Source organism: Cyanistes caeruleus, chromosome 4 (genome assembly GCF_971803275.1).
Source record: "Cyanistes caeruleus chromosome 4, bCyaCae1.hap1.1, whole genome shotgun sequence".
Classification (NCBI taxonomy): Eukaryota; Metazoa; Chordata; class Aves; order Passeriformes; family Paridae; genus Cyanistes; species Cyanistes caeruleus.
In genome coordinates this window covers 36,559,498-36,702,118 of record NC_141704.1, presented here as the reverse complement: position 1 = coordinate 36,702,118, position 142,621 = coordinate 36,559,498, and the positions used below count along the sequence as shown (strand labels likewise).

Genomic DNA, 142,621 nt, shown 5'->3' with positions numbered 1-142,621 from the left:
TCCTGCAATGTCTCTCTAATTGACTTTGTAAGTCGGAAGTTTAAGTGCACTTAATATGTATCCTCATCTCACTGCTACTTGTTTTCAATTAAGGTAAAAAACCCCTATTTTTGTTTTGTTGATTATGGTTCATATTTCTGTAACTGTTCATATTTTCATTTAAGGTTTTGGCACTCTTCTGAAACACTAACTGAGACCTCTCAACCATTTCAGAAAGAAATGAAGGCCATAAAAATAGAAATACCTTGTCCAAATTTACAGGCAAAGTGAGGATCAGACTTGAAATTAGATGTTTCCGTTCCAATCCCACCCCAGTGAAGCCTGCAGATGATCTGCCATTGATTTCCTTTGACTTTGGACCATGCTCTGTATCATCTGTCTCTTCTCACTCTGATTTCATATGGTGCATTACTGTAATCTTGCTAGGGGTTATGAACTTCACTCTTGTTTTCTAACATTGCAGTTACTGCATGCCTCTGTTATTAGGGTTTTCAACTACCTGTTAAAATTAATTAATTAATTAATTAATTAATTAAATTTGAACTGATCCTTGAATGGATGGAAGCACCCCTGGCTTAAATACAGGGTACTGCAACCACATCAGGTAATACAGGAGTGAGCATTTTGCTAGCCACTCCTAGTGAAGGCTGCTGAAGCTTTCTTTCACTTTGCTGGTAATTCTGTGGCTGATTCTGCCTCTGACTGACAAACTGTTCTTGCAAGTGGAAAAGATATATGATTTTTTTTTACCCTGTTATTATTTGACTATGGATTTCTTGAACATATGTATTATTTCCAACGTTATGTTGATGGCTTACTCAAAAATATATTCCTGTCTACATTTTATGCATAATCCATAGAAGGGATTCAGTGTTTGAAATGTCATGTTCTAACCCTTTGTATTGAGTACATAGCTTTCCATGCATGATTTCATGCCTTGATTACATATTATAACTTTTAGACTAGTATTTCTACTTTAAATGCTTACCTTTTCTTGTTTAAATCCAGTGGTCCAGGGTTGGTTTTTTTTCTACTTAAGAATTTACTCATCAGTTTGTGAAAATTTACTTAAGATATGAGCTTTCAATAAGCAATCTTGACAAACAGTTCATTTGGCAGAATTACAATTTTGAATAAATAATCCAGCTGGAAGTCTTTAAACAGCATCTAAAGAGTTAAGTACTGTTTGTCAGTGTGCATAGGAAAGTTTTAGGGGTATTTGTCCAACCCTCCTACTTATATGAAGGACACAAACCACTGATAGGTTTCTGTGCTGGCTCTGAGAGAGCAGTTTTTTGTAGCAGATCCCACTGCAGAAGGAATTGTAAAGTGCATCAGAAGTAGAACTGAATCTTTTGACATCACAGACATGTGATCACAGATCAATGTGGTTTGATTCTTGTCTTCTCTCTAAGACAAAGCACTTGTAGAAGTTAGAGAAATTAAAAGCTTTATTCAGCCCTATCTTATGGAATGTGAAGTGGTAACTTTCAATTGTTTTTGCATAGCAGCTCATAATTGGGAAAAGAGCGTATTTTCGTAAGAGAGAGAGACAAAGGAGTCAAGGAAAAAAGAGGGGAAATTTTACAAACATTTGTTCCAAAGCCAGTAAGCCCCTTGTGTTTTATGCTTGCAGTGTAACTTCTTTGAAGTTCACACTCTTAATTGTATGCTTGCGCTCTATTTTGAACACTGAAAGAATACTAAGTGATACTGTCCCACAACCACTTATTATTAACGATAGTAACAAGCAACCCCAAATTTGATTCATATGATTTGCTAATCTGACATCTTAGCTGTCAGTAAATATTCATGCAGTCAAGCTTCACTTCCACTGATGTTCAAAACATTGATTTTTCACCTTTGAATTCTGAGTTATTCAGAAAGCAAACAGAAAAAAACACATTTAAGGTTGATTGTTATAATTTTTATTGAAATGGATGGTTACCTAGGTCACTCAACCAGAGAGCAGAAACAATGCATGCAACTTATATAATTAACACTTGGCTAGGAAGCAGTAAATGTTTGTGAAACCTTTTTCTGTGCTATTCCAGTGGTGAAATCATATTTGGGAAGAAATTCTTAACCATTTCAAATATATGAAAAGTAGACCCACTTTATTCCCTTTTGTTCACTGATCTTTCTCTGGATTAGCAAAATTGCTGGTAGCGATAGCTATAAAGTACTCAATCACCCTTCTCATTTGCTTCAAATTTTTAAAACAACAGGGTTTCTCCATGTTGCTTAATAAAGACTGAGCTCCCAAAAGACTTTGTGTCTCAACCTTGCAATTGGCAGGGACTAGGATACACTAAAGCTGTTTGAAAAGAGGCAGCTGCCAGCATCATAACCTGTCATGACCAGCTGATCCCATTATGCAAACAAGAGCATCCCCTGGCAAAGAAATCTGACAAGCTCCAGAGTGTATAGCTGGACTTCAGTCAGTAGCTTTGAATGAAAACAGTAAGTTGCAGAAAGGAAAAGGTGCTGTGTAGAAGTACTTTTCCCCTATCCTCTCTCCAGAGTTGGTGGGTGAATGTTGCTCCAACCTTGTCCGGGTTAAAACAAGTTACTAATTACAGGCATCAAAGGATTGTCCTGCAATGCCAGCATGGACCTCATGCTCATCTGAGTGATGAGTGAGCTGTCTTTGGACTGCCTTAGCTGTGACCATAGTCTCAGTGATCTGTTAACTGTCTTGTGAAAAATACCTTAAAACCATTTCTGTCTCCTGTGAGTCTTTCACAGAACTGCTGACAAGGAATGTAAATGTCTGATGATCAAACTTGCCTGGACCCACTGAACTCCAGACAACCTGATATAAACGTTTCAGTGGAGAAAGCAGCCACCCACTGATTCCTTCTCAGATTCCAGCAAACAAATTAAGCAAATATAAAAGTAATGGTGGCAATAAACAATGTAATTTGAATGGAAAAGTCAGAATCATAGGAAAAGGAAAAGCAAGATGTAGTAGCAATCTGGACTGACTGAACAAGATTGTCTTTTTCCTGCACAGAATAATCTTATCTTTAAAATATATTTCTTAATTGTATTTCTCTCACAATCCCATAACTACCCAAGCATGATTACCAGAGCAGCCCTAGAGTTAGCCAGGCAATTGGCAGTGTCTTCAACAGACTTCTTGACAAATCCATCATTAGCATAATTTTGTACAAAAAGTTTGAATTACTATCAAGAACCAAGATGCAAGTTCCTTACATAGAGTAGGACTTTTCAAGAGGAGCTTTTGCCTCTCATTGCTTTGCTTCAGACAGGCTAACACTAGCACTGCAGAAAAGAACTCATTCTAGCATTTCAGTATTATCAACATGCATTTTTACTTCTTGCTGTCCTGATCAGTGAAGATGTTTTCTTTGTTTATGCAGCATGACAGGCATCTGGCACCTCACAGAAAAGAAAAATATAAGCAAAAGATCAAGATTCCTGCTGATGGAGCTTTTGGAAACCACTGAAGCTCTTACCTCTGGCTCTCCCAGGGCATTAATTCAAATTCTGCTGCCACCTAAGCATCCAAAACCAGGCTGTGAATCTATACACTAAGTATGTCTAAGACTAGGTTCTCCATAGAACTGTTTTTCTTTTGTTTAAGGAAAAAAAAAAACCCTGACTATTCTGTTATGAAAATAACTAGGCAGGTTATGACAAATTTCTTGGACATGATATAGTAATTTTCCTTTCTTTCATATGAGAAATATGTTCCTCTGATCCAAAATAAAGCCTTCCTAAATATATGAACATCTTTGGGTTTTCTTCTCTTATTCATAAGCCATAATGTAACAGATGCTGTTCTCTGTAGCTCCAAACTGAAAGATGTTTTGCACTTTCACTATTTTTTAGATTCTGAAAATGCTGCAGGTGGTGATTTTAAACCTTCTATTTCCTATCAAAGTTGCTGAGGCTGCAGAATCAATCTCTGCAATGGTTCAAGTCTGTCACAGATATCAGTAAGCAGGTATATAGTTTTCTAGTTTTCTAGTTTTCCTCTTGTTTCTGGAATTAAGGTGGAAATTAGGCCTTCTTTATAGATTTACAGCTAAAGGTTTTTTCAAGGTGTTGTCAAACAAAGCTGGAAAACAGTACAATTGCACAGGGTGTTTACAAGAAGCCATTTATTGGATTAAAATTAAAGGGATTGTTTCAAAAAATATGAACTGATAAGTGGTATCACAGCTACAGATTACCATTGCAAAATACAACCAGAAATCTTGTCTACTCTGAAAACTGAATGTGAATACAAAATCACAGCTATAAGCAGGAGAGCAGCAGTGAGAGAGGGAATGCAACCATTTAGCATTTGACTCTCTGACACTGTAGATACCATTTCCAACTTTTCTTTATAAGCCTAACAGAGCTTCTCTGAAAAAAAGAACAAAAACTGCAGGTCCAGTTTGCAAATTCTGGTGTAGACCAAAATAATGAGAAGGGGAAATGGTAAAATAAGAGTTTAACGGAGACTGTGGCAAGAATGGGAAAAGAAACGGATGAAAATATTCTACTAGGAAATGAAGGTGTATAAAATAGCTGTTGAAGACTTCTGTTGCCTAGTGGAACACCAAGTTGCTGCTGACAAAATAACAAAATTTAAAATAGTCCCTTTTCAGCCTTCAAGACATTTGGTCTTTGACTTACAAAACCTCAAAACATCCTCTCCATTTTACAAGTTTTCAGACAAATTCTTCTCTATTTCCTTTCCTATAGGGAAAAACAAGCTTATGCCAAGGCATGAAGTATTTGATATTTCCCACATCTAATTTGCAGTGCAACTAAGAAAAGAAAAAGCCAGCTTCTTTTTGAACATTTTCAAGCTTCCATCTCTCTCTGCTTTCCAATCTTGTTGCAGAAGGGCTGGTCTCATGGATTTCCTGACAAACTTGCCTCTGACCTCAGTGGTTGCAAGGTTTCATATTCCATCACTTTTGCTCCTCTGTTTACAGGGATTTTTGTCTTCCCTGTCTGCTTTCAAGATGTTCTTATTCCTCCCACAACCATGAGAATGCAGGGAAAGGGCATATTTCTGAAATGCCCTCACTGCCCACAGCCTCCCTATCTGGTGAAAGAGAAGAAAAGCCATAGGAGCACTGCTCTACCTGCATCCATCTGACACTGACTGGAGGGTGGCACAAAGTGCCTTGTGGCAGGTTCCATCACACATAGGATGGAGGTGCAAGGCAGGCCAGGAAGCCAGGAGCCTGCTGGCCAATTTTGAAAGACCACAGGTCTGGTGTCCTGCTGACACCTTCCAACCCTTGCTCAGCCTCAAAGCAAGGGTGCTGGGCTGGCGTTCACTGGTCACCCTTCCTTTCACACATCTCTGCTTTGTAGAATTTCCTATCTGGGGTGTCACACTTTGAGGAAAGAAACACCATTTTCCTAAAGCAGCCTGGAGGGGAAACACTATTTCTGCATTAAAGAGGATAACTCTCTTCTAATCACTTTTTTTCTGCACAGCTGATGAACCAAGAGCTGGTGAAGCAAAAGAGGACATTTGTTTAAAAGTTCAACCGCCCCCCAGTTATCACATTTCTTGAAGCTTCCTTCAAAGCCTCAGGCATGGAGTAGATGTCAGCTCCTGGAACAGCTGAATCTCCATCCTGGCAGTCCTTCTGTCCACTCGGCTCTACAAGTACACATCACTAGCAGTATCCTAGGTCATATGTGTCCTCCCATGCAGCCTGGTTCTTCTTTGGCTTTTTCCCATTACTTAATAAGTCTTGGATTTGACAACTATTATCCCTAAACAGATGTCAGTACACACAAATCTGATGTAGAGAAAGTATCAGGATATTGTCATATTCAATAAGAAATAAATGAAATCTCAAGTCACTTTGATGTCATTAATAGTGGCAAAAACATGTTAATAGTAAGAATTTATATTATTGTTTTGCTGCATTTTCAAGTTAGACTGTCTCTCTAACATTAAGCTTACTTCATGGCACCGTAAAAGTTACCACACTGAAAAATTCCAGTCTCATTTTATGTACTGTTTCACAGAGACATACATGTCTCTGAATCACTTCTGTGTTTGATGGTGATGTTCAACAGAGGATTTCCCTCTAAGAAAATTTTCTTATTGCCTCTTAGAATATTTATACTGGGACATTAATATCTCAAAGCCACTTTAAATTTTGCAATTCCACAGGAAATATGGTTCTCATATCCAAAAACCTCTCAATAAATAAGCTTTAAGTCCCCTCCTTCCTTCTGTCCTGAAGTCACCCCCAAGTTTTACTTGTGGAAGAATTGTTCTTCAGTGTTTTCTGATTTTCCTTAATTTCATTTTCTTCCTGAGAGCTGACTTGTGCTTCTGTGGGGAGAGTATTTTAGAACTGTCTTCTTTGATGACAAGGAGAAAATTACTAGTTTGTTTGACATACCACAAATAGTGAGGGAAATGTTACACTTTTAATTCAGGAGAAGTCCTGATGTCTTCCATAAGAGGTTTGCTAAAATGTTAAATTAAAGGTACTGTTTCTAGAATTCTGCTTAATCTGAGCCCACCACAACATACTTGATATAAAAGCTTGATGTTGAAAATGTAAACCTTCATGATTAACTTCAAACAAATGCACAATTAATTCAGGAACCTTTCATTACCTGAAGGGGTACACTGGGATAATTCTAATTGTGATTTGTGTCAATATGTAATCTGTCCTGAGCCAAGGCCTCAAAATAAACTATTCTGTTTTTATTCAGAGATGCAGACATTGATGTTTTTGAAAGAGGAAAAACAAGTCGTTTGAATCTTTTGTTATTTCAGTAGCACAGAGTATTCCCGTGTCCCTGACAAAGGGGTCCTGTCTGATTTGGGGCATTTAGGTTAAAATGCTTATAGGTAATCACTATTTACCTGTTCCACATACACGAAACATGTAATGTGAATTCCATGGGCCAGGTTTGGATGCATAGCTACAGCTGTATATTAGACCTGAATTCACTCATTTCAACAAAACATTAATTTCAGAAAATTTGGCTCTGGGTATTTTGAGCAGGGTATATGAGCATCTGTTGAGTGCTATTGAGACTCACCCTTTCTGTATGACTGACCTACTGCATCAGTCAAGAACCTGAGCTCTGAGGCTGTCAGTAGGTACTTGTTAAGAAAAATTCCTTGTGCTATACCCTTAAAACATATTTCAGTAAAATGTTAAGGGTTCTAAAGATCTGCTTTCATAGCTTTTTTAGAATTTTGAAGTATTTCCCTTTTTAAATAATTTACTTAAATATATCCAAACTGATGAAAGTCCTGACGAAACAAATATTCACACTAAGATTACTAACACTTGAAGCAATAGTTCCTTAGAGAAATAGTGACCTTATTAATGAATTTCAGTGATGCAAATGGTATCACTATGCTACTACTAGGACTAGGTTACATCATTTTTTTCAGAATGGTCTAGGCAATGTAAGTCTAATTTATTTTCTGCCTTACTGCCTGGCCATAGCTCAGTTATTTGTGTTATAACATACTTTTCTGGCATGTTACTGTTTATGATCAAAAAATGTGGATACACCAAGTTGTAAAAAGTTTGATCAAATACAGATTCGCCTTCTGAATTTAGCTGTACACAGCAGCAAAGAAAAAGAAGTGGTGTACTTCCCAGGCAGAATCTTGTGTACAGTGTGAGAGTGCCTGTCAGTATCAGAGAAGTAAACTATAAGAGCACTTTAACTCTCTAAGAGACACATTATGGTGTTAGGGTACACACTGTAAGACTAAACTGAGAATGCTTGAAAGGGGAAATGATCTTCAGGTGTAGTTCTAATCTTAGCTCTCTTTCACAGCAATACCAAGCTTTCAGTCCTCCCCTCTGTGTACCTTTTTATCTGTTACACAAAAAGCGCTAGGAGCATTCTCTATGATCTGCAGAAGTAAAGCAAAGGATTCAAAGGTTGTGCCAATATAGGAATGAGATTGGATTTTTCCCATATAGAGCTATTCTGAATTCTCTGAGGGCAGGTATAAAAAGCTTGTTGCTCAAAACCAGTGGCAGAATAGAAAGTGTATGCATTCCTGGATGATTGCAGCATCAAGAAATATCTCAAGAGACAATCGTCTTCCAAAGGAAACGATTTCCTCAGATGCAGTAAACACCATACTAAACTGACCCAGGCAGAGAGGAATGTACTGTAAACATGATCACCACAATTACTACTCAAACCTGCACCAAAACAAGAAAGAAAGATTTGTGGATGATTTCTTTTGCACGGTGATTTTCTGTTTGCTGGCCTGGCATATGGCATACCTGTCAGATATGTGCTGGTCAGCAATAGATAACAAGAGCAGGTGTATGAAGAGAAAGGAGGCTTTTGCAACATAGTGACTGAAGCAAAGTAAATATCAGTGATTTTAGTGTTTTGATTTTTCACAGTGAATACTTGTAATGATCAGGATTCTTCAACTTTCTTATCTCATCTTGTTTTCCAATGTTACTTTTTTTTAAGAGTAAAAAATCCCAAGTGTATGGATATGCCACTTGAATTCTTTAAGCATTCAGCATTTTCTTTTTGAGCCATGTTGGTCAGCTCTAATTTGCCAGCCAAGTCACCCGATTTGTGCTGTGCTTGTTTCCTAGCTGAATCCAGGTGTGAGTGCTCTCAGCATGAATACTGACAGATGAGTGTAAAAAATTGCTTCCTCAGAACACCTGCACCTGTCACTGTGTTGTCACTAGATTTTCATTTTTCTGAAAATGTTCAGAAATGTTAGGTGGATTTCACTGCAAGCAAATATAAGGAAGGAAGGGTGAATTCAGCCGGAGAAACTTCACTTCCCATTTTACTCAACAAATCTTACAGATCCAGCCTGCGTTGTTCTGGGGGTCTTGAATTTCGTAGGAAGTTTCAGAGAAAAGACACTGCAAAAAGTTTTATACATTTTAACACCAGAGTGTCCACAGACCTGAACCAAATAAACACCCTGCTTAACTTACCTGAAATGGGAACAAAATGTCTCTTTGCTGCTCATTGTGGTCCTAGTATGTGAAAGAGGAATAGTCTTTACTGAGAATTTCAGAGTTGAGGCCAAGATTGAGTTTATAATGGAAAACAAGTTTCGACCTTAGCAATGCAGAGCCAGTAGCCTCTCCATAATACAACTGTCAGTTCAATTTCTGTCAGCGACACAAACATGGAATTGAAATAAGTGTTAAACTAGGATTTGGATGAAAGTTTTAATCAGATGAGCACCTGCACTCCAAGTCTTATTAAACCATTGAGACTGAAATTGTGTGTGAAACATTGCCATCCAGTGGCTGCTTGTACAATTTCCAACCTGCCACAAAAACATTCGTGAAAGAGAAAAATATTGCGGATTATGTCATTCCTCTTCTTTTTTACAAAACCACAGTGGTGTCTGCATTAGCATCACAATTCTAGGCAGAAAATTCAAACAGTGGTGGACTGAAGTTCCCTGAAGTTTTCATTTTAAGTAAACATTTGTTTCCTACAACAATGCATGATATCAACCTTTATGCCTCAGAAAAAGATTCACTACTGCATCTGCAGTGTATCCATCAAAAAATGAGTTTGCAACTAAGGGGTGAAAGCCCAAAGGAATGAAACTTCAAAGGCCATGCAGCCCAGATTCTGAAATCACAAGAAAATGTTTTTCTAGCTTTTCTGTCTTTTCAATGATATTGCCCACTCCTCTTAATGCCACACTGTCTGTGCCTTGGGTGTCCTGGTATTTCCTCCTTTCTTGACAGACCCACTTCTAATTTTTTTTCCTTGTAGGGGTTTGAAACTTCAGAAAGCTGCACGTGCTGCTGTAGGGAACTAACTTTTACCAAAAAAGAGCTAGAGCATGACAGATACTGACCTTTCTTCTACCACCTTGTCAACCACACTCAGCACTGATCTGGATGGAAAAAAATTTGGTCTTTACGTCTATTAAGTCTTCTCTCCTCCTGCTACCCTGGGATTTTCAGATGGCCAGAGCGAGACACAGCTGCAGAAATTCAGCCAAGGGCTTAATTTCTGTGGAGAACACTGCTGGTTATCAATAAAAGTATCTGCAGCAGTAACCACATTCTTGTAATAGGAGTGCTAATCCAAAGGAAATGAGATTGAGTGTAGCTCTATTAGTTATTGGTATGACTCAGTTCGTTTGACTCATGGCCCACACAAGGTGGAAATTAAAAAGCTCTGCTCCTATTCCACGTCCATAAACTACTTGGTTCTACTTTCTTATCACCACATTCATCTGATGTCCACTAGGTATTGTAGATTGGTTTTCTCTATGCCTGCTACTATGCCTGGAATCCCATGACAATGAAGATCTGATCCCCATTAAGGAAAGCTGATGCCTACAAATACAACCATCATCTCACCCAGCTGAAAAGCAGTCTTTGTAGCAGAAGATTAGAGCTTGTTCCTCAGCTCTATAGAGTTGCAGCATTCAGACTGGATGCTACAAAAGGACACAAGACCTTTGAGAATAAACATTTTGCTCTCTCTGTCATACCGGGCTGGACTGTATATGGCAGCTAAATTAAAGGTCACACTTATTACTAAAGGTAAGAAGGTTAGTACAAAAATGTAATTGACTTAGTTAAAAATAAGCTACAGGATTGCAATACCCAGGCAAGTAAAACAAAGAAATTATAATCTTTTAAATGGGCCTGAATGCCCAAACTGTTTCAAGTTTTTCTTTTTGGAAGTCTGGCCTTGGCTAGCCAAGCTCAGGAACAATCTGACAATCCTATTAAATGCTATGTTAACAGAATAAATCAGAAGGACACTAAATAACATGTAGCTCTGGGACTGATTCATGAAGCATTACCCTGTCTTGTAAATATGCCTTATAGATTATTCAGCTATGCATCTAAAGAGTCAAATTCACCAAGCAATAACCCATCCCCTCCCATAAAAAAGAGGAACCCATGAGTCTTGCTGTAAATCTGCAGAACATCAGAGGATTATAGTATTTAAACAAAACATCAGAGCCTTTCAGGCTCTCTGCTTTCTTTGCTTTGCTAATTAACTTTTATGTAACTCATTGTATTACCTAGCTGCAACAGGGAGCTGGCACACTAATCCATCTGCAAGGTGACCCCAGTTGTGTGCTATGCAGATAGGGATATTGATATGCTGTTGTGGACTGCAAGACATATCTGTTTCTGTCCCTTGCCTGTCATTTGTAGATACAAAGGGAGGAATGGCTGAGTGTTTAACAAGAGAGTTTGATCCCACTGTGTGTCTAGGCTAATGCAGGGAAGAATAAGGCTGGGATAACCACCCTCACTTAGACATCATGGTGATTGGCTTCAGTGCCATGCCTACGATTGATCTGTGCTCTGAGAGACTTAGTTAAATCAAAGCTCTAAATAGATACAGCTTTTGTGACTGTTAATTTTAAGGCTGGATTCAGTGGGTTTTAGTTCCTAGGCTTATCTTTGCTCTCTCTGCATTTGACTCTATATAATCAAAGTCCCTTTGGGAACTGTGACTTGCTGCAGTCAGACTCACCGCAGTAACGGAGGCCCACAGAAAAGATCAACACTTTTTCTTAAGTCCTCTGGACTTATTGTAAAGGCATCTGAAATGATGATCACTATAAATATTTTTCAGCGGGATTTACTCTGCCATGAAGAAAAAAAGCAGGTGTTAAAGTTATTAGAAGTACGTCAAAAGTTTGCCACTTAATGCCAGCCTAGAGGTATGTTTACCAATGATAACACCAAAAAGGAGGGGAAAAGTTCTGCAGGAATTAGGATTTGTCAGGTTATTTCAGAAAGTTTGGGATCATTTGGGCAAACCAATTTTTAGAAGAGAAGGCTGTATGAAAGCAGCATTTCAGCAGTCAATACTCTCTAAATCCAAAATGTAGGAAACCTTTCTTGCATGAAATAGTGTGTTTCAGTTTCTAGTGATATCTTCTGAAGAGTCAGTCAAAGATTATACAGTTTACTTGTCCTGGGATCCCCAGGTGACAGCAGAAGTGTGGACAATGACTTGTAAAAAGTCACCTTTCACCTGCACAGATCCTGGGCATATCCAAGACTTTTCTGCCATTTCCAACACACCATTTTAAACATACACCTGAACGTCTTTCTTGTTTGTACAATATCCCAGCTTTATGCCTGCCAAAGAAACAGGAATAATAACAGGTTTGAGAGCCTGTGTATCACTATATACAGATTATTCTTACATATATTATACCACATCAAAACATTAGTGCATATTCTTCTGTCCCCAGCTCAAAAAAAACCCCACCACCTAGATTATTAATTCAAAAAGAGCTATGCACAGATTTCTAATAATGACTTTTGCTCCCGCAATTGCTACAAGTAGTCTTTTGAGCAGCCAAAATTTTGTGACCTGTTTGAGTGGGGGGAGGGGAGTTAAAGGCCAGTGAGATGCAAATTAGTTCTCTGGAATGTTTTGGAGTGGGGTTTGAGTGTAGATTTCCAAGAATGTGCTCTTTTAGAGAAAGAAGTTATTTTTGCTGAGAGCAGTGAGTGTTACTGATTTACTGAAGTTGATATTGACTAAGCTGCCTGGTTACAGTCCCAGGCACAGAATTATTTGCCTTCCAGGCTGCCAGCATTAAGTCCTTCAACTCATCTCTATTTACTTCAGACACAGTCCAGAAGGCAGGAAAAGATGCAGACTTTCAAAAAGAAGTCAAGATACAAACAAACTGGGAAAACAATGGTTACGTTCACTAGCAGTTCAAATTTTCACAGTTTGTTCCAGGTGCCATAAGTCCATGTCCAGACCCTATGGAAGAGGATACAGGGGATTATTACTCTGTCTCAGAGAGAAGTGGGATGTCACGCAAGCAGTTCTTTGTAGGTTTTGTTTATCATGGGAACTGATAAACAGTTAGACTGAAAAACCTGGTAGCTTGATTTTCTCCTGATACTTAATCAAAGTTTGCTGAAACTTTGGCTGCCATTTTCCTTGGTTTGTGGTGATGAGCAGTGAGAACAATTGATCACTCTTCTCTTTCCTTATAGTAATCTTTTAAATTTTACTGAGTTGAAAGGTTATCAGCATTACCTCTCCCCAGTCATCATTATTTCTGTTCCAAAAGTTAATGAATCCTTACCTCTTTCATTTCTCACAAATAACACCTTTAAAATGCCTCTGACTATTCTCATTGCTCTTTTTGGGCATGTCTTCCTTTTAATGTCTGGTGCTTTGACCTCTCCAAATAATGTCACACCAGCACTGCAAAGAGCAAATTCTGCTCAGTTCAGTGACACTCTTCCTAATACATCCCAGAGGGAGATTGATTTTCTATATCACAGTATCTCACTGACTGACTTTTTTTCAGTTTGTGACCCAGACCCTATTCGGCAGCTCTGCTACCTTGCCACACATTGGACATTTTGTGCTTGATTTCATCTTATTATCATCTTCTACACTTACTTATACTAAACTCCACTTTGTTGACTTGAGATCATCAGTTTCCCCATCCAGGCTGGCTCTGCATTTGGTACAAGGCCAACAATTACATTTGCAGGCACTTTTTTTACCTGTAGAGATTCTGCTGCTCAGCAAGTGTCCCAGAAAGCAGAACCAAGGCTGAAGCTGGGCTATCCAGAACTGGGGTCCCTCATTAAGGAAGGACCCCTCAGGAGCATGTAGAGGAGAAATAGCAGTAATGTTAAAGATGTAACGCTCTCTATGTTATATTTGCTTTCTTTCATTATAAATCTAACAGCAAAAAATAAATAGGAGAACCACCCCAAACCCACCTTTGTTCTTCTACTGGTAATGTCCCTCAAGTGCTTTGGTCTTTTAGATATTAAATCTGCCTGCAAGCAAAGGACTGGGTCCCATGCACAGGGTTACAGCTGAAATGGCCCCTTTTAACTGGCAGCCTTCTGAAAGCAGTTCACACGCTAATGGAAGAGAATGTCATAGTCCAGGAAAGTCTTTGTAGCTCGATGGACCTACCAGCTCTTGACAGCACACTTTATTGTACTGAGTAGAACAGGTTGGTTTTAAAACATAATTGTTGTTAAGACCTGTAGATACCAAATTAGAACTAATGTACAACTTTTAAAAGTGTTTAAACCAGCAGATGCAAAAATTAAAAATAATGGCAATGCCTGTATTCACCAGATCCTTGGATTCCATGTAGTTTCCATCAAGGACCAATAACAGAGAAAAAATATTCTTGAAATTCTTGAAAGACACAGCTGGAATAATGTTACTGTAATAGTCAGGAATCAGTCTAAATTGCTGTCCCAGTGGCCAAGTGGTACTGCTAGTAAAACGCCTGCATAGATACCCTTGTCACATGAATTTTTCACAGTGTTGGAAGGAATGTTCTGTTTCTCCACCCCCCAGCAAAAAACAAAGACATTGTTTACTGAAGTACTTCATGCATTTGAAGGACACTCACTCAAGGATAAAGAGGAACCTTTTCCTCTTCTGACTTATCCTAGCCTCCTTACATTTTCTTTAGTAATAGTATATTCAAGTATATCCTTCAAGTATATCCTTCAAGTATATCCTGTATATAAGAACTTAAGCCAAATGTGTTTGACCAAGTGGGTCTTCATTTTATAAAGAAAACTTATAAATTAAAAGTTACATATATGTTTCTTTTCACTTACAAACTGTACCACAATTGAGTTTTTTCAAACCATGTTACACTGGCCTAAGATCCTGCAAGTGAAAAACTATCCAGAGCTGCATTTTACTTTATTACAGAGAACACCCCAGGCATAGGCAAGGAATTTCCCACACTGTCTCTGTTTCTCTTGACTTCTTTTCATTTACTGTCTAGAACAGATAGTACAGAATTCTCATATAATACCATTCTACTTTTAATTTCCTATAGCTTACTTTGGAGTCTGGCTCTTGCTTGGATCATAGACTGAATCCTCTGTAGCTGATAACAACTGAAATTCCAGTCCAGCCAAAAGAGAATACGTACTTTTGCTGCAGCCAGGGCCTTAATTTGCCCCATGAAACAAGGACTCTGACACTTCTTGATATGCCTGCTTTGCACACACACCATCACTGCTTCTAGTTAGAATGTGTATTAAGAATGGTATGAATTCTATTTTATGGATCAATAGTTACTAAAAAAAAATTATGCAGTGTTAGGCAGCAGCCACTTTCAAAAATGTCATTATCACAACTGCTGGATTAATCTAAAAAGGAATACCGAAGTGATTCATTTGTATTAAGGGGGAATAGGCTGCAGGCTTTGATTTCAAAAATCAATTTTTTCATACACAGAAATAAAACAAATGTATTAACATGCAGAGGCTTCTTACAAAACAGTCTCATACAGTTCTGGTGACATGTTGTTAACACCACCAATGGACAAGAAGAGTTTGGTCAGTGGTCCTTTCCAGCCATCCATACCCATTCAGCCAGTACTCTGGGACCAGTAGCCATGGCAAACATCTCCTGAAAAATTACCCTGCAGGTTCAAATATGCCAAAAGGCATATTTGCATCACATGGGGAGTTTCATTCTTATAGATCAGTGTTATAACTTCCTGGGAGATTCTTGCCCACAGGTGAGGCAACAGCAGCAGCTGTGTGGTGGCTCTCAGCCGTTGCACTTCAGACTCTGGTGGAGCAGCTTAAACTGCTATCATTGAACTCAAACCGTGCAAACGAATGTATCAGGCTTTAAACCAGCTGGGAAGCCACAGCATGCTGAATCCTGAGCTACACTGTGCCCACCAGTGCACTGGCTACAGCAGCTCCTACATCACATGGGCACGGCAGACAGCCCCAGGCAATGCTCCTGGAACAACCCCAGCTGCTTCGTCTGCTGTGGCACTGGTAACACTTCATGCTTTAGACTCCTGTGCTGTTTTGGTGGTAAGAGATAGCAAAGGCTACAGGGTGGATGGAGTGGAGGTCAGGTTGAAGGTGAGCTAAACCAGTGCAGTTATTTCCCAGTTTTTTATATGTGTATATATATATATATATATATATATATATATATATATATATATGTGTGTGTGTACCAGCAGTTCAGTGTGAGACATTGTTTTTTCTGTAAAAGCACAGACTGACATTGCATACAACTGTGCCCTGAAGATATTTGAATTCTGTCTAGCTTTGATTCACAGGTTAAATATATTACATAACACACAGAATCTGTTATACAAAACCTGAGAAAGAACTGTCTAATTTCATGCATTCCTTTCTGTGTAAATGTGCGAGACACAAAGAAAGCCATTCCCAAACTTACTGGGATATGAGATAAACCTAAAGATACATTTAGGCCATGACTGTGCAAAATAAGTCTATTTTCTGTTGCAAATGTGATTAGACATGCATTAAATATGTGGATATTGTTAGATACGGTCTGTATGTTAATAAATTGAGCAATAACAGACTAGCAGAGGATCTACTGTTCTCTGCAGCTAGAAGAACTTTTGTTTCATTACAGTTTGGCCTGATTTCACATTTGTTTTTCTAGTGCCTACGGTTGCTCTCTTTGCCTTGGCAAAAAAACACCCAATTGTGCAGATTGAAAGAAAATGGTTTAAACACAGTCACTGGAAGAAGAAAGTAAAAGATGTCCTGAAATTTAGACTAATCATGGAGAAAAGCACACATGGTTCTGGAGAGCCTACTCAATAATAAAAGTGAAGGACAATAAACAAGAACTTGTTAGTATAATAGTCTTTCCACCTGGAAAATAAACTGAAAAATTCTAATTTTAAAAATGCAACTCAAAAAATTAACGTTCAGAGATCAAAGACAAACCAAGAAAATTTTACATTTCAATGTCATATGAAGAGTTCTAACAGTAGCAAAAGGGTGAAAAACATATATATATATATAAAATCTGTAATAGGAAGTAGAACAAAATGTTCATAAAACATCATAAAACAAAATTGTCCTTGTTCCTGTATCCATACTAGTATCAAAGGAAAATGTTTTTATCTTCCTTAATCTATATAATGAAACTAAATCCTAGATGGAAGTAGACTGAGCAGAATTTTTTTCATTAGTATCTCTGTATATATTTTTCCAGAGAGATTAATAACAGCTCCTACTTCTTCAGCAGCCTAGGTGAAATCTGTACAGAATCCTGAAGGAAAGTTCAAGCTATTTTAAGTTGCAAGAGTCAAGGTTTCAAGGTGGTCTCTTAGGCAGTAGCAATCTCCATCAGAAAACTGTCTTAAAATTTCTGTCCACAACTCTCAGCTGCACAACGCCACAGGAGCTGGACATGCTGTTAAGGATACGTCACATCAGCAAAATTCATGGCCACTAATTGCATTACTGGTGTTCCTGTAATTACTTCTGCCCTACTGTGGTAGTGCCTGTAGCCTCAGCATGTCAGTACATTCAATATTGTATAAGAATATTGAAATTAGATGGTCAGGTGTTTACATCGTGCTAATAGAATCAGTGGCACAGGGTGCAAGAAAAGAGTTAGGTGGTAGTGCTCACTGATATAAAAGGTGTGCACAGAACAGTCATCCCAGTCTTGGGATTTGAAGAGCTTAAAACAGGATTATGGTCTAGAAGTTTAAACAAAATACCTTTGGACAGGAAATTAAATAATTCAGCAAAATATTTATTTCTATTATAGTGAGCTATAAAATATATATATATTTATATATATATATATATATATATATACACACTATATACTATATACTATATACTATATAATACATAATACATAATACATAATATATAATATTTTATATATAATATATATCAAAACAAATGTTTCATTTCAGTGATTAAAATATTGTCCTGCTCTGGACACACTCTGGAACTTCAAACTCTTGTCTTGTAGAGAGGGACCCAAAACCGAACACGGTATTTGAGGTGCAGCATTCAAATCACTGAATGCTAGCAGCATCCAGCTTGAGAGGCTTTGCTGTGCTCCCTGCCTTGGGTCACACTTCCAAGGCAGGTTTTTATCCCTGTGTCCTGATGCAAGTTACACACTGTCCACTTCTTGCTGACACAAAATACCCTCCACATGGAGCAATTTTCATAGAACCACAGAATAAGCTGAATTGGAAGGGACTCATCAGGATCATCGAGTCCAATTCCTGGCCCTGCACAGGACACCCCAAGAGTCACACCCTGTGCCTGAGAGTATTGTCCAAATGCTTCTTGAGCTCTGTCAGGTTTGCTGCTGTGACCACTGCTCTGGGGAGACTGTGCCAGTGCTCAACCCTCTGGGTGAAAAACCTTTTCCTAATATCCAGCCTAAGCGTCCCCTAACTCGGTTTCGTGCCTGAGCTTTGTTGAGGCTGACCTCTGTGGCTGCCGGATGTATGTCAAAGGGAGACTAAGACTCTGTCAATGCACACCCGTTGCAGAAATGCGACTTTTTCCGTAAGGCCTGGGCTCCCGCAGGTTTCGCAGCTCTCTGCTGTCTGTGCAGCGAGGCCGGGCACGGCCGGGGGTGTCCGGCGGCGGGATGCGAGCTTCCCTCGCTGCCCACGAGGTGTCCCCCCGCACCCGCACATGCCCGCAGCGCCGCCCGACAGCGGCCGCCGCTCCCGCACGGGGCTGCGCTGACTCCTCAGCTCACGCTGCTGCTGCTGATCTCTGCCGGTCCAGCTCGGGTGTCCGTGTGCTGAAACACTGGCAGCCTCCGGCTGGCGGGCTGCCACCGGGAGCGGGCTCTGTGCAGCCCCCGGAGCACCGCAGGGGTCGTTTCTCTCTGGAGTGGTACCGCTAGGCTTTGGGCATCCAGTGAGAGAAATGAAAGGCTTTGTGCTAGAAACAGTAAAAGGGCAAGAGTAAAGAGTGTATTTAGCAAAATATTGATGGTATTATTAATAGACTCTGATTTCCATTCATGCCCAGATTTTGCCAGTGAGGCTGGTAGGCACCCTTCCAATTCCTCTATGCTGCCCTCAGCCAGAAAGACAATAATTTCTGTATAAAACCAGAGGCAACGTGTGACAGGCAGAGGGCATGGAACAGAACAAAGTAAAGAAATGCAACTGGTCTGTACTGGAGTCGTATCACAGCCAGCACACAAGGGTGATGAGAAAAGCCATGAGAGTGTGCAGAAGGTCAGTGTCAGTGTGTGGCACCATCTGTTTTAAATTCTAGTTTGAAGCTAACACCGCTCGGCCTCTGTACTCAGCAACCAGTTTGCTATCCCCACAGGCAGATACAAGTGGGTAAAGTACATCAGTTGGTTTTGGATATGGTCCAGTGAACCAAAGCCCAAAATGGATGACCTCCACTGACTGTGAACTGACCAATTTTATGCATTCAAACAAAAACAAGGTAATCCTGTCTAACCTTTCCAGATTATGCTCCCACAGCTATGGAAATGTCACCACGTTCTATTTATCTCCAGTGCAAAGTTCACATGACATTACATGGTATTCACAGCATTGGCTTTCTTTAAAAAAACTTATTTGCATTCAAGGATAGACAAGAATATATATGTGGCACTAAAATAGTAAAATATGTCCAATTGTTTTATAATTTGGGAATCAAATATCCTTCACTATTGAGAAAAATGCAGAAATGTGGCTTAATCTTCCCAAATTTAAACTAAAATTTGAATACAACTCTCAATATTTCAGCCATAAAAAGCCAGTATTAGCAGCACTACACAAATGCAAGAGTATTGTAGTCAATATGAAAAGGAACTATTTAAATACTAGAAAAATAGAAGGGAAAGTTATAAAATTTTGAACATTAAAGACATTCATTCTAGTTCTTGGTATGCCAGTATTAAATCCCTCATTTAATTAACCATTAAGGATCATAAGAAATTTTCTGAATAAGTACTTTCCAAACTTCTTGTTGAGAGAACTTCATGGCCTGGGGCAGACTATGGAAATTTTGCATCTAATGAAAGAAGCAAAATCTAGATCAAAAGTGAGGAACCCCTACATACTCTTCTACTTCTCCAAACAGGCTTTTTTTGTAAAAATATAAGAATATTTCTCATTTTAAAAATTAATATCACACCAGCTCTGTCTTTAGACATACATAAACTCCAGATTACCAGAAGCCAGGAAGATGTATTAGGAACTGCAATTCTACACCTGCACTTTTCTCACATTCCTTTCCAATTTCCCACTGTACAAACAAGCATATTTTGGCCAACCAAGAATTAAAATTCTTGTGTTACTGCCCAGCATAGTTCAAGGAAAGTCTGATAATCACAGCAGAATTTTCAGTGTGATTACTGGGAAAGCAGCACAAGGTTAGAATAAACTGGTGGCCAGCAGCCTCAAGAAAGTAAGCAGCTCCCTTTTGATAATTGTTGCTCCTCTCCTGAACTTGTTCATTGCACTCTTTCTCCTGGGACTTTATAGGATGTTTTAGATAAGCTGGGGCAGGTTCTGAAGCATCTTGAATATAGACACCAAAACAGTAAACTGCACTGACCATTGTAGAAAGGCCAAGTCTGAAAGGGGGCACTGATCTATCCTGTATTGATCAAATTTTCATTCTTTACTGATCAAAGTATCTAAATACTGAAAGTTTCAAGTCCTTGTAAACACAGTACTGTAGCCTAGCCAAGAATTACATCATTTTGTCACTTTAAAAGAGAGTTAGAGCTTCGGGAGGAAAAAAAAAAGCTCATCCTGGGTAAGTCATACAAATATTACCTTAGCAGTGTAATTATAGTAGTAAAATTGTGTAGACAATTATTTATTTAAGTTAACTTTGTGAGTGTCTCTCTTATTTTATATAACTCCTCAGTATAAAACATATAAAACAATGCTTTAGAGTTTCAAAATACCTTGAATAGTGGGAGGTTGTGGTTCAGCTGCCAAGCAAATTACAGAGATGAGTACTCTCCTTGGGTAAGAACAAAGGAGATAGTTCAATAGCAAGCTTGTTCAGGGAACTGAGAGTAGTTATTTCACAGCTTCTGACCCTAGATCTTTAGAGTCATTGTTGAGAGAACAGAGAAGATGCTCTGCTTGTGCTTTGTCCAAAGGCAAATACAACAAGGTGAAACTGCAAGTCTTAAATGCAACATTTCAGAGATGGATAGAGCAGGACAGGGGTGTGTATGTACCCCAAAACTCCTGTGAATAGCATCTACTAATGACTGCATTCTTAAATTCCTTCCAAAAATGGTATAACTGCAATGTAAGATCTCTGTTTAGTTAGTCCATACTATAATGCTTGTCAGCATTTTCCCTTGGTGACTGCTGCTGTGTTTCTCATAACCTCTCTTTTCATGTCTGAAATAGGCAGGGTTTAAGAAGCTCTGTGCAGACAGTTGCGGAAAAGGGAATTTTGTAATAAATGCTGTATACATACATTTGCAGATATTATTGTCTAGTCACAGGGATTTTTCTGCTGAGAGAATGTAAAAAAACCTATTTTCTTTCAGACTAAAAAGTCAAATTGTCACAGCAAAGAAATTTCAAAATCATGGTTTTCAAAAGTACATATCCCTTCATGTTTTTACCTTTCCACAAAGTTCCCTTATGTTCCCCAAGCCTTGCTACACCAATGTTTGGGGTGGCTGGGCAGTTCAGTGTTGAACACTAGGGATTTCCCCAGTGCTGGCTCCTGGCAGTCCTGAGGTGAGGTTTTTAAAAGCTGAGAACAGAAAAGCTGAGTTTGCAAAGAGACACATTCCTGGCCCCAGAGCTGTGGGTTCTCAACTTGTCATTGCCCCTTGCTCCATCAAGCTGGCAGATTCTCCTCATGCTTCCTCAGCAGACAGTTCTATTCAATTTTTGCTGAAACATCTTCTCACAAAACACTCCAATTTTGATAAATCAGCACTTTTAGATGAAAAGTAGTTCTACCTAAAAATAAACAACTAGCTTCAGTTTTGAGAGCCGAGATTAGTTAATTGTATCAGCAAGTGCTGACTTTGAAGCTTGGATATAAACACCTCTTTAATACCCAACCAAGCTCTGCTAAGAAGAAAGGATGATTTATAGAGCAATGCAGAAACTGGCAGAGCCTGAGGCTTGAGATTAAACCCTATCTTAATACTGGTTGATAGTACTGCATTCTATGACACCCAGAAGTGATGATATAATGCAGCAGAGAGGAACCAGGGGCTTTTGGTCATGCTGTTTTCTGTTCCTGTTAATTATCTCCTAGGTCAAGGTGTACATACTCTGCATATGCATCTGCTAATGGCAGAATCTGTTACAGTCACACTAAAAACATTTTGCAATCTGACCTGAGTAATAAGATTGGGCAATGTCATTTCTTGTTTCACATAGAAACCCTTCTGTTTGGGTTCACTTCACCAATTACATCCTAAATGCTTTTATCTCATTCCACTGACCCCTAAGAGAAAACTCTAAAATTCAAAGCTATCTTTCTCTCCCGTTTCAACTAAACTGGGTGGGGCAGAGCTTATGCCTTTTTATGGGAAGCAGTGATGAGCTATTTTTCTTAGAAACAGTTAAAAGTAACACCTGGAAGATTTAAAGTTCATGCCACCATGAACACCATCCACCATGTGGATTATATTCTTAACACCCCGAATTTAAAGTGGGGGAAATGCATCAAAAGCAGCTAAATGAACGACCCTGCTTGCCCTCAGTTTTATGCAGCCCTGCACAGAACAGAGAGCACAAAGGTGCTGCAGCCCTTGGTTCCAGCAGACACCAAAGTCTGGAAGTATGTGAAAATGCACTGGCTTCATGTTGACTCAGACACAGGTTAGACACAGATGGTACTATGAATGTGAACGTAGAGTTCTACGGTAGTGGTTGGAACACAGATTTAAAAACTCTACAATATTTCTGTGAACTGCTCTGATCCCATAACTGTGGTTGTGCAGCTCTCTGGCTCCATGTCTAATTGCTGGATTTTCTGTTTGGATAATAAGGAAAGGTCTACTCTAAAAAGTGTATTCTAATCATTCGACACTTTAAATTGATTTTAACTTCAAAATAAATGAAATTAAAATTGAATCTGGCAATATAATATTAATCATAAGCAGTATCTATTACATATATTATTCAACATCCATAACATTTCAGAGTCTTCAAGCAGCGTACCAAAATCTCAATATCACAGAAAGCAACTCCTCTGACATCTGAAGAGAGAGGACATCAGCACTGGCAGGTGGTTACACTAGACCCACAAGGTCCCACTGCCTCTTTCTCCCAGCTGAGGCCAGTTTAGATGGACAGCCAAACCCTTCTGCAGCCTGTCTTTGCCACCACATCGCTGTGGTGGCTGAAGGTCAGACACTGCACAGACACAGTGCCACTGCTAATCCATAACACACTGTGTGACACAGAAGCAGCAGAGCAACTTCAACAGCTCATGAATTGGCCGAGGCTATCAAGTCCCATTTGGACAGAGGATATGAATTATGAGAAGTTAGTGAGCTTAAGTCAGTGTTTGTACACACTAATGAGCAGTTTCCCATCTGAACACTAGGCAAGGGACAGGAGACATTCACTGTCCCAAAGCGTCCTGTAGTTCAGCCCACCCACGGGAGTGGCGCTGGTCTAAAGGCTGCAGTAGTCACTTTGGTGACATTACTTATTTAGAAAAAACTCAAGGAATTTGGTGAGCCTCTCTGGCCCTTATCATCCCTAAGTTTGTCACAAGACTATTTCCTTCAATTCCTACAAGCTGTGGCAAGGCAGTATGTGCTGCTTAGATGAATGACACTCACATGCCAAGGCACCTCAGGATGGTGCACAGTAGCCAACCTTACCCTCTCTGCACAGCAAAGCTACATCACCTGCTGCACCTGCTGCAGTCATAAAGAACTGCTTGCCCCAAAGCATACTTTGATCTCTATTATTCTTTTTTCTTTATTCAGAAATGTGGGGTTTTTTTCTCCCAGATCTCTCCTGACTTTTATCTGCAAGAGTTAACTACAGAACAATTTAACTATCTCTCTGCGACATTTTTGAAGCTATTAAAGCATGCAGAGGTTCAAAAAAGGGAAGAAAATCTGGTCCAGAGAATGGGAGAACTGTTGAAATTATGTTGATTATGTTTCAAAATTCTCCTTGGAAGAAATACATTGCTGAGAATACCAAATATATGGGCTGGTTATTTAAGAACTGCCTGCTTACAAATCTTTTCCCCTGCCAGTAATCCAATGCTTAGATTTTTATTAAACATTGCTACTTTCTTGCCCAAATCATGTTAAAACTTAATTGGAAATGGTTCTTACTTACATACTTTTATTTACCCTATTTTTCTCTTCCTCCAGGCCAACTGGGTTTAGCCATAGAGCCCCATTCCACTAACCTCAAAAACAACCCATTCCTTTTTACATCTTCGTTTTCTTCCTCTTATTGTGCTGTTTTATCCTGTTGAGTTTTTATTCCTCTCCAGTTACCATATAATTTTTCCTGAGCACCAGCATTATATAGGCTTGAATCTTGAGGTAAATGTAATAACTCCAAAGGGTTTGTACAGGTATATCTGTGTTCTGAGGCCTTAAACTAGAAATGAGCACCAAATTTAGATCAGATCAGTAACACAAATCAGCTTTTTATTTAATTTTTTTGCTGGTATCCTGAGTATCATAGTATCCTGTGGTGGCATATGCAATCAATAGAAGCCAGTTATGTCTGCAACACTCACTGTAGGTTAATAAAAAATAGAAGGAACACACTGAGATCTCATTGTATCATCATCATCTGCGGCAGTGGTGAAAACCTGGTTGTAATTAGAACCTGTAGATCTTCTGAAGGTAAGTGTTGAAGGGCTCTTTAGAGCTTTGGAAGGACTTGCCTGGAAAAATTTGAGAAAGATCTGGAAAAGAGTCCTTCCTCCCTATAGCTTGTTAACTAGTACCATTATGGAGGGAATGTACTCCATGCTGGTAAAAGTCTATACCTTCTGTTCTACCCAAACCTTTGAGTGAATATTAAAATCCTGGCTCAGCCACAAAGGGAAATGGTGAAATTCTTGAAAACATATTGGAATCTACTGGTACCTGATGAGCAGAACAAAAAGTAACTACTTTAATAAAATGTTCCATTAAAAATATAATATAGGTAAAATAGTTACATGCAAAACCTTAAGGTATATTTATGATAGAAGGCAGGGACCCACACATACAAAAGTAAAATCAGTATGTTTTCTTTTTAAAAAAACAGCAGCTTAATTTAGTCCAAGTTATTTGTGTCTTTCATTTTGCAAATCTTGATTACAAATGGCTTTTCCCTGAAGAATGCTTGACAGTGCTTGATCATTTATTTGGCTTCCAATATTCTTCAAGGTGAAATGAATTAGCGATCTGTTTCCCTGAATTAAAAATTAAAATGGTTCTGTCTTGGCTTGAAGTAGCCAAGTTGCAAGAAAGATGTTGCCTGACCTAAATCCCTTCAACACTTGGATCAGAAGAAAGAATTTTGGATTCTGACCACAGACTCACCAATAAGTATTTGTAGGCTGAACATTTAATTGGATTTATAATGGCTGAAAATCATAAGGATCATCTTCCTTATGATTTGCCTTTCTATTATTTCCATTAACATTTTCTGTTTGTCAGGTAAAGCATTAGCATATGGTACCCTATAACACATTTGCCTCATGGTGAGGCTAATGAACACAGAAGTATTTTATCAACTTCACCTATAGTGCTTTTACCAGTTGATAATTGCCATAATGGAGCATTTGCTATTTTGATCTTGTAGAGCATGATTACATTCGTACATTAATCTGGGCTGTCTATCATCAATAACTGGGCTGCTCACACCAATAACTGCTTGAAAACTCTGTTCCAAAATACTTTTCCCCGTGCTCTTTTTTCCTGTGGTTTCTGCTTCCAGCACACCAGTTGTCCGACTCCCACACCTTTCCTAAACTCCTCCTCCTCTAAGATGTACTCCTCCTGTGAGTCTCTCATACATGGCTGTGTATAGGAGAAAATTATGCTGTTTGCAGAACAAAAAAATCCTCTCACACCACACACTGTAGAAGAGCAAATAGTGGGTATATAAAAGGTCAGCTGTTTTAAAGCACTTCAAAAGATGATGAAAAGTGTTTCACAGAAACAAGAAGAACCCTTCATAATAAAAATATTTCCAAGACATTTTTGAGTCTTTCTTCTAATGCTACCTTCTGCAACAAACTTTTTCTCTATTCCAGTTTCTCTGCATTTGGATTAGAGTCATACAATAAAATTAAGTCATATGACATCTTTAGCTGTTTGACAGCAGTATCATCATGAAGCTCATCCTCATCTATGAAAAAGTATATCTGCAATTTGCAAAATTAGTAAGATGCTTAAATCTTCTGGAGAAAAATGAAGTTCAGTGACTTCAGCAGCTACTATTAGGCATCTGCTGTACAAATGACAAAATCATTGCACAAAGCAACCAGTCCAGCTGGCCAGAGTTCCTACGTCCTTTGGATACGGTCTTTGATGAATAGACCCTCTTATTTTTCATCTCCAATCTATTATTAATAACATTCTCTGTGATCATCCAGACACAAAGAATTAAGACAATAACTCTCTAAGTGAATAACAGGGCCTTAGTTTGCCCAATGGAATAGCAGCCATTAAGCTTCTGCCCAAAGACCATTGCTTCAGATGCAAGGATGAGCAAGTGCCACACAGGCTTGGAAAGAGTTCATAGGTAGTATATCAAGCTAAAACATCCCCTTTTCTTGGGAGTTCCTTGTGGTAGCACCAAATGCATCAATTAAATTGCCTAATGAAAAGCATTTCAGTATAAAACAATCTTCATTCAATGTAACTGTCTCTGTTGTAATAACAAGAATATAAATTAAAGTTTCTTTGTATTTTCCTGCAGACAAGCTTAATGGAAAGGAAAAAAAAATGTCAAGGTAGATAATATTTCTGTGTCACTGAAACAACAAAAAATTCTAGAAACTAACTTCGTGGGACAAGGAGGGAGACACAAAGCAAGAAACCACAATTTCCTTGTGTCAGGAAAATTAATCCACGAACACCAGAGGTTTATGTCCAAAAAGGAGACAGAGGAGTCCTTTTTCTTTATTCGAATAAAGGGAGAGGCCATGGGGCATTCCCCTGGGGTCTCTCAAATTTTTGGAGGGCGCAGCCTCCTTTTTATCCTAATTCCCGGCCGCTTGTCCCTTCTCTCTTTCCCCATAGGCTGAGGTACTTGAGAGGTACAGGCTTCCCGGAACGCCTGACACCTGGGGTACCTTCCCCCCCCCACCCCCAATGCATAATCCCTTCTTAACTTTTATGGAATTCATAGTGTTCTTTCAGTGCCTCTTTGATCTTCTACTGGAATCCATCCCATTGTTTCTGTCGTCTCTCACTGATAGCTGCATCTTATCAACTGACCCACAGCTTGTTTGTAAAGACAAACTCATCATTCCTCTCAATCCCTCCTCTTTTAATTTTTGTTAATAATTGTCTTTACAAACCTTAGTTATCATTGACCTAATTTCTTGTTCTTGTGTCTTTTTTGGCTTTGCAATTATTTGCAGTGGCATTACTTTCTGCCCTTTTGTAGCCATCTCTGGGTCAGTAGGCACGGCTACTACCTGCATTCTTTTGATCACATGTTGAATAAGTTGTATTAAGCAAGGGATCATGCATGGTAAAAAGATTAGGGTTGCTACAACACATGAGAGGAAAAAAAGCATTTGTTTGACCCATAGGCCACCAGGTAACCATGAAAACATGTCCCATTCCCATCCTTTCCATGTTTGGACTGGTACATGGGCTAACTTTCTTATTCCTTTTGTTATTTGTTTTACCACTTTTCCATTGTCATCTATTTGCAAACAGCAGTTTGAGTCATTCAATTTTCCACACACACCCCCTTCTTCTGCTAATAAATAGTCTAATACCATCCGATGTTGAAATATTGCATTTCTCATCTGAGTAGACTGGTCAGCAAGAAGGTCAAGAGCTGTAGCTGTCTGGTTGACTATTATTTCAAAGACAGCTTGCAACCTAATTATCCGATTTAGATTATAAATGGGTTCTCTGGCACCTGATATTAATTCATTTGGGTTCCAGGTAGCTGGTCCATAGTGTTGTATGATTCGTTCAGGTGGCCATTCATCTTTTCCCCACTTTTGGGTGCTCCTTCCAACCAGGGATGTATCAATAGACCGCTTCTCTCTAATTAGATCATCATATACTTTGATTCCTAACTGATTTCCTTGAACTTGTGGTAGTAGAAAGAACAATGGTCTAATATACCCCACATAACATATTCCTGACCAGTTTGGGGGTAGCCTGCGGTAAGCATTTTGGCCACAAATCCAGTAATGCCCCTTTAGAGCCCAGGTCCCATTAGCGAAGGGACCTTTCCAATTTTCATCATCAACTGGCGGGTCAAAATACAGCTTGCTTCCAGGGCCTAGTGGTCCACCCACAATAGTTGCCTCGCCATAAGAATCACAATATTTACATTTCCAAGCTCCTACATGAGGTTTCCACTTGCAATCACATCCCAGATCTGTTTTATTAGATCTGGACCAGAACCTGTTAAAAAGGGTTCTAGTTCCATTTCGGTGTTGCCATTTCCACTGATAGTCTCGGACAACATGTGTCTTACTTGTGGAATTATCCCGGGGGCAGCTTAAAAATAAAGGGTCAAAAAACTTATCCTTCCCCACTGCTTTACAGCCTTCAAAATCTTTTTGGTAATTATGGAAGGAACACCTTACCCAGCTACCATTAGTGAGCTTAACATGCGTTTGATTCCATCTGCCTCTATATCTGGAACAGTCATAAGGAGGGCAGTTGGGGGTCCAACAATCTAAACCCAAAGATAAAGTCCAGTCACAAACGCTCTTTCCCACATATGTGCTTCCTGTTCTGTTTAAGCAATAAATGCCTCTTTCAGAAGAATGAAGCTGCCATGGACTTCCTTCTTTGTCCCAAAATCCAGTTCCATTATGGACTTCACTCAGGGTGCTAACCCACCATTTAGGCTCGACTGGGCTGGCCACCCATGGCCAGCTTTCAGATCCCCCTGGCCCTCCGCAGACCCAGCAGTTTCTAAGGTTAAAGGTCTTTGCTCCTTGTTCTCTTAAAGTAAAAAAACTTATTTTCCCACTTTAGACTCCAACTTAACTGAAAATATAAAGGTAAAATTATTAAGAGAAACATTCTAATAGTGTTATAGTCTAATTTCTAATTTTCAATTTCACGTTGTCTTCTACACCACCTGTGGCAAGTGAAAGCACAGAAACAGCTTAGCATAAAGAAAGCAATGACAGCATGGATTGGCTCCCAGTGGCTGGAGATCTGAGAGTAGGGATGCCCATACAGACTATTTCAGCAGGCAGTCTGTGGGTAGGCACTCAGGGCTTCCCCCGATGTCGACGCACCAGCTACTGCTCCAGTCCACTCCTGCGGAGTGTCAGTCGCGGCTTCCCATCCTTCTCCTCCAGCTGAGATGTCCAAACCTCTGGAGCTTTAGCGACCTTGACTCGAGTGTGATGTGTCCACCCGTGTTCAGCTGTCTTGACGGCTGTTTCTGTGGTCAGCAACACCTGGAAAGGTCCACGCCACTTAGCCACCAGGGGTGCTTCTTTCCACTCCTTAACTAGGACCCAGTCTCCTGGTTGGATATTATGCACAGCAAAGTCCAAAGGCAGGGTCTGTGTCAGCTGAGCTTCCTGTCGAAGAGATTTCACAAGAGACAGTATCCGAGCCACATACTGTTTTAGATATACATCACTTATCTCTACCCCCGCCCCAGGCTGAGAATTACAAGGATAAGGAATTCCAAACATCAATTCAAAAGGAGACAGTTGAATATCTTCCCTGGGTCTGGCCCTTATTCTTGCTAGAGCCAGTGGTAAGAGCCGCAGCCATGGCATTTTCGTTTCTATCACTAGCTTCAAAAGATGTTTTTTTATTTCTCTATTCATCCTTTCAACCTGGCCTGAGCTTTGGGGATGCCAGGGAGTGTGGAGGTTCCATTGTATCCCCAAAGCAGTCATTACTCCTTTAAGAACTTTTCCAGTAAAATGAGTTCCTCTATCTGAGTCTATCGCTTCCACCATCCCATATCTTGGGATTATTTGTTCTAAAAATACTTTAATAACTGACCCTGTAGTTGCTGAAACAGCTGGGAAGGCTTCTGGCCACCCTGTTAATTGACATACTATTACCAAAAGGTATTTAAACCTCCCCACTCGGGGCATCTCAGTAAAATCCACTTGGCACCTCTGGAAGGGACGTACAGCCCAAGGCCTCCCGCCCCTCGCCAGTTTCTTTGTAACTTTGTTATTTGTCTTAGCACAAATCAAACAACCATCAACAGCTCGTTTTGCCAGAACAAAAAGACCCACAGCAGCATACATTTTGAGGAAGGCTTCTGCTATCCCTCGGGAGCCCCAATGACTCCCTTCGTGGAGCTGTTTTAGCAGTTGGGAGGCTAAAGCTTTCGGTATCCACTGCTTACCATCTCTTGTAAACCAATTACCCCCTCTTTCTTCTGCCCCACTCTTTTTAACTATGTCTAGTTCTTCTGGTGAAAAAGACAGCTTCTCTGGCAAGGGGGCAGTTACTGGGAGCAAGGGAAGTAACTTAGAGATTTCTGGCAACAATGCAGCTTTTCGAGCTTCTTCATCAGCCAGTCTATTTCCTACTGCCTCTTCCGAGCACCCTGCCTGGTGTCCCTTGATGTGTATTATTGCTACCTTTTTTGGTAAATTCACCACCTCCAATAGGCGGGAGATTAAGTTCTCATGAGCCAACGTTTTTCCTCTGCAGGTTAATAAACCTCTCTCTTCCCACAGTTTCCCAAATGCATGTATCACACCATATGCATATTTAGAATCAGTAAAAATATTTACTGTCTTGTCTTGGTATAACTCACAAGCTCTCACGAGGGCATACAGCTCGGCCGTCTGAGCTGACCAGGTGGCCGGTAACCTCCCCCCTTCCTTTAATTGCTTTCCACTCACGACAGAGTATCCTGTAAATCGTCTTCCTTCTATCACTTTTGAAGACCCATCAATAAACACGTTTTCCCCCTCAGGCCACGGGATGTCTCTCAGATCATTCCTTGCCCTAGTTTGTAGATCTATTACTTGAATACAATCATGGAATTTTCCTTGGCTCCCTTCCTCAGGGCCATTCAAACAGGAGGCTGGGTTAAAACTTTCCTTGCTTTTAAATTCTAAATCCTCCTGTTCTAATAGACAGGATTCATACTGTAGTAACCGAGAGCTGGTCATCCACTTAGAGGCTCTCTCAGTTAACAACGCTTTAATCTGGTGTGAAACTTTAACAATCAGATAACCCCCCCTTGTCAGCTTTCGGGCCTCAGCCACCATCAGAGCTGTGGCTGCGCAGTTCTGCAGACAATGGGGCCAGCCTCTGGCCACCGGGTCTAACAGTTTCGAAAAATAGGCAACCGGTCTTTGTGTTCCCCCATGCTCCTGTACCAAAATTCCTTTTGCATGTCCCTGTGTAACATCTACATATAATTCAAATTCTTTTTCTATATCTGGAAGAGCTAGGACTGGGGCCTTAACCAATTTGTCTTTTAATTTTTTAAAACTTTGTTCTCCTTCGGGTGTCCATACCACAACATTAGGACTGTCTTGTGTTAAAAAGCCATATAAAGGTTTGGTCACAACAGAAAAGTCTTCTATCCACACTCGGCAGTATCCCACCAACCCTAAAAACTGTCGTAATTCCCTTTTTGTTTGGGGTAATGGTACTTGTAGAATTCCTTGTATTCTTTCTGGATCAATACACCGTAACCCTCCAGTTAAAATATGCCCCAAATATTTGACCTGTTTCTCAACCAACTGTGCTTTCTTTTCAGACACTCTAAGTCCTTTTTTAGCGAGAAAATTAAGCAGTTTCACAGTAGCTCTTTCAACCATCTCCTCCTGTTCCCCTGATAACAGTAAATCATCCACATACTGCAACAACTTAACTCCGGAGGGTGGAGTAAATTCTCTTTGTATTTTTTGCAAAGCTTGTCCAAACAAAACAGGTGACTCTGTATAACCCTGTGGGAGGACTGTCCAGGTCAATTGCTGTTTTACCATTTTACCTCCTTCCTCTTGTTCCCACTCAAAGGCAAAATACTGTTTACTCTCTTCTGTAATCGGACACCCCCAGAAAGCATCTTTTAAATCCAGTACTGAATAGTACTGATGTGAGGAGGGGACCTGGTTCAGGATTGTATAGGGATCCGGAACTGTGGGATGCCTTGATTTGACAATTTTATTTATTATTCTTAAATCTTGCACCATTCTGTAGGTTCCATCTGGTTTCTTAACTGGCAGGATAGGGGTGTTATAAGGAGACATGCACGGTTCCAACAGACCTGCCTTTAGCAGGGACTCAATGATAGGCTGTAACCCCTTCCTTCCCTCCCTTGAAAGAGGGTATTGTTTTTTTGACACAACTTGTCCTGGTTGCTTCAAAGTAATTTGGAGAGGCTCTATGTCTAATTTTCCATATTTCCCCGGGGCTGCCCACACTTCCGGATCTATTTCAGCATAAGCTCTCTCAGACATTTTACACAAAGATATTACAGTGCTGGACTCAGTGTCATTTTTTATAATACTGATTTGCATTCCCATTTTTGCCATCAAATCTCTCCCCAGTAAATTACAATCACAATTAGGAACAAACAGGAACTCATGCATTTCAAACTTGTCCCCCATATCTATTAACAGCGGTTGAATAAAATGCACTCGCTCATCTTTTCCGCTTACTCCTTGAATAACCAATGACCTTTTTGACAATTTCCCTCCTTTAGGTATAAAATTTAAGGTGGATCGAGAGGCACCTGTGTCTACTAGAAAACACACCTCCCCTCGATCCGGACCCACCTTAAAAGTTATCAAGGGCTCCTGAGTGGTGGGTCCCTGGTATAATGGAAGCCCCTGACATCCCTAACAATCCATTTCCATTATCCTCTGGACTTCTTCCTCTTGTGGGTCCAGCTCTTTCTGTGGGCATTCCCTTTTCCAATGCCCTTCTTTCCTGCAGATGGCACATTGGTTCCTCCCCAGCCGCTGTTTGGGTCGGTTCTCCCCTGTCGAGGGGGGAATGCCCTGGACACCTCCTTGTGGCCGACCCCGTCCCCTCTGCCCCGGGGGACCCCTTGGACCTTGTGGTTTATTCTTTTGGGGCTGCAAAAACTCTGCCATCATCTTTGCCTTAGCTCTTACTTTTTCTTCGTCCCTTCTTACATATATTTGCTGTGTTTTTCTCACCAATTCTTCTAGAGGCTTATTCTGCCACTCTTGATCTTTTTGTACTCCTTTCCTAATGTCAGGCCAAGCCTTAGTAACAAATTGTACTTTCAACAATGTGTCAAAGGCTGGTCCTTCAGGGTCCATCCCCCCATGCTTCCGCAAGGCATCCCTAATCCTCTCTAACCAATGAGAGGGGCTTTCATGTTTCTCTTGTTCTAACGACATAGCCTTAGCTATGTTGTTAGTTCTAGGAGCTGCTGATTTGATTGCCCTAATCAAATAAGCACGGTAATCACGGAGGCGAGCCAGGCTGGCCTGGTTATTTGGATCCCACTGGGGGTCCACCTGTGGGATGGCATCATCTACTGTAGGTACATTAGGTCCAGCCCCCCCCACTGCCTGTGGATGTTCATCCTCCCACAGCTGCCGAGCTTTTTGCAAAATCATTCGTTTCTCTGATGGCCCAAACAAAATCCCCAAAAGAAAATCCCAATCTTTCCAGGTATAATCTGCATTTCCCAAATATTCTTCTATCTTTTCCCCCACCCCTATGGGATCATCCAAGTATGGTGGTAATTCTTTTTTTAATCCTCTTATATCCTGGGTAGTAAGTGGTATAACTACAAACCCAAATCCTCCCCCTTGACCTCCCAAAGGGACTTGGCGGAGTGGCATTTGATGGACCCTTGTCCCTTGGGTCCAGGGGGCTTCTGGTGCTCTAAATTGAGTTCCTCTTCTAGTCCTAGGGGGTGATATGATATGCTGCTCCCCCCCCCCCCCACCATTGTTATTTTCAGGTGGAGCTGTAGGAACAGCATTTCCCTGATCCTTTTGTCCTGGAAGGTGAGGATACAGGGCATCTGCAGCTGGCCCTGGGTCAGCTGGTAACACCAGAGGACAAGACGGGGGAAGGTGCTGAAAAACATCCCAGTCTTCACCGTTTTCCTCTTCCCCCCCTTTTTCCTCTTCTCCTTTTTTTCTTAACACATAGATTTCTCCTGTTGCTTGTTTAAACCATATCAATCCACATTCCCTTTCAATCCATCCTTTCCAATTCTCCTCCAGATACCTCCACAGAATTCGGCACAAATGAATTCTATCTGTTCCATAACATGGCCATATAAGTCCATTCGGCAACTTATACTCTGGCCATACATAATAACAATATTTTACCATCATCTCCATAGTGACTTCTGGGTGAATGCATAATCTGTCCCAAGATCTCAGCATTCTCCCCAAGGGACTCTCCGGGGCTATTGTGGGATCGTCATCCCTTTTGCCGAGACCCTTCCCGGCTGTACCCTTGCAACCCTCCATGGGTGCCCTGTTTAGCCTGTGCTACCCTCCATGGGTGCCCTCCCAGGCTTGCCTGTGCTACCCTCCCTGGGTGCCCTCCCAGGCTTGCTCCCCGCAGATCCCATTTTACTCACCGGTGAGGTTTTCAGTGGTCCTTCCCTGTGGACTCTTCACGGACCCCCCTGGTCCGCCACTCGTCTGTCTCCTGGACAGTCTCGGGAACCCAATCGATCGCCCGGTGCTGGCCGCCACCAAGGGGAGCTGATCACCGAAACTGGGTGAGGCGCGCCTTCAGCTCCGCTCGCTGCCCGCCGCCCCGGACGGTGGAAATATCCCGGACCGAGCCCCCAAAAATTGTCAGGAAAATTAATCCACGAACACCAGAGGTTTATGTCCAAAAAGGAGACAGAGGAGTCCTTTTTCTTTATTCGAATAAAGGGAGAGGCCATGGGGCATTCCCCTGGGGTCTCTCAAATTTTTGGAGGGCGCAGCCTCCTTTTTATCCTAATTCCCGGCCGCTTGTCCCTTCTCTCTTTCCCCATAGGCTGAGGTACTTGAGAGGTACAGGCTTCCCGGAACGCCTGACACCTGGGGTACCTTCCCCCCCCCACCCCCAATGCATAATCCCTTCTTAACTTTTATGGAATTCATAGTGTTCTTTCAGTGCCTCTTTGATCTTCTACTGGAATCCATCCCATTGTTTCTGTCGTCTCTCACTGATAGCTGCATCTTATCAACTGACCCACAGCTTGTTTGTAAAGACAAACTCATCATTCCTCTCACTTGTCAACAAGCTTTTCTTTATCCCATCTGACTCTGGACACTGCAGACAGCCCAGAATAACACTGTGCTAGTCTCACAGTGAAATGCTGCTTCTGTCTCTTTGCAGTGCTGTGGTTTAACCACAGCCAGCAACTAAGCACCACACTGCTGTTCCCTCAATCCCTCAGAGTGGCAGTGGGGAGAGAATGGAAAAATGAGAAAACTCATGGGCTGAGATAAAGAGAGACATTTTAACAGGCAGAACAAAAGCCACACACAGAGGCAGAGCCACACGAGGAATTCATTCACTGCTTCCCATGGGCGGGCAGGTGTTCAGCCATGGCCAGGAGAGCAGGGCTCCATCACGTGCAAGGCTTCCTTGAGACGACAAACACCATCACTCCAAACATCCCTCACTTCCTCCTTCCCCCAGCTGTACATGTGAGCATGATGCCATGTGGTCTGGAATAGCCCTTTGGCCAGTGGGGTCAGCTGTCCAGCTGTGTCCCCTCCCAGCTCCTTGTGCACCCCTGGCCTCCTCCCTGGTGGGCTGAGAGTCAGAAAAGGCCTTGGCTCTGTGTAAGCTGTGCTCAGTAATAACAAACACATCCCTGTGTTATCAACACCGTTTCCAGCACAAATCCAAACCACAGCTCCATAGGAGTTACTATAAAGAAAATTAACTCTACCCCAGGCAAAACCAGTACAAGTGCCTATACAGAGAGGGAGTGCTCACAGTGTTCTCATTAAGGATTGCAGTTAGAAGCCAGGACAGGAGCAGCCACAGCGTGGCAATCACGTTGTCGTGCAGAGAGGGATGATGAATGCAGGCACAAGCACCTGCTGAGATCTCTGACTTCCTGACAGTGTGCACGGCACGCCTGCTGCTGTTGGACAGCCCCACTTCTCACACATCCCCATCCTTTTTTTGTACCATATCCATCCATTTAGGACTAGCCATTAAATCGCCATTCTTCATGCATAACTTCATGCTGTTTTCCCTTTCAGAAAGTGACCTGTCAAAAGGAGAGAGCACACTGCACAACAATTTCTTTTGTATTATTTGAGCACATGAAGGAAATACGGTTTATGGGCTGCAGAAACTGGAGTTTCAGCCTTCCAGATTTCATACCCTCTTCACATGAGTTATGTGTATACTTTTCCTCTTTATAGCTTTCACTACCTTGTCTTTTCAAAACCCATGAATCCTTTTTATTTCACTTACCAAAATCTCAAACTACGTAATTGTTTTACCACAGAGGAAGTTTAAATATGGAATTAGCACAATGCATCCTGAAACACAAAGGTATTAGAGTTTGAGATATGCATCTCTCCACAACATCCTTCTCCCAAGTATCTCAGCCGAAGTTCTGCATCCGGTCTGCAGAACTGCGATACTCTCCTGACCCTCCCTAAATTGTAAGGAAACTCAGGTCTATATTTAAACTTTACACACAACCGTGTCTCTTGTTAAGAGAACAGAAATATTATGGGCCTGGTAGTGCCCATTTTTGAGTCGTTTTTTTACTTGCAAATGTCGGGAAAACAGATTGCTACACTGCAGTTAAAGGAGGTGGCATACGTTCATAATTAATTTACCTAAAAAACACCCTGAACCTGTAAATTTCATATTTAATCTTTTATCCAAAGAAAATACAATGTTATTCAATGAGATAGTCAAGCTTCATGAACTCTCTCCTGTGCATGCAAAGTTTTTTTCTGAATAAGAGTGATGACCGGAAGATTGCTCAATGAATCCATTGATCTATCTTCTGATGCAACTGCCCTGACTATACATCTTTTGGTCATATTCCCAGATTGATCTAAATAATCTCACAAAGTTACAACCCTTACACTTTTTAATATCATATGGGGTTGTACCAGTTGACAGACACTGTAGAAGTGATTTCAGGTTTAGGGATTGACACACCCCTGAGAGATTGATACACACCCTAAAGAGCACCCTTGTGCTTGCCTTCATGTTTGCCACTTATCCTGAAATTATCATTAATATAACCCAGATCAATGCAGAACAAAAATGAAGAAGCTTGCATTCAGCATTGTGCTGGAATTGAGCCCCTGTACAGAGTGTTTGTTTTCCCTCCTTTGTTTGAAAAAAATGCCTTCAGGAAAAGATACATTCTGAATATATTAATCCATATTTAGTTGATGGGGAGAGAGTTTATTTATTAGTAGTAATAAACTACTATTAAAAATATTAATATAATTATTCATTAGAAGTAATTTTTAAAGTATTATGAGTTTACATTTTTAAGTCTCTATAGGAGGCAGACTTGTCTTACAAATAGTTGCTGACAATTTTACCTACTTTAGCTCTTTTTGCCTGCAATTTTACAGTTTTGTTTATCTAAGCAATTTAGACATGCCTTCTGGTTCTAAATATTATTTTCATTCTTCTCTTTTCTTGCACGGTACAGGTCTGTTTGACATGCGCCTAACCTAGGATTGCTCTATGTATCAGGTTTTCTGATTCTTAATGCTCTTGACAGTGCCTAGCTGAAAATAGCCAAACTCAGCTTTTAATCATATGTAAGGAATGTCACAAATGACTTTCAATTCTTAATGCACAGCAATAACTTTTGCCTTTTAAACACAGCTGAAATTTCTTATATACTCTCTTGGTGCAGAAGCTAGATTTATTTAAAAATTGATAACTTATGGCTGATTCAGTTGATTTTAAATATAAAAAGGCATTGTTCAAAACTAGTGAGGTTTGTAGATGTAAAACAAACATTCACTGTGGAAACATCAGGTAAAGAATTTGCTGAACAATATAGGACTTCTACATAAGAAGAAACAAGATTTAACATTACTAAAGTCCGTATCAAATGCTTGAGTAACATGTTAACACGTGCAATATACTACTTATCTGATGTTGTTTGTTTTAGAGGTTAAGGAAATGTTCCAAGAACTTTGAGGTGTGCAGAATTATGTACAATAGTCACAGCTCTTACAGCTCTTACTGAAAATCTGAAATAACTTTTCTGAAATAATTCTGAAAAGCTGAAGTTTCAGAGGACCAATAAGTTCATTAAAAAAAAAAAAAAAAAAAAAGTTATCTAATAAGTTTGTTTAAATTCTTTTTCTTAAACAGAGAAGTATGAAGGGTCAGGATTTTTCCCGTGTCAGACTGAGCAAAAATTTGATACCTTTAGCAGAATTTTGTCGAAAGTATAAAATATTATTGGTATTTAGCACTGAAGTCCTTTCAAATAGCTCAGTCTCCATGCCACTTAGAGAACAATGGTTCTAAAAATACCTTTAGTATTTCCCTTTTTACCTTTCTTAAACTATATCAGGAAAGATTGTAGCCCTCTCATCCATGTAAACAGAGGAGCCTACACAGTTTCTTCCAATACAAACAGTCAGTCTACAGAAAAATTTGACTTTTTCATGTCCTCTTTTTTTCAAAGTCCCTGAAGTGCTATAATTAAAAAGTATATCAGTGTGTCAGCCTGAGAATGTTTATACAGCGGAGTTAAACTGATTTTCTCTCTCCTTTCTCTGGCTCTAGGCAAGAGTCCTTGAGTCCTTGGTAACTATTAAAGAGGAGGCAGGAGCATACATTCATTTGGGAAACCTACCATGTGCAGTAATGAGGACTTAACACTGCAGAGATGGGACTGGGATGGAGTGATGATGCAAGTTTAAACATTTTTTTTCCTCTCAGTCAGTCTTGCTACACTGAGGAAGGGCAACCATACAGTTACCCAGCTCTAGGTGAAAGGCTTGGTTTCAGTTTTCTGCAAAGTCCTCAAAAATGTAAGTCCTTCCCACATGCATAAACAGGGGAAGCAGTCTGATAGTTTCCCCATTTCCTGCTGCTCTTTATATTTCCTTTTCTCTTTTCTATATTCATTATTAATAACAAATGGACGAATGGAGTGCAGTGTCTGGTTCAGCTCTGGTGAGAACTCTCAGGATGCAGGTGGCAACTGCTGCCAAGTGACTCAATTTCAAAGCGGAAATTCTCCTACGAAAACTTTCTGTAAGAGATTGCCAAGTTAAACAGGCCATTCCCATATTTATGAAGTTTTTTAAACTCCTTTCCTTTCCAAACACATTCTAGCAAAACACTGTCCATGATTTCAGTTGAGAGAATGTGAGGGAGGTGAAATGAAAAATGTTTTCTCCAGCCATTTTGACCCAGATTGCTAAAATTTCATTCTATGAGTTCATTTTGTGTAAGCTGAATTGGATTTATGAGGCATGAATCTCCTTTTTTCCTTAGTTTTAGTGTAACGATTATATAAAACAGTAACCTCATGTATCAAACGAAGTCTGAGTCAATAATTTTACTGGACTATAAAGTAGAGCACTTCAGAATTCCACCAGAGGGAGCCAGTGCGATTGAAAACGTGAAATTCTAAGTTAAAAAAAAAAAAAATCGAACCCAAAAACACTTAAGGGTAAGATCATTATCCTGCAAAATAGCAGTCTGGAAATAAAGACTGATCTTCAGAAGCATCGTGTTTGTGCCTTTTGAAGCAAAATTCTTCACATTCAATATAACACATAATGGAGATCAATAACATAAATTTAAAAAGCCATGCTTTTATTTTTTTCCCTGGGAAGTTCATTATTTTGCATTACACTGCACTTTAATGACTCCTTATTTTGATCATTTATTATCACCTTGACAATGTCTCCCTTCATATATTTCCCCACAGCCTTTTTCTCGTCTCTTAAAACAGGCATCTCCAAACCACTGGTTGCAGATCACCATCTCCCCCACATCAGCTGTGACAAAATTGTAAAATGTCCTGTGCATCTACCTAGCAATACATCTGATATGTTTTCTTTAAACACTTTTTCTTTAATTTGACTAGAATTAAGACTATTTTGGTGATTGTCAGACAATATATTGCAAATACATAGTAAAGATCTGATTTCAAGTAGCTGTGCTCTAAGCACATAATTCTCAACAGTTCTTCATTTTCTGTTTTGGCTATTCAATTTAAATATTCACCACTTGTTTCAAATGTAAAGTGTGCTGTGATCGATTTCTGCATCTTTTTTAAGTGTCAGGCTTTTCACAATTGAGCAAGATAGTTAATCAACAATCACATCCTGAGCCACCTATGTTTTTCTCTGCCATTAGTAACTACGGGAATGGCAATTCATTTCTCTAATGGCTTTTTAACATTTTATTTTATATCATCTTCTTTCTTCTATCTGCTAAATCTAAAAGCCTAACCACTTCCCTTCTAATGCTCATACACCCACCAAAAATTGTGCCAGTAGCCAAAGAAGCCAATTCCAGCACTGACAGGCTGAACAGGACCAGGACCTTCTTCAAGCCTTCAGGTCACTCTTTTGCACTCCCATGACTTAGATAAATCTGCTTTAAAAAGGTAAACAGGTAAAAATCCTGGTCTTTTCCTGAGGAAATGGAGTCAAACAAAAACAAAGGGAGAGAGGATGAATAGTGAAAAAGAAGACAAAAAAACTTTGTAGTGGAGAAGTCAGAAGTAGGAGTAATAGTACAATATGTGGTAAAGATAAAAATCAACTTCTGAAATTCCAATTATGCCTTAGTGATTTTTATTAATTATGAGGACCACTTGGGATTTCTCAAGGTTTCCCTGTGTATATGGATTACTGCAATCTTTGGAGTACACCCTTAAGTAAGGAAAAGCATCCACTGGATGTAAACCATGCTGTAAGAATAAAAAAGGCCAGATTCAACTGTTAAACTTTTTACCTAACCAGAAAATTCAATTCATCAAGGGCATTTCTTGTCTATTTAATTTCAAAATTCTTAGGACATAAATATTCAAGCCCTGAAATTTCTCCAACAAGTTTTTAAAAGACTCTATTTATTAGACAGTTCACATGACTCAACACGGAGGGGAAGCTGCCCAGCTGTGTGGCTGCGTTTAGTACTGAATAACCTGTGCCAGGCTAATAGGGGAAAGCCCCTTAAATCCCTCCTCCCACTAATCCCCCAGGCACTGACCTACAATGTCACGGTCCTCCTTACCCTGAATTTTTTCAGCTCTTCAGCTGTTAATTTCACGCTAGATGCCTGATCACTCCTTCCCTTAAGAGTTGTAAATTGATCTGTAACTGTAATGGTCATTTTTACAGGTGGCTTTCACCGGTCACCTTTCAGCAGCCTCTAGGGACAAGCTAAACACAGATCTGATGCAATGATGAGGAAATCATGCAAGAAGATTGCAAGAACTGGACACATGAAATAGCTGCATGTAGATCCTGAGGAGAAGATGGAGCCTCCAAGATCTTGGAGCATTGATAGTGGTTCCCAGTACCTGTTCTGCTTTGCATTTGCAAGGCTGTGTGACAAATCAACAAGGAATGCATATGCTCTGCAACTGCAAATCATTGCAGCCTCATAATAGCGTATCCACTTCAAAACAGCCCCTTTGCTGAGCTGACTCACACCTCCATGTCTCTTCTTGCTCCCCTTCTTAGGTATTTTTGGATAAGTCATCTTCTTGTTTGGGGTACATAAAGATGTCTGAAGCTCAGCTCCCTGACCACAAGGGTTAATGAACAGAAGGAACTGAGAAATTGCAGGCAAAAAGATCTAAACTAAGTGTGTGTGGTCCCATAAAATGCAAACAGGCAACGTTTGATCCACCAGAAAGTCTCCCAGCTTCAAGCAAACCATTAACATCTTTTGAACAAAATTTGAACATGCACAGCAAGTGTAGACCAGCCTGGCAACACCGGTTTTGATCCTGCTCTGGGAGGTTTAAAGCCTATCACCAGATCACAGCCCTACAATATGTCTCATTACACTACATCTAAAGCCTTAAAATTGTTCTGAGACTATGGTTGTTATTTTTCACTTTTCAGGACAAAATTTAAATCTGTTGCATCCGCTGAGAAACATATTCAAATGTTTAAATGAGTAGGCCAATTCTCAGATATGCATTATTTACAGGTCACTTATATTTAGAAGTCTACATATAGGATGCTGTTTGCTCTTTAGCTATGATTATCTGAAAAAAACTGAGCTAGGGTTCATTTATAAAAAACAAATACTAGCAGTAGTGGAGGCCATCAAAAGAGAACACCATTTGCTCCGATTGCTTGTTTATTATATGGTGCTGATTCTTCAGCTCAGAAGTCAGCAAATTAAATATAGTTTCTTGTCTAATGTCACTGTGATACAAACTTACAACCATGTTTCTGCTGACCGGGTCAGCATCAAGCCAGATGGTCAGCCCATGTCCTTCTGCCTTTTACTCTCAAATCCCAAAGTAGCTGGTTTCCATTTCCCTCTTTCCTTTTTTAGGTAGGTGAGGAGCAGGTGCTCCGGTTCCTTAACCTCAAGGACTGCTGACTCCAGCACTTCTCAGGTTCCCGTAAAAAGAAGCTCTGCGTGAACGAGATGCAGAAGCACAAACGCAAAGACACCCGAGCTGCCGGTGCAGCTCTGCTCCCCCCGCCTCCAGCCGGGCAGTTCCCTTCCGCGGCAATGTCCAGAGACCCGTGCCCGCAGGTCCGCGGAGCCTGTCTGTGTGTCGGGTGTGTCCGGAGCTGTCCCTGTGCCGGAGCTGTCCTCGCCCGTGTGTTCGGGCCCGTGTGACCGCTGCGCTCCGGCCTCCAGCTCCGGCCGGGGGCAGCGGGAGGGGGCCCCCGCGGGGAGGGCAGTGCCCGCGGCTCCTCGTTAGTATAGTGGTGAGTATCCCCGCCTGTCACGCGGGAGACCGGGGTTCGATTCCCCGACGGGGAGAGCTGCGCTCGCGCGCGCTTTTTATTTTACTCGCCGCGCCCCGCGCGAGCCGTTGACGCCGCCGGCAAAAGGCGCCGTCCGGCGGCAGAGCGGGAAAAAGAGCACTGCGGCCTCCCCGTCGGGGAATCGAACCCCGGTCTCCCGCGTGACAGGCGGGGATACTCACCACTATACTAACGAGGAACTGCCTTGCGACGAGCCTCTGCGGAAGCGCTTTTATGAGCAAACCCGCACAGCCACGTCTGCTCAACTTCTATAAATGCTGCGGGTGGAGGGACAGCGGGGCGGCCTCCGGCAGCAGGAGCACGGACCCACGGGCCTGCGTAGGGCGGCAACGGCGCGGGAGGCGAGCTCGGCACCACCAGGGAGCGGTGGCGGAAGGCTCTTGCTGCTGCGGCCCACTAGCGGGGGTGTGGGTGGGGAGGGTTAACGTGCTTGCGCGGGAGGGCGGAAACGGAACGGTGGCGGAGCATAGGGGCCGGCGCAGGGGGGCGGCTGCCGTAGAGGACGGGCAGGGTCCTCGGCCGCGCCGGCCCAGCCCAGCCCCTCCGGGCACAGGGACTGCGCTGCCGGCGGCCACGGCGGCCGAGTTGTAACCCTCTGCGTAGCGCTGCTGAGCAAGACCTCGTGGCGCAACGGTAGCGCGTCTGACTCCAGATCAGAAGGCTGCGTGTTCGAATCACGTCGGGGTCATCCGCTTTTTTTTTCCCTTTCTTTCCTCGCCCTTTACTGCCTCACTCGCGCAGGAAACCGAGGAACGTTACTGCTTTAGGATTATTTTTTTTTTTCCCCCTAAAACTTAGGTTCTCCTCTTTTGCTTGAGGCTGACAGGGCATCACGACACAGAGGGCTCAGCGGGGGTCAAGGCCTAGGACTGCTGCAGCAGCAATGTAACCATAAAGATGCCATCGGATAAAATTGGTATGTCTTTGTTTATGGTCTTTGTGTGTCTAGGACGGATTACACGCTTCAACACAAAAGGCAAGAATGCGTCAAAGGTTTATTTTATTAAGGCAACCGACTGTGTGGAAATTATGAGAAAACTTCAGAAAGTTGTATAGAAAGAGTAACTGTAAATTTTAAAGGGGACAAAGGCCCTAAAAATGACAGATACCATGTTTTCAGTACAAAACTTCACATAACAACGAGTAAAAGTAAGGGCAGAGGCAGCAGGTGGTCTGATGGAGCCAAGAGTTCAGAGGAATGCTTGTCTTAAGAACCCTGCAGAAGAATGAAACCCTGAAAGGGAGAGTGAGGGGAGCAGGGTGCCTGCGTGGGGGAACCTTCGAGGTGATGGGGTTAGGCCATGGAACAGAAGAGTTTTCTCAGAGCAGCTATTTCCACACACTGAGATTGACAAGTATCCATGGCAGACAGGCACAGAGAGGACTTAGCTTTGATTTAGACATGAGATAGCAAGTCTTAGAAGTAATAGTTTAATGATTTAGATGGACTGGAAAAGTTTGTTTTAGATGGACTGGAAAGTTTGACACTTGATAAAATTTAATTGGGAGGAAAACAATAGTTTGTCAAGGGTCTGAACTGAGAGAGAATGCCAGAGATACAATTCTCACTTTTGAGTACTAACTGCTTATTAGTATTGTAAACCATAGAAGAAAATTAATACAGAAGTCTTAGAAATCAGATTCAGCAGAGTCAAAAAATCATGTGGGGGTTATTAAACCAAATACTTTGGCTTTTACAGGCTATTGTTTGTCCTATGTACCCTTAAAACCTTTTAAATACAGAAATTCTGAATCTTCCTTAAGTGATCTGTTCCAGTACTGTGCTATTCTTACAATTACAAAATTAGTATATGTAGTTTAACCCTGATGTCCCTTTTGCCTCAAATCCAGCCCTCTCATTGCACTAGAGAACAGTTTATTCCCTTCCTTTTTATAGGTAGTTCTTAAATATTTGAATTTTGTTATGCCTCTCTATAGATGTTCCAGCATAACAGACTATGTTTGACAGGCCTCTGATTATTTTATCGCTTGCCTCTGGAGCATTTCCAAACGAGCTGCATTTTTAAGCACTGAGAACTGGTCACAGTATTTCAGCTGACTCCGATTTTACCAGGTCTGAATGGACAAGGATGATTGCCTCACATGCTGTGCTGGTGGGAATTCCATTTAATGTGGTTAGTCCTGTTTTGTTGTTGTTTTTTTTTTTTAATGCACAATCTGTTAGATGGATGCATTTTGTATGAGATGCATAATGTGTTAGATATTTCCCTGGTCCCCACACAGTATCTTATCTCTCAGCCTCACCACCCACCAGAGTTGGATGTAAGAAGCAGTAGCAATCTGTTTGCATTCCTGTACCTCTGCCAAAGCAGGTGCCCTGCTCTAAACATTCCAGATTGTTGCCAGACAATAGTTCTGGGTAATATCTGCTTATAGGAGTCAGAGTTTTCAGAGTGTGGCTCACGCTACTATACCTGACATGTGCAGATTGTCACAGAACAGTCCATCTCGCTCTGCTCTGTCCATCCCTCCCTGTGCATTTCCCTCCTTCTACTTGGATCACATCTTGCAATGGCACTGCAGCAGCTGCCAGCTCAGCATGCGAATCTGCTGGCACAACTACTACATCCAACACAGGAAAAGCACCGGGAGCACATGGCCTGGGACAGGATAGACAGCAGGATCATCCTCTTCAGCAACAACCACAAATACTTGTGGCTTGGGTTAAGATTTTGTCAGCTGTTCTTTGCGGGGGAGAGGTCACTGTCCCTAAATCAAAATCATCTAGTGATGTTTCAAAACTAAATGAAAGAATTAAATGTGCATTAGCTATCTACAAACTCTCACACTCAATTTCCTATTGGTGAAGTGGGGATGATAGTTCTCTTTGACCCTACAGGTGTTTTGTCAGGTTTACTCCATTCATTCTGAGGCATCCGAGTATGCTACTGGGTATTTGTCTCTCACTATCATCTCAACAACCCATGTTCTTCTGTGTTTTTTGTCTCTTCCTGACTCTTAAACACTGCATTTTGTAACCTGACTGATCTCTTAACACAGATGTTTTTTCTTATGAAATTGTTACTAGCTAAATATAGACAAAAACTTAAATCAACTTAAGCGTCAAAAAATAGTGGGGCTGAAGTAATAGCTTATATATGGCAAATATAGTTTCTGTCTGCATTTTACAGAAATAAATATCCAAATAATCCTGGTTTGGAAATGATCCAGTGTAGGAAACTACCCTGAAAACCGTCCATTTCATTTCTGCCTGCGTACTTAAGCAGGAGCTGACACTTCTGTTTTTAACTGTTGTTGGTATAGTCCTTCAACTATCACAAGATCAGCAGTAAGATGTTTTAAAGCAGTTGTACAAATTTCTTTCCTTGCCTGGGGACAGCCATACAGTGCTTTATTCACCTGTCTGGTCACCATGTCAGGTGACACTGCAGAGCAGCGTTCCTGGTGGCTGCCAGCTCTGGAACTGCTCTAGACCATTATACTAAAGCACATTTTCTTTCTTATCATTTTCCCCTGTCTTCTTCAAAACCAGGCATTTCTAATGAGAAAATTAGAGTTATTAAAAAGCCACCTAATTTTTCTAAATTAATCAAGATTGTGGAAAATAAATAATTGATTCTATATAGTTATGCTGTGCTATAATGATTAGGCAACTGCTTATTTTATTTCTAGTAAAGCTTTCCAGTTTCTAGTGCATTTCTCAAAGGGAAATCATCATTTTCATAGTGAAATCTGCCAAGACTGAATTAATACTTCATACAGCTTTTTTACATTTCTTTATCAGCTCAGTCTAAGACAAGAGCACGTCTGTACTACTTGCTTAAATGCCATTGCTATGAATTTATAGCCTTCACAATGTTATCTATTGTGAGGGCAATGTTACATATGAATGCAAATTATACACCTATACTTCATTATAGGTTGTTTTCCAGACCCTCCACTTAATGTAGGATACTTTTTTGAATGCACATATATAGAAAAGGGGTTTTTTTTTCAGCATCCTGCAACATGAACTATTTGTCTGGCATTAGAGTTTAGAAATCACAAACTTAGGGAAACTCTAGCCAGAAATCTGAGACAGTTTAAAAGGCATTCAGTGTTTTCATGTCAAAGATGAATGTATACTTGAAAAATCTCTTTCTCACGCTCAGGAAAGCTAAGAAATTCCAGACATTTGGGAGGGTCCTACAAATGAAGGATTTTTGGCTTCTTCTTTCAGCATAGTTCACATTTTTAGGCAAGCTTACAGCAGCTTTTTAACCACCGGAAATGGCCATAGTCTCAAAACATTTTCACTTTTTTCCCTAAACTTTGCTTTTGTCAGCACTTATACTGACAAGAGGTAAATTGTAATTACCTGTTTCTCAGGTAGAAGCAGGTATTCTGGTCTTTGAAAACCAGAACTTGCAGTTAGGGATAAACATTCAAGTACTGGAAAGCTTCACAGAAGGCAAGGTAAAACAACAGTTCCATGTTCCAGCCCTTACACAGCAAATTATTGAATAGACATATGGAGGAGAGACCTCATATTTGTACATTTTTTTTTCTCCCCACTGTCACAACAAGAAGATTTTTTGAGCTCATTCATGATGAACTTGTTCCCTTCATCGCTTTGGCTGCTGCCTCACGCTGCAAAACTTGACCTCCTTTCTCCAACAGAGCAAACAATAAAGGTGCAGATCCTCTACTGTACTAAGGTCTAATTGTGGTGACACCTGCAGTTTCCAGTGTCAATCATCATATATGTGCACATTTAGGTGCTTTCTTCTACTACTTTCCCTGTCTTTACCTTGAGTGGAAGATGCCTGATGATCCCAAAGTGCGACAGTAACAAGTGTGGAACCAATAAAGGACAGTTTAGTGCCAAGGACTGTTTAGGGACTTGGCTTCCCAGAGAAGTCTGCTGCTCTCAAGAAGAGTGACACTGAAGTATTATATACTGCTTCTTTAGGTTTGGCTGCTTCAGAAACAACTGAAAGTAACCAATAAAAGAGTTCAGTGTCAGCGCAAGGCAGTTACTTCAAGGTAACAATGTAAGAGAGAAAGTAATGCACAATAAATAGATTTTTTCTTTATAGTTGGGGAAAACAACTTTCAATACTTAAATGGACTGTAAATATGAACTTTAAGCAATGTTAGTCAGAGCCACAACCTCAGTGGCTCCACAACTGCTTACCGGAGTTTGAGCAAATAGCCAAAACACATGATACGTTTCTGCTATATTTATGCTTCTATGCCAGTTGCATCTGACAGCAAAAGCAGAAAAACACAGAACCAAGATAAGGCAAGTCAACCCGTCCATTTGTTATGACCAAAGCTGAACTGTAACTGTGGGAATTTACTACTTCATACCATATTCCTGTAAGGGTTTTTTGCGCTACACTTAATGCATTAAAACCAGCCCTACTACCTAAGCCCTACTTAGACTTCAAGCTCAGCAGTTGTGCCTCCTTCCACTCCTGAGTTGTCACTCACAGGAGGAGCCAGCACCAACTGTATTACAGAATTTGAACAGTAAGTTGCAAATGGTGCCTGCACTCTTCTAAGAAGTACTGTCAAAAAACAAACTTCAGGGCTATCATATCATTATTGTCTGTGGGGATGTTAGATGGTGACTGCACCAGCTTTTTAGATTGTATTTTCACTATTAACTTTGGCTAAAATTTTCCAGACACAGTTCCCCCTTATGCTGCTTTAAAATATTTTAGGCTTGGTATGTGCTGAAGTTATTGCTTTTTACATTAGTATGATAGCTGAAGAATCTCTCTGAAGTATGCTATGCGACTTGTTCCATATCTGAAAAAGAAGCAAATTCAAGTGAAAAATACTATCTATGCTTTAAATTAATACTATCAAATTTGAAGAGGAATTAAGCATTTCCAAAATACCTGTTACATAAAAACCATTTACCTAGTAAATTTTTGGGTAAGATATGCTGAAAAATAGAACTATCTAATTTGTTCTATTCAAACTTAAAAGTAAGTGACAGTAGTCAATCCATGTTGATACACTACTTTTTACTGTGTACGTGTGTGGTATTAATGGAGGAAGATGTTTCTACCCACTGTTCAGCCTCATTGCCAAACAAACTGAACAGGTTAAGTATGTACACCAAGAACCAAGCACTTTCAGATCTAAATAATAATGAACTTCAGATGACAGCCACCTCACAGAACTACTGGTACAGCGAGGTAAATTAAATGCCTAAAGCTAAGCTTCTCCCTAGCCTTAATTACTTTGTTACACCACACCAATTCATCAGTGGGAAGCGTCAGGCTTCCTGTTGGGTGGGCCTTTGATCTGTCCCGAAATTACCTATCACAAAAAATCACCCTCACTGCCTTCATCTAGCTGTCACTAAGGCTATAGCAAGGTAAATAGGAACAGCATGCACCAGGACCGCTCCATGATGGAGCGCACAACTTTCCCCTTTCCCAACTTCTGGAACACAAAGGGGAGTGGGTGCAAACACCAACAATCCTGTTTCAGACCCATGACTGATGGGAAAATTAAAATAGCCGCATTTAAACTCTTTTCTCCACTACTGCAAGACAGTTCTCAGAAGCCTAGGACATATAGTCAAATCTAAACACTAAACCCTTTCCACCATAAAACAGAAGCAGTGGCGTTCCCAGCAAGCAGCGTGCAAACACAGAAGGATTTAACCCGCCTGTTTAAAGACTGAAAGACTGCGGTCTTGAACTCGATCGAACCTCCCCAGCAGGGACACACTTGTGACATTTTGGAAGTCGACTTTACAAATAAATAAATAAAACGACTATGCGCCTTTCAAACTCTACGATCCTATAGACGCAAATTTGGGGTTTTTTTGCGCTTCAGTCACAGCAACGGCGGCAGTCAGGCTAATAGATTAGCTACCGATTTCCCGGCTGGATTTATTCTCGAGCCCGACAGGCACAGGCTCGGGCGGTTATCCCGGGAGAGAGAATCGCCGTGCCCGCCCGGTGCAGAGCGCGGGACGGACGGCCGCCCGCGGCGCGCTCCGCCAGGGCCGCGGGTGCCTGCGGGGCAGGGGCGCGGGCAGGTGCCACGGCAGGACACCGGGATCACGGCAGGTAACTGGAATCGCGTTAACAGCCTCCCCCGCTGCTCGCGACAGGGAGGGGCGCTCCCGGCGGCGGGGACGCACCTGCCGCCCAGAAAGGGGCCCGGCGGGGTCCCGGCGTCACGGGGACCCGCGGGGCGCGGGCAGCGCCCTCACCCTCTCCGGCGCCCGCGAGCGCCGCCCCGCGCGCCTCTCCCGCCCGAGCCGAATTTAAACTGCGTTACTGTCCCTCGCGCAAAGCACCAACGCCGCTGCTCCCGCGCGCCCCGCCCCTTTTCCGCCCGCCAGCCAATAGCGGAGCCGCTTCGTTGCCCTCCCCGCCAATCAGGGCGCGGTTTATTGCCGGCTGGGAAGAAGCGCTCGGTGCGCGCGGCCGCCCCTCTGGAGCTGGTCCCTGGCGCGGAGCAGGCGAGTCCTCCTCCTTCTCCTCCCGCTCCCCCGCCCCTTCTCCCCGCGCTTTGTTGGTGCCTCTCCCGGGAGAGCGGCGGCGGCTGCGGCCGGCGGCGATGCCCGAGTTCCTGGCGGATCCGTCGGTGCTGACCAAGGAGAAGCTGAAGAGCGAGCTGATCGCTAACAATGTGAGCCTCCCGGGCGGCGAGCAGCGCAAGGACGTGTACGTGCAGCTCTACCTGCAGCACCTCACCGCCCGCAACCCGCCCGCCCTCGCGCAGCCCGACTTTTCCAGCGACGAGGAGCGGGAGCCCACACCTCTCGGAGCCCGCAGCCGCGGCGCTGCCACCGCCGGGCGGGTGAGTACCGCTGCCTCCCGCCCGCGCCGCCTCGGCTTCCCGGCAGCCTCGGGCCCGCTTTCCCGCCCGAACGGGGCCGGCCGCCTCCTCCCGCCGGCCGCGGCTCGGGGAGCGGCACGGCGCGCCGGGGTCCCCGCAGGGGTCGGGAGTGTCTCCAGCTCAGCTGAGGGTGGGATCGTGCCCGGCCGGGACGGTCCCGCCGCCTGGGCGAGAGGGGCAGCGGCGCTGGCGGGCGGTCGCCCCGCTTCGGGGACGAGCTGGGACGGCGGGTCTGTGCCGGGGGCCGCCGGCCGCTCCTCTAGGATGCGTCCCGCCTAAGCGCCTTTTGGAGCGGCTGGCTCGGGGGGTAGGGGCAGCGCGACCGCGCGTGGAGTGTGCGACAGCCCCCCCAGTGTAAATTAGGAAACCTTTACTACAGCTTGGCGAGCGGTCTCCTAAGTAGACTATTTCGGTGCTGGAGGAACGAAGCAAGAGAACTGGACGAGGTTGCAACTTGCTCAGGAAAGGACTCCCCTCTGCTGTCTCGGTTGTACGGCAGTGTAAATGCCGTACTCGGTGTAAATGCCTCTAAATGAAAGGATGAAGCTGTGAGGGAACAGCTGGTTTGTTTCACTTAATGAAGTGGACTGTTTAGTGTAAAGAGGGTCTGCATAATGTAGATGTCTTGCTCGTACCTCTAAGATGTGTTTTATAGCAAAGCGCCTCTGGTGCCTGTTCAATTCGTCCACTGCACTTGTTTTCTTAGACTTTACACATGTAAGGGAAGAGGGGCAGCTGGTGCCATTTGGAATTTTTCTCTTTGGGAAAAATGTGATTTCCTTCTTAATTTTTCATAAGTGGACTATAAATTTGCATATACTGAGGAAGCAATCTTGTAATTGATAATTGTAACATGTCTGGTTTCAAGAAAAGACTTGGATAATGATTATCTGCTTCTGGAGTCCTAATGTGTGTGATAGTATAACTATTTAATTGTGTCTTAGATACTATGTTTCAAAGGTCATTAGTTAAGGGAGTGCTGATAAACTTGAGTCTTTTGAAGGTCTTTCACACTTTAACCATCAAAAGCCCAAGAGAACAGTTCTTGAATTAAAAAATTGAAACTGCAACTTCAAGAGGAACGGATCTCTAAAACCAAGTTATTTACCTTAACATCTCTCCATTTCAGACACTTAACTGGCGTTTACTAAATGCAGTTAAAATTAAACAGACGTTTCTCTGACTTAGAGTGGTCTGCATATATAAGGTGCTTTTGAGTAAAACGGGATGTGCTTGAATCTGACTTGTTTCATGCTTGTCAGAGAAGGAACATCTCAGAACTGTAGTTGCTATCCCAGACCTGAGTTTTCCACGAAGTTTAAACAATTGCGGGTGACTTTTTTGATGTTTACAGAATGGGTGGTACTCCTACACAATATCTGGAAGGCTCTGTGCTATTTGTGCTTATCTTGTGTGTTAGTATCAGAACACTGTATCATCAGAAGTTCCGGAACTTCAGCGAATACTCCAGTGAGTGTTGCTCAGATTTGGGTCAGTTGTGCCCTGTGTTATGTCACTTTCCCCTCGTTTCTCACTCCGCCTCCCCCCCTGCCCCGCGCCACAAACAACCAACGTTAAGCCAAAACTCTCAGAAAAATCCCAAACAATACCTGCTAAGCAAAACAAACTTGCATGATGTGTGCTTGTTGCTTTCTTTGAGCCACTTGAGTAGTTCTGAAACTGCTTGTATCCTGAGTAGCGTGTCCCTGTTAGTGTCTCTTGGCATAATGGTGCTTCTTGTAATCAGTTCTCCTTCAAAAAGATTAGCCCATGTGTCTCCAGAGCGATTTGCCCCCAGAACAGCTGGAAAGTAGAGCAAGAGCGAGGGAAGTCTGACATCCCATGGACTGGGATTCTGGTGAAAAACCAAAGCAAAATATCTTGATAAGATTAAGAGAGGACGGGAGGGAAAGCACTCAGGCGTCTGAAAGAAGATAGAAATAAGGGGCAAGGGGGGAAGCTGGAACTGCAAGGATTTACGGATAGGAGGAATGAAATAAAGGAACGGGCTTTCCCTCCCTCCGCCCTGGCCCGCTCGCCCTTCCCTTTCTTACGAGCAGATAGTTGGAAGCGTGTGGCTGAGTTGCAGTCCTGGCGTGTGCGGAGGAGCCGGAGGGCGGGGTCGCGGCGGTGCGGGCGGGGCCGGGCGCCAGGGGGCGCGCCGGGGCCGGGCCTCGCTGCGCGGGGTGCTCCCCGCGAGCGGCTCCTCCTGCGGCAGCCGCGGGCTCCTGAACGGGACAGGCAGCGCTTTTCTCAAAATGGGGGTGAGTAACAAGGGCACAGGAATAATCTGGACATCCATGCTGCAGTCACTGAAAGCTACGCCAGGTCTCTTCATACTGGCATCAGAGTTTTGACATGGCTGTCGTCATTAGTGATTTTGAACTGTTTACATTGTCATTTTAGCGTGTTTTTTTCTAAGTTCAGAGCATTTGATAATGCATTTTGATGCTTATTTTCTATTGATAAAAGCTGTGCACAGACAAAATCCCATAGTTTGAATTCTGTTGCAAGTTACGTGTTTTGAATCCATTACTCTTCTGGCTTAGATCTGTCCAGCCCAAGAATAAATAGCTCACTTTGGCTATATATTCCTACCAGAAGAGGAAAAGCTTTTAAAATCATGCCTGTTTGTTCCTCAGTCTGATAGTACTGTGTGGAGGAGCCAGCTTCTCCAGATCGACTAAGGTTTTTGAGCAGCTTTTTTTTTTTTTCTCTAAGCTTGTTTAGCATAGTAGTCTGTGAGGACTGTGACTAGGTATGCAAGACACTGTTTTGCTGCAGGGTGAACCATCTGCATCTGAATGCCCCTTGTCCTGGTTAGTTATGGGCTGGATATCAGCACAAATAGCTCACAGGAAAAGTAACTATAAAATTAGATTTTTGCCTTTCTAGGACTATTACTTTAAAACATGTACCAAAAATATTGTCTTGACGCTGTTAAACAAGAACTGTTCAGAGCTTCGAATGTGTAGGTTATTATGATTGAGCTTATTGTGTATTTCATGTCCTGGAAGAATCATTTCTAAAACATATTGAGTAATATTTTTGACCTTTAAAGTGATGATATGAAAAAGATCAGTCAACTTTCCCTGTTAATGAAGGTATGATGAGACCATCTGGACCTGAAGGGCCTGTTTGAAAGGTCATACAAGAGACCTATCAGGTAAAGATGTTTGGTTTGATGGGGGGTGGAGGAAGAGTTGTTAGTTTGGGTTGTTGGAGCTTTTTGTTCTAATCAAGTAGCCAAGTAAATAAAGAGCCAGCTTCAGCTCTTCATAGTCGGAATGCTGTGGTTGTGGTATCTGTAGCTGAGGTAAGAACAACAGCTTCAAGCCCTTATTGGCAAAGAGAAGGTAATAGTAAAACTGGTAGTTTTTGAAGATTAGGTGTGTGGAAAGTGTACTGGATAGGTGAGACAGCAGCTGTGTATGCCCAGTGAAGGCAGAGAATCTATTCCATGTTTCCCGTGTGGCTGTACCTGACGTGCTGCATGGATGTCACCCAGAATACAGTTTCAATCCTTTGTGGACTTATAAAAGGTGCTCATCTGCTGGCTGAGAGAAAGCTGTGGGCAGGGATGAGGAGACCAAAGTAATTCCCACCTACAGTGAGAAGTCCTGCTATGCTGCTCTGCACCTTCAGACTTTGAACGGGTGCATTTCCTTCACCGAGTAACATGGAAATTAGGGTCTGGGAGGAGAAGGGGGTGGACGGGTTGAATGGTCCATAATCTTATAATTTATGACTGTTACTGTACATAGATTTGGAAATTCTAAGTCTGGCACTTACTAATTATGGTTAGAAGGTAGTGAATACTTTAAGTTGTGTGTATCAGTATCTTTGAATTGCTGCTGCATAATTTCCATTGTTTATTTTGTCCTGTAGCTTTTGGTAAATACTGTCTCCAGGCCTTTAAGGTTAAAAAGTTCAGTAGGACTTGATTTTTCAAAAAGGAAATTCTACTGCAGGAAATGATTGTCTATGGTAGAATGAAAAGTACAAGCGGAATAAAGACCTATCTATTTCACTGTATAAATCTGTTATTCTGTTGGTGTGATTTGGGCTCACTTTACCCTATTTTAACCTTTTTCAGAGAAATTGCAAATAAACCCTGACCCTTTTTGCATCTAGTGATGAAGCTGTACCTGTTTGGGATTAAAATCATTGTGTATCCTGATGTAGATGCCATTTAACTTGGGATTTGAAAATAGATTTCTGGTGATGTCCCATAGTTGTCAAAGAAGCTGTTGAATAATAAAAACACGTTTCTTATGCTTGTCTCCGGGACAGTGCTAGGACTAGTACAGGTGCTTGTGAAGGTTGCTTGATTAAGCTGGTCTTTAGCTGTTAATTTCTATTCAGCAGAAATGCCAGAGGTAAGGGGTGGGTAGCTTCTTTAGTCTGAATTCTGGTTGCTTGCATATTCTGCTCTTCTTGCCAGCAAAAGAATGTGAAAGCTTTGTGCTGTCAAGAGGTGATACTTGGAGAAGATGAACTTCTATGATGTTGTTTTTCTGTGGCCCAGTACTGACAATGCTGTGTGGCAGCCCCATGCTTATAATTCACTATAATACTTGTTTGAAGAGATAGTTCCTAGGCAGTTGTAAACTGAGCCTGACAGATGCCACTACCAAATTGCTATCTCTGACGTGAACAAATCTCTATCAAGTGAAGTATGCAGATAGTCTTCTATCTTCTGTTTTCTAGAAAATAGCAATGACTTGAAATATTTCTTTTATGCTGCAAGCTCTGGATGGCATTAGAATATCTTCAGATAAGGATTTATTGATTTGGGTATATTGTTGCAAAAATATTTACATAGATTTGGGTGTATTATTGAAAAAATATTTACATTATGGGGAAGGTGGTCGGCTGCACCACCTTACTTTGGCAAATCCTGGATATTGCCACAATTTCATTTTAAGCACTTTATCTCCGCACCACAGTAAGACAGATTTTACTAGTGGTCATAGAAAGTAAATGCAGGCATGGGTTTTTTGGGTTTTTGTTTTTAATTTACAGTGTTAAGCTTCTAAGGTAGCTCTTTTGATCAGTCTTGTGGTGTAGTGCAGTGGATAAATAGTTGTGATGCACAGGAAGTGTAGCGGTGCATTATACTGTAATAGTAGTGGTAATTAAAGCTAGTGTTGTTGCTGAAGTTAATGCTGCCATACCACAGCTGAGCTGTGAGAAATTCTTCAGTCCTGCCTCATGCTTCTAAGGATCATCTTGTGGTCCAGAGAATGGTTAAATGGCAGCTTTCTACTTGTACAAGGGAAGTCATTTGCTCCTGCTCTAAGGAGAATAGGTGTTCAAAAGTAAAAGCTGTGACCTTGCAGAACACAAAATGAACACATCTGGCCCAATTATTGAAGAGCACAGATTACTTTCAACTTTCTTCGTCCCCTCCCTACTCTTTTTCTTTGCTGTAACTGGCTATTTTGATGATGTCTGTTTGTGACAGTAGTGCAGGAAAAAGTAAAGTGGTATTTTGGAAGGAAAAAAGCCACAAAGAAACCATGAGATATGTGAATTTTCTTCTGTTAGAGTACCCTGGTACTCGTTAGTTGCAGTTAGATTTCTGATGGCTAAGATTTCTGTAAAGCATCCAGAATGCTGAATAGGTTTTCTGGTGCATATTGTTGTAGTATCTTCTGTGGTTTCTAAGTGAACAAGGTAGAGATACATTACAACAGGTTTCCAGTTTCTCTAAAGTGTCTTTGAATGTCAATTTCCTGTACCATGGTAGTTTTCTTCTGAAATATAGAATATCATCTTGGTTAATCTGCTTGGTGACGTGGGAAAACACCAGATTTGTCATTAGTCTAAACAGGTCTCAACAAGAAAATTCAGCATTTTTTTCAGGACTTTTTTCTGTTTGGACAGTTCAGTAATGTAGAAAAAGTGCATTGAATATGAAATTTAAGTTAATGCGATATTTAAGTTGGCATAACGTTATGACCGACATGTTCAAGAGTAAACAAAAGTCTCGTGTAGCTGCAGGTTGATTGTTCCTTGTGTACTTTGTAAGGAGGCTCAATTGCTTCAAAAGCTAATTAGGAGTGGAATGACTGATAAAGTGAGTTGTAAATCTGTCTTTAGTCAAATCTGCCACTTTAATGCCCCTATACTTTCTTCAGACTGTTTGGAGTCTATGTCTTAGAGTAAAGAAACGCCATGATCTCTTGGAGATTATGTTGCTTTTCAGCTGCTGATATTACGTTCATTGTACTGCAGTATCCAGGAGTCAGAGGAAAATTTGGAGTCAGATATATTTGGGAAACCCTCATACAGCCCCTGCTTAGCTTTACAATACCAAGATACTTGAGGCAAGACCAAGTTTGCATGCAAAGAAATATTGAACTGGCATTAACAGATAGATACTCGTGGCTCATGTAAATCATCTTAAAGTGTTTTTTTGCTATCTTATAAAATGCAACAAGAAAAAGACCTGTTATTTTGAGTGTTTATAGCATATTTGTATTGGGAATTTTAGTCTTTTGTTAGTACTAAAAAAAATCACATTGGGCCTCTGGACAACTGAGTTGAGAAAAATGCTAAATGCAGAAATTGTTTCTGTTTATATAATACAACTTTGAGATACAAATATGACTTATTTCAAAGCAGTATCAAGGTCTTTCTTAGTAAAGAACATGCAAATCCTCTGCTTTTTCTGTTTTACCTCTTCACTTTCACAATGCCTGTTGTAGTAATTAAATATTACGATCAAATATTTATTAAATATTATGATCACTCTGTTTGGATCAAGCAGAGACTGCTAGTTTAGGAGTAGCATCTCAGCAGATTATTGTGATAGCCATCTGTATGTAGTGATGGTGCGTTGCCAAGTGTTCGAGTAGTGTTGCCAGAGTTGGGTTTAGAATTTGTTGGAACTACAAGTAGCAGAGATGTAAGCAGAAAAGCAGGATTTTGAAAATTTGTGTCTATTTCTGATTTTTGCCTTTCCTGCACTCTACCTTGTAACATCAAGTAATCTCACAGAGAGTGACAGGACAAGTTGGAATAGGGGTTTTGGAAACTTGGTTGAAAGCATGTAGATACTAAAGAACTTCCTCCATGTCATTAGAGGAAGAAATGTTGACCTACCAGGTAGAAAAATAGTGCAGGGACATGCCAATATAACATAAATATTTGTAGTTTTCTGTAGTGATGGTGAAACAGCTAGAAGCTTACTTCTCCAATCACAGGAAAGCAATCCCCTCCCACTGTATACTCGAACTTCAAATTAGAACACAAGACCAGAATAATGAGTGATTTATTTTTTTTTTTTTTAACTGTAGAGGAGACTTGTAATGGGTATTTCCTTCCTAAGTTGAAAATTTGTGCATGTTTTCGTAGTAGGTATAGATGTTTGTACTGTTTCACATAAGCTTTAATAGTAATCATGAGGGAGAATTGGATGAATTTCTTCTGGGTTTATATGTTTATTACTCATATGTCTTCCTGTTCCTTTAAAAGAAAAAGATGTGCTCAGGATTAACTGAAAACATCCTGTCTCTCATTTCTCCCTCCTGCTCTCAGAAAGCTACCAAGAAAACTGACAAACCCAGACCAGAGGAGAAGGATGACCTAGATGTAACAGAGATGAGTAATGAAGACCTCCAAGAACAACTTATGAAGTATGGAGTAAATCCTGGCCCGATTGTAGGTAGGTCAATTGAACTAGTAGATACTAATCTTGTAACTCAGTAAAACTGAGTTTTATTTCTCATAAAACCTCACTTGTGAAGTTTCCCTGATATAGTTACTTTTTAGTACCAGTACTGTTGCAATCCTACTTTTCACCTAGGATATTGTCATTGAACTGTTTACATTAAGAAGACTTGAAGCATTGTAGGTGGGCAAGTCTGCAGTTTGCTTCTTGTGTTCTAGGCCAGCAGGAGATATTCCAACTTGTGCTCTGAAGCTGTGTAACTGTTAGTTAAAGTTCAGTACTGTTAGGTCTGTTAGTTAGGTCTTCAGATACAGAGGTTTAAATCTGGGCTCGCTTAAATAGGAAAGACATCTTACATAATAACCTAATAGCATTGAGAGCAGAATGAGAACAGGGAACTTCCCTTTCCCTAGAGCATTTCCTAATCACTGCATTGTGCAGTAATGTTTTCCTTTGCCAATGTTTTTTTCTAGCCTAGCATTCTGTCCTGTGTGCTGGCCTGTGGAGTAGTCCTGACCCCAGCCTAATCTCCTGCCTTGGGCACTCAGATATCTGTGATGTGGGATCAAAGCACCTTGCCTTTCAGATTGTGCACTATCCTAATGGCAAGGGAATTTGATTTTGCAACTCTTCAAAAAAGATTGTTGTCTGTAGTGTGCAGAGCCTTCTGTGGAATGTTCTTGAAATCCTAGGTGGATGGAAGTGTCAGTGACTAAGCCTGCAGTCCTGTGTATATTCAAAGCCTTATCTGTAATATTTTCAGTTAGCCGATTCTGCATGCCTTGCCATTCATCCTGTACCTCTTGGATAGTACTCAGGTATGGAAAACTCAAGAACCTATGTTGTCCACTGGAAAGGCATTTACATTTGGTCCAATTTATTGCCTTTAATTCTTACAGGGTATGGACTTTTTCTTTAGAGGCTGCCATTTCTTTTAAGTGGTGGTTTCCTCTTATCAGAAAACTTCAAAAGCTAGGATCTTTTTTTTTCTGCAGCTAACAGCTAAAGAAGCAGTCACCTCTACAGATTTTTGCCAACGAAGTCCAGATGTGGAAGTATGTGCTAGATTTAAAATGTTTTAAGCAGCTGTCCTCTTAGATCAAGCAAGCCAACTTGATGGCTATGTGGTATCAAGCAGAAAGGTCTGTTGTTGCTGCTTGCTTGCACCACCTCTCATGCTTAATGGGCTGAATTTGCCAACATGGCAAAGGCAGGGGCAGTAATTCCAGGGTAAGGGAGTTAGGAGAATAATAGTGCAGTCTGCATGGAAACTGTTGCCCTTGTGTTGCCTTTATCTCCAGTTTCATTTCCAGGCTGGGAAAATTTTAGTAAGGAGGTAATATAAAAGGGGATCTTTATTTGAAGGCCTCCAGGAGCAGTTGTGAAAAGGTGTCCACAAAAGCTCACCCCCACCCACAGGGGTGAGTACAATAGGTTTTAGGAAATTAGCATCATTGATTAAAAAGTACTGATTAGGAGGACAAGTGGTGATGCAATTCTCCCTGCCAGGTCAAGTCCCTGCTCTGGAGACCCCACTTCAGCACTAGTTGTAATTCAGCCAGGAGAATTCATCTTGATGAGTTGTTCTCAGCCTTGGTTCCCAGGAAGAACCAAGATAGTACAAATTGTACCTCCTGTGGCTTGGAGCTCTGGGATTTGTTTTGTCTTTCTGCTTAAGGAAAGGCCATGGAAAAGTACTGGGAAAGCAAATCACTAATACAATAGACTACAGAGCTACACATATATGTGTGAAGAATAGAGAGAACATATAAAAGAAAAAAAAAGCAATAAAATAAAATGGCATCACTTGTAATATCAAACTCACTAAATTTTTTTGGTGAGAGAATAGCAACTTGTATATTGCAGCATACAAAGCAAAATATCTAAGAAGCTGGTAAATTCCCTTTCCATAGATTTCCTTTCTATAACTTTCAGTGTATGAAGAAGTTTATCTAAGAATTCTCTTATACTGAAAAGTTAAAGCTTTAGAGCCAGTGTTGTGTGCCTTGGGGTGTGTGTGTATATATATAGAGAGAGACAGACTCTGGGTCATACAAACTGATTAAAAATAAACAACACATTATGTTCAGAAATTCCCAAAGAATATGTAACAGCCAAGTTCTATCAGTCAAGTCAGGAAAGATTAAAACTGTTTCTTTAGCATGTATCCTTCTTTGTTATAGCTACTACTAGGAAACTTTATGAGAAAAAACTTTTGAAACTGATGGAACAAGGTCCTGACCTGAAGGGACCCATACCTCTCCCAGCGATTTCAGCTACTGAGAACACCAAACAGAATGGAAACAATGATTCTGACCAGTACAGTGACAACGAAGAAGGTAAGACTTGAGTGGAACTTGCATGGGAATGATCCAAATTATACATGAATGATATTTGCAGTAGAGATAACCTAAAGAGGGTATGATCTTGTGTTGGCATCGGTGCTTGGCACCACTGGACAGTGGTCTCAAACTGACTGATGCCATCAGTTTATTATCCTGTAGTAAAAACTCTCTGCCTTCTCTGTGTGCACCCTCACAAGCAGCTCCATGCAGCACTGACTCCTCTGCTTCCCTCTTCCAGACCAGCTAACTCCTTCCTGTCCTTTACTTGGCTGCCTGACCCTTCCTCTTCTCACAGCAATGCCAGCAAAAGTCTCTTCTCTCCCTCCCTGTGCTCTCTGCTCCTAACTCTTTATATCTTTCTTTTTCACATGCATAACACCTACATTCCCTTTTCCTCTTTTGTGATTGGTCACATCAGCATTCCACGCTTCTTCTCCTTTAGTTCTATTCACCTGTCTTATACAGCTGCACCCCATTAGGAATGAGGCTCAGCTGCAGCCCCATTCCTGATCGTTCACAATCTATTCTCCTACAATCTTGCTGTTGGGTGAGGCTGTAATATACTGTTGCAGGCCATGTCAGTCATGTGCTTGATCTTGCAGTACCAGCACAGTGATCCAGGTGCCTGTTCTGGGAAAGGAAACCTTTTGCTACTGAACTATATTTAATCCATTATCCCCAGACTGGAGCCTGTAAATCCAGTAGACAGAATCGCATATTGGGTGTTTCAATGTTCTTCGCACATCATACTTAAGTATCAGTCCAATTTTGTCTTATGGTGCTCACAATAGTTATTTACCATGGGATATTGAATGAATGTTTGTTTCTTAAACTTTTGTTTTCTGTTTACTATCTAACACTTATGATTCAACCCCTCTTATGCGCTGTTCCTTATGGACTTAGTTTGGGATAGGTTGATTGGTTGATCCTGGGTGTGTTTTTTGTGGTTTTAACATCAAGTTTGTATCAAGAAAGTGTAGTGGTGGGGGAAGTGGAACTGAAAACATACCATTGTGCAATTTACAAGAAACAAAAACAGCATAGGTTTTAAAGAATTACTTGAATGGATTGTTAGAAGATGCTTATTTAGCGTGGTGTGGTTTTGGGAGTGGGTTTTCTTACTGTTTTTGCAGGAATTTTCATGAACATAGGACAGAAAGGGTTGAAATGCACCTAGTAATTGCATATTTAGGCTTGTTTTTCAACTTTTATCTCTTGCATTTTTCAGGGGAAAGGATGTTAAAGATTGATTTTATTAATGTTTGTGACAGCCAAGAGCCAAGTCACAACTGACAGCTGACTTCTTATGATTTCATATGCTTCATATAATTACTGAACTGTTCACACCCTGGGGAAAAATCTCAAACCCAAATATTCCCCTTCTCCCCTACCAAACACAAGTTTCTTTTTATAAATAGGTCTTAAATGTGTCAGTGTAATGCTATTAGAATTTTAGAAAAGCAGTGGAAATAATGCATCTTCTTATTGGTGAGATGAGTGCTAACCACTCTCCCTTTCTACTGTGTCAAAAGTGGGGTTTTATATAAAAGGACACAAATTAGAGGAAACTAAGTAGCAACTTCAAACAACATTGACAAGCTTCAGTACCTTTACTGCAATAAATAGCAGAATGGTACTTCAGTTAAAAGAATTGCAATTTGATACCAATTTCTAAGTGGAACTGCTGGATTGGTCAAGGCTTATCCGAAATGTAGGAGTTTTAGCACAAAATGTAAACACGTGGGTCAGTGCTTCAAAATAATTTCAAGATTATTCTTCAAAAACCTTTGCTCTTATACATCAATAGAGAAATATACCTGTTTCACAGCTTTTTATGGAAATGGCATCTCATAAGAGTTATGTTGTCTCTTGAAATGAATTTTTATTAAAATACATTTGATTTCAACTAATACAACAGCCAGTAGTATTATAGAAACCAGTCTTATTAAAACTGTTTGCAGATCCGAAGACTGAGCTGAGGCTTGAGAAGAGAGAACCTCTGAAAGCCAGGACGAAGACAACAGTAGCACTCAAACAAAAAAGAGTTGTTGAACACAACCAGGTATGTTTATCATAGTGGCATGGGGAACAACTACTAACTGCAGGTGATGTGCTCACTAAACACCTTGCTACTTATAACATCACATGACTAAGTGAGCTATGCTGTTTTTTAAAGTTCTTTTAGAAAGCCTGTTCTAATACAGCATGAAAAATCTTGTGAATTAACTATAGTGGCTGTTTTTAGCATGTCTGATAATGTTCAAAGTTATGATCTGCTGTTTGTCTGATTTGCCAGCTGCTGTAGCACCTCCTAGAGAAGAGCAGGCAACGTTAACATGTTTAGTTTTGGAAGTCTGACAGATTTTTAATTCATATGGGCTGATGGCTTTCTGTTGGATGCTTGTATCAACTCGATTCTATAAAAGTAGTGGTTTCTCAAAAAAAAGTTTGGAAAAAGGGATGTGTGGGATTTTTTGTTTTTTTTAAGAAGTGTTTTTAAATACATATATATGTGGTTAGCTAGCTATAGACATAGGTATGCATTTTAAATGCATCTGTTTAATGACTTATTTAAATATAATATGTATTTGGGTATATGCCTATATGTATAGGTGTGTGTATATGTGTACATGAATACATTTGCTCTCTATGTAATATTTTTTCTTCAACTACGTTTGTAGCAGCAGTATTAGAGTAGACATGAATTTTTTGAAAAACTTCTCCATATGAAGAAAAAGGATAAATAACTTAATAAATAAAAGATAAATAACTTAAATAAAGGATAAAGTGTAGATCTCTCTGCGTGTACCACCTGTCCTTTACTTATAAATATTAGTTCCGCTGTCTTAATGCAAGAGGGATTTTACAGAAGCACCTCTGATTTTCAAGCTGCTGAATATAGGGCTCGGTAGTTGATGGCTGATCTGTTATTCTGATGTGAAAGCATCATTAAATACCCTGTTCCTCAGCTTAGGATATTTAGAGTCTTTACAGTGCTCATCTGACCAGTAAGTAGTGGAATTATGCTACAGTAAAGGACTTGTAATGAAACACTCAGTGACTCAGAATCTAACTTGTTAATTGCTTGGTGTATTTTTGCAGATCACAGCGATTTTTCTCAGTACTTTGTTAAATGCCAGATGCTTGCTACATAGTGTGTGTATGTGTATGTATAAACATGCTTTAGCTACAGACAGCTCTTAAAGCAGATTAAATGCTGCTATGACTTTGAGTAGTACAACACAGTTATGGAGATCTATAACTAGTTTGCTTATTTTAAGTTGGATTCTTAGGGTACAAGCTGAACAGATTTTACTTCAAAAAACGAAATGCACACATAGCCCAATGCACCAAGTATTCTTTAATTTGTTTGGGGAACTTCTGCTTGTAATGGTCTTTATAATGAGCATGTTAAGAATTACTTTTTTTGAAATGGTTATTCTGCTAGAAATCCCTGCCAGCTTCAGTATAATAAAGATATTTAATTCTTCTGTCAACAAACAAAACTTACAGTCTTCAGGAACTCACAGAATAAGAGATTTAGTGAGGTATTTTTGTGGCATTTTAAGTGATTTGTTTACTCAATTTTTTGTCATCCAGTTTCACTATATTAGTATCAGGTCATTATTGTTTTGCCTTGCAGTCTTACATGTGCAGTACAGATGCAGTATTTTGCAACTTGCATATTTTAATTACCAGGAGTTAATCAAAGGAATAATCAAAAAATTACCTCATTTCAAAATCACCGAATTCTTCAGAAACTCTCTTCAGTTTGTTAAACCTTTCACCTTTGAACATCGGATTGTTTCTTGAGTTTTTTTGGGTTTTTTTAAATATAGCAAACAGACAAAACCATATAAAAAACCCAAAACAAACAGCCCCACCCACCCCCCAGGAAAATATTGCAGTTGCTTGAGGCCAAGAACAACTTCATGCTTTTGGCTAGCAAATGTGTGTAGTCATGTCTTTTTACTGAGAACAAAACCAGAACATGGAGAAGATTTTTTTCTTTCCTCCCTTTCTTCCTGTAGAATTGCATTGTAGGTTTTCAGCTAATGTGTCAAGGGACTATGCTCATTCTGCAGAACTATTTCAACTGTGGAATGTGTGGCATTGATTCAGAGTGTGTGGCTGAAGCATGGTGAGGCTGAGCTGATGGGCAGTGTGGTGTGAAGCAGACTTGCTAGTTACTTCTGGGTCCTGTGTAGCACTGGATTTAGACCAGATGTATAGCTGACCAGACTGTCATTTGACATGGCTGGATGTAGCTGCTCTCTTAAGAAGAGAAAGCAAATAGATCAACAGTTATTAGGCAGACTGCTGCAAAAGAAATTGGGTGGGGAGGTTGAGCAGGCATATGGGTCTTACCAGTCAGTTAGTGGTGGAGCGCTGGATGAATTTGAGCTCAGCTACTTGTGTTTAATTACCTCCTCATAGTGAAAAGTTGGCAGAAAACCCTAATTTAAATACCCCCTTCTAATCCAGTAGGTGAATCTAGAGTAGGAGTTCAAAACTCAACCTGACAGTAAATGGCATTGGACAGAAGGAGGCAGGCTAAACAATGTAAATGTTAAGGAACAGTATAGAACTAGTCTCTTCCCTGAAACTTTGTACAGTGACATTCTGCATGTGCTGTGTTCCCCTGCTCCTCCCTGTATTTTTTTTTGACTACCTGTATAGTAACCTGGTAAGTGGTAGCTGAGGTAAAGTCATAATCTATAGCTCCACTGCTCATGAGTTATTTGACAGTTAGAAGCACATGCTGAACACTGCTTGTGTACCACACTGTTGTGGTTTCTCTGGTTACCTACAGGGTGTTGGTGTACCTAACATGGGTGTTACATTTTGATAGAGTTAGAGGCCTGCTCCATTGACAGTGAGGGTAATTATAACTGTAGACAATATTTTTTATTTCTTCTTTTCTGTCTGTTGAATGTGTTCTACTGAAATCTGGATGGGTTTTATGCAGTAGATTCTGATTTTTCCTTGACTTTTCATGCAAGAAAAAAATTGAAACTTGCTGCTTAAAACATATGATTGGAGCATCCGAAGAAGAGAGGCAGTTATTAGTGAAATGCTTCTAACTTTTCATTAGAAGATAAGAAATTTGTAGTCAAATAGTCGGGGATGGGGAGCTCTTTGTTACTAGTATGAGTGAATTCACTCTCCTGCTTTCCTGAGTGGATTGTACCGGAGTAAAACCACTCTGAAATTAGTATTTTTTCTCTAAGCTTCTAAAGAACACCTCTTAAATAGAAAGTGTATGAGGTTGAGGTGGGGAACTGTGATTGTAGGTTGCAGGAAGGAAGAGAATGCAGTGTCTGGTAAATATTTAAGAAGGGGTTAGAAGATATTTCCTCTGTTAAATTTGTAAAGAACTTTGGAGAATTGGGCTGAAATCTACAATTCTAAAAAACCCACGAACTTGAATCTGTTTGGACCTGAGGTCTGTGCATTTGTTTTATAAAATACTTCAGTGACTTTGGAATGAAGTGAGGCACTTGTGCTCCCTCTGCTGGGCATTTAGTAGCTGTTATACAGAATTTATCATGGAACCATAAAGCTGATCAGCTTCTAGTTTCACTGTCCCCTCAAGTAATAAATACTTTTCAGCCTGTTCTCTTAACACATTGTTTTGGGGCTAATACTGTTCTAGTGAAGTATTGAACCTGTAATTGACAGTTGCAGTGTGTAACTTTATTTAGCAATGAGTGTAACTTCCAAAAACTTGATAATACATCACTGTATGAGGTGTTAACGTGCAAAGATAGAAGTATTTAAAAAGTAATAATTTTCATTTTTAAACTTAACCAAATATAAAAGAAAATCTTGTATATAATCTAGAATAAGCAGCTTCACATCTCCCTTTCCATCTTGGAATTAGTTTTGAGAGGGGTATTTGCTTCGAGCATGAAATTTGCAGTAAAGCATAGGGAACGATCTGCATTTGTTAATGGCTATAACAGTTGGGCGCTTCATGCAAATCAATTACTTTGATTTGTGAGAGATCTGTATCAGGCTTGATTGTTTAAACCTGTTATGTGATAATTGTTAGTTTCATCCCTGTATGTGGAAATTTCTAAGATCATTTAGTGTCTCTCCCTGACCCCTGTGGCTGAAGATTAGTTCCTGTTGAAACTTAGGTGGCTGTCCATAAACTGTGCCCAACTCTGCTTGAGAGAATCTATCAGTGTAGAGAACAAGGTGATGCTTTCTTCTTATGTTCATAGATTGGTGTGTGTGTAGGCAGGAAATGTAATGGGCCTGAAAGCGTCATGTCTGCTGTCCATGACTTGATGTAACTCCTTGTAGTGTTAGCTCATTCCAGGGCAGTGAGCAAATTAGCATGGGCATTATCTATTCAGTTCTGTATTTGAACAATGTGCTGAAATGTAAATATTATGGTAAATGCTACTAATCTAGCTAGCTATTCATTATTGAATGTAGTGGGATCCACAGTTCTTTGATTGTAGACATGTTGCTTTTGGAGTGTGCATGCTATTTTGGCTTTTGGTTGAGAGTATCCAATGTTTGGAGCTGGTTTTCATGTATATGATCATGTGTTTGATGCTTGAATAGACCTATTCTCAAGATGAAGTTTCTGAGACTGTCTGGACAAGTGGATCTTCAAAAAGTGGACCTCTGCAGGCATTTTCTAGGGAGTCTACAAGAGTGTCAAGAAGAACACCAAGAAAAAGGGTGATGAGAGGCTTTTATAATAGACAAGTTGTTTTTTTTTTCTCTCACTCTTAGGGTCCCAGTGGCTCTTTTATTCAATTGTTGTCTTTTGTTTGTTTTAAACAAACAGGTGGAAGCTACAGCACAGTTGCCTGTAGATGATGCTGTAATATCAGAGAGTACTCCCATAAATGAAACTATATTGGCTGCAAGCAACGAGACCCTAGTAAATATGCTTAGTAAATATGTTTAATCAATGGTGATATTCTTCTGTAACTTATCTTCACTGACAGAATCATTCTGTTCTGGACAAATAGAAAACTGTTTTAAGGAAAGTTAGACTATTCAGTAGTCTCTGAAAACATACTCAGTATCTGTTTTAGTATACCTAATACTGTTCACTTTGAGATGGGACTAGGTCAACACCTAGGTCACATCTGATGTCTTTTGTGGGGGGAGGGCTGTAAAAAAACCACTTTAAAAGCTTAGATACTTTCTTAATTTATTTAAGTACATGCAGAATATTTGCTTTTAAGTTTGGCTTTTCTTGTGAACTAAATAGCTTTTATGTTTCTAAATGGCTTAAAAGAAACCAGTTGGAATGATAAGCAGTGTGTTTCCTTTGCTGATCTTGGAGTATCTGTTACATAACCTTCTTGAGTTAACTTCTAACATGCATATATTCAATGCACATAAAGGTTTTGTTGTTTGGTTCTGCCACCTTGCCCCTTTTCATTTTGTATTTTGGCTGTTTCTGAGTGAACAATTTTGAATCTCGGCAGGTTGGCAATAGGGTGCCTGGAAATTTCAAGCATGCAGCTCCTACACTGTCAGTCAGTGAACTCTCAGACATGCCCAGAAGAACACCAAAGAAACCACTGATGACAGCTGAAGTAAATAAATTAAAACTTAGATTGCTCTTGCTTACTCTCTGTGAACAAAATTCCTGTGTGTATGTGCTTACTTCTTAGTACAGAGGGGGTGGAGGATGTCATTGCCCAGGTGACACCAGTCAAAAGAAACTAGTGTTGTCACATGACATAATAGAGAATATAAACTTATTTTTATCTTCCCCTTTCAGATTTGTGTGTGTGTGTGTGTGAAAATTTGATTTTTTCCTTTTCCTAAGATAAATATGTTTTGATATGTTATTTCTCCTTGGGCTGCTATTTTTCTGAATAAAATGTAGGTGTTTTTTTTTCTTTTAGATTCTTTGAATAGCTCAAAGTAGAGTAGACTTGGGTTATCTCACTTTGAGCTTGTAAATCAACCTATCATGAAAAAACACAATGTGCTTTAATTTAGGGAGTCAAGATGTAGAATGACTTTACACCAAATTACTGAATTCAAAAAGCATCTGTAGATTCCTTTCAGTTATCAAGAAAGAAAATAATTCTTTAACTGTTAACCTATTCAAGCTGCCAAAAATTATATCTCTTGGAGAACTGTCTAAAGCACCTGCAAGTATATATAATTTTATTAATATAATACTGTAATGTTGTGGAATTTTACATTGCAAGATGCTGTTTGTCTGTTCATGTAGCTGTAGATAAAGCTGCTATTAACATTTCATTTACAATATGACTGCCATGTAGACTTAGTTGTCAAATAGAAGGTTGGGTAAACGTGATGTTCTATTCCAAGCTGCTGATGGGGGTTTTTCAGTCAGTATTTTCATGTAATGTGGCATGGTTTTTTACAGCAAGAAGAGACAGATTGCCCACATCAGTGCTTTTTAAATCATATTGGTCACAACCAGTCCTGTGATATGCTCAACACAGCCATGATAGAGGTGATGGTTAAGTTTTTTTGATCATCTACATCATTGGCTGGCAGGTGTATAGGATTTATACAACTTATTCTTTATCCTAAAGGAAACTGAGGAGATCACTGAATGCTTTAAGACACCAAAAGTGACCGGATGGCTGCCAATAATTAAGGTTAAACAAACTTCTAAAACCCAAGAAGTAAACTTCTTGAATGTCACTGGGTGACTCATTCATTCTTACAAATTGCACATGGTTGTGGTCACTGAGATAGCTATACAGAGGCTTTTTGTTTTGCTGTCTGTTCGGCCTCTAACTCTTTTTTGTTTCCTAGGTGCTTGAGAGGACTACAGAAGAAAGAAGAATAGAAAGGGATATTCTTAAAGAAATGTTCCCTTATGAAGTATCAACACCTACAGGAATTAGGTATTTCTAAAGTTTATGGGGCTTCTTTTGTCAGTTCTTGTAAACCTATTTAAGCTGAGAAATATCTTTTGATTATATTGATAGAGTTCTGAGAAACAATTTTTGCACTCTGGCTCAATGACATTTGTGACAGCCACTTATTCTTCCATTCTATATATATAAATTTGTTACCAAAGCAGCCCCATCTTTATTTAAATTGGAAAAGGGAGAACAGGGTGGTACTATAGTAGGAATTATTACCAGAATTTCTGGATGGTGAAAGTTAAATGAAAAGAGCTTTTTTGTGGTAATGACTTGCAATATTTAAGTTTTTGGCTAGATGCAACTGCTTAGGCCTGTTTTTAAATTAGGGAAAGATCTTGTGGCATATATTTGAGTTGTCTTTTGCAAAGCCAGAAAGAACTTTCAGATACCTTATTTTTTCCTTTAAATGGCAATCGTGTTGATTAATCTTACCATGAATGAGGATGGCATCTAGGAAAGGCTATTACTTGTGGGTTTGGGGTTTGTTTTGTGGTTTTTTGGGGTTTTTTGTTTGGTTTTTTTTTGTTTGTTTTTGGGGAATTTTTTTGTGTCTTTAGATTTAAACAAAGATTGAAGCAACCCTCTGGTTAATTGGCCAGTTAAAAAAAAACACTCTGCTTAGAGCATATGAGAAAAAGTTTCCCCACGTTAAGATGTGAAATCATCTCTTGTGTTTCCAACATGTTAATTATAGCTTCAATTCAAACTGCAATTGCATAAAGTCTTAACCATAAGGAGAATATATAGTACTAGTTACTACTGCTGTGGGGCATCTGCTGACCACTCAAATTTGCTCTCCTGTTTTGAGGTCCAGTTAAATCCATACCACTTTTTAAAAAAAAAAAAAAAAAGTAAAAATTATACATGTATACTTCTTGTATATTAGAATTTGGCAGTGTACATGATTTTTTTTAATCCTTACTGCTCTGTCTTCTGGCTCGGTTTTGGCTTAGCCATCAGTAGATATTTTATTGGCCAGAAATAATCTTTTGTTTAGAAATCCCAGTGGGGCTGCAAAAATAATCGTTAAGAAAGCAAATAGAAGGAGACACTTTCTACAGTTTGATTGCAAGTTATGATCCTTTTTATGTGGATAGGATGAAGTGGCATTTGAGTTGTTTTTTTTAAAGACTGTTTGATTGAACACTGAATTACTAACTTTGTGTCTATCATTATCGGTCAAGCTTCAAAAATCATATTACAGGTACTGTATTCACCAGAAATAATTCTTAGTTCTTTAATTATACTAAAACTTCCCGATGTACTTTAGATTGCTCTTTTAAATATGCAGTATTTCAATTTTTTTTTCTTTTTAATTCACAGTGCTAGCTGCCGTAGGCCAATCAAAGGAGCTGCAAGCCGGCCTCTGGAGCACAGTGACTTCATACTGGAGGAAAGTTACTCTAAGTATGCACAAAAATATGGTACCTCGGCTGACACCAAGTCGGAGAAACCAGCAGTAAAAAAACAGCGCCCCGTCCCCCTGTGGATAAAAGTTTTTCTCTTTGTTGTTGTTTCAGTCTTCATGTTTTTGGTTTATCAGTCAATGGAAACTAATCAAGGAAATCCTTTTTCTAAATACATGAATATTGTCACTCAGGGCAGTGCCAAATGAATATCTTTCTGAAAGGCACACCCAATTTGATCTCCTGTTTTTTAATTGTAGAGAACTCTTCTGCCCTCTCATCGGCTCAAGGACTTCTTATAAATAATGTGATTGGAACCTGATAAATTGGATAAATGAAGAAAGATAATATTAAATGGACATCGGTAACTTTCTGGACATTGGACAAGTAGGAGATCACTGCCATAGGAGTAACATTTTTTTAAATCTTTGAACTTTTTTAGGCTTTATTTTTTTAATGTGGACATCCTTTAAATTCACTTTTGAGAAAATGTATATTTGTTTTTGCAAGAACTTGGAAGCTGAGAAGGGCAAAAATGTAGTAAAATGTGAAGCTGTGTCTTTAAAGCTTTTCATTTGTACAGAAAAGAAGTTGTACTTCTGCCTCTAGATTATAGTGGAGAAGGATTTTAATATGGGATAAAAGGAAATGCATTTCATTATGCATTTTTGCAGTAACAACATAACTGAATTTGATCTCTTAGGATGTAGAGAGAGTACAACAGCAACCTTTTCTGTAGATTACTGTAACTTTTTAGTAAATGTAACTGTAAACCTGTTTGCATTTCTGTAAAAGTCTTAGTATCATATTAGTAACTGTTTAAGTGTAACTTCATTTAAATGTATCCCTTCATTTTAGTGCTTACAGTGTTGTAGGAGTTGAATACAAATCTAATTGGCAAGAGATGTATTAGAGGAACTTATTTATTAGTAATATGTGTGGGAAACAAAAACTACATCATAACAATTTGTTACTAAAATACTTTTTTGGGTCAAGATTGTTATCTGAAGCAGTCTAAATTCCAACCTTAGCAGTGGTCTTTTTTCTTTCTTAAAAAAGCGAGGTCTTTCCAACACAGCTTTATGTGATTATCTTTAAATATTTGTGTAGAGAAGTATTCTCAAAGTATGAAAATTCCATATGAAGTTTTATTCTTGTATGAAGAGGGCATTGCTGCATTTTCCGCTACAGTTTCATCTTTTAAGGTGAGATTTACTACTTTCATGCCATTGACTATTTTTCTCAGTGGAAGCATGCTGAAACACTCTCTATTGTGTAACTTGGTTGAGCAGGCAGCTGACTTCATTACTACCAATGAAGAGTGATAAGCAAAAATTTTTTTAAAGTGAATGTATACATTTTTGGTGTGCTTAAATCTGCAGCATACAGATGTTCAGTCTTATTGCTTGGTACAAAATTGCAATAAATCATACTACTTATTCTTAAAGTGCTACTTATAAAAAGCTGAGAACATTAGTTAATAGTCAATATCTTTTTACTCTAGGTACAATTATTGTGTAGACTATAGCTATGGGGAAGCTTTACTTTGTGAACTTTGGGACAAACATGGTAATTTGTAGCAAAGCAATAGTTTTGGGGTTTTTTTCCTGTTTAATGTTTTTTTTCCTTCTAAACTGCTTTTTTGAGTAATCCAAATTGCTAAACCTGTGTCCATCCTATAGAGAATTGTAACATAAGACATTCACTTTTGGTGTCAAAAATGGAGAAAAATAAAAATGATTTTAATGTGTGTGGATTTTCCTTATCAAAATAAATGCATTGCTGAAAGGCAGCAAAAGCAAGACAAATGATGTATCAGTGGTGTCATTTTGTGCTGCTATGGTCTTCCATATTGAAAAAACATTTGAAATCTGATAATAAACTCAGGTCAGTTCATGTCACTTGGTGGGAGGAATATTCATAATATTTGCAGTATCAGAGTTTTGTGCCATAATCCTTTAGCCTATGTCAGGCCTTTAGTCTGGGGGAGAGGGGGAGAAAGTAGCTTTCATTTGTTTTTCAATGCTAAAGGAACTTCCTTTTCACTTTAAATTATTTCTCACACCACGTTTCTGCATGTTTGCATGTAAAATACATCTTTCTTCCCTAGTTACAAGAAATACTTTGTTTGCCTCTGCCAGAGGTACTGTTAATACCATCAAAGGGAAAAAAACCCAACAAACTACAATCAAAGCAAACTACAGACTGAATTTTGTTGCAATTAACTGTCATCATTCTTTCATTTTTGCACTGTTTTGGATAATGCTTTCAACTTCAGTGTTGCCTCACAGATGGTAAAGAGTTTCTAGAAAAGTCCTCAAAGTAACCCACCTCTAGTTCAGTTGTAGTTAGAAGGCAATGCATCTTTGATAAAGGAATGGGCTTCTTTATATTTCAGACACTTAATGGTGTGTGGTAGCCCCAAGACTAGGATCTTTGTCCTGGTCCCAAAGTTGAATGTTTCATGGTATTCTAAGAGTAACACATATATGTTATAACATATATATTATATGTTATGTAATGCTATGAGCTGTATGTGCTTAAAGCCTTCTAACTAAATGCTGTATAAATTAAGCTGAAGTGTATAATTCTACTGTAGTCTTTGTATCAAAGTGCTGAAGCAGTACACACTGATGTTCCTTTTTTTCTTCCTTTTACACATTCTCACTTTTGTTCCATTAGTTCATCTTGGTTTTTTTTAGACAAAGCCAGCTTGAACTTTCAGAACCAATGAAAAAAGAGTAATTTTAGGGACTAGTATCCAAGATCCAGTTGAAAAATGAGTAGAGTTCTAATGTAGTAAGTATTGTTTAAGAAATCCCCTTCAGGGCAGGGGCTACAACAAGCCTGGAAAAGGCCTGTGGAAGTTAATGGGTGTGACAATGTTATTTTGGGTTTGGTGGCTTTTGTTCTCATGATTGGTCATACTGCTCAGAATGTTGTGCTGAAAACCTGGCAGGTCTTGATTTCCTGTCTAAATTGCAAGTAACACACAGCTTGTATTTTTCCCTTTAAATTCTGTGCTAATCTTTAAACATTTATCCAGTCTCGGGAGCCTGGTATCAGGTTGTGGATCACTAGATTATTTCACTTGAGATTAATTTTACAGCATCTGATCTGTGGTGAGAGCATCAGAGCTTCAGTAGCCTAAGACAATAAATTTTCAAGAAGGATCTTAAATTTAAATTCTCTGTGTGTTTTAAGACCTTGATTTGTATTTCCATAAGAAACAGCATGAAAGAACTTCGAGTTGACTTGCTAAGAGAATACTCAGCACTGCCCTACAGAATGATTTTGGATCCCTCCTAGGCTTGGTCTATGTGGGTTTTTTTTTTTGTTTGTTTCTGGTGGCATCATTTACAAAACTTTATGGTACTAAAATTCCTGCTAATTACCTTCTCTACTAGTTTTGTGGACAAGATGTCTTTAAAAAATATGTTAACTTGTTTATGCAGAGTCAAAGCAGAAAAGCTGACTATTAATCTTTAAATAATACAGGTCTCAAAGAAAACTCAGCAGTAAAATTTATGTAATTGCACATGAAGCTGGTAAAATTGTGTGGCATATCTTGTGCATGGTACATTTGGCTTACTTTGATATGGCTTAAGTAACATATTGGGTCAAATAGATACAGGGGTGTGTTGTGATGTATAATTTTAATTTGTTTGCAAAGGTAGCTGTTTCAGCATATCCTTTGTCTGTTAATATGGCTTTTATTGTGTGTTTGGTAAGTCTACCTCTCTTTGTCTGAAGCTGTCCTTAGACTTGCTTTTCCTTTTCCTGAGGGAATTTACCGGTCTGCTTTGCACCAGTGCAACAGCAAGTTACTACAATGGATATATACATGCATATTTCAGACAGCACAGGGTCTCCAAGTTGATTTAACTTGTAAAGCAGTCCTAAGGTGGCATGTAAGTACTGTAAGTACTGTGTATATGCTGATATAAAAAGAAATCTCACGAGTTTTGTTACACCTCACTTTGAAGATCTCTGTTTGCATTGGTAGTCTGTGGTTAAAACATAGTAACTGCACTGTCTTATTTGTTCTTTAGAAAAAAAAATTGTGATGCTTAATAGATATAAACCATGTACTGTGTGAGGAGAATTAAAAAAAAAAATTAAATATTATTAGACAAGGATATACATGGTAGCAATTAGGTGACTACTGTTGTCCAACCTTGGAAGCCTGGTTCCTGGTGAAGGAAATGCTGCAACTTAAGGTTTCCCTTGGGCTGTAAAACCTGATCCATTACTGACTTTAGAACCATGGTCTAGTAGTTCTTGTGTTGAAATAAGGAAAGTATATAAAATAAAAGTTTACAACCCAAGCAGATGCTGCTCTGCTAACCTGATTATCAAAGGTGTGGATGGTTGTTTCAGTATCTCGTATATTTTTGAAAACAAGGTCACCTGGGAAGCAAGCTCATAAGAGCTTTGCTTTTGCTTGCAGGCTTTACCAAAATGTTAGAATTGTGAAAAGTTACTGTAAGACAGGAACTAGCCTGCATTTCCTTGATTGTGTGCAGTTTGAGGTGAAATTAGGGTGGGAAACGGAGAGGATATGTGGTGGGTGTTACAACAGAATGATAGATGAAATTAAGAACACTCCAGAGCTGCAAACTGAAATTTTCCTAACCTCATAAAACTTATAGAGCTACTGATTAAAAAAGATGTATTTAATTTACTGTGAATTGGACAGAGGGTGACACTAGAATGTAGCATCTTTCAAGCCTTCACCTATTACTACCTTCAATGTCTCAGAAATTAATTAAATTAATCTAGATGGTTTGAATTACAGGCTATTGCTGTTTCATTCCTTCACATCTGGGAAAAGTAGTAGGTATTTTCTTTGTAAAATTATATGTATTCAGTAAGAACATATATTATCCCTGTATTTTCATGGGGCTATGTTAGACTGCTGTTTAGTAAGTCTTGTTAATAGTACAGCTGTTAGAAGTTAATTGTCATTTAAAAACCAAACTCACATTTTGTTCTAGAAAAGTTCTACAGACCAATTCATAAGCATTTGTGTAGTTTTGCACATAAATTGCCATTAGATGTTGTCTATAAGTGGTCATCTGCTCATGCTTTATAATTGGAAGGAACAGAGGTTTTCTATAGGTTAAAAATTGGAAGAGTCTGCAAGAATTGTAATCATTTATCTGCAGTTTGACGATAAGAGCCCAAATCTCAATTGTCTAGAGGTTACCTATTGAAATTGAAAATAAGTGTCAGTGTTTGGCTTTAAAATAAAACCTTGTTACAAATAATTGTTTAGAGGCGAGTAGAGCAGAGCAAGTAATAGCAAAATGAACTATTATGGCTTGTTTTCACTGCTGCCACTGGCAATGAATTCAACAGCTCTTTGGGCTCTCAGCTGGTTACTAAAGAAAAGTATTTGAAGAGTGTAAGTTTCATTTGACCTTTTCCTGCTTGAGCATCTGGAGTGTAGTTTATTCTAGAGGCACTTAACCAGCCTTGATATTTGTGATAATGCTATTGGGCACTTTTGTCTGTTTTAGACAGTCCCCCTGGATTCACGACTTTGTTGTGAAATAGAGAGAGTAGAGCCAGAGCCTAAGGGCTTTCCTTGGAAGTTTCATAGGAGCTGAGTAGAGTTGGGATGTTTCTTCAGTGTGGTGTTGCTGGTATGCTGTCATTTGCCCAGAAGTAATATCTGGGATGTTCAGCACACATCTCTTGCCTTCCTGGCTTCTGTGTGTATGCTGTTGCAGAGCACTACAATTGAAAGAATATGATCAAAACAATGAAAAAGTGGAGTTATTGCATCTTCAGTTACTGGACAGCTGAACTTGTCTGTGCTAGTCTTGTGCTACATAAACCACTAAAACAAGAGAAATCACCCTGTGTTGGAAAAGGCATAGCTAAAGGTAGCTCAGGCCATGCATGGGTCCTATGTTAGATAACATTCTGCTTTTAACAAACCAGTAAGAAGCAATTCTGTGAGCAGCTGCAGGCGTTGTAGCATGTAGTACAGGCTGTGCCATGATGCCCTGGAAGCTTACCCTCCAAAGGTGGAACTCGGGCAGGGAGTCTGCAGGCAGTGCTTGGTGCTAGAGCTGACCCTGCTTGGGTTGACAGAATTCCGGAGTCTGTTGAGAGGGTGAGATACAACTCCCTCAGCTTTCTGCTGAGGGCCTTGCACCCCGTGTGTTTAGCAGACAGTGATTAGAAAGCATTACTAGATGTGATTACTAGACGTGTAACCTGGGGTGATACCGAGGACTTCTTTAAGCTAATCTCAAAAAATGGGTGCGTTGCTAGGGGCTGGACTTTATCTTCAAAATCTCTTCCAACCCTGATGCTTTCATGATTCGGTGTGAGCGCTGCAAAGCACGGGTCCAGGGCAGCACAGGGAACTCACGTTCGGGTCTGTCTCGGGTTTGACATTGCCCGGGGCAAGGCCGCGGGAGGCACGTGGCTCAGTTGGCAAGCTCCCCGAGCCGGGCAGCGATAAGGAAGGAACGGGAGCTGAGACGCGGGGTTTATCGCTGCACGGCGCGTCCACACAGCCCGAGCAGGGGCCACAGGCCCCGCCGGGCCGCTGAGGGGCGGGCTCGGCCCCCCGCGGCGCAGGCGCGGGCCGGGCGGGCGCTGGCCGCGCGTGCGCAGCGGTCGGTGTGGCGCCTCCGCCAATCGCGGCGCGGGTCGTTGCGCGGCGGCCCCGCCCCCGGCGCGGCGAAGGACAAGGTGACGGCGCGGGGCCCGCGTTCAGCCTCTGCCGCAGCGGCTCCATCTTGTGAGGTGAGTCGGGGCGGCGCGGGCCGCCCGCCCGCCGGGGACCGGGCTCAGCCTCGAGGCGGCCGGGCCCCCTCGCGGATGCGGGGCTGGGGCTCGGCGGCCGCGCCGTAGCGGAGTTTCCCGGTCCCACGTCCGTCTGCTCTTGTCGCCCGCTTTAGGTCGCCATGTTCTCGTCCATCGCGCCGCTCGCGCGGCACAACTTGTTCTGCGCGCCGCACTTCCAGCTGGTGCAGGACGGCGTCAGAAAGCGCCCAGCGGAGCCCGCGGAGGCCCCCGCCACGCGGCGGGGCCTGGCGGCCGCGTCCGCCGACGAAGGTGAGCGGGACGGAGGGGCCGCGGCGGAGGCGAGGCCCGTGGGCGTGCGGGACTGGGGGTGCCTGCGCTGGCCCCGGGCCTGTGCCCGCCAGGGCGGCGCAGGGAATGTCAGCGTTCAGCGGGGCTCGGCCGAGCCGGGAGGGGCCGGCGCTGGGCCTACGCGCCCGCTTGGAGGACGAGGAAGGGCACGGGTGGGGGAGGCGCTGGCAGTGCTTCCGCTCTGCCGGCGATGTGTGCTGAGGAGCAGGAGGGATCCGGGCTTGCAGGAAAAGGACATGGGAAGGTTCTGGTGCGGAGTAATCGCAGAGACCCTCGTAGATTCTGCCTTGGGGAGCACAGAGTGCATTTTCTGGCTCTGCATGGCCTGCAGCGTCGGGCGCTGAGGTTGCAGGCCCCTACTTCTTTCATCGGTGGAGAAGAGCAGTGAGTTAATCTGTGGATTCTAAAGACCATCTGTCCCATCCTTTTTCCCTTTTTCTCTTATTTTTTTTCACCAGTTTATTCATAGCTGGGTAACTGAACATCTAGATGCATTCGGGTGCTTGCTGTTCTTTTTTTAGTTCTTTCTTTTTACTAGTTGTGGGGCATACACCAGGTAACCTGCTATTTAAGATACAGGAGTGCACTTAAGAGTTAAGTGCAAATGCTTCCTGTATGTTTCTCAGTCAGTTTGTTGGCTTCTGAAGGTCAAACCTTGATAATACTTGCAGTACTATAGAAGGAGTAAGGGTGGAAAGGACAACAGTGAGTCATTGTCATCATCCTTAAAGGTCTAACTTCCCTGCTGAAGCAGGGTCATCCTAGAGCAGATTGTACAGAATTGTGTCCAGATTCTTGAATATCTCCAAGAGGGGAGACTCCACAGAGTCTTTGGGTAGCCTGTTTCAGTGTGTGGTCACCACAGTAGAGAACTTCTTCTTTATATTCAGATAGAACTTCCTGTACATCAGTTTTTGCCCATTGCTTCTTATCCTGTTGTTTGGCATCACTGAGAAGAGTCTGGATCCATCCTCTTGACACCCTCCAATCAATACTTACAGACAATGATGAGGTCTTCTTTCAGTCTTCTTTTCTTGAGGCTGAACAGACCTGGCTCCTTCAGTCTTTATTCATAAATGAGGTGTTCACATCTCCTCATCATCTTCTTGGCCCTCCCCTGGGTCTGCTCCAGGAGCTGCATGTCTGTCTTGTGCTGAGGGGACCAGAACTGGGCACAGCACTCCAAATGTATCCTCACTAGGGCTGAGTAAAGGGACAGGATCACCCTTGAGCTGCTGGCAGTGCTCTTCCTAATGCATTACAGGATACTGTTGGGGTGGCCTTGGCCACACAGACACACTGCTGGCTCGTGGATAGCTTGGCTGTCCAGCAGGACCCCCAGCTCCTTCTCTGCAGGGCTGCTTTCCAGCAGGTTAGCCCCCTAGCTTCTGATGGTCCATGGGGCTATTCTTCCCCAGGTACAGAACCCTGCATTTGCCTTTGTTGGATTTAATTCACTTCCTCTCTGCATGCCTCCAACATGTTGAGCTCTGTCTGAAGAAGTGCACAATAGTAGAGGTGAATATTAAAATATTAATTCTCTTGAGTTGTCAATAACTTAAAAGTGTCTCTTTAGTTTTAGTTAAAAAAAAAATAATTACTTTCAATAAGCTACCTTTTCTGAAATACCATGATAATTGAAGTATTTTAGGAGACTTGCATGAATATTCATAGATTATGTGAAAGAGAGACAGGTTAGATTTTATGAAGTTTTCAAGAAATCATTTGTGGCTTTCAGTGGAGTAATCCTGCTGCTAGCTAAATAAAGCCCTAAATCGCTCTTTGGTATGCTAAATATATTCAGTAGGTGCACTTATTTCTTTAAAGCATTATGCTTAATCTTCATCCTGTTTGTTGGCAGTTACGGTCAAAGGTGGCCAAAGTTTTTCAGTCTTTATAATCTTTTTTGCTGAGTTCACTATTTCATGTACCATTCGGTTCTCTGGCTTTTGTGCTGAGAACATAACGTGTTGCAGAAGATATCTGGGCTTGCACAAGGTCACACAAAGTCAGTACAAACCACACGACCTTCTGAGATCAGCTCAGGGCATCAGTCACAATGGAGCTCAGAGACCAAGTATTTTATGACTGGCTCATGGAATTTGTCCTTGTGAACATGTCAGATTGGAAGCAGAGATATTAAATAGTTCCAACGTAGCTGTCTCAACAGAGTAGATATATTTTTATGTCACATATTTATATTTGTGTACCTTTAAGAGTTTTTGTCTTAATTAGAATTACTTTCTTGTCCTCTGTGCTGCATGTTCAGCTGGTTCTCTTCTCAAGTTAATGGTTTTCAGAAAATTTGACTCTCCTTCTGAAATAGGAAGTCCAAGATCATCTGTGGATTTGTTTTCCTAATACTACTGTACCACTACAAACCTAGGCACCTCTAAAGAGCTCAAGCCTAATTGATACTGGCTTTCTTAATTACTGTACTTGAACACCAGGCTGATAGGTCTGTCTGAATAGCACTGAAATACAGCCCATACATAAAACTCTACTTTTCTGTGGCTACCATAAAGGTCTGACCCTGTCATTTGAGGAGTATGACTTCTGAATTACTGTGAAAAAGGCAGTGAGAACAAACAGTTCTGAGATCTGGGCAGCATGGTAGCTGTTGGCCAAAGACACAGCTAGACAGAGCTGCCCCAAACAGACCTAGACTCTGTTCTCTGATTACACCTGCCTGATCTGTGTGTAACCAGCCATTCTGGAAAGTTGTAAACAGACTTATTTCTGTCTGCAAATCTGCTAGCATAGCCAAGCCATTTTGGAGCCATGTGTAAGTCTCAGACCAGCATATTTACAGTCTTTAGCAGTGTGTCAATTAAAAATAAGTTATTCTGATGACTGATTTCTGGCTTTTAACTTAGGTTCTCTATGGCATCTGTGATTTGATATTTATTGTTTTAAATATAGAAAAGCTTATTTTTTATTGTTTGGGTAATTTTAAAGAGTAAGGTGAAAAATGTAAATATAAAATCTGATGTAAAATCTGGATTATTTGTGGGAGGGAGTTCCTTTAAAAATTAACGAAGTTATGAGCTGGATAAGCTTGCTAGTGTTATCTGCTGCTCTGTTGGTGCTCTTGAACATCATCATCAGTTTCTGTTAATGTTCATAAAGGAATTCAGAATCAGAAAGATGGCAGAGAAGCTCTGCATAAGATAGGCTTTTGCTATCTTTTAGTTTTCATTAGTGTTTCTTGGAGATAGTTCTCAGTAAGTTGTAACACTTTAATGCCGTTATGTTGAAGTGACACCAGTAGATTTAGTAGCAAAAAATTATCTTTCTACTTTGGAGAATATTTTTCTCATAGTTATGATTTTCTGTATGCTTATTCAGTATATCAGTTTTGCTTCTACTTATATTTTCAAAACATTGAGCATAGTAGTAGAACTGTGGTGCTACTTTATGCTTATTTTGTACTGTTCATTGTAAATTGGAGTGGTTTTTGTTTGCACTCACACATAGCCTCTGTAGCTTCTTCAAAAATGAAAGAAGAAAACATTCTTTTTTTATAGCTCCGGTGACTTCGCTGTATAGAAATATTAAATTAAATAATATTAATTAATAATATTAATAGTAATAATAAATATTATGAAAATTAATAGCTTGTTTTAAGATTGGGTAGTTTTATACACAGTATATACAATGTATAGAACAGTGCATATGAAGTATCTCTTGATTAAATGTGACCAGAAATATTCTTTAATGAACCTTGTATGAGTATTCAGTGGGACAATAAATAGCAAGCTGTATACATTTGAGATTCTGTATTTGAAACACAATTTTAAAAAACTTGTAAATTAAAAAAAATCTGCAAATAATCTGAGAAATACCTGAAAATAATGTGCATATCTCCAACACCAGTATTGTAGATATTTATAGTATCTACTTAAATACAGGAGTTAATCTGTTATAGAATATTTAACAAAATAAGCTTTGTCTTTTAAGTACTAGAGAAATACTGTTCTTCCTTAATCTGTGGCTATAGGAAATTGTTGGACATTGCAACTTTGAGTCGTAGTTTCTGTTAGTAACATCTGGGATTAATTTTTATGGTTTTAGTGTGCTGCAAGCTAAAACGTCACAGTTTCTTTCTTTGATTATTTAAAGGAATACATTCAATTTGGAAGCCTTAGAGTCAAATCTTGTCTATCCAAAATGTTTTAATTTAAAGCAAAATAATTATTTTTCATTATAACACTATATTCAAGTAATACAGCATGGGAGGTTATTTCAGTTTAATACTTTTGAGAAAGTAGCACTTAGTTTTGCTTCTTTTTTGATCATTGTTACCATTTATGATTGATCATATATATGTAATTTTTTCCAATTAACTAGAATACAGCTGTGCCTATGGCTCAAACAGATTCTTTGTGCTTTGTGGCCTTGGTGGGATTATTAGCTGTGGAACAACACATACGGCACTGGTTCCTCTAGACCTGGTTAAATGCAGAATGCAGGTTTGTTCTGCATGTTGGTATGTGACGACAGAGCATGTTTAGTGTGGTATATTTAATTACTAATGAACTGGAGGCATAAACTATACCGTGGACATAGCTGTCCAACTGTGCATGGAGTTAATATAAAAGCATGGTGTGTCTTTATTTTTTGCTGCAGAGTACAGTTGTGAATATGGCTCGCTCAAGTTTTATGCTCTTTGTGGCGTTGGTGGGGTCCTAAGTTGTGGCCTGACACACACTGGTGTCGTACCTCTGGATTTAGTGAAATGTCGTATGCAGGTTTGTATAAACTTAAACATTTCTTGAACTTTGGTTTTCTATCTAGCCAGCATATTAAGAGTTGTCAGTAGGGATGCAATCTTTTGTGGATGACCAGAAGCAAGTAAACTTGAATGCTACTGTAAGACTAGCAAAATACCACTTTAAAGAGAAGTAAAGGTATTACAGATAATCTGGACGCATTGTTTTTGACAGCATTTAAGGCACGTTTAACTGACTCTATTTGCTAAAAGGCACTCACCACAATGTTACTCTGCTGGCTGGTTTGCTGTCCAGCACTATTCCAGTGCTTTTGGAGTAAGGAAATAGTACCTTTTAGATCTGTGGTTTTTAGCCTGGAGTGGCATGCATGTGTAATTTGATCCATTAACACTGGATATCAATGCATGGCTTATGGATTGGATATTTTCTAAGGATGCCACTTTGAGTAGAGTGGCTAAAACTTGGTTTCAGGAACGCCATCGATGCTTGCAACTGCTTTCCTTGAAGTGGTTTTTGATTGAACTGAAAGGGGCATTGTTGCATTTGGCTTATGACACATGAAAATAATTTTGTGAACAGCCATGGATGAAAACATACTAATGGATTTATTCAGGCAAATCTGCAGGAATGAAGCAAATAAAAGCACACTTGTAAATATAGTAGTTAATGATTTCTGTGTTGCACAGGCTGATACTGACTATAAAAATGGCCATTTTGTAATTATAGAACTCCTGCATTAAGAGGGAACTATGAGTTAGTCAGACCTCCTTGTCACACTAGGAATATGTGAATATGCACGTGCTGTGCATATTCAAAAACTTCAAAACTGTGTTCTTCTGAATGGCCATTATTTAACAATGTTTACCAGAGAGACCTTTCTTGAGAGCACCTGAAGGTCTATTCTGAAACTAGGAAATCTGTAACATTTCAGACATACTCAGTGTGGGCTACCAGTTCCTATTTATTACATGATAAGGGTGGTGATACTTCTCCTTCCCTCTCCAGTACTTTGAGGGAGGTTCAGGACGGGGGTTCCATATGGATTTCAGGTGTGATCTTGTAAAACCTGTCAGCATTTATCTCTTTACAGATCCAGTACAGCATGTTTCTAATCCTTCCTAAGTTCTCCAGGAAGAAACCTGTTGCCTGCCCTCTCATGTCTTTTTAAGAAGAGGTCACCTTTGCCATGGTTTAGCTGAAACCAGGACATCTGTTACACACCTAATAACTAAGCATGGTTCTGACTTGAGCATAGTCTCATTTTACAGTGCCTGATTAAATACCCACTTTTCTAAAATCGTCGGTTCAAAAGTGACATATTTAGGTGAACTAGATCCCAAGTATGTTGTTCCTAGCTGCAAGAGAAAACACCAGTCTATGAATGCTCATGCATGTCCTATAGCTCTTTCTGAACGTTTGATGGGCATCCAGTTTGATATCTTCCTTCTTATCCTCTGAGGAACTGTTGGATGATGTGAAGTATGAAAAGTAACAGTGGGATGTGACTTAATTACCTGTTGAAAAGTTTCTGCTAAATCACTTCCTTTCACCTGAAACAAAATTATTCAAGTCAGTCTGTGTTAAATTCTGATGAGTTAATAAAATCTCACTCAAAATTTTATAGACAGAAAACAATTTGTGTAGCCTTTATTGCCAAGTGAAAGTACAAGTGTAGAAGTTTTTGAGTACTCTTTGGTCTGCTTTGTTCCATTTGTCTTAGCCTGACTATGTGGAGAGATGACACAGGAAAAACAACCTTCTCTGATCAGTAATTTGGTAAATCATTAGGTTTCTGGCAACGTTCCTGTACATACCCATAGTGTGTAAAGTAAATGAGATTGCTGACATTTTTTAAAAATCTGATCCAGTACACCTGACAGTGTTAGAACAGTGATTTCAGTAAATCTTTTCATTACAGTTGCACTGTTAATTTGGACAGTTAAAGCGAAACAAAATTTAATTTGGTGGTTTCTGAGTATTGAGGAATATACTGGCTGTTAAAACAGTTCTGGGTTTGAGACTAGCAAGTAACCATTATGGTTACATTAGTGTAACTTTGTGGTGAGTACATCATCTGTCTAGGGAATTATAGGAAGCTGGCTGTTTGAGGAATAGGAAAATTAACAGTTTTGGATGGGGTTGTGAGGAGGAAAATAGTAAGCTATATCAAACATTTACCTGTCTATTCTGTTTAGGTCGATCCACAAAAATACAAGAGCATCTTCAATGGATTTTCAGTGACAATCAATGAGGATGGTGTTCGTGGCTTGGCTAAGGGATGGGCTCCAACCTTTATTGGCTATTCCATGCAAGGGCTTTGTAAATTTGGTTTTTATGAAGTTTTCAAAATTCTGTATGGCAACATGCTGGGAGAGGTAAGCCTTAAATTTACATAAAGCTATATGTCTGCAGCATAATATTATTAGTGATAAGGCATAATCAGAAAAGCATGATTCATTAATAAAAATTTGTGTTGAAATTCCTTTCAGGAAAACGCCTATTTGTGGCGTACTTCGCTATATTTAGCTGCATCTGCCAGTGCAGAGTTTTTTGCTGACATTGCTCTGGCTCCAATGGAAGCTGCTAAAGTTCGTATTCAGACACAGCCTGGATATGCCAACACTCTACGGCAGGCTTTACCCAAAATGTTTGCAGAAGAAGGCATCTGGGCGTAAGCATCCCTTCATCTTAATTGAAGTTCTCGATTTTCAGTACATTTTCTTAATGAAGAACTGGTGCTATAACTAATTCTGGCCTTAGCTTGTAATGCTTTTTGGTCTTTATATTTCAAGATAAGAACTTAACATACTTCAGGCAATCTGTGCTGAACTGGCTGTTAATTCCACATGCTCCTTAGATCCATCTTTGTGAGTATCTTTGTGCTGAGTTCTGCTGGATAACTTCAGTTTCTAGCAGTTCCAGTCAGAGATATTCAGCAACTTTCTGGTTGTACAGTCAAAGATGCTTGAGTCATTGGCATGTGAGAGTAATATAACTGCATGTTAGCTTTCTGTTCTGATAGAAGTGGCTGTTGATGTACAGGTCATGTCTCACTATCAGGACTTGGCTGGTATGCAGACATTAGCCTTTCTGCACTGGTAGTATCAGTACTACATTGCTGCAGTGCATTGTAATCTGAAAAGTGACTAAAGAAATTGCTCTGCAGCCTGGGGATCAGGAAAATTTCCATTTGTGTTGCTGTTTGAAGGTAGTACTCGGAAATTAATACAACTCAGATTTCTGTAGGTATTGACAGCATTAAAAGGTCAATGTATAGAAGTTGTGTAGCAGCATAAATAAGCTAATTTATTTCAGGTTAGAAATATACTTTAAATACTGAAAAAAAATGAAACTTAGATTGTCTCTTCTCTGATTAAGTTTCTATAAAGGTGTTGCTCCGCTATGGATGAGACAGATTCCATACACAATGATGAAATTTGCCTGCTTTGAACGTACTGTTGAAGCTCTCTACAAGTATGTTGTTCCCAAGCCACGAAGTGAATGTACAAAAGGAGAACAGCTGGTAGTCACATTTGTTGCAGGCTATATTGGTAAGGAATCTTTAAGTCCTACACTTCATTAGTGGATTACTGCAAATCTAGAGACCTGTTGCTTTTCAGAGTTTTGAGCACATGTCACTGACATGGGAGAACTTATTTGCAGCTTTAAAATGTGCAGGTGAAATAGCTATAATTAGTCTGTTAGAGGAAAATGGGTCTGTAATAGGACACTATTCTTAACTGCTCCTATATGTTACCAATATTGATGGCCAGATTTAAAAACTGCAGCTGATTTAAGTGAAAACTTGCATCTTCTTCAGTCTTTGGAATCTTTGGATGGAAGGGGGATTTCCAATATCCAAAGATTCAGAAGTTTTTTTCTGGTTGTTTTCTTCTGTTCAGAAGTTTCAGCTGGTTGTTCTTAGTGTACACAGTAGTGTATAGCTAGAACACCGCAGATCTAATGTCAAATTATTCTTTCAGCTGGTGTATTCTGTGCAATTGTTTCCCATCCTGCTGACTCTGTGGTATCTGTGTTGAACAAAGAAAAGGGCAGCTCAGCTTCGCAGGTTCTTATGAGGCTTGGATTCAAAGGTAGGTTCTTACTTTCATGTATTTTGGATCAAGTGTTTCTGTTGTTCTGGGGAGGATTTCTTTTTTTCATGCCATTTTACGCTGCTCATGCTTTATGGTTTGCTCTCCAGGTGTATGGAAAGGTCTGTTTGCTCGTATCATTATGATTGGTACCCTGACTGCACTACAGTGGTTCATCTACGATTCTGTCAAGGTTTATTTCAGACTTCCTCGCCCACCTCCACCTGAAATGCCAGAATCTCTGAAGAAGAAGCTTGGTCTAACTGAATAGACAACTCATGGACTGACTGCTGACTGTCCCAGTGATGAGTTTCATGAAAATTTTATACATTTGACTATGTAGAAAACAAACTCTATACAATGTCATTATTGGTTGTGCCCTCATCTCACAAGAGGGTTTAAATTCTACCACTGTCATTGCCTGAAATAAATGAGAAACAGAGTGCTTAGTGTCTGTTTACTACTGCATATGTAAGCTTCATTTCATAGTAGCAAATACCTCAAATACTCTCCTGGCTTCCCCCTCTCCACCCATTTTTTTTTTTTTTCCACATTTCCCATTCCACATTTTAGAGAAATGTTACTCTTCCACTTAAAAAATAAAATTAGGCTTTCATTGTTTCCAGAGAAGTGCCAAGAACCTGTCCTTGCACTTTGAGCCCACTGGTCATTTGCCTGTAATAAGCTGTTACTGTGGAACAGCTGAACTCCTGAATGGCTGAGATGAGACTGGAGTCTGATGAGCATCCTAGTCATGATTATCAGTGTTCCCCACAGAGATAAAAGGAACCTTATGCATACTAGAGCTGTTTCTGCCTTGGGATGGCCATCCCAACTTGCGCTTACTTGACTTAATTTCTCTTCTGTTGGCTTTGAACCACACCAAAGAACTTGGCCCTTCTTATTGTCCTGTGGAATTAAACAGTAGCTGCTACCTCTTAACTAGAGAAAAGCTGGTAATATTTTCAAATACATCTGACTATTAATGGTGTACTTCAGCGTCACAATAAAATAAAAATAGCTTGTCTTTTATTCTAAAGTTTGAAAAACTTGGCAGCTTTTCCCTACATTTGCTATAGCTGTAGTTTTTTATTTCAGTTATTTTTTTCCTGAATTAGTTTAATGCTGTATGATGGTTGAACCATGTATTTCTGCAGCACAAGGAGCCATACCAGGTTTTTCAGACCTTGATGTGAAGAAATACATGCTCCTCAGCACACAAGAGGAGACAATTAAGGCAATGTTAAGGTATTGTTTTTGAACTTTTTTCTCAAGTCTTTTAGTGAAGGATGATTGTGCTGCCTTCTGCATTTCACCTGTTCAGTAATCCACAGCTGGTGGTCACTACACCCTATCTATTACTACTTTGCTCACAAAGTAGCGCTGGAGCTAATGTCCTTTTTCTGCAGTACTGTGTGTGGATAGGCTGCCTTACAGCATGTGAGCTGTTGATACTGAACTTAGCTTGGCACTCACTTATGTTACACTGCTTCTTCCTCTTGGCTCCTTCAGAGCCAAAGGAACAAATCAGACAGGTGCCACTGGAGTATCATAAATGTACTGACTGCAGCATCTTGCTGCTGGAGTTGGATGTGCCTGCTATTGTAGCATTTTGCTTTTCACTCCCTGGGAAAATCCTCCAACTTCCAAGATTTTGAATGATTATGTTAAACAAGAAAGCTGGGCCTTATTTTGAGTTGTTGCCTTTCAGAATGGGGAGTAAAAGCTGAAACCACCATTTTCCTGTCACCATGACAGTAATAAAGGCACTCTGTAAAGCAGCTGGTATCTGCCTGCATTACGCATCAAAATCGAATACCCCGAGTCTAAATAAAATACTTGTACAAATACTTAATTGAATTAAAATTATTTAATGCTAAAAGTATGTAAATCTTATTTTCCCATCATGAATGGGAAGCTCTGAAATTATTTAATGAGTCATTCAATGCCTGTAAGAGCTTCCTTGGAGAAGAGCCTTTATTATGACTTGATCTTGTATCAGGACTTGATGTTAAATCACCTTTTGACATTGTGTGTATGGTGCAGCTTGCTAGGCAAAACTCACTTGTGTACTGGTTTCTTTAGAGGCATGTTGTAACTCAGTAGATTTTTATTTGCTGAAAGTTCCTTCTAATCCTGGGGAAAGTGAAGCACTGCTGTCAAATTTTAAGGCTGGCAGAAGAGTGAGACATGCTTGGCTTATGCAGTAAGGTAGTCTGTCAAGCAATCTAGTGCTGAGCTAAATTTCCCAAGAATTCTGTATGTGGAGCAAAATCGCACAATTTTTCTCTAGGATTGAGTCAATGTTGCACAGTTCTTATAATTATGTATAATAATAAGTGGATCTTAAATCTGTTTTCTCATTGCTCACTGGTAGACCTGAAACTCTTTTTAAGATGCCAGATAATTTTATCATGGTAGATCTGAGATAAGACTACAAGGAGCCGCCTGCAGTTCCCCTTCTGTAACTGAGAAAGGGAAAATACACTTAGTGCTCCTTGCAGTGTTGTGTTTCACTGGAAAACCCAAGAGGGGGAGAGAATTGCCTTGCACCTGCCAGCTTCATTAACATTCAGCCACAGGACTGTTCAGATGCTTGTTAGGAAAGGGTATTGCTTAAAGGGTCACCTGCTAATATTTTAAGTAAGCTTCAGTGGGAAAAATTTAGTATTAAAATGCATTTAAAAGGTCAACTTTGTCATTCAGAACTGCTTTGTGCATAATGCATGGTACATTTTCCAAAGGTTGTGATGGAGCAGTGGTGCTTTTGACAGATTTGCACTTCCATTGCAAGGAAAGTCCTGTATCAAAAAGGAGTACCCCATTTAGAATTTGGGTAACTCGAGACCCATCACTAAACCCCAAAGTGCTCTGTAAAACATGGATTATGTATATGCTGCTTGTGTATATTTTATGATGGAGAAAACATACTTTCTTGCTGGTTTTGGAGCTGAGCTGAGCTTTCTGGTTTAAAGCATACCATATATAAAAATTTGGAGTAACAACTGCATTTGCACACGGTGTTTGTATCAGGTTGTACTACAGATGAAATGTACTGACACTTACTGATACTCGCGGAAATGTCTGTTGCATATCGTTTTAAAATGGGCTGTAATAATACAAATAGTTGTAACTCATTTACATTTCTACATAGAAATGATGTAGTTCACGGTGAAAACAATAAACATTCTGCTTTTTTATAGCAAATATGAGTACCTTGGGTAGATGAGCTTCATAGCTGCATGGCCTTGTTACAGAATACAATTTTGTAACTCAGTTCTGGGGAGAAAGATACTGCTTGCAGGAGATTCTTGGCTGAGCAGACTTCTGATGTCTAAAAGTAAATTTTATTGTTTTGGGATTACTTTGCTCATGTGATTTTCCATCATTGATCACTTAATGCCATTTCTGGCTTTTGGATTGTTTTTTTCAAGTTGCTGAGAAGTATATTAATTGGCCAGTTTTGTACCTGAAAGCTAAATTGAAAGCAAAGATGGCCTGAATGTCATTACAGGTTGGGCTCAATGCGACGATCTAAGTAGCATAGCTGTAATTTTCATTACCTGAATCTCTCAATCATTTGATAATATTGCAGAGTATCACTGCATGACCCTAGAAATGAACTAAGGGCTTGTAGTTTCACTGAGCCAATACTCTCCCCACCACTGACAAGTACTAAAACAAGGAGGCGAAGTTATCTGTCTGCTTTAAACTTTGGACAAATACATCTCTCTCTCACCTTTTCCACTGCAGAAAGAGCTGTCTCTCTGCCTAGAGCAGACTAACTACAAAGCTACTCTACAACTTCCATTTTTTTAGTGCAGTGGAGATGTGTGCCTGAAGGGCAAACAGAAATTTGTAATACCTGCGTCGATTATGGGAGAATTTCTGATCTCTCGCCTTCCTGCTGAGGTTTGTACAGTGGTGTGACAACTTTAGATACAGATTATTCTAAAATATTTTTTCCAAGTAGACTTTACTTTTTGACTAAATTTTTTTGTCTTGCTTGCAGTAAGAAAAGTTTCTAATAAGATTATCATGCTTTGGACCTGCACTTCCTGGGAAGGAAGGGTAGGAAGTCAGCATACATCCAAAGGGAAAGGGAAATTAATGGTCTTGGTAGCATTTTTTGCATGCTTAGCATCCCTTGGAATAGGAATTCACAGGACTTTAGCTTTTTATACACTTAGCTTTTCACTGGGAGATGTGTTCTAGAATTTGGAGGTTGAAAGTGAAATGCACAGTTGTTTATCCTGGCTTGTTTTCTGGTTCCTTTCCAAGGAGAGAGTGGACCCTTTTCATGCAGACAGACCTCTGCTGTGTCAAGGCTGCTCAGATTAACTGTGCAGCTGGAAAGTATTTTCCACATCACTTGTGTAGATGTTGCCTTACTGGTTCTGCAGTTCTGCCTCTCCAGTTCCTTACTGGCTACTGACCACAAATGATGCATTAATAAAATTGAAAGCAAAGTGAATAAAATTACCATAGCCTGTGATCCACAATATATTTATTATGTAACCCTCTAACCTCTAAGGTGTATGTGCATGTGTACATACATTGCTTCAGGTCATTACATATGAACAAAATGCATACTTTTCCATGGCTGTTCTTTAATTTTACTGCCTCCTTCAAATACCATTTGGTCATTTTCAGGAGCCCAGTTCAGAACTGTGTAGAAGAGCAAAGGGACAGGGGTTGGTAGAGTATCTGTGGATGCTTCTAGGAAAACTTGTCTTTTAAAAAGTTTTATTCTTGCCATCTGTCAGGTGGACTGGAAAGGGGTAGAAGAAAGGGGAAGTAGGAATGGACCTATACCAAAAAGAGGAAAACTAAATAAAGTGTTGGAGGTTGACTGTGGGCAAATGAAGCAAAGAAGGTACAGAAGACCAGGAACATGGAGCAGACCAAAAGACATGGAATGCTGAATGAAGATGAAAATAATGAGGGAGAGGAATGCTTTTATTCTCCATACAATCAAGAGTCTAGTAGTTGCAAGATGTTCAGGTATGGCAAACTGAAAAGTTATAAAGGCCTGACTATATACTTATACTTCTTGATATCATTTCATTTAAAGGAATTTTCTGAGTTGCTGTATTGCTTCTAATTGATATTTATAGTAATTTTTATTCCTATTTAATGCATTTCTCTCTCCCCACCTTCCTCTGCTAAAACCATTCCCACTGTCTTGTTACTGCCTACTACATTTTCAAATGTCTCAAATCTGTTGTTCTTCAGCACCTAAATAGTCCTAATAGTTCATAGCAGTAGCCTTTTGGGACGTAAGTAGCTTCTCTGCTCATTCTGCTGCTCACTATATAGTATTTTTTAGACCAAGAAATAATGAATGACTAGCACTGTTAGGATTCCTGAGCAGACACCGTGACACTGGGATAAAGCCATCAGCATTAGGTCTTTCAGAGCATTGTCCCTATAGAGTGTCCTGTTTTAAAGACAGAACAGTGCTGCACAGTAATTTTGGTTTACAAGTATAAAGCCTCACACAAAGCCTTATATAAATTATTCCATCTAAATGCGTGACAAACATTTTGGAAGGCGTCAGCAATATTATTGAGTATTTCTTGGTTTGCTGCATTTGCCTTGTTAAATATTACTTAAAAAATAAACCAGTTTACAAAAATCATAGTGTGAATAGAGACAAAGTGCTACTGCAGTTTGGCTACCTCTTCTTTAGTTGGAAACCACAATTCTGTCCCTTCCTTTGCAGCAGGAAAGCAAAACTGGAGATCTGTCATTCTTGGGTCCTGCTTTCTTCATGAAAGCAAACTCTTAAGGTAAGAACATAATTTTACACTTTAACATTGCTTTATTGTACAAAACAAGCAATTTATTAAATACAGCATCTGTCATCCTTCAGAAAAATACATGCAGAGAGATAAGGTTTTTGTTCACATTATTTTTTCTCCCTTGAAATAAGTATGACTTTTTCCTGTCCTGTTCCAAGGAATTGGACAAATTTCTGGTCTAGGTGTGCTTCTAAATGAAGCCTTTAAATATCGTCTGTCTTCTCAGTACTACACATGACGGGAGTTAACACTCCTCCAACACTATTCTTCAGGCAGTGGCCAGTCAGTGATCAATTAATGTCTGAAATCTTGGTTATTTCATCTTTCACATCCTTGATCTTGGTTTGGACTGTTGTTAGATTGGCCAGTTTCTCATTCAGTAAAGCAATTTCCTTCTCCCGTCGTAACACCTCCTCCACTAATCTTCCTATTCTCAGTGTTAGGTCATTTATTAAGGGCTCCAAGATGGCAAACTCCTTTTTAACTTTGTACATCTTAGGTTTTAAATCATTTGCAAATGTAACTGTCTTCAGAACTTTTGCTCTGTCACCTTCAAGATTCAAAAGTCTGTTGGAATGCTTGTTAAAATCACTCCTTAACTCGGACAGTGCTGTCTTAATTTGCTCAATTTTTTTTGCGTTACTGGCTGCCAGGCTTTGGATGTTTGTACTTCGGTCGATGCTACTGGTAAGGAGGTCACTTATATTTTTTACTGTTGCCTTTTCACCTTTTTCTACTTTATCTTCTAGTGTTAGTAAAGAATCCGTCAGTGTAGTCATTTCTGAGACCAGGCCTGAAATGCGTCTTATGTCAGTTTTTACTGTCACAATTGTCAATGTTACATTCTTTGCTATAGAAACTGCATTCTGTTCAGTGCTTGAAACTGCATGAAAAAGGCTTGTTAAATTCTTCTCTAGTTCTTCTTGTTTTTTAATTATGCTGCTAGACCATGTTTTCATTGTATAAATATCTTCCTGCAGATATTTAATGTGAGAAATTGTTTGAAGATCTTCCAGCTGTTTCATTAAGTTCCAAGTCTTTTCACACTAGAGGGATACAAAAATATTTCTAGCTTAACAACTTAACATCAAAATTCAAGCCATACTTAAATGAAATATCCTATTATTCTGACATTCAATTTGAATGCAAACCCTATCTCTAGGAAATCAACTTCTGTTACAACACAATCACATTTTTTTTCTTCTCAGTATACATAATAAATGTTAGTATTTCTTCTATTACTACAGAAAATCACAGGAAGGTGGTATATGACTTTCCAAGGTAACCTCTGAAAACACAAGTCATCAAATGGAATCTTCTTCCATATACAGGAATTTTTAAGTCTCCATAAAAGCTATTTTAGTGAAAGAAAACTCATGCTACTGGTGGATTTTTGTCTTGATTTGCTAGTTCACTCTTTTATTTTTATTTTCTTATGATTGGTTCTTGGTTTTCAAATTTGGGAGCAAAAAAGGAAATCATCTGAGTGATACTATCCTGTTCAATCCCCGGTAAGTCAGGGTAGAACTTGGAGAGAAAAAAAAACACCAAACAAGCAAACTGAAACACATTCCAAGAGGCTAGAATTAGTTTTATATTAATCCTTTTCTGGACACTAATAGAAAAAATATCATCACAGGAACAAATATTTTTAACTCTTCCATACTGCTGGTCATTCCTTAATAGCTCAGAACCGTTTGCTCAAAAGCAAAACACCCGAATTTAGGTTGTGCAAAGTCATGCTTATTTCCTACTTAATGTCCTCAAAGGAAGAGGATTTCATGTTGAACCTCCTTTATATTCAGCTTTCAGCAGGGTTGAGGTTGATGAAAGACTTTAGATTAGGGGTCATTCCACTGGCACTTTCACCACCCTGCCTCAAAAATATACATAGCAGAAACACTAGAACTTGGAAGACGCTTGTGAAAAGTGTTTAAAAGTATTTTAAAAAATTATTTATATAATAGTTTTTCCTAATAGGACATGGAACACTAAAGTATTTACTCTGTACCCTTTCTGGAGGAACAGTTTATTTTGAATCAGATTATATGCACCAGGATGAGGAAATTCACTACAATATATTTTTATTTTGACTATGACTGTAAACTGACAGAAATTTATACATAAGCAATAATAATATGAAGACAACACAGCTTTATAACATTGAGAAACATTGGTTTCATAGTCTCTTGAATAGGCAGTGTTACCTCTTTAGTGAAGAATTCAGTGGAATTCTCAAGAAATCAATGTACAAACCCGGAATAATTTAAATCTGATGAAGTCATAAGTGTTATGGGTTCATACTGTTTCTACTAAGCAATCTCCTTTCCTGAGAAATACAAAATTATCAAGACAATAAGTCTGCAGACAATTTGTGTTGTCCCTGAGATCCATATTTCAGTGAACAGCTGTCAGGTAGTACTACATCATGTAAGTAGGTCTATGAATAAACTGGATGTTCCCTGCTCCCAGACACATAACTCCACTTATTTCTTTAATTACTTCGGCAGCTCTTGGTTCAGCAAATTTTGGGAAACAATGTCAGTGACACTTAATTTTTTATTTTCTTGTCAAATGTGAAGCAATAAGAGACGTATCATGTAATGCCTAACAAAGAATATCCTACAGAAGAAAAGGCTAAAATTTGTTTCTAAAGCACCAAAACACTCCCCAAAAATAAAAACAAACCAGCTTCTATGTAAATACCAGCTGCTTATAGATACCAGAACAAGACAAAGTTCTCAGTAGGGGGTATTTTACTAAGTGTTTACCCTAAGGGTGTTGTACCTAAGCTTCAGCTGTTAAAAATGCACTCCTGTTTTCCTGCAGCACCAAACCATCACAGTGTACCATACATTAAAAACAAGGTACAGCTAGCTCTGCTGAGAAGTAAATGATTAATTGTGCACTGTGTTACAAGTCTATGGAAAACAATACACAAAGTAACAACAAAAGAAACTAAGTAGTGAAAACTAAATACAAACTAAAAATATGAGCTCTTTTCCCCTTAAATCTAAATACTGTCCTTCAAATTATTTTTAATAAAAGTATTTTAATAAATAAGCTGAAAAGAATCCTTAATTTAAGAAAATATTCCTTTCCTTCTTTAACAGAGGTTCATTCTCAACTTTTTAGGCTGTTCCAATGTCTCTTTAGATCAATGACAATATCTCAGCTATCCCTGACATACACTTAAATCACATTGTTTATAAAAATGTGCTTTTTCATTAATGAAAAAGTCAAAACTCACTTATCCCCATTCTGGCCATTTTCTAAGTTAAAGCTTTCCAAAGTTACTTCTTTTACTTTAGAAGATCCTGTTAAGTCAGGCCCTGTTTCTAGAACAGCTATTTCATGCTGCACTTTGAACAAGCTGCCTTTGGACTGTAGGGCTTCAAGAGCCTTCTGCACCACCACTGTATCTGAAACAGTTTTCAACATGTCATTTTCCACAGTGTACAGCTGTGTCTTCAAGTCCTCTATCTTTTTCTCCATACCAAGCAAGTCACTTGACAACCTAAGAACAGAGCGAATAGCATTTTCAATTGTTGGCAAATGGGTCTTGCACTCCTCAATTTTAGGTTCATAGTTTGCAAGTTTCTGATTCAGGTCTGTGTCCTTGGCTACCAGACTATTCTGTTCTTCTTCTAGCTTTTCAACTGACTTTGCATCCAAGTTCAACTTTTGTTCAACCCTCGAGAATTCATCATCTTCTTGCTTTTTTAGTGTTCTTATATTTCTGGCTGTACTGTCTTCCAAATCTCTTACTCTTTCTGAAAGGGATTTAATTCTTTGGTCAACTTCATTAATTTTGGAAGTAACTTCTGTATGTATGACCTTTGCTTCAGATTTTAAACCACTAGCATTTGTGTTCATTTCATCCAGGCTTCTTCTCCAGGAATTTGTAACATTTTGGAACTTCTCATTAATGCTCTGCATCTTTAGAGATAGAGTCTGTTCATTGTTCTGAATATCATTTATGATGTTGTGAAGAGAAGGTATTTCCTGCTCAAACTCAGTCATCACAGAGATGGATGAGGCAGCTTCTTGCAGGATACTTTCAGTAGACTCAAGCTGTGTTTACAACACAAAACAATGTCTGTGTCTATTTTAAAAAAGTAAGAACAGAAAACCATTTCCATTTATTAAGGGAAAATAAAGTCCCTTAAAAGCCTCTGTACTTGTTACAAAGCTCCTCCATGGTGCGTTTCTGCATTTAATCTTTAAAATATTGTTGATTAACCTAGCATGAAGAAGTCATGGAAAAACAGGAATGTCTATTGTTGAACTTATATGGCCTATATGCAATTTTCCATGCTTGGTTTTTTTTGTGTCCAAAATACAGCAAATCCCATGCAACATTTTGCAATCTGAAGCATAGTGTATATAAATATCCAAATTACATCACGTATAAATGACATTATTCTGAGATCAGTGCTGAAACAAAGTCATTGCCATGAGCCATGCTGTGCTACCATCATTATCTGTACTTATTACTAAATATCAGGGATAATTCAGCAATCAGCACAGCTTTTCTACTTGATAATGTCACATGTGGTAATATTTTTTTCATTACTATTGTATTTTTTTATCTATCACTTTATTATGTCTTCACATTGTTAGAACAGGTGTGCTACATCAAAATGCTGGTAAATTTTCTTCACATCAATGTATGTTAGAACCACACATGAAAGAGGAGTGGTGGAATGAAATGTGCATATATGTCAGTTCTTAAAAACAGTTTCTAAAAAATAATACTGAGATTCAACCACTGTATTCACCTACTGGAACAATGGCATGGATTGACATGCTTTGTATGAAAGTCTCTAAAGGCCTATTCACAGGCAAGTAAAACACATTATGAAAACTTATTTAAAACAGTCAGTTAAATTAACAACATAACAATGAAGTAAACAATGACAAATGTTCACCAAAGATTATCCAATTAAGATGTTAATCATTACCTTTTCAGAAATTAAGTTTACTTTATTTCCCACATCCAGGATTTTTTCAGCTTCTTGATGTAAAAAATTATACTTTCTTTCCAGATCAGCAAATTGACCTGACTGCTGAAATAGAAACCTGCAAATTTCAAGTAAATAAACAGAAAGCATAACTTTTTAATTAGCATATATTAAGTATTCCAGGACCTGATTCACAGCAAATTGTTACTGGAGGTATTTGTGTTCACAGATCAACACATGACAGAAAAAAAAAAAAAAATGAAATTTATCTGTCTTGATAACTGGAGTTATCTTCCAAAAGAGGTATGACTACAAGGGAGCATCCATAGATGTCTTTGCTTTTACACTGCATGCAAAGGTAATTAAGGCACTGATGCTGCTAAGATATTTTAAAACATCTTTAACAAAGGTATTTGACCTTTACTTAAAGACTTCACCTGATGAATGGTTTTATTACACTGCTGAGCAAATTATTTACAGAAAACTCTATTTCATTTCTTCTGTCCAATTATTTATTACCTGCCAAGCAAGCACTTACTTTCAGACAAAGTTGCTTTTTAGTAGATGTAGTCTCCAAAGCAGGTATTTAGAATTCCTGAGCAAGGCACCTTCAACATGATGTAACAGATGGAGCTTCAGTATTAACTCACTGCATGCCAATGTTTCCATGCTTGTGAACACTGCTGCTCTCTCCTTAATCCTTTGGGCTTTAACAAGTTTCTATAGACTCTTGTCCCATGCACTCTGTTAACATGTAAATCATACACCCACAGAATACAAAAGAAAAATACTAAAATCCTCTCAAGAGAGTTACCTACCAGCTCAGCACCAGGCAAACAGCAAGGGAAATGATACTCAGACTCGTCCTTGAGTCCATCCAAAAGGAACTGTGATTATTGCTGGTTCTGGGACTTGCCAGCTTCCCATAATTACTGTGCCTCTCAACCTTCTGTGACCCTTCACTGGTCTTGGATGAAGACATCCCTTTTTTCCTTGGCTTAACTTCAGACATTTTGTGGTTTTAAAAAGCAGAAGCAAAGGAGAGAGCTAGAAAAAAATCCCAGAAAGGATTATTTTTTAATTCTTACTTTCAAACATCCTCAAATATAAACTCTAAGTACACAAAAACACCCTCAAAAATGTTTCTTTCAGTGTTCACTATGCTTCCTAGTTATGTGAACTTTTGTAAAGTATCATAATGCTTTCTATATTACAGAGCACTGTTTCATTATTTTTTCTAACTGAACTGACTTTCCAAGCTTAAGCTAATTTCACCTTTCCAGAAATATTTTGTCTGCTGTAGAATAAGCTATTTTAAATATGTATTGAAAATTAAGAGGATTAAAAGTATACTTCTTTTTGTAGCCGATGGCTGTCCCAAGTTCATCAGCAATTTCGCTGATGAACTCGAGTTTTACCTGTAGATTTAAAAAAGAATTATTACTTACACCACACTAAAAGGGGAAAGTAAATGTTTCAATTTAAAAAATAAAATTGCAAATCAAGCTTTAATTTAGAAATAGTTCAGTTTTAATGATTTCATGTCATCTGTAAAACCACCAATGTCAGTTAACAAAAAGATAAAAAATGATAGAAAAACTCAGAAGATAAATGAAATCATGCCTCAAGAAAAAAAGAAAAAAAGAAAAACTGTAACTTCCTCTGGATAAAGTTAAGGTCAGAATGGATTGAACCAATATGAATCTCCAGCTCATATTTTAATCAACCAAGTGAAGTACAGAGTGTAGATTTCAAGCCTAAAATCTTCTACCATATTGCTCAAAATGGACTTGATCCTTGGCGGAGTGGCTTTAGCTTAATTTGAGACCAAACTGTTGTGCTGGTTTTTTTGGATCACTTTGCAGCACTGCCATTAATAATGAAATAATAATATCATTATTAAAAATAATAAAAAATAATATCAAAATTATTTCTATTTGGAGATATTTACAGAGACACGAGGGTGAAAGGCTTTGTTTAAAATCTTATCTGTCATGCAGGTAGCTTAGAGCTGTTTGAGCCACAGTACTAGGAAGCATGCTCAGAGCTTACTGAAGTATGGAGGAAAGAAAGTTTTCATTTCCAAAAAACCCAAAACAACAAAACCCAGACAAAAAGAAAAGCCACCAAAGCAGAAAAAAAACCCAAAAAACAACATTTTGAAGCTTTTAAAACATCTTTGGGTAAAAAAAAAAAAAAAAAAAGCTCTGAATAGTAGTTGGAAAAGAGTTTGAGAGAAAAGGAAAGCTCTGCTTTGAAAGGACGGCTTCAGCGCGCAGCCCGCTGCGGTAGCAGGGGATGAGCCGCAGCTCCCCAGAGACCCTTCCGGACCCCCGGCCGCGCTGGGGCCGCTCCCCAAAAGTAAAGGACTGCTCTCTCCGCTGCCCCCGAAGTGACCCACATCCCCTCGGCTCCCCCCAAAGTGACCCACATCCCCTCGGCTCCCCCCAAAGTGACCCACATCCCCTCGGCTCCCCCCAAAGTGACCGACTGCCCCCTCCGTCCCCCGGGTTCCCGGCGAGCCCTAGTCCCCGGGCCAGCCCTGCAGGATGCCCCCAGCCCTGGCAGTCCCGGTGCCCCGTCCCCCCCTCCCTGCGGCCCCTGCTCCGTACCCGCCGTCGCTCCTCCGGCCTCAGCTGGGGGCCGGAGGCGGGTGAGGCCGCCCAGCCCCGCAGGCTCCACGTTTACAGGCCCCGGGGCCCCTCCCTTAGCCGCAGCTGGCGCATCGCCGCCCGGCCACGTCCGGGCCCGCCCGCCGCGGGCAGACAGCGGACAGACAGACAGACAGACAGACGGACGGGCAGAGGTGCCGGCACGCACAGCCGGGGCTCGGCGGCTCCGCGCCGGCGCGGAGGCAGTGCCGGGCTTTGTTGGGCGGCGGCGGGCCGGGCGGCGAGCGGGCCGGGCCGGGCCTTCCCCGCCCAGGCCCGGAAGGAGGAAGCGCCGCCGGCGCCGCCTGCCCGGGAGCCGCGGGGCATCGGCTGCGTCTCGGGGCTCGGCAGGGGCTCGGGGCCCGGCAGGGGCTCGGGGCCCGGCGGCTGCCGGGGGCTCCGCGCTGCCCGCGGGGCGAGCGGTGTGGCGGACACCCAGCGACAGAGCGGAGCGGAGCGGAGCGCCCGGGGCTCCGCCGGGGCTGGGTACGGGTCAGCGGCGGGCGGTCTGAGCGCCTCGGTTGCTGTGTGGTTCGCGGCTGCCAGCAGCGGCACGGTGTGAGTTAGCCCTTTGTTTTGGTGTTCGTGGAGCGATTTCTTTTGTGTTTGCTTCGCGAGTAGCAGTGTTATTACTATTATTATCCGTTTTTCGCCCGAGGAGCTTTAGCGTCCCCTTTCCTCCGCGGTAGGGTGGAAGGCTTTCCTAACTACGTAATTTTCAGTGAAAATAGGAAATTCTGTCAGCACGGCGGAAGAGGTGCTCCATCACGGGCTGATCCAAAGGCAGCTGCTGTACATCTGCTGTACACCCAGCTCATGGAGGAGAGAGTGCCGGAAAAGGTGAACGCCTCAGCAGGCACCTGTATTGGTGCTCTGTGGAGGAGTTTGGACTTGTTTATGGAGCTCTCCTGGCCGGAATGTCATCGGAGAGAGTTTTGATCGTTTGGGACTCTCGGAGTCGTTGATCAGTTCTAGGAAGCTTTTACGCCGTAGTCAATAGCTTTTACCTTCTGTTTTCTTTAGACATTTGTTTTTTTATGATATGGAGGAAGAATGCAAGTTTAAAGTTGCGTGTCTAAATGCTGATAAGGGAAGGTACAGAGCAGTCAGTGGCAGTGTTGGGTGCTCCGTCTTCCATCATATGTCAAGATCCAAGTGTCCTTTTATGGAGCCTTGGACTTGGAGACAACAATGCGTTTGTCCTGTGCAATGAGACCAGTCCTCTTTCTCATCCTCTTGTCCCAGTCACATGATCCAAGAACTTAAAAAACTTGAGGAATGCAGTGAGTGGGGAGAAGACCTTTTAATACAGACATTTGGCAAGTTGCTAGTAGATGAGAAGCTTGTAGTCTTTGGTTTTTAGTTCTGAAAGTGTTCATAAACATAAATTCATAGGAATGGGGAAAATAATTTGTTTTTTTCAGAATTAGCAGGTGCTTTGCTACTCTTTCTGATTTAACACCAAAATTTATAAGCTGTTTGAAAACTTATTTCCTCACACTTGTAAGTTATGTTCCCAGTCTGACTTCCCTCTCCCTGTTCTTTTTCAGGCTGAAGAAATATGGATGTCAAAAGTAGAAACTATTTGCTGATGAATCGTCAAGCACTGGAAAATGACATCAAGACTTCTTATATCATGGATCATATGATTGCTGATGAAGTGCTAACGTTACAGGAGGAGGAGAGAGTGAAGCAGCAGGTACAATTATCTCTCACTGCTATTCCTCTTCCTGGTCTGCTCACATATTTTACCATGCTTTTTAAAAATAGTAATTTCTGACTATCTAATTCCTGGATTTGTCAAATTCTAAAGTATATGCCTAGCACACAATTTTTGTTGCTCTTATAAGGGCTTGGTAAGTTAAAGGCTATTTCTATAGCTATAAATAGTCTATAATTTACAGAGTGATAGGTGAAATGATTTCTGAGGTTTCTTATTTCTGAATAATACCTGTTCTAATTTTTTTTCTAGAATACACAGAAGGAGCGAGCAGCTATGCTAATAAACATTATTCTTACAAAAGATAATAATTCATATAGATCCTTTTATAATGCACTGCTCCATGAAGGGTACAGAGATCTTGCTGCACTTCTCCAGGATGGCATCCCTGCTGTCTCATCTGGTAACAGAAAGAGTTCAATGGATGGAATGACTTCTTACGGTCAGTGTAACTACAGCAATCCCCGTGCTTGAGTGAGAACACAAGCTTTTCATTCCTTAGAAAGTGCCTATGGGTAATACCTGTTCCAATGAAAAAGGAGCAGTTGGTGCATTTGTTTGTTTTGGTAGTGGCATAACTATGTCTCTATGTCATCTACTTAATATGGCCTGGAGAGTTACCACAGTTACATCTGTTACAGGTCATCTTGAAAGTGTTCATATTAAATAATGCTTATTTTAAAAACAGGATACCTGGTGCTCTCACGGTTTTCTCTAGTTTGTAACATTTTTTTTGTAAGTGAAAGGAAGACTCTCATTTGTGTGTATTAAAACTTGTAGCCTCCAAAATTCTGATATTTAAGAGTGATCTGGAATCTCTCAACCTACATTGATCTAGCTGATCACTGATATAATTAGATCACTGATAAGTTGATCTAATTATAAAGTTACTTAATTCTTTCCACCAGATCTGTTAGTAGCCTATATAAGGTCCATGACTTTTACCTGTGTTGTCTTCAGTATTACCTTTGACTGATGACCTTTATTGATGAAATAAATTTGTAGTTTCTAATGGGCAGAACCTACTAACTGCCATGTTTACTGGCACTCTACAGGTAAGTGTCAAAGGCATGTAGAGTTCAAGGCTATCTTAGATAATCAAAGTTTGTCAGTTATGTCACTCCATATGGCCACAAAGTGGGCAGATGAGGTGCACATTTCCTTTCCTGTCATGCTTTACCACTTTCAAGTTGTGCTATCTCAGCTTAAATCAATGGAAGTCTTGCTTGGTTCCCAGTGCTGTGCTGTGAACTGCCTAGGAAAGGCTTTACACAGCATCCTTTCTTTTCTGCTGCATCCACTGTGTGGTGACTTCTGGCTGAGAAAGGGACTTGATTGTTGGGTAATGTTGAGCTCCTGTGTTTGCCACAGTTTCCATGGGAGATGTTAATTCTCTTTTCACTTCTAGGGATTAATGTAACAAGCTTTCCTCATGCAGTTGTTATTAATTTGAACACTGTTTTAGATAGGGGGCTAGTTACATGCTAAGTAATTTATTTCTGAAAAGCAGTATTTTTTTAGTATTTGATATTTTGAGTCCAGCAGGTTTTAGGGCATTTTTATGGAACATGAGGTGGGGAGGGAGCCCACTAGTTAATTTGGGTGGAAAACTGTTTGGTTGGGTTTGAAGAGGCATCACATTTAGAACTCACGTTTTATTTTGATGTTTCTTGTTCTTAACTTTAGTGAAGACCATTCTCTGCGAAGGGGGTGTGCCACAGAGACCAGTTGTGTTTGTCACTCGACCAAAGCTCGTAGATGCTATTAAAAAGAAACTGTACTGCTTGGGAAGTGATCCAGGCTGGGTCACAGTTTATGGAATGGCAGGCTGTGGGAAGACTGTTTTGACAGCAGAAGCTTTAAGGGATCCTCAGCTCTTGGAAGGTACTTTCAGGAAAGCATCTGTATTTTTATAAAAATCACTATAGGTGATATATACATATGTGAATACACATATTGGACATGTATGGTGCAATATCATGTGTCACCTTGAAAGTGGTTTGGATTTCTATATTTCTTAGGTGATTCTGAAGTATTTTCTTGCAACATACAACTTTCATAACCATTTAGTGGTCTAGGACCACTAAGAGTTCTATTAGTTTGTAGAGAAAGGTTTTGAAAACCTTTTCACCTTAGAATCTGCTTTGGTTTATGAGAGTAGATGCATTCTTAATTAACTTGAAATTGTTATTTCTGTTAATGCAAAATAATACATCTAGTTATATTCCTTTTGAGCATTGCTGTAAGGTCCTCAGACACCTCTCCTTGCTATGTGAGTTAAAAAAAATACCTTGTTCTAACTTTTGCATATATTTTAATAGTGGCAGGCATTTGTGGGTGATTAATATTGCCTTAGCTTAAAGTAGGTCATAGATGCAACTGTTTAATGGCATTTTTTCTATTTTACTTATTTTTCCTTGAATAGGACACTAGGAGGAGAAAGTAGGACTTGGTATTAAAGAAAAAAATGATGTAGGGATAGACACTATAGCATCCTCTGCTACAGCTGACTCTTTTAGATATCTTCTTGATCACTGTTTCAGGATTATTTTTACACGCCAGACTCTTGAACTCCTGCGGCACTACACGGTTAAGAATGTAAATGGTAGGTCAGACTAGCAGGAAGATGGATGCAGAAGGGGCTTTGGAGGGACAGGAAGGAGGATGTGTAGAAAGGAGGGATGATAGCATCAGTGATGGTGTGAAATTTCTGTGGGTTTTTGTCCTGTAGAGTCTGTTCCTTTAAAAATAAATAAGAATGGTCTTTTAGAACCACCTTCTGGTGTTAACAGTAGTGTTGTAAGGATGGCTTCCAACAGACTTTACAGGTTTGTGTTTTAATTAATGCTGACTTACTACTGTAAATTGCTATTAAATATTTTAAATTATTTAAAATGTGTGGCATGATTAATATTGCTTTTCTTCATAGATTACTTTCCAGGAGGAGTTCACTGGATCTCTGTTGGGAAACAGGACAAAGCAGGGCTCCTCATAAAACTTCAGAATCTCTGTAGTAGGTTGGAACATGAGTCCACTCTTTCACAAAGACCACCACTTAACATTGAGGAGGCTAAAGATCGTCTTCGTTTGCTGATGTTGCGCAAATACCCCAGGTGATGTCAGTAAAATCAAATACTATTCTTTTAACTGATAAAACTTTGCAGAGTAACTTTGGTCCACTCATCTGAGCTGTCTGTGTTGTGGTTACATGTGTCTGTGGTGTGGGTGTTGTTTTTTTAACCAACTTCCTAACTTATGCTAATATGACTTCTGTCAACAAAACATGTTAACCAGCTGTGCAGGAGTCAAATTTACTTGAAAAAGCAAATAGTGAAATAATGAAAGATGGGATTGAATAGTGAAAAATGGGAAGAAACAATTGGAAATAAGGATTTCTCTAATCTTCGGTGTTCTCGTTGTATGTGTAGACTTTAGTCTATGTATGCTTTAGTGATTGTGAGGATTATACAGCAGAAAAAAGGGTGTGTATCACTGCAGAAAATTCTTCCTTTCCAGAACAGCTGGAGTCTTTGAAAAGTATTTGGTCTAGAGGTACCAAAATGAAAGCAGATTTTCATGATGTGACCAATTATTGCCAAGAAACCACTTTTTCTCAGTCACTGCACAGCTTTTTTCAGCTTTGAGCAATAGTTCTTGTTATTTGCTGAAGATTTCATTATTCTCTGGGAAAATCTGTACTAAACTAAATAAGCCTGCTTCTCAGGGAGTTATCGTGGGAATAATGCTCCAGCCCCATGATCTTTGTAGAAAACAGAGTAGAATACTGGCATTTTGTGGGGAAAAAATGTCTTTCTTGTGAAGAAAAGATGTGGAAAATATTGACAGGTCCTCTAAAAGAGACCTGTCAGCTGAAAGTGCCCTTTTCCTGGAAGGATGTGAAGAGATTGTCTCCATTGACACATTTCCATTGTTATTTCTTGTTTATTAACAAACAAAAGAAATCAAAACTCTTCAATACAGAAATGGGCATGGGAGGAAATAGAGGGGAGTGTGTCTGGGAGTGAGGTTCGTAGAGGGTGCAAGTAAAAGGGAAACAGAGCTTCACTGAAGCTTGGGATGGAGCCGGCTCTGCTCTGGAATTCTTTGGCGACAAGAGGTCACTTTAGCTATATCTGGATTCAGATAGACAACCCAGTACATCTCTTGGAAATAAAGTATTAGACAAAAGACTCAGATTTTTAAGCAAGTATTTTTCTTAGGATTTAATTATTAGTAATTAGTCAAATGAAAAATTGAAACTATGGTGTACTTTAAAATAAGAAACTACAGAATTTAATCTCCTGTGATTGTTATCACAGGGTTTTGTTCATTGCTTTGGGGTGTGTTTTCACTTGTTTTGGTTTTTCTTTGTTTTAAGGTGTTTTTTAATAATCCTAATTAGAATTTAAGATTTGTTGGTGTGACTGGAGGAGAAAAATCACTGGTGCCTAATGAATGGGAGGACTTTGAAGTGCTCAGAGTAATTAAAAACATAAAATCAGGCTGTAATTCACGATACTTATCACATTCGCAATCATAAAAGTGCCACAACATGCGTCCTTTATGGCTATGGTAGTATTCTTGTGAACCCTCTGATTTATCAAGAAGTTATTAGTAGAAGAGTTGTATAAAAATGAGATAGGGGTATCCAAGACTTAAATGTATATTTGAGAATGTAGTCTGATGTGTATGGATTTCTTTAAGGAGGATCAAATCCTTAATTATAGGCTTTGATGGCATAAGTTCCACTTAGCTGAACAAAAATGAGGAAGCTTTGTCACTCTTCAGTGAGAACTGGACAACTTAACCAGTTGAGTGGTGTGGAAAATTCCATCCCTTAAAAAAAAAGTGTAGTGAATGTTAACAATTTATAGGATTAGGTGTCAATAACTAAAACTCACTGAAGGTAAATAATTGTTATATCTTTTCATACATCTACTTGCCAGCTAGTCTTTTTGACTTCTTGCTCCCTTAAAGCCAGTATTTTAAAAACAGTTTTCAGTAACTTCTCTGTCATATATAGGCAGGTGCAGGGAAGTCTACTTTATGTTATTCTGATGGGATTCCATGTAGGAACCTATAAATGTGGCTGGCCATAGGATTGGAATATGTGGTCATTATGAACTATCATTTATGTAAGAAGAGCCTTGCCATTCAAGACAATTGCTTTACAAGAAGATTAGCCTCATATAGTTTTCCAAAGATACAAAAAATTTAAAACCTTTGAGTCAAAAGGAAACTTAAATGCTTTCCCACAAAGCTTATCACCATCCTGTGTCAGAGCTGTCTAGTTTTATACAACTCTTTTCTTCATTTATGATACCTAGTGACTTAAAACCAGTAAATATTTCTGGTTTTCCTGGCATCTACTAATGGAAATGTTTCTCAAAACATTGTTTACACTTCAGCTGTAGCTATGAAACAATAAATGGTAAGTACCTTTTTGAGATAACTGCATTCAGTTTCTTGCACAGTGTTTAATCATAGAATCACCAAGGTTGGAAGAGACCTTCAAGATTATCAGGTCAACCATATCCCCTAAGTGTCACATCCAGACACTTTTTGGATGCTTCCAGAGACAGTGACTTCACCACCTCCAATGGCAACGTAGTCCAGTGCTTAGCCACTCTTTCAGGGATTTTTTTTCTTTTTCTAATATCTAATCTGAACTGCCCTGGTGCAATTTAAGGCCTTTTCCTCTCCTTCCACTTGAGATATGGCAAAGATATCAACTGCCATGTTGACTCCTTTCAGGTCATAAAGATTCATAAGGTCCCCCCTGAGCCTTCTTTTCTCCAGACTAAACAACCTCAGCTCCCTCAGCTGTGCCTCTTAGGACATTTTCTAGACCCTTTACCAGCTTCGTTACCCTTCTCTGGACATACTGTTAAGGTATTCTACATAGTAATATAAAGAAATTATGCAGTGATACCTTGTAAATTCTGAAAATGTGTTTTCTTTATTAAATGCAATATTTTTTTAGCATTAATAGTTGATCTAAAGTATTTCTTCTCACACTAGGTCTCTTTTGGTCCTGGATGACATTTGGGATTCCTGGGTGTTAAAAGCATTTGATAATCAATGTCAGGTACTCATCACGAGCAGGGACAGGAGTGTAACAGATGCTGTGGCTGGTAAGAAGCAGTTTCTTCTCTTGCAGCACAGATTTTATGTGTCTGTGTCTGCAGCTTGTTCATGTGAGCTTTCAGAAGAATCTGATAGAACCTGTCTTTCAGTCTGTGCACAAGTGGCAAGGTTTTAGAATTCTGCTTTGTGAGATTTCATGCCCTTTGTGAAATAAATATTGTATGGTATCGAAAAGTGACATGTTTACATTGGTGAGTGCAGTAATTCTCAGCAGAATGAATTAACCTCTGGGACACTGATGCTGTTAGACTGATTATCTCTACACTATTCACCAGCAACTGCCCATAATGCATTTGTGATTTTTTAGCTTATAGTCTGTTTTCTCCTATGCGTATATCTCTAATGCAAGCTGATTCTAATAAGTAGAATTTATACTCTTCTTAGTCCTCTAAAATACTATGCAAAAAATCATGAACCTTTGCTCCATATATTACTTGAAAAATACTTTGAATTTCCATGCTGTTTTTTGCATTCATTAAAATTTTTTCCATGTTTCTGTTTCTAGGCATTAAATATGAGGTTCATGTGGAAAGTGGGCTAGCACATGAGAAAGGATTGGAGATTTTATCCCTATTTGTGAATATGAAAATATCAGAGCTTCCAGAACAAGCTAACTGTCTTGTAAGAGAATGCAAAGGTATTTTGCTCTTTTTCGTACAATTTACCAGTGAATGTAGTTTTTTTTCTTCTATATTTTGACTTAAAAATAGAGAAGAGAACATCCTTTAATACTCTATATGTTAAGTAAAATACAAGCTCTTGTTAAATATTTTGGGTTTTTTTTAAGCTTAGCAGAAGTCTCATGTTTTTGGTTAGTTTATTTATATAATATATATAATATAAAAATATAATATATATATATATAATATTTATCATTAATTTGTCATTTATTTGTCTATTAATTATTTTGTCTCTTCTCCACACCTCAAGAATTTAATCAGTGTATTTGGAATATTACCTGTTTCAGTCACATGACCATCAGCTGTTGGATTGTGTTCCTTGATGACCTCTAAATTTGATTTCATCTTTTCCTTCAGGTTCTCCTCTTGTGATATCCTTGATAGGTGCGTTACTACGAGACTTCCCTAGCCGCTGGGAGTACTATCTCAGGCAGCTGCAGAATAAGCAGTTTAAAAGAATAAGAAAATCTTCCTCTTATGATTACGAAGCCCTTGATGAAGCAATGTCCATAAGTGTTGAGCAACTGGATGACAATTACAAAGACTACTATAAAGACCTCTCTGTCCTCCCAAAAGATGTTAAAGTACCTACTAAGGTAATAAAAGCAGTGCAAAAATATTTTGATTTTTAGTGAGATGCAAACAACAACCTTAAAGAATTCTCAATATTTATAATTGTTATGTATAACTTCTATGGTATGTAACCTAAAAGTAATTGCTAGATTGGGTAGATTTGTTCCATTATTGCATCATGCCTTGTATTGCTAGTAGTGAAACTAAAATAATCATAACTCAATCAACATATTCATATTATTTAAGTATAATCTGCGTTCTGTATATTGTTCTTTAATTAGATTGTAATTGAGCTCACTGAAAGCTTGAAAACTGTTATATGGAATTTGTCTCCTTTTATGGTCACCATAAATCAGCACAAATAGACAAAAGATAGGTTAACTTTTAATATCTGTCCTGTAGCTTGGTATGAAGGAGTTGATAAGTTACTGATTACCCTTTGTGTCTGTATTTGTTAGTATGCATTTTGTTGACAGTTAATTGGTAACATTTATAATATTCATACAAATAACACTACAACCTGGTTCTGATTCTCTTCTCTGTGAATGTATAAATATTTTTTAGGTTCTCTGTATTCTTTGGGATATGGAAACTGAAGAGGTTGAAGATATACTACAGGAATTTGTTAACAAATCACTGTTGTTCTGTGATCGGAATGGGAAGTCATTCCATTATTATTTACATGATCTTCAGCTTGACTTTCTCACAGAGAAGAATCGCAACCAGCTTCAGGTTGGTATCACCTGATACTTACATGCAATGTTACTCTCCAAAGCTGTGCATTTTTCAGAAAATTTTGCTTTGTTTAATGGTACCCTGAGTAGCTTCATAACATAGGTCCAAATTAAATTTAACCTAAGGCTGTCTAATTAAAAATATTTATTTTCAACTTGAAACTGTGGAGGGATTTCTTGACAGTTCCATCCGCAGCTTAGAGACTGAACTGAGAGAAGACTCCATAAACATAATTTTCCTATCAGATGTTTCCAGCAGGAGATGTAATGTTCCACTGTTGATTCCAAAGATATCAAGGACCTACCAGAATAGGAAACAACTTCTTTAATGCGGATAAATGCTTTTTGCTCCCTTTTTTTTCAGTTTAAGGCAGTACTTTCAGGAAGATGGGCTCAATTTCAGTTCTGAAGGACAAGGCAGAAAGAGTAGATATGAAGAAAAGGCAAGTTTTTTGTCTTCCTTTAGATCTAGATATGTAAGGATACTTTTGTTGTTGTTGTTGGCTACCCACATTTAAGATGAAGAGAGATTTGGTAGCTAATCTCAGTCTGAGAAGCAGGGTTAGCAGCTTGCTCTTCTGTCTTTTAATGTACAGAGAATGTTTCTGGAGAAGTCTTTAGCAGTAAATTAGGTTAGGTGTACAACTTTGGAAGGTAAGCTTTGTTTCACTCATTAATGTATTACAATTAAGAAATAATATTATTCCTCTGTGCTATTTACAATGTAATAACACTACTACTACTACTACTACTACTACTACTACTGCTAGTAATAATACTTCCTCAATGCCAAAAGTGTGTTTTTCTTCACTTTTGCAGGAGCTACATAAAAACATAGTAAATCAGTACAAGAAATACTACAAGCTTAATACACCTGTTCTGTCTCAAGAGGATTGCATGTATTGGTATAACTTCCTAGCATATCACATGGCAGGTGCCAAAATGCAGCAGGTGGGTTCTGACAGGTGTCCTTTACTTCCCTTTTACCCACTCTTACCTCTGCTTTTCCCTCCAGGCCTTTTCCCAGTTGACTTTGCCTCCCCTTGACTTTGACTTTAACTTGACTTTAGTCCTGTTGGGTAAACACTCAACCTACAGTCTTTAGGAGGTCCCCTGATAATCCCTGTCCTTTACAAAAACTACTTTATTTCTTCCCTTTGTGTCTTATCTTTTCAACCAGTTCTTGAGAAGATTTCCTGTTTAAGACCATTATAGCTTGTGTTTTTCTTTCCCTTTTTTAGAAGCTTTAATAAGAAGTCTTCTCTAAAACTTTTTGGAAACCAAAGCTTTCTTTATTTTTTAATAATACAAGTTATTTAATATTAATTTAATTATATTAATTATTATTATATAGATTATATATAATATATTCTGCATATATTATATAATTATTATATACATTATAATATGATATTAATTTAATTAATAATACAGATAGTTTTAATCAGAGCATTTTATCAGTTAGTTAGTTTTTTATCTTCAGAAGTCTTGTTAGCTTTTTCCTCTTATGTCGTACAGATTTGTGTGTAAAAATTGATTATCTGATTTCAATAGCAAAAACCCCCCATTAAGAGTTGGTCAAGTCTCTTGTTTCCAGGACTGTCTTGGCACCTTAAAAAAATTGCTGTCATTTTTGCCAACTACTCTTCTTTAGATACTGAGCTAGTATAATATGCAAATCATGCAGCAAGGTTAATAATTGGTAGTTTCACTTGAATTTGAGTTTCAAATGTCTTGAATAGCATTTGGTCCTGGTTGTTAATTTGTTTATTTCACATGTGCGCAAACCTTTTCATTTGATCTTCTTTCAAGATGGTTCATCTGACTCATCATATAATATACTTCATGGATTTATCTCTTATAGGAACCTTCATAATTAATGTTGGCTACAAGTCTAGGTGTTTTGGATTATATTTATTTCATTATTTTAGTATCTTTAGTTTCAGTGTGTTGTGAAAATGTTTCATTAGCAGCCTTTCTAAGTTTTGTAGAATTAGCTTCTCAAAAGTCTTTAGCCTGGCTCATTGTGACTATGTGCTTCCTAGAGTTTATATTCTGTGTATCACTTATTTTTCATTGTTTAGAATTGATTTCTACTTCTTGGAAGGTTAATAAAGCTAGGAGGTATTCATTTTCTTAGTTTAATGATGATAATCTTTTAATCCTTGTGGTATTTATTGATTTTTGAACTGGAATATGCTTTGCACCTGTGCAGTGTTGTTGATAAGTAGTTTTTCTAGGGGAGGTCTAAAGAAAACGGTGGAGCAATATTTGTAAAAGATGGTCATCTAACTAATAGGGATAAAGTTCAATGCATTTTTTTGCCTGAATCTTTAATAATATTGTCAGACCTTGTCTTCCCAGCCCCCTGGTTTGGAGAACCATGAGTGTGGGAACACGGACTTTTCATTTGTGGAGACAAATGTGAAATTGTAAGGGACTGGCTGGATCAGTTGAATGTTCACAAGTCCATAGGCCTGATATGATACAGCCCAGAGCACTGAAGGAATCCAAGGATGTTATGTCAGGACTCCCTTGATCATTTACCGATGGTTTGAGGAGTTTCAGCATCTCTTAGGAAGATCAACAATCATTGATCTTCCAGTGATCTTTGATAGATCTTTGACCTAGCAGTGGTCTTTGCTAGACTGGACTAGGAGAAGCTTTTTCAGAGTTGAAAAAACAGGTCTCATGTGCTGCAGAAGTTAAGATTTGCTCTGTACCTCCATCTCCTGTAGCTGTATCAAAGAACAGTTTAAAATAACAAACTTAGCCTTCTGTACACCGAATTTTTAGAACTGAACGGTTAAGATACTGGAAACAGGAAATTGCCCAAGTTTTCAACAAGAGACAGTTGTACCAAAGTGTATTAAATACCTAATCTATTTCCTATGTTTTCTTTTTCCCACTAAGTAAATTCTGTTGTGAAATTTACACTATGAACTTAAATTTGTATTTCTTTTAGGAGCTCCATGATCTTATGTTTTCTTTGGATTGGATTAAAGCTAAAACAGAATTGGTAGGGCCTGCTCATCTGATTCATGAATATGTAGAATATAGTTCAATCCTGGATCAAAAGGTATGATACTGAAAGGTAAATGATCAGTTGGTTCCAAATACAATTTTCTATTTTGTAATTGCGTTTTGTTGGATGTATGTATGTGGCAGGTATATAGAAAGCTTTAAAAAAACAAAGCATGAAACCAATATTACATTGAACTTTAACTTGGAGAAGATAGAAATTAAAGAAACTCAGTTTTCTGTTTGTTTTAACTTCAGTGTGTAAGTAGTTGGCCAGGGAACTTCATAACTATAGTGATCAATACCTAGTTGGGGGTACATAAGGTACTCTGCTTTTGAGGGGGTGTAGAATTATGTTGACTACTTGGAATAGTCTTTGATACTTCACACTGCTTATTGAATAAATCACTATTGCTAATATTCTTTATTTGAAAAATAAGGATATTATGCTTTCTGAATAGGATAATGAAATATTTCAATCTATTGTATGTATTTGCTAGTATAACTTCATAGAAAAATAGAGCTCAGGGCTTCTGTAAGAATATTTCCATATGGAAATAAACCCCAAGATAAATCTATGTTATCAAATGTCTGCTCTGTTTTTAGGATAGCACAGTGCGTGAGAATTTCCAGGAATTTCTGTCTTTAAATGGGCACCTCCTTGGACGGCAGCCGTTTCCTGACATCATTCAGCTGGGTCTTTGTCAGCCAGAGACGTCAGAGGTGTATCAACAGGCCAAGCTGCATGCCCAAAGGGAAACAGGAACATTTTATTTAGAGTGGATGTAAGTAGCTGCAGTCCATCTGCTGATACGCTGATCCCTGGAACAAGGAAATAATTAAAAGTACAATTAAATACCATGTATGGCAATAAAAGTATCTTTGTAAGAACTGCTGGGGTTTTTTTCTGAGGAAAGAAGGTGTAATAATTTTCAAGAACTTGTGGGAGAACTCTGGATATGTAAGGCAACAACATAGTAATAATTACATAAAAATAAATTGAGTAATATATTTACTTCTGTATTAAATTATTATTCTTTTTAAATAACAATGCAAAGATGAATACATGATACTTTGAATCTTCTTTAAATAATTTTATTTCACAGTTAGAATTGTTAGAGTATGTTTTTAGGTATTAAAGTCAACCATGACTTTGTGCTAACTTGCAAAGTTTTATGAAGTATCAAGATGGGAAATTGTAATCTCCCATTTCTTTTTTCAAATTTCTCTCTTGAAATTTCTCTAATTGAAACAGTTCTTTGCTGTTATTTTATTTTTGGAAGTTGTTTAAGGAAAAAGCATACAGATCTACACATTTTCCCAGCCTTGTCCAATAGTTGGTTGACCACATAACTCTCTGATTCTGTTTGATATTTCTCTTTTGATGTCTTCTCTTGTCATGAAAATTAAGGAAATTTGTGAAGATCTGTGCAAATTTACAAATGTTTTTTAATATGCTTGAAAAGGAAGAGTTCTCCTGCATGAGAACAAGAATTCTCAGGAAAAAGTTTATATTTGGAAATAGCAATTTCAGATCATAAAAATTTTATCTTTCTTAGTCTCTAAGCTGTAACTGTTGGAACACAATATAAACCTCTTGAGTGAATGTTGGAATTTGTGTTTCCTTTATTAGTTCAGCATGAGGGCTGAGAGGTGAGGTGTAGTGGGTTGGTTATTTGTTTATAAAGCTTGCTGCTCAAGATGTGTGAAAAAGTGTTAATCTTCTTAGAGGTGATTTTGAATAACACAAAGGCACTCATCTAAATCATTGTCTTATCCTGTAGAAATAAAAAATCCTTGAAAAATCTCTACCGCCTGGTTGTTCGTCCACACAGAGATGCAGTTTACCATGCCTGCTTTTCTAAGGATAGACAAAGAATAGCATCATGTGGAGCTGATAAAACACTTCAGGTGAGACACCAGTGCGTGAGTCAATGGAGATGCTGTGTACCATTTCAAAAACATTTGTTAAACAGTCCTGTCACTTTTCTTTTGTTGCTATGTGGAAATACTTGGATCTAGATCATAGTTGGAGACAAATGATTGAAAAGGATGTTATTATTGCATAAACCTCAAGTTGTGTGTTCAGAATAGACTGGTGTGATTTTAGGTTTGTACCCTCACTGCCCTAATGAGATGATATGAAAAAGGACACAGCCCAGCAATGGACCCTAGCTTATTTAATATTTACTTACAAAAAATATTATTTCCATTCACAGTAGACCTTCTACAGCAGTGAGGAGCAGTAAGATGTTTTAGGTATAGCTTTACTATTTATTTATATGGGATGGTAGTGGACATTATGCCATTTTGGTGTTTGATTAGTGAAATGCCTTAATGCAAAAGAAATATATCTGTGGAGAAAGCGCCTGAAGCTGAGGACAGTATTAAATTGGATACAGGCCCAAAGTGCTTAGAAAGCAGATCAGAAGAGACAGAGAGGAACGTGACTAATATAAATTTGCCAGCAGTCTGCCTGGAGGGGAGTCAGCCAGCTCTCAAGAAAACTAGCAATCAGCCAGCCAGTAACCTGGTAAAGTACCCATATTCCAGACAGCCAAAGGTAAGGGAAAAGAACAACTTTGCTGCAAACCTTTGGTGTTGTTTTGGATGCTTGAGAAGTTGAGTACTAAGTTGCTGTTCATTTGGCTACATACTGTGTTGTTACTGGGCTTTTTATTTGCTTATTTTATTTGCTGGCCTATACAGTATTATGGACATGGCATCCACTTAGGAGATACCTGGTGGATGTACTCATGCTGTGCTGCACTTGCTGTGCTGGGCTTCTGTACTGAATGGCCTCATTATTGACACTGCAGATTGCTTATTTTTCTTCATTTTACACCCAAAATAACCTGTGGATTGCAATTGCATTTAAACTAAACTTTCATTGAAGAAACAATAGGAAAATTAGCCATAATCCTTTTTTCATTTTTTAACTTTGAGCTTATTCATGTTTTTTCTAATTATGGCTTAAGCTTTTCTGTTTTCAAGGCTACTTTAAAAAATGATTCCTAGATTAGGGACAGATATAGATATTCTGTAGAATTTACAATGTGAAGGTTGATTTCTTGTTACTTCAGTACTTATGTTCTTATTTGAACAAATACCAGCCGTTTAATTGTCATTGTTTTTTTTTGTTCAATTAAAAAAAAACAAACTGAAAAGCACTGTAAAGAACACCTTGTGATTTGTTATAATAATCAAGAATATGTAAGCTATGATGGAAAGGAAGACCTGATTTCCAGTGCCTGCCCACCCCACATTGAAAAGTTAACTGTAAAGTTAAATCCTCAGAATTTGAGTAAATTCATTAATATAATAATGCACTTTTCCCCAACTGTCCTTTCATTGCCCACACCTAACTTAGGACTGAAATGTGTGACAATTTTCCTCTCAATTTTTTCCCTATTATTTTTGGTGTTTCATTCCTCCATTCATCAGTTCTGTTGAAATTCTTACTTTAGATGTATGGGTATCCCATACATATAAAACTGGAATTTATAGTTTTAAGAATATCTTAAATTTTGTTAATAGATTGTGTTTTTCAGTTACTGTTAAAATCTACTGTGAAAGGGCATGGCTCTTGGTTTAAAGAGTGAGGGTAGAACAGAAGTATTTCATAAAATCAGTTTTCACTAATTCTCTCTCCTGCAGTTTCTATCATCCTTACAGAATTTTATAATTACGTTATTGTCTCTGAAATTTAATGCTTTCAAAAATCAACCCATTTTTTTAATAGTTTACATAAAGAGAGCTATTTGAGATGATAAAAGAAACTTATTGATGTGTTTTAAACTTGTCTGCAAGTTAAAAGGTTTTACTGTTCTTTGGTTTAGGTGTTTAAAGCAGAAAGTGGAGAGAGACTTCTGGAGATAAACGCCCACGATGATGAAATACTCTGTTGCGCTTTTTCTGCAGATGGTGAATTTGTAGCAACTTGTTCAAGTGATAAAAAAGTCAAGGTGAGGGAATGAGGAAAAGAAGATTCTTTATTCCAAGCCCATAATTGAATTTCTGTTTAACTAACTCAGCACAGATTCTTGAAACTAAAGTGTTTTAAACTGTCTTAAATATTATGTGGATTATTTAATAATTCAATAAAACAGAAAAGTCCCACTTGTTGCACAAAATAAGATTTAATGTTGACATCTTCCATGCAGAATTAACTACTTATTTTATTTGTATTATCAGATGTTTCTTTTTAACTAGAACATAATGTGGGATTAATCTATCCATAATTCTTTATTTAACGCTTCTTTTCTGTTACCTGTGAAATAGTTGGGATTATTAATTCCTCATTATAGTAGCAAAATCTTGTTGGAATTCCACAATTTATCAGATTCTGATCTGAATTATGATCTTTCCCTTCATAATGTCTTCTTTTTAAAAATGTATCATCTTTCTCCTCAAAATATTTTTGAGGTATTATTAGAAATGTTTTAGGACTTTATCTGTACTCCAGCATAGTTTCCATATTTTTAAAGACAATTACTTTAAATATATTTAAAAGTCTTTTTCATCTTTCAATTCTGCCTAGGTCTGGAATTCAAGAACAGGCCAGTGTAGGTGTGTATACGAAGAACACTCCGAGCAGGTCAACTGCTGCCAGTTCAATAACAAAAGTGGTCAGTACCTTCTGGCCACCTGCTCCAGTGACACTTTCATCAAAGTAAGTGGAAAAGGTTGAGATTGTTCTCATGCTGCTTGTCATAACAGGGTAGTTGTTGATGTAGAAATATATCTAAACACTGTAAAGTGATGGTTTTTTTAACGAGCCTGGTAGAAGAGACATGGCAACAGATGAAGAGCATTGACTGCAGCTCTGTTTCAGCAAGGCAGAATAGAAGGGTTTGTACTCAGCAAAGGAGAATGGGTAGGTCCTCTGTTGGTAGGGCATGAAGGTGAGGGCTTTGGCCTGATGATATTCTGAGTGTTCAAGACTAACAAGATACTTAATATTTGTTAAAGTGTGTAAGCTACATAATTCTAATTTAGGAAATTGAAAAGGAATGAGGCAAGACAAAGCTTTTTTCTCAGACTGAGGAAACTTTCAGTAATTTTATGCTGGTCAGTGGCTTTGTCTGCACTGTATAGAAAGTTTTGACTAGATTTATGTAATTCAGATGTTAATAGTTTTCATGCATCTTACCAGATAGAGGTAATTTGTAGGGTAGCCTGGGGCATAGCATCCAGTCCATGAGCATGTGGGTAAAACTAAGAAAAAATAAGTGGTGTTTTGGTTTCCTGTGCATGATTTTGAGAAGAGCATTAATGATCTGTTTTTGAATAATTCATGAATATGATGATATTTATGTTTATTTCTCATACAGATTTGGGATTTAAATAAAAAATACTGTAGAAATACGATGATAGGTCATGAAAATTCTGTCAATCACTGCAGATTTTCACCAGATGATGAATATGTTGCTAGCTGTTCGACCGATGGAACAGTAAAGGTATATATAGTATGTTTTTAAATCTCTTTGTTTTGATGATGAATGGGCAGGTTTTGCATCAAATGCAAAATATGTATAAGAAAATTTCGTATCTGCATGACCAGCTTTAATGAATTGAAACAGTTGATTATTTGTCCCATTTGTAATGCAAAATTTTGAAATGGCTTGTCCAGTACCAGGAAAAATAGTTGACTGCTTGTAGTTGTACATTAATTCTAACCTAACCCCATTTTGAATATTTTTCCCCCTAATGTACTTTGTTAAGAAAACTTGAGTGGGGAGAAAAAATTGTTTGACCAGAAATAGTAGTAAGTTTTTAGGTTAATTGGAAGTTTTGTCATCTCTGAAAATGAATCATCAGGAGACATAAAAACTAAAAGCCATTTCCATGTGCTGTTTTTTTTATATGCACTAGAAGAAAACTGAGAGGTTTGTGTTTTTTGGAGAGTGTAAATATTATTTTTATTGCCTTAAGTTACAACAGAATTATGCTATTTCAGAATTGCAATTCTTACAACACTGTTATGTTCCTGTGTAGTTGATAAATCAGAAAAGAAGGATTGCTGTAGCTGCTGAGAATAAGGAAAACTGTGGTGAAGGGGACAGAAATGTTCCCTAGATTTTTTGCAGGTTCCTCAATGAAATTGAGGCACAAAGCTATATGTATACCAGATTTGTCATGGTGCGTAGCTTGTTTATAGTGTTGCAGGGCAGGTATTACCTTTGGATTTAAGCTTTTTTAAGTAGAAGTTGAGGCAGCATTGTAGCTGGAATGATAAGAGGGAAAAACCCCAAGGAGGGTTCTGCTACAGGATAATTCTCTTTGTGGTTTGTTTTTATTTCTTAATTTTTTTTCTCCATTTTTTTTTTTTAAATGTATAAATCATTTGAACTTGTGAATATTCTAATGCTGTTTATTGATGGGGGAAAGTAACAAGGGGCTTTTGTATTTTATTATCTGCCCTTTTTTCTTAAGAAGCAGTTGGGAGCTCTCTCCTGTAGAATTCTGTACTTACATCAGCCAAGAGACTGTGTCTATTTCCTGTTTATTCCAGCTTTGGGAAGCACGCTCAGGAAATGAACTGAAAAGTATTGAGATAAAAGATTTCTTCAAAAATGCAGATGAGCAATCAGATGATGTGGAGGTTTTAGTAAAATGTTGCTCTTGGTCCAGAAATGGTAACATGCTTTTGGTGGTAGCCAAAAACAAGCTTTTGGTAAGTACCTCACTTCAGTAATCTTCTGGAGGTAGTGTATTACTATATAGGTAGATATTATGATTACAGATAAAATCCCAGGCTGTTAAGATCTTTCAGATAGAAGTGCCTGATTTCAAGTGTGTCTAAGTAAAAATATGTGGTCAACAAAGTTGTGCCTAAGAGAAATACTTTCTGAATTCAGGAATGTACAGTGGTCAGCATATAAGCTGTTTGTCAATAGTGAAGTCATTAAACAGGGTTTCTACTGTAATTATGTGTTCACAGCTTTTTGATATCAGCACCTGTGGTTTGTTAACTCAAGTCATTGTCAGCCATCACAGCACAATCCAATACTGTGACTTCTGTCCTGGGGATGAGTTAGTAGCAGTTGCTTTGTCTCACTGCTCTGTTGAGGTAAGTGTCTGCAATATACCATGGAAGACTACTTGCAATTTAAAATATTACATTTGTTCTGATAATTTCTTGTATTCAGTAATAAAACAAATGAAGCTATTTTTAGCAGGCTTTTGATGTGCTCCATTCTTTTTAATTTTCTTCTCAAATTTAAAATACCAGCTGGGAAAAATGTTTTAAAGTTACATGGTCATTTTGGACAATGGAACCCACATTTATCTAAAACTAGACTAGTCTACTAAGACAGTCTAAAGCTGCTCTTGTCACTCTTAGGAGTATTTCTTAACTCAGACCAAACCCTCTCTCCTTCTGTGTGCTGGTACTTAAGAAGGAAGGGAACATCTAGAACAACTTTGAGGCTAGTATGGCTAGAGGAGATGTGTACAAATAGCAAGCTTGGGGTTGGGGTTGGTTTGGGCTTTTTTGTTGTTGTTGTTTTTGGGGTATTTTGGTTTTCAATCTGTATGGTCAAGTAGAACTTGTATTTTCTTTTTACTGTTTTTTTTTTTTTTTTTCCTGTATCTTTTAAAATCATGGCAGCCAAAGAGGCTGTTGATCCATTTCCCTGACCGTTGAAATGTCAAAACCAGGCACAGTTCCTGTTACATTTGATTTCAGAATAAGAATTAAGAAAATATTAGAAGACATAGTAATTAAGTGTACTTGCACTGTATTCACTGTAAATGCAATCTAAATCCATTTCAGTTTTTCTTTCATATTTTTATTGTAGCTATGGAATATTAAGTCTTTATCAAAAGTGGCATATTGCAGAGGACACATGAGCTGGGTTCACTGTGTGACATTTTCACCAGACGGATCTTTATTTCTGACTTCATCTGATGACCAGACAATACGCGTAAGATAACTTTAGTTTTTTGAAATATCTGAATTTAGATAGGTATTGTTAAGTAACTCATTTAAGAAATTGTTTATTGTAAAACCATCTATCATATAAAAGATATAAAAATATAGTTATGTATGTTGTAAATTTATATGTAAGTCAATATAAATTTAAATATTTTTTATAAAATAATTTACATATACAGTAAAATGTGCTGGCTTTTTTGCTTTATTTACTGTTTATCTAAATTTCCTTTATATCTTTATGAATTTTTGAAGTCTGGTGGTACTTTAAGAGTAATTATAACATTCTTTTTTTACATTTTATCTGAATTGGGAATTTTGAAGGTTTTTGAGGATTCTAGTAGAATTGATATGTTTCATTGTTAGATATATTTGCCTGTTAATATTTAGGATAGATTTCTGTAATTGTAATGTCTCATTAAAACCTGTAAAAATAAAACTATATCTTTCCAAGGTAACCTTTTTCTTTCTCCCAAGTTAACACATACATTCTTGAAATTTTGAAAGCAATTGAAATATAGAAATCTGTATTTCATATTTTTTTGTAATTGGATTTTAATGCTGCTCTTTGGATTAGAAATCTTTGGATGTTACAGCTATGACTCTAAACACAGGGGAGTCTTGTATTCAGCCTGAACAAAAAAGTTCTATTTCATCTGTTAAAAACACAATAGTAATTGCACAACTTTCCCTAGTATCAAAACCAGCAGAAGCATCATTTTCATTGTTTCAAAAAGTCAGTGTTACTTGCAAGTTTATAATAGCAAGTCTGTAACTTGCAAGTTTATAACAGTTTATAACACGTGGTTTACAGGTACCGTTACTCAGCAAGTTTTTCTTGTTTGTCTTGTTTCAAGTTTGTCTTGTTCTTTAATAAAGATAACATTAGTAATCAAATACTGTGTTCTTCAACAGATCTGGGAAACAAAGAAGGTGTGCAAGTCTTCTGATGCTGTGCTGAAAAGTGAACTAGATGTTGTATTTCACAATGGTGAAGTGATGATTTTAGCCATCTACAATCAGAAGAATTTACAAGTAAGATGTATTTATCAATATTTTGGTACGACTGAATGTTACCTGTAAATCTCAGTAGAAAACTGAGGAAGCACTGAAAGAACCTCTTGTTCTTGGCTTTCAAGAGTTGAATCTGTAGCAGATGACTCAATGTATGATAACATTTTTGCATCTAGAAACTGTGCCTAGTCTAATAAGTGAAAAAATGGGGTTTGAGGAGAAATTCCTACATTGATGTTGAAACTGAGTCTGGACGCAGAGGACCAGAACTCTCATCCTTTCATGATGGGGGTCTGTGGGCCCTCCAAGTGGCTCAGGTGTGCACAGCAAAGTGTAATGTGCAGCACCTATAGAAATGGTGTTACACAGCAAATTATGCAATGCTTCAAAGCTCTGTGTAACAGCTGAATGAATCATCTCAAACTGGGGCAGTGAGAGGTGTGAGCCCAGATTTGTGCTAAAGGAAATAGTGGCTACACTCTTAGTAATGTGGGCCCTGCCACACCCAAGTGCTTCATGAAAGTAACTCATAATTTAAAGTTCATAACTGTTCCCTTTGGCATCTCAGCTCTGTATTGTAATTTATTTAAGTTTAAATTTTAAAATATTGTATTTATTCCTATTTTACAGCTTATCAATGGAAATACAGACAATGTTATCATGCAGACAGCAGCCCAAGAGTCTCCCATTTCCTGCTGTTGCTTAAGTGAAGATCTTAAATTTGCAGCTTTTGGGCAGGAGAATGGAACAATAAAGGTATTAGATCCTAAATCCGATTTTAAAAATAGTAGGAAATCACTCTTCTTTATGTGTTTTCTTTTTACATAAATATTACTTGGATGACTTCATACAATAATATTCTTCAATACAGTAATTAAATTCACATGAGTGATGTCTAAATTAAAATAACTTAAAGGTAATGCTAATAATCTAGCTCTGAATTTCATTTTACCATACTAAGCCGATAGCTGAATTATTGGTTGTTCCAATCCAGTAACTTAAAATCATGTATTTACAATCTCATGTTATTTAAAAAAGAATTTGCAAGTTCTTGTTTTCCCCAAGTTTGCCAAATAAATGCAATTATTACATTCTTCATTGTAAAGGTACTACAGTTGTCAGATGGGAAAGTTCTGAAGTCCTGGGAGGCCTACAGGACATCGGTGCAGCATTGTCGATTTACACCTGATTGTCAGACTCTCATCTCAAGTGCTCATGATTCAGTTATACAGGTTTGGGCAACATTTGAAAAGATAATGCTGTAACTTACTTAAAATAAAGGTCTTTTATACTGTACATAATGTAAACTCAGTGAAGGACTACTGTATTCTGTATTGCTCCATCCAGGAGCAAGGGACTGTAGAAAGCGTGGCCTTTATTTATGACTTCTGTGATAATGACTATTACAAATTTTCTATTTTTACTGCTGTGGATGACAGAAAGGCTTTGAGAAGAGGAAAAGAAACATTAGCTGTCAAACGAGGTGACTTAGCAGCTCTGAAATGAGGGTTTGGGATGCTGTAGGTCTGTCAGTGTGCTTGCTTCCACTGTCTTGGGGAATGATGTAAAAAATCTCTGAGCGGGCTGGTGTGCCCACCTGTCCAGTGCAGTGCTGAAAACCAGCTAGAGAGAGGCTGCACTAATGTGGGCTAGAATGGTGAAGCTCTGCCTCTCAGCAAGGTAGGTTTGCTCCGGTGTGCGTTCTGGTGTGTCTGTGTTAGCAGTATCCACCTCAGGGCCACAGTTCCGCAGTAAAGATCCGTGTCTCAGGTTGAGCTGGCTGAGCCCTGGTTTGCCCTACAGGGCACTTCAGAGTGCTGACAGGATCCCTAAGCACTTGGTCCAGCTGCTCAGGAGCCTTCAGCCCACACAGCCAAACCTGGAGTTTGAATAAAACCTCCAAAGCGCTCCTGGGTGCTGACCTTGGCATCCTTCTCCTGGCTCTGGCATGGGAAGTGTTTCTGCTGGTCCTGAGCTCCCTCTGGTGGGCAGCGCCTCGCTCAAAGCCCCGCGACTGTCACCTTCTGTCACCTGCACACACGGCTTTCTGTTCTCCCTGCTGCAGGAAACCTGCTCCTTTGAAAGCTACTCAATCACTGCTGCTCAAAATAAATTGATGCTTAATAGCTTCTGTAGAAAAAAAATTACACTTAATTCATTTTGCAGTGAATAGTTGAATTAAAAGTAGAAGTGTCATTTTGTTATAAAAAGGCAAAGGAAAATGGCAGTTCATTAAAAATGCCCTTTAAAAATACAAAGAAATCTAATTTAAGTAAGAAAAACATGAGGCCTGCCAGGTGAAATAAATCTATATGTTGTAATGATCAAAGGTTTAAAACCCCAAACTACTGAGGTGCCTGAAAGTTATTGGTTTGCTTTTTTTATTATTTTTTTTAAATTACCAGTGAATTTTAAGTATCAAATTCACTTTGCAAATGGAATGATATCTGTATTATGGGGAGCTCTGTCATAAGCTGACTATTATATACTATGGCACCCTCAATCTTCAGCATCTCCATTATGGATCACTTCAATATCTAACATTTTAATTAATCACCGCCACCATAAGAATTTGTTATTAATCCTATTACTTAAAAATAAAAAGTTAGTATATGCTTCTTATGTTTGCTGTTTCACTTTTTTAAAAAATGTATTTGATTTTTATGATTAGGTATGGAATTGGCAGTTGAGTGAATGTGTGTTTCTGAGAGGGCACAAGGAAGCAATCAAGGATTTCAGACTTCTGGAAGATTCAAAACTTCTCTCTTGGTCATTCGATGGAACCGTTAAGGTGAGTAGAAGGCTGTGAACTGAGAAATCACATCAAACACGTTTGACTGTCTCTTGTAACATTTGGTATTTCCTGCGTTTTGTGTGGGCACACATTTTGCTGAATCAATTGCAAAGTGTAAGCTGACTTTTCAGACAAAATTTTGGATTTCCCATTTTCAGTAAGATCTACACTGTTGTATTTTACCTATACCAGTGAGTATAACAAAATGTTGGCCACATTAGAACTATCTAGCTGAGTTTTATCCCTTATATGATGTCGTGTAAGTGTTTTAACCTTTTTACTATGTTAAAAAAGTAACAGTTTTTTTCTGTATACGTGGTAGGTTTGGAATGTCACTACTGGAAATCCAGAAAAAGATTTTGCATGTCACGGAGGTGCTGTTCTTTCCTGTGCTGTTTCACCCGATGGTAGTAAATTTTCATCTGCTTCTGCTGACAAAACTGCAAAGGTTGGTTACCTTTTGTACAGAGATAAAAGTGATGCCTTATTTGCCCTGAAAAGTAATCTGTATTTTTCATTTTGAGGTAACTAGTGATTATTCAAGTTATCCTGTTGTAATTCTAGTTTTAAATTTCCTGTATCCATCAATGTGTTTCTAAAGCTGTTGCAGTCATTCGCAATTGATCTTGGATATAACTTAAGCCCAGTGGCTTCTGTACAAATAAAATGCATGTTTAGTGCACAGCTTTGTGCAGAACACTTTGTTTGTTTCTCTGTAGCAGTTTGTTGATAGCCTAACATTCTTAATTTGTAAAGTTAAGAAAAATTTCCAAGACTTCCAGTGAAGTTTCTGTTCATAGGTTCAGAAGGCAGGTGCAGAAAGTGAACTGATGCTGCCCCAATATTTTTTTCCTAAAGAATTACATTAGATTTCTAAAATATAATTTTCAAGTGATTGATGAATCCTATTTCTATGAACACCTTTAAACTTTCTTGTAAATATATAGGTTTCATTAAAATTTATAGTCTAAGGAAAGATACATACAGTCAGTTCAGTAATTCGTAGCAAGTGCATTCTTGTGTGATTCAGGTAATAAAAAAGAAAACCAGACTCTACAGTATAACACATTTACATAAATTCACATACAAATATGCATATGTATAAAAAGCCTTATGTACAGTTTAATGCTTATGCTTTTTAGAAAGAAATCATGATTTGTTTTGAACTTGTCTTTCACTCCTCTGTAATGTTTTCCATTTAGATATGGAGCTTTGAAAGTTCATCTGCTCTTCATGAACTGAAAGGCCATGAAGCCTGTGTGCGGTGCTGTACTTTCTCTCCTAATAACAAATTGTTGGCCACTGGAGATGACAAAGGAGAAATAAGGGTACTGCTGTAAACTTGATGTTAGTTTATAATTCCGTTGTCAGTTCACAGATGGAAGAATTTTTATGATTTGTGTTCTACATGTCTAATTCCTTAGCACTGTGATGAACATCAGGGTGAAAATAGCAAAGTTTGCCACATGAGGCAATAGTTTGTAACCATATTGATAGATTATGTTCCATGAATGCTAAGGAACTGATTCACATGATTTAATAATAATTCTACTGTGAATTGCATGTGTAATTAAATCCTCTACATAACATACAGTTCTAAGAGTTTCTTAACAAGATTTAAAAAAAATTATTTTGTCACTTCGAGTAAAATACATATTTGCAAGTTGTTGTTTTGTTTTATCTCTAATACAGAAAAATGCATTTCAGATTTCCTTATTTGAGACATATTTTTCCCTGTTAAGTTTCTTTCTATAAATGCTCTTTCCTCTCTTTTAGATTTGGGATGTTTTAACTGGTGCATTACTTCACTCCTGCTCCCCAGTTACTGTAGATGAAGGAGAACCAACACATGGGGGTTGGGTAACAGACCTCTCCTTCTCTCCTGACAATAAAATGCTTGTGTCATCTGGAGGCTATCTTAAGGTAAGCCTTGAAATAATAAATTACCCTTTCATACCTTATTAAATAGCAGTACTCTGACAATTAAGACTAATTCAATAAACAGACCTGAAACATTTTACTTAACACAAAACTGCTTCATTTTTGCAGTGGTCTAGCACTTTTTGCTACTTATATCTACAAGTCCCATGAAAAATTCTTTTAAGGGAATTCAGGTTTGTTTTCAAACTCCATACATTCAATTTTTATTAACTTTAGATTTTCATTTGCAATGTCCTTTGTTAGCATCTTTAATTTTGGTTTAAATTTTGTCAGAAATTCAGAAGAAATTTCAGGTGATGATTTTCTGCCTTGAATGACATTTTTAAAGTAATATTTGGAGGAAATCAGTGTTTTCATCAATCTTTCATTGGTTCAGGCATCTACTGGGCATGTGTATTTTTGAGAAGGGGAAGAGAAGGCCTTTTTTCTGTCTGTGAATGGCTCTTTGTAATTTAAAATTTCTCACGAGTTTTGTGTTGGTTTTTTCACCCTTGTGATAGCTAACACCTGGTATTAGAAAGCTGTGTGTTATCTGTGTGTGTGTGTGAAATGACAGGTGGTGAAGCTCTTACCTCAGAGGGATGGAGTTTAGCTGATCATTGGTCAGTGTCTAGCTGTTAGACATGCTATCAGACTAATTCTTCGAAATCAGTAACCATGTAACAAAGAGTTGGAATTTCTAAGTTAGTTTTGAAAGCACCTTCTGATGTTCATTTTATATTAAAGAACAAGACATACTTTGTGTTTCTAGCTTCCTCCTCATTTTATCATGTGGTTGCACAGTATGGTGTTGTGATGCTTCTTGGAGTATGGAATGGTTTAGGATGTCAGGGACTTCTGGAGTTCTTGTAGTTCAGCCCCTTGCTAGAAGTCGTTTGCAGAGTTAGGTAAAATTGTTTAGAGCCCCAGTCCAACAGGGTTGCCTCCAGGCCCTGAAAGGAGGCACTGACTCTGTTGTGTCTAGCCCTCTTATTAGTAGTTGAAGACAGCAGTTAGCCTCCTAAACAAATGCAATGCTCTGTTTTCCATGACACCTCTTCTATGTGTCCAGCCACCTCAGTGACCGTGTGCTAGACTTGTTCCTGTTTGTCAGTGTTTTTCTTGGACTTTGGGTAGGGCTCGACACACAGTGACTGAACTAACAGCACTCTCAGTTTGTTACCTACCCTTTATTCCACTCAGCCAGTCCTTAATCCCTCCAGTCTGACTGTAGGGATGCTATGGGAGACCATGCTGTTGGCCTGGCTAAAGTCAAGGTTGCTCACATCCAGCTCTTGCCAAGCTGTTTGGAGAGACGCCAGCATATTGTCAGCAGAAGTCATTTGGGTGGTTCAGCATGATTTACCTGTGGTGTATCTCTGCTAGTCGTTCAAGATCACATCCTTGTTTTTCATGTGACTTGAAATGACTTCCAGAAAACTTGTTCCATAATAATCCTGGACACTGGAGTGAAGATTACTGACCTGTAGTTCCCAGTACCTTCTTTGCTCTTTGTGAAAGTGGGTATGGCATTTGTCTTTTCTCAGTCACGGGACCAGATTCACTCACAATGTCTTCTGAAAGTATTGTATTTCTGCTTTTCTTTCAGGATCTACAGATAGATGTGTATGATGTGCCTGAAAACACACACAACCATTTTGTAGGGAGATACTAGTCAGGGAAAGTCCAGAACATTTTGGGAGTCTGGACCCCTAGAAGCTGGACTGAGTTGGACTGTGTGATCAACACCTTTAAATGAATGAGTCATCTTAGCCACAGATGAGGTGTATCCACCTGTGTACTATTGACCTTGTTGTGTGAGTGGTACACTGGCTCAGCACCTTTTATTCACATTTATTCAGAACAAAGGTTCAAAAGCTCATTAAGATCCATTTTTGGTTTGGTTATTTTTTTTTTGAGAGGGTCTCCATCAAATAACAGGAACTTTAGGAACAGTATTTTTAATCAGAGCATTGTAGCTGTGTAGTTGCCAATCTGTATTATGCACACAACTATAATGTTACATATTTCATGAGATGAGTAAGCTAAAAAATAGTAATACCATCTGCTTTTCAATGTGATCAAAGCTGAAGGTAATTGTTCTGATATTTTGCTGCTGCACTCAAATGCTGCAGGAATAGAAGGTAGACTTCTTGCTGGCACAGTGGAATAACAGCTTTGTGCTGGATTGTGTTAGGTCCAGTTTTGTGCTGGTCTACAGTTTTTCTGAGAAATGGTGAAATTTCAGACTACTGTAAACTGATGGTTGAAGGTTTCTTGGTTTCTTTCTTAATGCTTACTGTGTATTCTAAAAAATCTTAATTGTAATCTCATTGAAAAAGAAGTCAGTCCTACTAAAAAAAAGTGCAAATAGTTTCAAACATGTAGATGATCAGTCCTCTTGTGTGTCTAGCTAAGTTTTTGTTTCAGCTATAGTTTCAGTTATCTGGCAATATCTATTGATTGCATTTTGTGATGGGGTAAGGGGCAGTACCTGAATTTATTTTGTATGTTTTCTTGAGATTTAACAACTTCAGTCTTTCTGAAGTTTCTTTTCATCTCAAAGCCTTATATTTAGTAGTTAGTCCTAAACTTATTCTACTTAAAGATTATTTATTTTTAAATGTTAATTAATTTGATGTTTTTAATTCTCCCTCTTTGCTAAAAGTAGTCAACTGGGCTAGCCATGTTAAGCCTGTTGACAGATTTTATTCTGAACTTCCTTCACCTAACTGAAAGCATGTTTTTTTTATTTTCTTAGTGGTGGAATGTAACTACTGGAGAATCCTTACAAACCTTCTACACAAATGGAACAAACCTCAAGTCAATACATGTGTCCCCTAATTTCAAAGTGTATGTGACTGTTGATAATCTTGGTATTCTTTACGTATTACAGAAGTTCTGATTAATGGGCTGAATGCTGCAAAGATAACCAATTCTTTGTGCTGGAAAGAAAATTCTGCTTTGTCTGACAGTCATTAAGCTGTGAATTATATTTAATTGTTGCATTCATGATGTTTTCATGTATATTTATGTACTTTTATGCATGTTTTTTCAAATGATCTTGCATTTAATCTTGTTTTTAATAAGCATTATTATAATCCTTAAATCTTGATTTGCATCTTAAGTATGTTGCTTCCAGTTTTATAAGTAAATTATATTAAGATTTATTCAAATTAGTTGAAATTAATATTAATAGCAGTGAAGAAAGTATATGTGTATCATACTTTGAAATGGTATTTTATGCTAAGGCTGGTGGCTAAATGCTCTCTAGCCATGAACACAACTGTGTAAGATGGAAGAAAACCATTTTTTTTTAGGTGTCATGTAAGGATTTTCATTTAGTACAGAATGGGAAGAAGCAGGGGAATTCTTCATTTGAAAAATGGAACCAGCCATGTTGGTGCTTGACATTCAAACCAAATCGAGTAGATGCTGAGTTTACAGCAGCTGTGCCTCCCACTTGCAGTAAGAACCCTCATGCTTCAAACCTGTGGAGATAAAGTGCACTGTAACATGTATGAGCTGTCCCCATTAAGGGGAACATCCTGAATCTTCTTTTCTCACAGCAAAATCTGAAATTCAGTATTGTAACTGAAGTGGGAGAGACTGTGCCACATTTCCAGTCAAAGGATGAGTCCGGCTAACCAGATAAAATGAGAATAAAAATGGCTTAAAAGTTGTGTATTGAAAATTATAAGAAGGTGTGAATTTTAGGGTTTTTTTTTCCTTTTGGAAATAGCATTCAGTTGATACTATGGAGACACTTTACTGTTGTCAGCTTTGTTTACATGGGATTCTATGCCCGGTTGATCTCTTGCCTGGTAATATGTGATTTTATGTTTTTTTAAATTTTTTTTTGTAATTTTTACAGTCTATTTATAGATTCAATATAAGGTAGAAATATCAGTGTTTTGTACTAACTGTACTTGACTAATTCTTTCTGAATAATTGGGTAGCAATGTTCTATTTGATACCTAGTAAGCCTTTTTCTATTCAATTGCCTCTTAACTGCTATGAGCAACTGCACAAGCATTCATATGATTTTCATATTTTTGTAGAGGCAGTAGAACACTGTCTAACTACTTGATTGTAGAAAGTACTGTAGCAAGTATCTTAACTGGTACTGAATAATAAAATTTTTACTTTTAGTATTTTTTGTGTGCATTTCATAAAATTTAATAGGCATTCTTAGTATTTCCCTGGTTTGACAATCTCCAGTTTTTCCTCTTTTCCAACTTGAAATTCTACTCTTTCTAAGGTGCTGTTGAATACGGGTCAGTATAATCAAAGTACTGCTGGCAGAAATGTAAAGAGAAGAAATTCAATAGAAAAGACCACGATGTTTTGTATTCCAAGTATGTACAGTACTTAATAAAGATGATCCAGGCAATATTGGCCAAAGTTTTAAATGAATTTGAATTCCTGAGTCAGTTTTTTTATACCTGGGATGGAGGGGGAGTGCTGCAGATTTTACTGTGGTTTTGTTTTCAGTCTAAACATAATGCTGCTTTACAAACTGCATCAAAAGTGCTTTGACAGGTGAGCAACAGTATTAAATATGGGTGTGGAGGAAAAAGGAAACAGAGGGAGAACAAAGTCTTGGAATATGTCTGCAGTGTTCAGGACAGAGTTGCTTCTACTGTCCAGTTTGTAGAGTGCCCATCAGTACCTCCTGAGTAGCTGATCCAAGGAACGGGAAGCTTCCTTAGCCAGTGTGTCCCTCTATCCCAGAGACTGTGCTGTCCTTACTGCATAGCACCCTGCATAGCCTGAGTTTAGAGACCCAACCAGCTTAAAAGGTACAGGAAAAATATTTCCCATGGGCAGAAAGTTCTCTTCTCTGAGAATCCTAATGAAATTCTGATGATAAGAAAGAAAATCTGATCACAGTTTAGTGCAGAAAGCAAATGGTGCATGAGCAGACTTCATAGACAATTGCAATTTTGAAGTGATTAGGAAGCAAATAGCACAGAAACTTGAGGAAATGTGAGATAATTACTCCATTCATGGATGTTCTGGAGGAATGACAGCACAGCAGTATTGTGCTTGTTGCTGGAACTGAGGAAGGTGTTCTTCACAGAAGGTGATGTTGGGATGGTTGCATTCACATATGTAGAAGTCTGGAGTAAGTATTGGCCGTAAGTATTAGAAACTGAGGTGGAAGAAGAGAAATAGTGATGAAAAAAAGTCTGAAGAGCCAAAGAGTAGATCTGATTTGCAGGGAAAGTATAAAAAATTTCAAGTGAAAAATTATTAAAATGGGAGCCAGGAAACCAACTTCTTAAATTTAAAAATATTTAAGACAGTTTATTGTAATAAAAAAAATAAGCCTTGCTGTATCATCAGATTTGGCTGTTCTCTTCGATGTTACATGTATTGTAAAGGAAACAAAAGAGGACTTAGCTAAAAGCAATTATGTGGATTGAACATTAGTGTTTCCATTATCTTTTTATAATTTCAGATCAAAATGAATCAGTCTACATTCAAATTTAACTAATGAGCATTGCCAATTTTGTCTAGTCCTTTAGCTGAAATTATAATGTGCTTTAGTGTAAATGATTTTTAGGTATGCTTACTATTAACCATGCCTATTAGTTTCTGTAGAAGTTTTGAGTCTCTTCATTGTCAATTAGACCTACAGCTGCTTCACATATCTTTTTTTCTCTATTCCTAGGAATTGTACCCATGTGTGATACAATGGATGTTTTGTATTGCCTTAAAGTGCACCATTCCTCCAACCACAGTGTTCTCCCTCCCCCTCTTATCTTGCACAGTTGTTAGAAATAGAACTGTGCTCTTAGTGCCTGAGATTTTTCTAGAACTCTTGTAGTGTTGTTGTGAGGGTAGAACTGGTAACCTGTTGCCAGTAGAGGATTATCCACCACCTCAAAATTCTTTTTCTTCCTTTTAAAAATTATGCAGTTAAACTCCCTATTACAGAACGCTGTGCAAATCACTGTTTTGAGGGGGTTTTTGCAATTTTTAAATTCGGTGAAGTCACTGTATGGGGCCCAGTTGCCCAGGTTGTATATAGCAACAACAGAGTCTGTGTCCTTATCACTGCTCTCCTGAGGTGTTTTGTAGAAGCTGATGCCCTTGCAGGTTTCTGGGGAAAGCCAGACCGAGAGACTCTGACTCAGGTGCTTTCCTCTGCCCTCCTGGAACAGAACATTGCAGGAGGCTGCTTGCCCTCGTCTCCAAGAAGCCACTAAATCCAAAATGTCAGCAGATTGCTGAGAATTCAGGTATGTTTTTGCAATTGCTAGTAGAACACAGCCTCCTTTGGAGCTATTTGGTTGCCCTTTCTCCTTCACAGCAAGTACAGACTCCATGGCAATGTCCAGGAATGGAAAAGTCAGCCTTGAGGCTGTATTTCCCTCTGGTAGGTGTGTTAGTGTTCAGGAACACACATAATCACAGATTGATTATATGCAGGTGCTTTATTGAAGCACGTGGGAACTTGGGGTATCAGCAACCCAAATCTAGCTCCATCGTCTTTGTCCAAAGTGCACATATTTATACAATTTCAGCTGTAGCAGTAATCACTATAACTACCTTATCAATATTGCTTCATTAATAAATCCTCATTAGCTTTATCAATATTGCTTCATGAGAGTTAGCTCATCCTTGTACAAACATGTACAAATCTTATCTCTGGGTGGGTATCTTGGAGACCCTAAGTACCAGTTCCCTTTACCGTAAAAATTTCAGCTTGCTAGACCATCCCTAATACCAAGCATTCTTGAGGCCTACCTCTACAAGATTTTAAGAAACATTTTCAGAAACATTTAACCCCATAGTAACAGGTGGGAGGTGTATTTATCCACCTTGTGCTTTCCTCCTTCCCTTCTTCCTGTGTCTACTATGGAGGCACAAATTTGTTTGGGTTTATAGATGGTGATGATGATGCCCAAAAGCTCTGAGGACTTGGGACACCTTATTTCTGTCACGATTCCACGAACAGCAGAAGCCAAATAACCTTTACTGTTTGGAGGACAGGGAGGGTGCCAGATACTCTGAACACTTCCAATATGATGTCTTTTTTTTTCTTTTTCTGTGCTCAATTTCACTTTGTTCTTTCAAGCTAGGAATGGGGCACCACCACTGGCTCTGCCAATATGCAGTAAGATGTTAAGCTGAGACTGGACTTGTTTGTGGCTGGAACTCTGCAGTAGATTGACAGCAGATTGATTGATTGTGTTTTTCAGCACTTCTAAAGCTTCTGTGGGGTGTGCTGCTCTCTGTGGCTTTTTTGGGGGGGAGGTGAAGGCCAGTGGGTTTGGAACATGGATGCTGGCTTTTCTTGGGTTTTAAGAGGATTTTCTTCCAGATTAATTCACTGAACAGCTTTCTTCTAGGAGGGATTTTATGAGAAACCTTGCAACTAGATTTAATAGAGGCCTAGGCTGAGATTGTTAGGGTACATCATGAAAGAGTATAAAGGAGTTATTTTCAGTCTGCCTGTGTCATTGACAGCTTCATCACTTCCTATATCATCTCCTACTTGCAGGAGAGTTGCACTTGAGGGATATAGCACAACTGGGTGATAATTGACTAGAGCTATTTAAGCTGCCTCTGTGTGTTTGTTCAGGAGGATGAGAAAGCTAAAGTATCTTGTAAGTGTTTCAATAGGCAGTTTCTCTCTTGGGGACTGACTGTTTACAGAACAAATTAGCTTCCTGTGCTTGTTTCCATTTAACAAACCATATGTTGTACATAGGAGAAGTGCTCTGAGAATGGTTAGATTCATGTCCTTCAGGCTAGAGAGGATTCTTGTTCTGTACTCAAGAGGCATCCTCTAAGTGCTACTTAGGATGCTGCAATTAGATTCCATGTGTTTATGTGGTATTTTTAATTTCTTACTGTGTTAGCTTCCTTCAATTTATTTGTGTCTCTGATTTATTTTTAGCTTTGTTCAGTTTCCCTAATAATGTCGAACTCAGATGGGTTTTGAAAATCATGTTTAAAATGACTCAAAATGAGGCAAATTTACCCATTCAAACTCCTTGAAAGTAAACAGGATGCTTCTTAGGTAAAGCATGTGTTATTTTTAGTGCATGAATGCACATGAACTATGCTTGGTATTTAAAAAAAAATTTTCTTTTACTTTTCTAAGACATTTAGACTCTTCTAATTCTCCTCTGTAATTGTATAGAAAATATAATTTCTATAGCACTTTTCTATAATAATTTCTAGCACATGATAGCAATGATTTCTTTTATTTCTAAAAATCATATTATTTTCCTGCCATGTCCTCCAGAGATAGTAATAACTGTTCATATTCCTCTTCCTCATTAGAGTCAGTGTTTGGGTTGATAAGACTTTGTAGCCTGCTGGTTCAAACTCTTACTAATCTTGACACATTTTGAGAGCACAAGTTTTAGGGTCCCAGAGTAACAATGGCAACATTTCTTTTTGTGCTTCCCAGTTATAACCACTTAAATTCCTCCTTTAATTTAATACTTATCAGTATTGGCTGTTGTTTATAAGCCCCTTGGCAGAAGTAGTGTAGGGAAAAAAAGATTAAGGAAAGGCTGAAAAATATACTTTGGTTTAATAACCCTGAAATACTACCTGAGAGGAATAGCATATTTTTAATTTGAGACTTGGAAACGCTTAGTGTCTTTTTTAGTAGAGAATATATGAATGGACATAGACACAGGCCAGTGGAAATCTGTCTCTAAATGCAGATCAAACATTTTGATCTAAAGAATCCAACCTGAAGCCAATAATCACGTCTTGATGGTTGACATGATGGTCAACATCTACACAGTAAGGTAAGATATATTTACAGAAGCTGGTAGCTCCTAATTTTTTTCAGTGCATTTGCACAATTTCTTAAAAGTTGCTGTGGATCTTATTTGTATCCAGTACAGGAGAGCAATTATAGGTTTATATTTCCAGCTGAAATATTGGAGAAAATGTGTGGTCTTACCAATATGTGGCTTAAATTTCAGAACTAGGAAATAGGAAAAGAAACAGTTTCAGAGTTTAAACAGAAGAAATGTTGCCTAAATTTTATCTCTAATTGAGTATAAGTTTAACAATAGCATGAAAAAAGGTCACCTGAATGTGTCTGAGTTTTCAAAATATTTAAAGAGATGTTTTAATGTCTTGCAGATGTTGCACTCTAAATTTATCAAAGCCAAAGAGTTGTAGTTTTTCTACTTGAAAAATTATAAAGCAGATACTACTTTTAAAAAAATTATTTCTACAGTATCAAGGATTCAGCTATTAAATTGTTGTTTTGAGTCAGCTGCTGGTTTTTTATAGTCTGGAGCACTGGATTTGAGGAAGATCTTACAGGTACACATTCACTCAAAGGAATGGTTGAGGGGCTGAGCTGAACTTGTGGAAGAATTGCTTTTCACTATGAGATTGTATCAGTAAATACCTGCCAGAGATAGGTACAATTCAACTGAACTTCATGTGACTGGAGTTTTCTTCATAGCATATCTTGATCATTTAAATTTGGTTAAAATATATTAAACACAATATAAAATATATTATAAAATTATATATATAATTATAAAATATATTAAACTTAGTCGGTGGCAACAAGCAATAAGTCTACCAATTTAACTGTTTTATCTCCTTTTACCAGAATTACCTCTTTTGAAAGAGTTAAACTTTTGGTGGCAATAGAAAAAAAAGTCTGTTCCTTGAGTTATGATCTACTTTTCCTCTTAAGCTTCTCCTAGCTGTGAGATCTTTACACACTGCAGTTTCTCAAGCTCCTATACTACTCCTCACACCTCATTTTTAGTATTTAATTACTTATGTCAACCTTCCTTCAAATGAGGGTTCCACTGTTCTGGATTCTAGTATTGGTAGTGTTTGGGCTAGACTTGCTGCAGCAAAGTTGGACTTCACTGTTCCTGGTTTTTTTAATCACAAAGTGACTGTGTGGAATGGAACATTTTCTCAGTTTATGTTCTGGATCTCTCTGGTTTCTTCAGCATGTAATAGCAAAAAAAAGAGTGATCTTTAACAAGCTGTTACATTTATGTGCTATACATCATGTAGCTGGTTTTTTGCTAAAATACGGATTTAGGAAATTAAGATCATGTTTTCTGAAAATGATAATCCTTTCTATATTTATTTATATTTTGCATACAAATTACATCTCTTCCTTTTCAAAAAATGAGTTGGAATGCTTCCAGCTCAAGCAATTTGTCCCTCCATTTATTATTTTTTTAAATTTATTTTGCTCTTTATTTGAGTTCTGTGATGGGTTAAAAGTTACTTTAGGATTGTTCTGTATCTGCCAATGTGTTTGTTTTGTTTCTCAGTTGGAAAATGAGAATCTGATCACAGTGAATACTTTGAGCAGTTAGCAGCAAATACAAGAGGTCATTACTTTTGTGAGAAAGAATATATCAAACTTTGGATGTCAAAACTGGAATTAATACCTATGACAGGAAGCAAGGGGCTTAGAACTTGAGTGTCCTCTGTTTATAATATGTTTTTAGCAACATTTGAGTTCTAACTAAATATTTTTTCTATTGAATTTGTTTGTTTGTTTTGGGGGGTTTTTTTGGGTGGGTTTTTTTTTTTGTATTTCTAAATTGACTGTTGATAGCTGCTGAGATTCCTTGAAGGGAAAAACAGGAATGTTCATAAACCCAGTCAGAATGTCAAAGTGAGAACAGCTGAATTAGGTATTGTAACCCAAGGGCCTAGTCCAAGGGGAGGACTGCAAAAATTCTTCCACAGGCAGTGAAGACAAGATTTGAGTAACCACTGTCAGAGATCAGTAGCAGCATAGATAATCCAGCAGCAGAGGCACATTCAAGGTGTAACTGTAGTGGTGGTGTTTTTATGGGGACTGGCAGAAACAGCACTTTTTTTAGCTGTTAAACACTTTTCGCTTACCACTTGAAATACAAGGTTTGCTCTTGCAGATTCGTGGACTTTGCTTTTTCATTCTCTAAGCTGATTTTAGAGGCTATATTGAACAGGATATTCAAATAATTCTGGCATTCCTTAAGGACTGACTAGAGTTTGAAAACTGGGTACCTTAATCCATCCTTTCCTTTCAGAATTGTTTTTTTTCTGACAAATTCTTGTTGCACTAAACAAATGAAGCCATACAGCAAACATTTCAGTAATCAGGCCAACATAAAGTACTCATAAATTATCACCAAGCAGCTCTAAATCTGTCATAAACTCTTACTGACTGGCTCACAGGAATGTTTATGTAATTGAGAGGAACTATAGAAAGGAAGTTAAGTCTCCTTTTACAAGTTAAATCAACTACAGCGAGATGAAAAACGCCCACGCATTTGGCTTTGGATCAGCAGAGATGTTCTTGAAAAGCAAACCTTTATGAAATCTTAATTATGAAACCAATTTCAAGGTGAAAAAAAATTATCAGTTTTCCAGGTGTCATAGATTGTACTCTGCTTGCATATTCCTTGTATAACAGGGTATCACCTTGATCAAGGAGTTACAGATTTGGAATCATTCTAGCAAATAAATTTTGACAGGGTTCGGAGCACAGATGTAATGTAGGATGTGTAAAAGCTGGAAAGCTTTGAGAGGGGTCCAAGAAGTCACAGTTCCACAGATGTGAAAAAAGCCACCACACCACCAAACCTGCTGAATGAGATGTTATCTTACATGACATGCCTTTAAAAAATGTGTATAAGCTGCAGTGCAACACAGACAAATACATTAAGAAATGTTTTTTATATTTTAGAGTGCAAGTTACAAAGTATAAGAGCAACTGGTAAGGGTTTTTAAAGCAAGGAGTGAAATACCAATAAGGAAACCAAATGAGAGATTAATATTAAACCTATGTTATTAACAAAAAGAAGCTTATTCCACTGAGCACAGTGACATAGGTTTGAAATATGATATTGGAAATATGACATTGGAAATCGATAATCTTAACAGAACAGGTAGCAAGGTTGCATTTGTTCAAACAAAAGAATTTTTAACCACCAAGTCCAAATGAGAAACAGACATTTTTCTGCAACAGGTAAGATGAAGAGTCACACCTGGTAAAATTTATCACACTTTAAAAAAATGAGAAATTCCAAAAAGCTGTGAATCGCTGCAGTTTTGGTGTTTTTACAGAGGTGACTGAGGCAGCTACTGCCCTGAAGTCAGTCCTGAGGAACACAGTGGAAAGGCAGATTTGAGGTTATATGGAAAAGCAGCATCCACTTTGAGCACCACAGGATTTTTCCGGGTGTTACTGACCACTGTGGTTTTTTGAGAGACTGTTTTTGGCAAATGGTACTGACAGATTTCTAATCGTTTTGCTTATGACTTTTTTGGTTTGTTTTTAACACATTATTGTTAGTACATAAACTTTGGATTGCTTAAAGGAATTTGATTTATTATCACACCATATTTTGATCTAAAACAAACTTGTAAAATCTTATTCAACAAAGGAATTAGCTCTTAGTTCCTACATTTCTATGCAAAATGAAGCCTAAACAAACATCTCGGGAAACCATTCTGTTTCTGCTTAAATGCTTCCAGATGTTCAGTGTGTTTCAAATGTTATGGGTTATTATAAAGCTAAGATCTTTATTTCCTTGCTTTATATGTCTCACCTTAAAATAGGTATGGAACTTCAGAGACCCTTTGATAATGTTCCTTGCCTTAGATCTGCAAAAGTCTGCTCTAGAGAAGGGGCTGTAATGAAGTTCTAGGATTCAGAGGTTTTCTTGGTCATCTGCAGATCAGGAAGAATTTCATTCTTGTACTGTGTAATTTGATCTTTAAATCTTTTCACCTGCCTATGAGATTGGCTTTAGGATGTGCAGTATTGAACACAGGTGATCTGTACCTTCAGGTGCAATAGATACTTGTATTTTTGTTTCCTTGTAGATTGCATCATGCCAGCTGGACTTCTGGCTGGGAAACAGATATCCCCAAAGTGAGACTGGCAGGAATATTTCCCCCCATCTTCGTCTGTGGAGCAGGCTGTATGTATCAGCAGCTGGAATTACTTAAGTACACCTCTCTGAAGGGCTTTCCTGCCACATTAGGTGCTGGGGATAATGTTGGCACCTTAATAGTCTCTTTTCCCTACTACTTGTAACAATCAGTTCAGTTTTCCAGGTTTTTGAGGTACTTAGCTTAGTTAACTCTTCAAGTTTTATGTAAGTATAACCAAGTTAAATGTAATGTCAGTGACACAGAGATGGCCATGGTGAATGATCTAATATCTTTCTATGTTAACTTCCATTCATGCACAGCATTCCCAGACACTTGCATGTTCCAGCAGATTACTCAATTCCAATGCAGAATTGATCACTTAATCCATCACTGATACTTCTATAGATTTGCATACTGTCTGAAAGGCAAATTAAAGAATATTAGTCTTTGCAACATTAACTCAAAAAATAAGTAGTGCAAGCCTCAACTACATACCTTAGGATATTTTTGCTTAGGACATAGCCAAACCTGCCATTCTGTAGCCTCGCAGTTATTGCTATCCAGTAATCACAAGTGGAAGAATGGATTCTGCACTGCATCTAATGCATTTTTTAAATTAGTGTGGTCTGTTTCTTTTTTTCCTCATGGTGTCACTATAGGATAAAGTTAATGCTTATTGGGTATTCTCTATACTGGAGCATATTTCTATTTCCTTTGTTGCACTGGCTTTCTGATTTTCTACTGTGTGTTTAGAAAATATGATAGCAAATATATTGCGTTCAAATTTGGACATGTTCTCTAAAGCATTGGCCTATCCTTAACATTGAGCATGAATTTTTCTTTTTATTTTCCTTTTTATTTTTCCCCAGAGGATTTAATATTAGAATGACTCTAGCTTTATATAAGGGTGTGGAGAATTCGAGCAAGTCTGATGACTTGAAAGTAGGAAATGCCATGTTTAAAAAGACAAAAAGGCACATATCTTACAATCAAGTGGGCTTATGAAGTTACATCTGTGATAGACTTCTTCAATACACATAGAAACTGTATGAATCACAGGATGGGTAAGGTTGGTAGGGACCACAACCTCCCTGCTCAAGCAGGGTCATCCTAAAGCACATGACACAGGCCTGCATCCAGGCAGTTTTTGAATATTTCCAATAAGCTTCATATTTCCTCATGTTGTTGTAATGTGTTTTGAATTCAGCTTTTGTGGTTGATAGAAAAAGCAGATTTCCTATGCAAGCTCAGTAGCAAGAAAAGACAGGAGAGAGAGAGAATTTCGTTTAATTTACATACTGATAGCATTGATAGCATTTTTATTGGCCTAGTTGTTACCAGTTTACCCAGACCCACATTCTTGAATATATCTAGGTACCTGACTTCCACAGAAGGAAGAAAGACGTGGCACTCTATAGAGGTTAAGTAGAATTGAAGAGAAATTTGCTTGTGGTCTTTACAAGAGCAGGAGTCATCTGGAGATGCCATTTCCCGTTCATGCATTTGGAGCACACCTTACTGAAAGGCAAGGACCGTAGGCCATTTCTCTGCTTTCCCTCTTCTGCCTCTTCAGCAGGACAGTGGTGATTGGGCTGGTTGCACTCAGGCTTGTAATGAGGATGACTGTGACTGTCTAGTCAGCAGGAATGAAATCATCCACCAGTTCCACAAAATCTACATCCAATGTGAGCTCTGGCTGCTTGTGGTCAGCCTCTGTCTAGCTCAGGTTATCAGGTGTGAAAGTTAACTAGAACCAGCATATGGTTAACCAGAATAACTGTGGCCTTGATAGCTGTAGTCAGCTATCAGTGACTTATCAACAGCTTGAGTCGGTTTGCTGATTTAGCAAAGAAGTTGGTTCACCTAAAGAAGCCAAAGAACACTGAACAATTGCAGAGCTTTTCAGTAGAAGCCTAAGAATTACCCCCCTATTCTTTCCAGTGGGCTGAAAATCCTGCCAGGATTTCCAGTCAGTTAAGAGTCCTTTTTTCTCCCACTCTCTTCAGATGGTCTTTTAACATGAGCTAACAAATATCCCTCTTAGATAAATGCCCACATCTAAATATTGTCTCTAATCCCTATGCCATGTCTCTCACTTATGTACTTGTCACTGCCACACAGTTCCTTCACAGAGTCAATTGTCCTTTGGGCTGATACTTTGGAGTTAGTTGAACTATCTGAACTGAACAACAAAGATAGTTGATTCTGGACTGTTGTCTTGTTGACATCTTAGACACAAACTTCCAGTGAAGTGTGAAGCAGGTGAGATGAACAGCACACATTGAAAGAAATCCAGGGCAAAATTAGAGTTCTACATGTAGCACAAACTGCCTGTTTTAATCTAGAATGGGACATAAACTATTTCACAGTTGTATGTGCATTAGTTGTCTAGCATGCTGCTTCTTTTCCAAAGGACAGACAAAATCTTCACAACCTGATGATTCCCTTGCCAATGGTTACCATTTTATGGCCATGCCAGTTTTTGATGCTGAGATTTTGACTATAAACTGCAAGGCATATGTACCTTGGGGTTCTGCAGGTGAAGTAGCCTCTCACAAACTTCCTGGCAGAATAACAGAACCAGGGATGCTGAGTCTTTCTTCCTGCCATCTGTGAGCAGTGGCTCTTCTGGCTTTTAATAAATAGCAGGCCCATTTGGAGGAGTCACTGCATCCAGTCTCAAATGCAACATCAACATCTGCTTTAGGAAGCCTCTAACTCCACAAACACAGCAGTGCCCTGTTTTTTGTCACTACTTTCTGCAGTTTCAAGCTGCTGCCCAGCAGCAGTTTTTTTACTGTGCGTATGTGGTGGTGCATCCCTCT

The 142,621-nt window shown here is 39.0% G+C and overlaps 4 protein-coding genes, 2 long non-coding RNA genes and 4 other non-coding genes across 21 annotated transcripts; 7 read left to right on the top strand and 3 right to left on the bottom strand.

Moving 5' to 3' along the window:
- The first annotated feature begins 42,762 nt into the window (after nt 1-42,762).
- Nucleotides 42,763-42,834, top strand: TRNAD-GUC (transfer RNA aspartic acid (anticodon GUC)). The gene has a single exon. It is a non-coding gene; the product is annotated as a tRNA-Asp (tRNA).
- A 111-nt stretch (nt 42,835-42,945) lies between these two features.
- Nucleotides 42,946-43,017, bottom strand: TRNAD-GUC (transfer RNA aspartic acid (anticodon GUC)). Its single transcript has one exon. It is a non-coding gene; the product is annotated as a tRNA-Asp (tRNA).
- Nucleotides 43,018-43,360: 343 nt separating this feature from the next.
- LOC147653576 (uncharacterized) lies at nt 43,361-47,513 on the top strand. The gene is made up of 2 exons (XR_015285875.1): nt 43,361-43,755; nt 44,778-47,513. It is a non-coding gene; the product is annotated as an uncharacterized LOC147653576 (long non-coding RNA).
- On the top strand, nt 43,456-43,527 carry TRNAW-CCA (transfer RNA tryptophan (anticodon CCA)). Its single transcript has one exon. It is a non-coding gene; the product is annotated as a tRNA-Trp (tRNA).
- A 2,277-nt stretch (nt 47,514-49,790) lies between the features above and the next one.
- On the top strand, nt 49,791-72,806 carry TMPO (thymopoietin). Of its 7 annotated transcripts, XM_086885858.1 has the most exons (11): nt 49,921-50,636; nt 58,221-58,347; nt 60,537-60,692; nt 62,660-62,760; nt 67,278-67,397; nt 67,507-67,602; nt 68,159-68,269; nt 69,079-69,168; nt 69,251-69,316; nt 69,477-69,568; nt 70,916-72,806. In XM_086885858.1, exons 1-11 carry the CDS (start codon nt 50,394-50,396, stop codon nt 71,205-71,207), a joined length of 1,494 nt encoding a protein of 497 aa, XP_086741984.1. In that variant the 5' UTR covers nt 49,921-50,393; the 3' UTR covers nt 71,208-72,806. The 7 variants fall into 7 exon arrangements, with proteins under 7 accessions (XP_086741986.1, XP_086741989.1, XP_086741990.1 ...); XM_086885859.1 differs by lacking the exon at nt 67,278-67,397; XM_086885860.1 differs by lacking the exons at nt 69,079-69,168; nt 69,251-69,316 and having other exon boundaries at nt 49,791-50,636.
- A 1,080-nt stretch (nt 72,807-73,886) lies between these two features.
- On the bottom strand, nt 73,887-77,612 carry LOC147653575 (uncharacterized). Its single transcript, XR_015285874.1, has 3 exons — nt 77,384-77,612; nt 77,025-77,111; nt 73,887-76,737 (listed from the first exon to the last, which is right to left on the bottom strand). It is a non-coding gene; the product is annotated as an uncharacterized LOC147653575 (long non-coding RNA).
- Nucleotides 77,606-90,148, top strand: SLC25A3 (solute carrier family 25 member 3). Of its 2 annotated transcripts, none has more exons than XM_086885869.1 (8): nt 77,606-77,763; nt 77,919-78,075; nt 82,744-82,865; nt 85,043-85,222; nt 85,337-85,518; nt 86,226-86,398; nt 86,831-86,941; nt 87,052-90,148. In XM_086885869.1, the coding sequence occupies exons 2-8, from the start codon at nt 77,925-77,927 to the stop codon at nt 87,210-87,212; spliced, it is 1,080 nt and encodes a 359-aa protein (XP_086741995.1). In that variant the 5' UTR covers nt 77,606-77,763; nt 77,919-77,924; the 3' UTR covers nt 87,213-90,148. The 2 variants fall into 2 exon arrangements, with proteins under 2 accessions (XP_086741995.1, XP_086741996.1); XM_086885870.1 differs by lacking the exon at nt 82,744-82,865 and adding an exon at nt 82,465-82,586 and having other exon boundaries at nt 77,633-77,763.
- LOC111942559 (small nucleolar RNA SNORA53) lies at nt 85,691-85,930 on the top strand. Its single transcript, XR_002870591.1, has one exon. It is a non-coding gene; the product is annotated as a small nucleolar RNA SNORA53 (small nucleolar RNA).
- A 2,597-nt stretch (nt 90,149-92,745) lies between the features above and the next one.
- IKBIP (IKBKB interacting protein) lies at nt 92,746-100,511 on the bottom strand. 3 transcript variants are annotated; one of them, XM_086885865.1, is made up of 5 exons: nt 100,322-100,483; nt 98,528-98,756; nt 97,710-97,827; nt 95,996-96,819; nt 92,746-93,791 (listed from the first exon to the last, which is right to left on the bottom strand). In XM_086885865.1, the coding sequence occupies exons 2-5, from the start codon at nt 98,719-98,721 to the stop codon at nt 93,770-93,772; spliced, it is 1,158 nt and encodes a 385-aa protein (XP_086741991.1). In that variant the 5' UTR covers nt 98,722-98,756; nt 100,322-100,483; the 3' UTR covers nt 92,746-93,769. The 3 variants fall into 3 exon arrangements, with proteins under 3 accessions (XP_086741991.1, XP_086741994.1, XP_086741992.1); XM_086885868.1 differs by lacking the exon at nt 95,996-96,819 and having other exon boundaries at nt 100,322-100,511; XM_086885866.1 differs by lacking the exon at nt 92,746-93,791 and having other exon boundaries at nt 94,759-96,819; nt 100,322-100,491.
- On the top strand, nt 100,423-131,315 carry APAF1 (apoptotic peptidase activating factor 1). Of its 3 annotated transcripts, none has more exons than XM_086885854.1 (27): nt 100,423-100,515; nt 101,911-102,059; nt 102,333-102,522; nt 103,767-103,964; nt 105,010-105,193; nt 108,102-108,214; nt 108,733-108,864; nt 109,265-109,503; nt 110,045-110,212; nt 111,034-111,165; nt 113,180-113,293; nt 113,842-114,020; nt 115,020-115,146; nt 117,075-117,200; nt 117,776-117,907; nt 118,569-118,694; nt 119,750-119,911; nt 120,179-120,307; nt 121,038-121,163; nt 122,087-122,206; nt 122,816-122,941; nt 123,292-123,417; nt 124,857-124,976; nt 125,302-125,427; nt 126,182-126,307; nt 126,756-126,902; nt 129,661-131,315. In XM_086885854.1, exons 2-27 carry the CDS (start codon nt 101,922-101,924, stop codon nt 129,802-129,804), a joined length of 3,750 nt encoding a protein of 1,249 aa, XP_086741980.1. In that variant the 5' UTR covers nt 100,423-100,515; nt 101,911-101,921; the 3' UTR covers nt 129,805-131,315. The 3 variants fall into 3 exon arrangements, with proteins under 3 accessions (XP_086741980.1, XP_086741981.1, XP_086741982.1); XM_086885855.1 differs by lacking the exon at nt 100,423-100,515 and adding an exon at nt 100,736-100,916; XM_086885856.1 differs by lacking the exons at nt 100,423-100,515; nt 103,767-103,964 and adding an exon at nt 100,836-100,918.
- The last annotated feature ends 11,306 nt before the right edge of the window (nt 131,316-142,621 follow it).

Excerpts from the sequence above, each read along its gene's own strand:
- SLC25A3 (XM_086885869.1), top strand. The coding sequence starts at position 77,925 with ATGTTCTCGTCCATCGCGCCGCTCGCGCGGCACAACTTGTTCTGCGCG. Across the intron at positions 78,076-82,743 it reads GGCCGCGTCCGCCGACGAAG|AGTACAGTTGTGAATATGGC; the intron begins GTGAGCGGGACG and ends TTTTTGCTGCAG. Across the intron at positions 86,942-87,051 it reads TATGAGGCTTGGATTCAAAG|GTGTATGGAAAGGTCTGTTT; the intron begins GTAGGTTCTTAC and ends TTTGCTCTCCAG.
- APAF1 (XM_086885854.1), top strand. The coding sequence starts at position 101,922 with ATGGATGTCAAAAGTAGAAACTATTTGCTGATGAATCGTCAAGCACTG. Across the intron at positions 114,021-115,019 it reads ACATTTTATTTAGAGTGGAT|AAATAAAAAATCCTTGAAAA; the intron begins GTAAGTAGCTGC and ends CTTATCCTGTAG. Across the intron at positions 115,147-117,074 it reads GAGCTGATAAAACACTTCAG|GTGTTTAAAGCAGAAAGTGG; the intron begins GTGAGACACCAG and ends TCTTTGGTTTAG.
- IKBIP (XM_086885865.1), bottom strand. The coding sequence starts at position 98,721 with ATGTCTGAAGTTAAGCCAAGGAAAAAAGGGATGTCTTCATCCAAGACC. Across the intron at positions 96,820-97,709 it reads TAAACTTAATTTCTGAAAAG|CTTGAGTCTACTGAAAGTAT; the intron begins GTAATGATTAAC and ends TTGTAAACACAG. Across the intron at positions 93,792-95,995 it reads AATGGCCAGAATGGGGATAA|TGTGAAAAGACTTGGAACTT; the intron begins GTGAGTTTTGAC and ends GTATCCCTCTAG.
- TMPO (XM_086885858.1), top strand. The coding sequence starts at position 50,394 with ATGCCCGAGTTCCTGGCGGATCCGTCGGTGCTGACCAAGGAGAAGCTG. Across the intron at positions 67,398-67,506 it reads GAAGAACACCAAGAAAAAGG|GTGGAAGCTACAGCACAGTT; the intron begins GTGATGAGAGGC and ends TTAAACAAACAG. Across the intron at positions 67,603-68,158 it reads CTGCAAGCAACGAGACCCTA|GTTGGCAATAGGGTGCCTGG; the intron begins GTAAATATGCTT and ends GAATCTCGGCAG.